The sequence below is a fragment of the Helicoverpa armigera genome, chromosome 31, assembly GCF_030705265.1.
Source record: "Helicoverpa armigera isolate CAAS_96S chromosome 31, ASM3070526v1, whole genome shotgun sequence".
Taxonomy (NCBI): Eukaryota; Metazoa; Arthropoda; class Insecta; order Lepidoptera; family Noctuidae; genus Helicoverpa; species Helicoverpa armigera.
In genome coordinates, this window is record NC_087150.1 from 4,793,706 (window position 1) to 4,937,884 (window position 144,179).

The following is a 144,179-nucleotide window of genomic DNA, read 5'->3' on the forward strand; positions in this document are numbered from 1 at the left end:
TGAACTGCGGTGCACTCACTATTCCTTCACTCTCTGCGCGCGATGCGACGACAATCCGACACTACCGGAGAGAGATCACAAGCAGGACTAATATTACCGTGCTATTTGATGTTAAATTAGTTAAATTATGAAAAAAAATATTTCATATTTGAATTTCTCGCTCCAGTCGAAACTTGAATGTTAAGTTGACAAAAGACGCGATTTTAAGAATGCTATTTAAGTTAAAATGTTATTTACTTGATTTAAGATACATGGCTAACTTACCTAGACACCTAGAAAGATATGCCTTACAATTATTATTTTTTTATTGTTTTTTTTTTTCGTTTAACTTACTCTAAGTTAGCATACACGAGTTAAGTTACATTTAAGTTAAATGGGAGTAAATTTAGTGTTTTTTTTAACATTAAAATTTTCACAACTGTTTTTTTTTTAGAATTTTATCAATATTTGTGCAGATTTTTTAACTCTGGAGTTATTTCGTGACAATAGTGTCTTTTTTAAGTATTCAATAAGTGTAACAGTGATTTTTAATTCAATTTGTCTATTAACTGTGGATTTCTATATTCAAACTATCTGCTGTTTTCCGATCCGAGATTGTGACATAACTTATATGGAGCTGATGTCAAATGTTATCGGAAATCGACGGATAGTTTGCTTATAGAAATCCACCATAAATGGTAAATCTGATCTTCTACGAAGCTTTTAATTAATAAACACGATTATATTTAATTAAAATTACTAATTTTTATATCTAGATTAGCATAGGCGGTTGCATAATGGCGCAAAAAACACGAAAAAACACGAAAAAACTCGAGTAAAAATAAGAAAAAAATCATAAAAATTCGATTCGGTTTTGATTTACAAAATAAAAAAAAAACTTTAAAATTTTATCACAGTACTGTTTTTTTGCGTTGTATATTATTATGTTGGTATACCAAAAAAATACCGAATTTTCACATATTTATCACAGAAGGGAATTCGAGGATAATTTTTCTTATTTTTACCAAATTATTATTATTTAATTTTCTTCCTGGATAACAACATTTCATTTGGATTTAAAAATGGCATCAAAAATCAGTCTTTTTAGTTATTTCTTCTGAAATTGAGGCGTTTTGAGATCAGTTACAATTGCTATTGACTAAATACGAAGTAACTTTAATTCTTGATGAGAAATAAAAAAAAAACATATACGTAAACAAAAAAATAAATACCGAAGATATCCTAAAGGTTTGAATGTTGAGAATTTCTTCTTTTTTATTTTATTATTCATTACAAGAAATATAGTTTTCAAAATAATTGACTTACGAGTTTGATTTAATAAAAAAAATACCCTCCTGTCATTCTCACTGTGCAAAGTTATAAAACCAGTTTTTTTTATTTCTCATCAAGAACAAAGCTCTAAACAAACCTAAACATATCTTACACTACCTTGATTTAGAAAAATGACTTCCAGTTTTTTTTTATATACGGAAAGTTCCAGACCATGCGCCGTAGCAAACAATAAAAAAAACATTTTCAAACTAAAACAAAAATTTTAAAACGGAAAAAATCTAATCAACAAATATTTTTTTCTAAAAAAAACGCAAATTGAGAAAAAAAAATGAAAAAAATATAAAAATCAGTCTATTACACTACGCATGTTTTTAGCTAAGTTTTTTACTTAAAATTACGATTATTATAGAGGCGTAAGTGATAAATGTGCTTAACTTATGTATTATAAGTAATAAGTTACGCTAAGTTTAAAAAAAAATGTTTAAAGTCTTCTAGAAACACCCTGTTTTTGAAATATGCTTCAATAGTTGTCGCTTTTTCTTTAAAAAAATATATAAAGAAGTCCTAACAATATTCCTGATATTTTGAAAATGAGAAAAAATAAAACAATAAATAAAGCTCTTTTCAATACATAAAAAATGTGATTTAGAGGAGCAGTCTCTGGACATTTGAACCGATTTCGGAAATTCTTAAACCACATTTTTTTCGAGTGTAACTACGTATGTGTATTTGTGCGCAGTTATATCAAGTCTCAAGTTGGGCTGACCCGATTTTGGTGCGGTTTTCAGCATGGTATTTGCCATACTTAAGAGAAGATTTGAGGTAGGTATATTACACAAATCGATTTTTAAAGTGTTTTTTTTTTTTTGTCATATTGGTCATAGATTTGAGGTAGCTATATTTTTTAAAGTGTTTTTTTTGCAGCCAAGTAAATGAATTAGATTTTGAAAAAGCGACAACTATTCAGGCAAATGGCTTTATATTTCGCTAAAACTGTTACAATGGACAGACATAAGTTTGAACACAATCTGTGCTATTGTATCGAGCACCTTTTTATAATTTTTACTAATAATTAATAAATAACCATCGATTTTTGTAAAAACAAAAAAAGACTAGCAATTACTTAGTAATAAAAATATTATGTAAAGATCTTTTTGTGTAAAAGAAAAAATAAAGAAAAAAAGTTTAAAAATAAAAAAGGAAAGATTAAAAAATGTCATTGTCTATGCTTAGGGAAGAAAACAGCTATTTATTGGCATTTCTTTCTCTCTATTTTTTTGTATTGAGCAATTGTTTTTTAAGTTCAAATTTTAAAAAAAGTTTTTCGAATTAAAAAAAAATAATTAACAGTCAACAAACAGCTGTTTTTAAAATTAGCTAAAAAATTACATGCAAGCATGCAAGTCCGAAACAGAAAATGAAAAAAAAAGACTGAAATACACATGTTATTTGAAAATAAAGTTAGTAAAAGTTTTACCCGGTCCTGCCTTGTAAATTCATTCGAACATTTCATACATTTTTTCTTTGCGTTCCGCATGGATTTCTTCTGCGCAATGAGCCATGAGAATTGACTCTCCGACTATATTATTTTCAAAGCACAAAGAGCAGGCGTACACAGCATCCCCAAAGCAAACTATCTTATTATCATCTCGGTACATAGTCATCGGATTTAGAACCGTACTTGGCTGAATCTCTTTTCCTAATGCAACACATTTTTTAATATACACACTTTTGTATAAAAAGTGAATTTTTTCACAATGTTTCTGACTGAGAATATGTTTCAGTAGACCATCTTCTTCCCTCTCAGTTATATCGCAAGCGGGACAGAAGAATGAAATACAGTTCTTAGTTTCAATCCCATCGGCGTATGAATGAATTTGTATGCTATGAGCTTGTACGTAGAACGTTATACGTTCCACAGCGGGCTTCTGCTGCAGAGAATTAAAAAGACTGGAATCTTCGAAGCTGTTGTAGCTTATAACCTGATCTAAAGACTCGGAGTAAGCTGACAGAGTAGTAGAATCCAAGCTAAAGTTCCCAATAGACGATGTTATTGATTGATTTGACAGATTTTCTTTTGTAAGACCGGAATCTGACTGGTTTAGTGACTGATTATGACATTGGCACACACACTTATGAGACCCATCATCGGTCCGGTCTAAATGAGTATCAGTCTCATCGAAATCGGTTTCTTTAAATAGATTGAGTAATGCATCTCTGTGATCAGGAAAATCGAAATGTTTGAGCCGTTTTTTGTTTGTCATTTTTAAGTTCTTGTGAATACGCTTGCCTTTATGAAGCTCGAACGTTATGCTGCGTTTAATAACTGGCTTTGCTCTCTTTGGTTCTTCATTCTGTAAGTAATTCCCTGCGAAGTTGTCCAGGCAGTGTCTGAGTGACAATAGTTGCTTCCGGAATTTATATTTAGTAGCTACATCTTCCTTCTCCATTATAATGTTCCAGGATTCCGTTGGAGAGTCACGTTTCACATTGTCCATGTACGTAACTTGACCTAACATTTTTGGGATGTTAGAAACGTCTGTACCGGGTAACGCAGTGACAATTGATTTGCTGTTGAATATTTTGGACACTTCAATATGAAATTGGAATTCAGAGAGCAGTTTTTTCAAAACACATTCAATTTTTTCGAACTTCATCTGGTAGTTCAGCAGTAGGGAGATCCGTTCTTCCTCGTTGCGGTCTAATTCAACGTCACCAAACGATTCTGGAGTGGCTGATGGTACTATCTGGTACTCGCAGACGGACTCGACTTTTCTGCACATTTTTATATCAGTCTTATCGTCTTCCTTCACAGAGACATCCGTATCGGAACATTCGGACAACGATTCTATATCTAACTCCTCCTCAGACTCCGAGGATATCTCAAATTCAAACGAACGGCTGAAATTCAACTGTTTAAATTTCTGACTGAACAAATCAGCGCTTTTGCAATCTAAGGAGATGTGTTTCGGAGTATTCTCAATATACGGATTGTCCGTTTGTGATAAAGACTCCGTCATAGACTGGCTGGCTTTCCTTATATCCAGTTTTAAATTTCTATTCTTTGTTCTATAATTTTTTGCACCGAAATCATCGCTTTTCAGAAGATCAGTATCTGATAGAGAACCTTTTTTGGCACCATACTTTTTGACTGATTCTGGCAGCTTGAGACTGGTTGCATGCAGTTTAGAAGTAGAATCGGGCTCAATAGATTGGAAATTCATGCTGCGTGAAGATTCATTCATATAGTTCGTATTTCTAGCATCATTTTGACTAAACCCATCTGGACTAGCTTGGTCGCCAGATTTTGAGAAATAAGATATATTGGAAAACATCTTTCGTATAGAAAACGCCATGTTGACAGCGTATGCTTAATCTTCGAAGATTTTTTAACCCTTTCCCAGCTATCAGTTACTCTAACGACCTGTTAAACAATAAAAAACCTAACTTAGTCTTAACGTAACAAAGAAATAAGTACAATCTATTTTAATAAATGATTAAATTTACCTTTAGCGATGTCCAAACGGCTTGGTGACCACTTCTCTTGCTCTTTATGTCATGTTGGCGGAGTAAAACACATTTTTTCGAATAAGAATACCCTCGGATTGCTTAAAAATTATAAATATTTTGGCTAACAAAAAAACTTGCTTGACAAATTGTAAAACTACTTGTGGATATAACCCGATTGATTTAAGTGAGACATTGATTTGGAGACGTTGGCGCTAGTAGTACAGAAAATTGTATGGATTGCTAAAAAAAATGGATTTTATAAAGACTTCTAGGTTTGGTGTTATAATACGTCAATATTAATGTTGCTAGACTGAGAAATGAGACTACAGGTGGAAATGTTTTTATTATGATAATTTTAAGCCGTGATGTTTTTATCGATAAGTGGAATTATATTGAAATAATTCTTTTAATACCTCGATAGTGTTATATTCTTTTTTTATTGTACCTCTAGATGCCAGGTACTTAAGACATGCATTTAAGTAGAACCTTTTTAGTAATCATTTTTATATATTGCAATACCAAAAAAACGTTTCTTTACACGTACAATCTTTTCAGTTGGGCAATAGCTTGAAAACTGTTTCATAAATTCATCTATAACTTCATCATAATTATGTAACGTATTTATGATTTAAATATTCCAGCATTTTAGTTTTCATATCACATAAATAACATGATATTCACACAATCGCATTGTCTATCCTGTAATTATTTGTGTGTACCGAAACGCATGCCGCAAAATGTCAAAACCAATGCAAAGAATTTAGCCTGCCATATGGGCAAAAAAAAAAAATAATCAAAACCAATGCGCGAATTCTGTCATCAAACAAAAAATCACCTGAGACTCAAAAACGAGTCGTATTTTCGTCAAAAAGCACAATTAAATGCAATAAATAACGATGAAACCTACAATAGATATTGACGCGTTACGTACGGAGCATGAATCTGACGAGCAATGGGAGGTTCGACGTAACTTTATGGAAGAACATAAGGACGATTTTGAGGAAGGCGAATTAATAACTTTGGCTCAATTGTTTACTAATATTGAGTTTTTGGGATGTCGGTACGTACCTATATGTGTTTATAAAAGACCGTAGTTCGTTACTTTTTCAAGAATCAAAACTTTACATAGGCATTTTGCTAAGATGTATGTAGGTACTTATTACAATGAAGCATAGGATTTTTTTAGTATAATTTTATTCATCCCTTATGCATTGTTGATCACACGCATCCCGTGGGAACTGCTTCCCGTACCGGGATAAAAAGTAGCCTATTAAAAAGTAGCCTAGTAACACTGAAAGAAATTTTCAAATCGGACCAGTAGTTCCTGATATTAGCGCGTTCAAACAAACAAACTCTTCAGCTGTATAATATTAGTATAGATGTAAGTAAAAATTATCATAATGTAGCCTATTTAATTTGACTTAACTTTTTTTATTATGAAAGAAGTAATTGAAGACACATGTAAAGGTAATTTTTGCTATTCTTTTAACCCTGGACAACTAACCTTCGTCAAATCGACGAATACGCGACACAAAATAGGCTATATCTTTTTAAAGCGGGCGCCAGTGATCGTGTCGCGACTTGTCAACTCAGTGCCTCTCGCGCTCTTTCAGAAAGCGGTTGTGTGCGGCAGGTAAGTTTTAAAGTTTTTGAGATATTCAATATTTAGTCGTCGTTTCGACGAATGGTTAGTGTTTGTGTCACTTTTCATATTTTAATTGAATATTTTATTTCGCAGTTTTCTTTGTGATGGCTTCAAAACAACCACTATCGGAAGAAAATATTACTATAATGTGTCAACTCTGGGACAAAAGATAATGAGCCGTCGTAATTATATGAAAGAATTGCATTCCCAACTTGTAAAACCATGGCTCGAAACACGACTGCAAATGCCCACAATGCCCACGCATACAAAAACGAAAATACAAAATGTATTAGGGATTGGTACTGATGTTGAAGGTGGTGATTGTGACGAAGTGCAGTCAACGTCGAGAAATGAGTCTGTATCGACAGGTCAAAATATAAGAAAAAGGAAAATTTGCGGTATATGTTCCTATAAGAACACACAGAGAACTCACAGTGCAGCCTCGCAATCTGCGGTGAACATAAGATTGATTTCTGCACTAGTTGCGCAGACAAAAAATAGCTTTTATATATTTTTTTATATTACTTAGATCTCGTTCTATAAGTAATTAAGAGAAAAATATGATTTTTTTTGTTTAAATATTTTTGTTAATTTTCCAAAAAATAACGTTTTTTTGTTCTCATGAAAACCAAGTGCTTTACTAAAAATGTTAAGTTTGAATAAATATTTCTCATTACTTTATTTTTTGTAGTTTTATTTGTAAATGTAACCTATGTTATTTAATTGTTCAGAAGAATTTAGATAAAAAACAGCATAATTCACCGAAAAATACCGCGTTAAAAACATGTTCGTCGAAACGACGAATGGTTAGTTTTAATAGGGTACTCTGGAAGGTTAGTGGTCTAGGGTTAAGCTAGCATTACAGCTGCCTATGTCCATGTCAAATTTCATCTCAATCAGTCCTGCTATTCAGCATGACAGCATCACAAACAAGCAAACTTAATTTTATAATATTAATGGCGTTTTTTCTTACAGATACCCACCAGCAACAATGAAAAGGATAGCCAAGCTTTCAGAGAAGGTGTCAGCCAAATACAGAGAAAGCAGAAAGAATAAACTTAAAAGAACATTCGTACAAGCCAGTGACGCGGCAGAGCAGAAGGCTAAGAGAACTTTTACTAAGTAAAGATAGTTATAATTAATGTAAGGGACTATAATAAATACTTATTGGTGTATGCTTTTGTTTTATTTGGTAAACCTTTTTGTTAAGAGGATAGGATCTTTTATGAAATCAACATTTTATAATTGGACCACATTAAGCAGAAAAAAAATTCCTATCAGCAATTTTTTTAAATGCAATACCTACTAGCTATATTCCCTGGTTTCCTGCACCTTCATCTTAAAAGAACTACTTCCTGTGACCAGATAGGGATAAAAGTATTCTGTCTTGCTATTTTAAGCTAAATTAATGCTGCCATTCTTGAGTTATAAATAGTGTAACAAAAACAAACTTTTTGTTCTTGTATAAATAGATAAGGGACTGCTTACTCTCCCCATAAATAAGGTTCCTTTCAAGAAAACAAATATTACTGTGTTACTGTATTTACACATTAAAGGAATTTGAAAGGAAAATAATGATAAAATATTTCGAAAGAATGCTCTTGTTACTAGTGCTTAAAAATGGTATTTAAAACATTTACATGAATACATTATTTTAAAGAATTTAAAAATAACTATTATGTAGTATAGTAATAAGTTTTTTAAAACCGGCCATAAATCATTTTTTATTGCTACGACACACTGGTCAACCAAAGACTTCATGATAAAAATAATGTCATACTTTCCACCAGTTTAGGGCAGAATTTAAAAATAAATTTTCTAGCCTTTTCCCAACTATGTTGGAGTCAGCTTCCAGTCTAACAGGATGCAGCTGAGTACCTGTTTTACAAGGAGCGACTGCCTATCTGACCTCCTCAACCTAGTTAGCATTTAAAAATAAAACAATTTATCACAATTATAAATTCCCATCTTTAATTTCCTTCAAAATAGACAAACAAGGTCTTTTAAAAGCTGATTTATGTCTTTCCACCATCCCTTCGAGTAACACACAGTCTATTTTACTCTTACAACCTTTTTCATTTTGTAAATATGCCAACATGAGTTTACCAAAATTTTTGTCACTAGAACAAGTATCTGAATAAGTTTTTAGACAACTTAATATGTAGTTTTGTATTAAATCTGTTTTATTACATGTTTTGTATGCTGTTAGTATGTTAAATAGATTGTGACAGAATTCTTCAGAAGACAATTGAAGATCGGATATGAATTCAAGTAAATCTGTAAGGTTTTTAGGCTCTAAATTCAATATAAAGTCATTTAGAACATTATTTTGTACTTCCAAGTCTTTTAATAGTAATTTTAAAGCTAATTTGAATTGTACAGGATATTTTTTGTAAGTTTCAAGTAAAATTTCGGTGCAAAATCGGGAATTTTCACGTCTTATATAGTGTGGCACAAAGTACTTGTAAAATACTGTTAGAAAGTCCCTGCTTATATCTTTAGTGTCTAGAATATGATTAAATAACTTCTCTGCTGTGGCAGTAGGCGAGTTTTTGGCAAGATTCTCAAGTAATTTCGGAGATTTTTTGCAATTTTCAACCAAGTCGTTAAACTTTGAAATTATGTCTATCTCTGGGTCCAGAAACTCTTGTGCCGCATTTAAAATGTCCTCATCTTGATTTTCTTGTGTTGCTGGTTTATCGTCAATTTCTGGAGAATCATTTACGATTATAGTATCAATAGTTTTATTGATTAAATCCAAGTTTTGTGATCCGAACTTTTGGAACCATTTATTGGACTCGTCCGGAGGGCTGGCCGCGTTTAAACAGCTCTGTAATAACGCCTTAGATTCAGGCGCAAATGTCCAAATATAAGACATCGTTGTTTAATGTTCCAGTATTAAATATTAAATATTTATAATAGATTTTTCAATTGAAACAGTAACAACGAATGAAATGAACGATGAAAATCAAAACAAATAAGTTGTGTCAATGTCAAATTGTCAAAGTTAGAGTTGGGAACAATAAAACTTAGTCGATCGATTATGATGGTTTGATAGATCTGCCGTCCATCATAGTCGTTAGACTTTTTATAAAATATTTTAAAAACATTGTGATATTTGTCAAATACAATATAAGATATTTCTTAAAACTTTTATTTAGGTATTGCTTAAAAAAGTTGAACCACTAAGAAGAGTAAAAATTATACCTTTGGGGGTACCGAATAGACTGGAAACCAATGCCACCATAATTGGGAAAAGGTTAGGCAGATATCATTGGGTACCATTACTTAGAAACACTAAAAGAAGGTGGCATGCTAGTACGAAAATAGCTCAATAAAAAGCATACATCTTTTGTTCAAAACACATTTTAATTTTATGATATTCTTAGAAGTAAGCACCAGGAAATAATGTCACTAAATGTAATCCTTTCAAAGTATTGTTTCCAATCCGAGGAAACGGAAGAAATAACTACAATGGAAACAAATTAGTTACTGGAAGGATTACCGGCTTAAGAAGACTTTACAATCTTACAGGATTTTAAAGTGGTATTTGTGTGAAGGATATTCCAGTGTGGAAAAGAGACTGCATTATTCTCTTTACTTCCTCTAGATGATTAATATAATTGGGCAATATTACCTCTAAACTTTAATTTTGAACAATATTTTAATATTGCGCTATCATATTTAGAGTCTAGGGACGTCCACCTCTGGTATTTACATAACACCAATTTATCACATTAATTTTTACAATCAAAAATCTTATTCTACTTACAAACTAAATACACTGATATAAACGTACGCATAGTACAGTTGATAGCACATAAACCTAGCGCAATCTGTCAATTTTCTTCAAAAGATTTTCAACCATAGGTAATATAGGATAGTAGAAAGTTAATATTGGAATAAAGAAATTTGACAAATTCGTTTATCTGGCTGGAGTCAGTACAATTTTAAAAAATTAAGCTGTTTAAATGCAAAATCGCTGACAATACATAGTTTTACACTATATTCTAATTGCACATTGGAGAAGTTCAATTTAGTCCACATTCGATTAGTAAAATTAATCAAACCGACACACAGTCACAATAATTTACATATTTCAAGTTGATGGCTTAATTATTAAGTTCAGGCTGACATAGACTAAAACAGGTACAAATAATGCCAAGTTTTATATTCGAAAACTTTCACTCGGTCTAGGTATAACAATTCTGGGACCATCTTGAAAGTTCACCTGCATAGCAATGATGTCCAAAACAAATTTCTCCAAAGCGCCCAAACACGGCGTTTTGAAATAGGTGCAATGATTTTCCGTCATTCTTTTCAATACTTTTATTCTTACGCTAAAACCTGATAGAGTTTGTATGAAGCAGAGTAATAATCTCCCGTAGTTAATGTTGTACGAACAAGATATGTTGTTCAATTCTAAGTTAGTCAGTACATATTGAAAAATACGGTCGTTTTTCTCACATTTTTTGTACATTAAGTAAATAACTGGAAGGTTACGGGTAAAATCTTCGGTTGATAATTCAACTTCAGTTAATAACTTCATTAAGTTTGTGCAATCATTCTGATTTAGAGACTCGACATAATCTATTAATATGTTACTCTTTAGATACTCATCCTTTAGCATTAATTTACATGTGTTTCTAAAAAACACAGGATAAGCTTTACTTGCTTTTATTAATAAATGTAACGAAGCCCACGAGTAGTACTTTTTAAAATAAGCGACAAAGAAAAATTGGTAAAACAATTCAACAAACTTTTCATCAACGTTTTTCTTTGTAAAAATTCTGTCGCACAATATATCGACTGTTTTCGGGGTTAAGTTAAAAGCCATTCTTGGTATGAGCACTTGGGTTGTTATAGATTCTTGCTGTATGTACTCATAACAACTTAAAGGATCTTCTTCTATGATATCAAATAAACTCCTTTCTAAGTCTTGTGGTCTGGCGAGTACCAGTTCACCTCGACAGGTAAACTGTTGTTCCATTTGTCGTCTGTTATAATAAACATCTTCACTTTTCAAATAGTTTAAGTTGATTAATCGGTGTCCGATTCTGACTAACCAATCGTCTCGAGGCGCTATCGTTTCGATACAACAGTATTGTGAAGCGTCGTTTGAAACGTTCATGTTTATTTGGTCTTTTGAAAAAACTTCACAGTTAGTTCTACAATAGATTTGTTAGAATATACTTATTTGCTTTCTATATTACTAAAAACACTCACACAAACTATAGTTTAACTCAGGAATTTGATATCTAGGCGTTCTAGATAGTCTGCCAACCTTTCACAGTGATGTTCAAGTATAAACTAAATAAATATTTTGTAGCTCCTTCCCTTATACATATATATTGCAGGTAAGTATTACCTGTGGGCCTATTGTTTTAAAAAACGTAATTGTTAACTCGCTCTAATTTAAATGACACTATTTAGGGATTAGTGGAAGGATTTAAGTAGAACACAAATACAATTCGTGAAAATGTAACAATAGATCATTTAAGAATGCCTTTTGTTATTATTTTACTTAATTGTTCTTTGTTAATCCTCATCATTAGTGACACTTTATGACTTAATCTTATTCCAAGTAGAATTTTGGCGGTGTTTTTTTGTTTTTGTATACTGTCCGCAGCTGTCATATTATTGCACCTTTTTGAATAGATGTCGCAGTACCCTATAAGAAATGCAATAACTGTTGACTTAAACAAATCAGGTAATAATAGGTATGCTTAAAAAAGAAAACACTTTTTTAAGACTTATGGCTGAAACATTTAGATTACCCGCCGTCTGCAAACCTTTAGTTGACCGTAAGTTGGGCTCATAAATTAGTTTGAAGATGAATGATAGTACGCACATTACCAAGGTTGTCGGAAGACGTTGGATGCAGGCCGTTTGCAATCGGTACCTGTGGAGACCTAAGTGGGAGGCCTATGTTCAGCAGTGGACGTCCTATGGCTGAGATGATGGTGATCATGATGACATTACCAAAATCTGCTGTGGCTTCGTAGCCATTTTATTAAAAAAAGCTGAACTGTCGACCGACTAATTTATTCTATTAACACACGTGTCTAACCTCTAATATTTTTTGTTGCTGCTGTGAAAAGCAACCTTTCCTTACCTAACCTTATGTCGACTAAAAGCCATCACAATCGATGTAACTCACTCCACACAGCTATATCATAATCGATAGATTACGATGAAAAGAGCAGCCCCACTCTAAAGAATGAATGAAAGTCTTCAAGCTCACAATCATTCAGTTGTCAACCATTCATTTTCTTTTGTCAATCAGTTTATTTGTCAGTCATAGATAATACACTATATAGAGATAGATACGCAACTCATCGTTCAAAACAACTTACTAGCGTGAAAGTTAACGGGCCCCCGTCACAAGATGGCGTGGTTACTTCATGTATGGTTAGGGTAGATGGCGCTTTTCAAGAGTTCTCTTAAATATGTTTTTAAATTTGAAAATTGAAATCACTGTTTTAAATTCAATTTACTGTAAATTGAATTTAAAACAGTGATTTCAATTTCCAGTTCCAGTTTCCAGTTTTCAGTTTCCAACTTCTAGTCTAGTCAATAATATTATGGGAGATAATAAAAAAACAAAAGATAAAGAGTACATTTATCGGCTAAGTATATTTTATTTCCTTTTTTTATGTGTATTACAATATTTAAATGCTTGTAACTTAATTTCATCATTTACATCGAAATTTGTTATTTTTCCGTTAATTATTCTATTAACCCCGGTGCACCAACTGTGAATGATTAAATTAATTGACATATTAATTATAAAATCAATTAATTTATTTTTATGAACTATACAAGTAATTATACTAAAATCACAATGGCAATTGATGTAAAATTTCATTTTTCTTTCAGATATTTTATTTCAGGTGAATCTCGTAAACATGCAACAATCATATAATATATTTCATTTAATAATTTTATAAAATCATCACATGCATTAAATAAGGATTTTTTCGTATAATCTATTTCATAATTAAATGATTCAAAATCAATTTCCTTTCTTAATATATCATTAGTACATGTTCCACATTTTTGAACACTTTACATTTCGATTTTTACAATGTATCCTGCTACATATTTTTTGATTCGGCATGCAAAATCGAGTCATTCCATTTAATTTGGTTCATTGTATTAATTAAAGAATCAATAGGAAAATCACCACTAACCAATTCAATTTCATTGTTTTGTTTTTCAGCAAGAAGATCTTTGAAAGATTGCAGTGATTTATTTTCATCTTTTTCACAGTTGGCACTTACAGAATGGGGCGAATTTAAATTATTAAGTAACAAAGTTTTGAACGCATTAATAAATTGTAGGCACGAGGGATTAACATTTCGTATCCCATTACTTCTAATGTTACAAAAAATTTTCAAGAGGGTCCTGATTGAAATTTCTGGTTAAAAGGCTAGTAACTTTATATTTGATTTTTAAAAACTCCCACATTTCTTTAAACGTTTTAATATTGTGGATCCAATTTTGAAGGGATGGCACTTTTTCATATCTTACTTCTTCTGTACCATCCCGTTTTTTTATAGTTTTAAAAGTCATTGAATCCAATATAGGAACTACCTCTGTCCATAATCTAAAATGAGGAGAATTATTCATTACACACCCCTTGAAAATTTTTGGATCACCTGTATATGAATGTCCATTGAAAGAATCAAATAGTTTGTCCATAATGAGTAGAAAATCAGCAGTTTCTTCGACTCCGGAAGAAGGTTGTGTTCTGAAACAATATATTAAATAAGTACTAGAATACAGTTCATATCAATCTTTTTGCTATTGTGGACCGAAATTAAAGAAAAAGAAAGAAAATACATTTATTCGACCCAGATTAGGGGACACAATAAAAACAAAAATACAAAAATTTAATTAAAAATTAAACGGTGTGCCTCACGGCTGTGTCGAAAAGGCACAAACTTACAAACTTTAAAGTGGCAGTAACGATTTACTGTGCGTCTTTATCAGTTGGTTCAGTAAATAGTTGTGGGTGTAAATATAATTAGTAAGAAACCAACATTAAACTATATTTTGTAGTTTCATAATGTCTCAAATTTTTATTTCAATATGATAATTTTAATTTATTATTTCATTTCAATTTATAATGTTATTCCAACAATATATCTTATGCATCTTAAATATTGACATAGCCAATTTTAGATAAATTATTAGATATGAATTGTATTTTTATTTTGAATTTTATCGAGAGAAATAGCATCTCAATTGTTTGTTTTTAAATATTTTTGAACTTATAAATGTAGCCAGGACATCTAATATTATTTTAAAGAAAAATAATGAACTTTCTAATTTGTCTGTGGAGAATGAAGATGGTTAAAAACATGTAAATTAAAAATAAAAATCTAATTTAGTAAATTAATAGCAATTTTTTTTAAATATAGAGAAAATAATGAGAACAATAAAAAGCATACTTACTTGCTAAGAATCTCAATGCTGATGATACCCTTTGGCTGAAAACTTGTGCAGCATATTTCACTTTCATTTTTGGAATTTTCTCTTTATTAACATGGTTTTCTGTTAATTTATTAACAAGCCTAATTTCATCATCCCCAACATCTAACTTCAACAGCATCTCCAAATGTTCCCACTTTGCATACTTTGTTTTCCCATCTTGTACAAATTTCAAATGTTTGGCGAGTAAATTATTTCTCATTCCCTTTAAAAGATGTGGAGGATCAAATAATGGGAAGACCTTTTGGTCTTCAAACTCGAAGGCTTGGGTCCTATATTCATTACCCTCTTGTAAATATTTGCGTTTTGTGTCTTCTTGAAGACTTTTTATCACAGAAATATTTGTGGCTGATTGGTCACATATAGTGGCAATAACTATCAATCCAGTATTGGAGATTTCTTTTATTATTGTTTTGATCAGCTTCTTTAAATCGTCCTTTTTCGTGGCACCTTGGCAAAATGAAAAGCATAAAGGTTGTTTCACTTTGCTTTTTATACCCTTGATCATAAAGACCAAGGCATGATCTGCGAGTTTTTTTGTTTGTCTGTGCCCAAAATCTTCAAAACCAGTTATCTGTTTTAGGGCAGGGTTGTAAAAAACACCCGGAGCCAATGATACCTCATCAAACAGTAAATTGACCAACTTTTTTTCTGCCGGCAATTTTGCTACTGTAGCTTTTAAAATTTTAAATATATCAGGATTGAAGCCTGGTTTCAGTTCAAATTTACTCAACATTTTTGTAGGCTGCGCTTTGATGGCAAGACAAACATTTTTCGCATGAGGTTGTAAGCTTTCTGACTCTGTTTGTAAATGGTCAATGCCATGATTTTTCGTTAAATGTAAATCGCCTGCCTCGTGGTTTCTTTTTCCATTTCATTTGGAGGAAGTAAATATTTTTATTGTTGCAGGCATTTTATTTAACTCTTTCAAAATGATTTTGATGTGGAAATTTTCCTTGCAGAGAGTTTCTTGTTATTTTGTTCCTTATATTTCTTTTTCAGCTTCAATACTTTCTGTTTTAACTTTATTATCTCCTTCTCTTTGGAGGTGACGACTCGTTTTAAATATTGACAAGTCCCTCTTTTCCTAGAACCTGTAATTTAAATTATGTTACACCTCAGATCAAAGAAATAGTGTTACACAAAGTTTTAATAGAATTGTGATAAAAATATGTTACATAATATTGTTCTGTTATTATATTATGACCAGAGATTGGAATAGGTAGGCTTCGAGGAACAGATACAAAAAGTGGAGACTTCCCTACAACAGCAGATACAAGCTTGATAAATATTTTTTATGGGGATTTTATGGGTAAACAAAAATGGATATAAAGAAGATCATTCAGACTCCATACATTTTTGGGCCTTTTCTACCAACGAAAAAAAATGGTATGGATGGTTAGAACTAGCTATTTGGATGAATAATTATTATGACACATAAGTTGTAGGATTATATCAAGTTATTATTATTAATCCATTTAATTCAGGTTTACAAGTTCGGAGATTTGTTATTGTCTTACATTTATTGATTCCTGCAAGTGCGGAAATAATCCTACCTAAAATTATAAACGCGAAAGTTTGTAAGTTTGGATGATGTTTGTTACTCTTTCACGAAAAAACTACTGAACGGCTTTGGATGAAATTTGGTATGTAGATAGCTTATACCCTGGAATTAGACATAGGCTATTTTTTATTCCGGTATACGCGGGTGAAACCGCGGGACGCAGTTAGTATGAAATAATCCTATACTAGTACTAATATTATAAATGTTGTGAGGATGTTTGTTCCTCTTTCCCGCGAAAACTACTAAACGGATTTAGATGAAACTTTACAGTAATATAGCTTATAAAAAATGTAATAACACATAGGCTTCACTACATAGTATAAAACAAAGTCGCTTTCTCTGTCCTTATTTCCCTATGTACGCTTAAATGCCCACTCTCTCTCTGCAAGAAGTTTTATGACCCTACAGTGGAAACAAATTGGAATCCTGATGATGGAAAGAAAAACCTAATGTTACAAGTCAAAGGTCAATTGTCAATAAAAATATTTACCTTTAGGGCGTTCAGCTGTCTGTAATGCATTCTGTACATCACTATGATAGTGGGTAGAGCTGGATGGCTCAATGACAGCAAGTTTATCTTGCGAAATGTTTAATAAATTCGACATGTCTGCCTCGACATGTCCCGATGGACCTTCAAGAGTTTGACCAACTGGTAATGTAGATAAATCTGCAAAAGGATGAAATTATTTATAGTTACTGTATAATTATGTAGAATATAGAACAATATTCATTTAATTCTTAGAAGATAGCATGTTGCATCAATTATTTTTGGTATATAATATTCATTTTATTTTCTTCTAATTAGGATTAGATTATTCAGTAGAAAATTTTATTTAATATTTGAGGAACAATTTTGTTATTACAGCGAAGGCAAAGAAATGTGGTTTTGTTTCTATTAAGATTTAAATAACATAAGACATCTAAATAGTAGGTACCTAGAGTTGGTATTGCATTTGGAGTAAGTCGGTGACTGGCTGAACGGTAACACTCTTCAAAATGTCTGTCGCAAAATCGAATTTGGTTATAAATGTAGATGTCGCCTTTCTCTTGTAAAGCTTTATCTAGTACTTTTTTCCACGAGTTAAACTTTTCCAAATGTGGGTATTCAGGTTTAGGAAATCGGTGCAATGGGCCTGAAATCAAGAAGTTTTATACATGAACAACTCACTCTCATTAAAATACCGTAATAGATATCATCATCATATGTATAAAATTTTAGTAATGTACTGTGATACCATCCTTGAATATTAATCTAACACTAGAAATAATAGCTGAGGTCTAGCAGTACTAGAACAGGAACACCACAGTTGAAGTAAATAAAATCACAGTAGCATAGCATGGGGTGCCGAGGGGCCATGGCCCTGGGTGGCGCTACTCTAGGGGCCGGCACCGCCGCCTAGCTGCAGCATCAAGCCAAGTAGAAGCTGATAGCGTTGACAGTAGAGGCAAAGGCATTTTTTGCCGCCTTTACATTGTCAGTTCCTATTTATGCCACCCCATAATACAATTTTCTTGAGAAGAGTCACTATACATTAAAGGTTGTCTGTAAAAGATCGCTTTTAGCGATAAGACCACCCATTGTTACACCCCTTTAGTTATTAAGTTTTTAATTGTAATTTGTTATGGTGTACATAGTGTGTATAGATACCACCACCACCACCATAACAAATACAACAAGATAGATAGATATCTATCTATACTTCTAGCCTACCTCCCAATAACTTCTTGTCTACTAAAAGAAGATCTAACCTATCAGGCAGGCAGGGTACTAAATTTTTCGACTCGCTCTTGAATTTTTACATCTGCTTGTTTTTCGTTTAATTTGACAATAAATGCTTAGTCCACACAAGGCTTTATGTTTTTTGAGCTTTAAAGGAAAATCTAACATATCCTAGTTTGCAAAAAATATTGTTGCATGCTGTATGAATCGACAAAGTTATACATAGATCATTAGTGTATGAATCAACAAAATCCTAGGTAGGATGCTAAAATTTTCACACTGCTGCACTACATATCAAAGAGAGCCAGTAACAATTTCTGAAAGTATTCCTTCCAGCACCCTAGTGAATCCCAAAATCATGGGCTGAGACCGCACCTGGTCATGAGTCGATATCAATAATAATTCTTTCTTGCCAAAACCATCTTTAGAATTTTATTAAATTGTAGTCATTTGAATTTAAATAAGTACCTAAATAAGGGGGCTCGCCCCTAAGACTACCCACTGACCGGCAGCTAAATATACCTGCCCGGCGGCGGAATCCCATGCTACGCCACTGTAAAATCATAGTTTTAAAACCTGATGAAGTTATTTGGTCAGAGGGTCGTCTAGAGCGGGCTTTGTCTTATACGTAGATTCCGAGTCTTTTGATTGGATATAAAAGTTAATGTGCAGTTTCAATTGTTTGTGTAGGGTCAGGACAGGAGTGTGTGTGGTAGTGCATCTTAGATTTTGATGACTCAAGGACTATGATGACCACAGATTGCACGGATGACAATAATGGATATTGTGCAGCCTATCAGCAAAAGATAAATTACGTGCATTATAAAGTTAAAAGTTTTGAACTTACCGTCATTGTCACAATCAAAGTAGCACTTATATCTTGACGTTGATGGCATTCCGCCCTAAGACGATCCACTGGACGCATTTTCTAGTCCTAAATACGGTGCCGGGTCAATGTAAAAGCAGTCGATCGAGGTTCCAAAATACAAAGCCGGGTCAATGAAAATGCAGTAGATCACAGGTCCAAAATACGAAGCCAGGTCAATCACAGAAGCAGTCAGTATCAGAGTCCAGGAACACGCAACAATCGTAATAAAAAAACCAGAAAATAACACTCAGAATAAACCAACACGTTAGAAAACGGAAAACGGTTTAATTTAAAAGTATGGTCGACTGTCAATGTCAATCGTCAGTGTTTCAAGTGGTTTCAAGTAGTGTGATTATTGTGATTAACTAAGACGTCCTCATAGATAAAAAAGAATTAAAAATAAATCATAAAATTATTTAATTACAATATTTGTTAATATTTCTAATCACAAAACTTTTTTTAGATTTGTTATTAAATCGATGAAATATCGGTCTAAGGTGCAGTGACATCTAGTGACTAAAACGAAGTACAAATACCCAAGTTACGGGGCATCCGTCACTAGATGGCGCATTTCTAAAAAAAAACCTCAGAAAATTATTGTACTTCAGTTGCATCCCCATGTTGTCAGTTTTGTATTGTTTACATCCGTGGTAAGTTGTGTTTGAAAAATCGAAAAAATCAATATTATTATTTCGCGTAAATTACGTTGCTGTATTTTGATTACATGTAGGAGAACACAGGAGACCGTGGTGAGTATCTAAATGCTTATAACACAATGTATTTTGCTAATATTTAATCTTAAATTCAGTGAATTGAAAATTGATTGCGCTACATTGTAAACCGAATTTTTTATTTTTATTTACACAGACTGTGTAAATATTAGGTAAAATTGGTTTTAATTAACAGTTTAGCTATATTTTTTCCTTATGGAAGCTGCGTTTTGCGGTATTAATTAATTCTGCGCTATGTTTTTGTCGCAACAGGAAAAGGCCGATTATTTAGTCTATTTTAACTACCTATGTATAATGTATAGGTATTTTTTGCTCCTGCCTAGGTACATATCGACGGTAAAAAGGCAAAGGGGTCAAGCGCCACATTTTGCGATTTTAACTTTTTTATTGACCCCAACTCCACTATATTATTTGCGTAGCCACGTAACTAAATTATGCCAATAAAAAAAATACGCATTCAATTTGTGAACCGCCTTTTCAACAAAGTAAAAAAATATATAATACCTACCTAGTTGAAGCACAGATTACTGAATAGTTTGAAGTTCGTTTGTTTGAACGCTCTAATCTCAAAAACTAGTGGCCCGATTTGGAAACGTCTTTTAGTCTTAGATAGACCGTCAATCGAGGCTACTTTGATATTTATTATGTTAAATAATGTAAACACATGATTGAATGGCGATAATTTCCCATGGTATGGTATTATTCATAAGCATACTACATACGTAAACATAATAAGTACCTAGTTCCCACGGTTTCCTACTTATATAAAGTAGCTATAACCTCTATTGATAGTCTATCTAATATTGAAAGGCATTGTCAAATCGTAATAGTAGTTCCTGAGATAAGAGCTTTCAAACAAACTCTTCAGCTTCATAACATAATAATAAAACCGGCTAAGTGCGAGTCGGACTCGCGCACGAAGGGTTCCGTACCAGAGCAGGAATGAGCAAAAAAAGTCACGTTTGTTGTATGGGAGTCCCCCAAAATATTTGATTTTATGATTACCTATTATTAATTTTAAGTATTCTAGTTTTCAGTATTTGTGGTTATAGCGGCAACAGAAATACATCATCTGTGAGAATTTCAACTCTCTAACTATCACGGTTTATGAGATACAGCCCGGTGACAGACAGACGGACGGACAGAGGAGCGAAAACAATAGGGTCCCGTTTTACCCTTTGGTTACGGAACCCTAATAAAAAACAAAAATAATATAACAACATTTTTCTAGAGTTGTAATATTTTGCCAAATACCTACTGTGCGAAAGATGTATAAAAACTACGTTCATTTTGTTTTCAATAGTTGTTTTCCGCCTTCCAAACCTAATGTTTTGTAAACATACTTACTTTATCGGCCTACTATTATTATGTAATAGAATTTTTGTGAATGAAAATGTTAAAGAGTGTCTATAGAGTTTCTTGCCGGCTCTTCTCTATGAGACCAACTTTTTGGAACCGTGCAACTAGTGTGGCGTTTCATAGAAGTCTGCAAAGGCCTATTTGAAATAGAAGCATTTGACTTTGACTTAACTACTTATCATATAACCTTCCTAAACATTGTTTTTAAGAAATACCTAAATGATCTCCAACTTTGCGTATTCGGATAAATACCCTTCCTTTGTAGTGGGAGGCCAATAGTTTCCCCGCTGCCTAAGGGGATCTACTTTTTGCATATGGATAAAATATACCTAGCCTATATTTTATTCTAATAGGCTATAGTACTGCCAAGTGTTATCAAAATCCATTCATTCGTTTTTGCGTGAAAGAGGAATAAACATCCTCCGACATCATCCTCCGAGCCTTTTTCCCAACTATGTCAGGGTTGGCTTCCAGTCTAACCGGACGCAGCTGAATACCAGTGTGCCACAAGGAGCGACTGCCCTATCTGACCCCCTCAACCCAGTTACCCGGCCAACCCAATACCCCTTGGTTAGACTGGTGTCAGACTTACTGGCTTCTGACTACCTGTAACGACTGCCAAGGATTTTCAATGATAGCCGGGACCTACAGTTTAACGTGCCATCCGAAATAAAGTCATTGGTGTCTAAGATATACTTGGAAAGTATATACAAACTTAGAAAAGTTGCATTGGTATTGGTATCAAGACTAAACATTATATTACATACTAGCTTCTGCCAGCGGTTTCACCCGTATCCCGTGGGAACTACTTCCCGTACCGGGATAAAAAGTAGCCTATAGCCTTCCTCGATAAATGGGTTATCTAACACTGAAAGAAATTTTCAAATCGGACCAGTAGTTCCTGAGATTAGCGCGTTCAAACAAACAAACAAACTCTTCAGCTTTATAATATTAGTATAGATTAGGTACAATAATGAGGTAACATTTTGTATTTGTTTGTACACAAAAGGAACCGCACAAAAACTGATTCCCGAGTAACGTAGGCTGTTTTTTTTTCAAATTCAAACTCAAAATATTGATGTGTTAGGTATTTAGAACTAGGTAGGAGTAGATTCGTATTACATTTTCTTTCAAATTATCTAAAGTATTTATCCAGTTGCAGGAAATAGTTACAATGTGACACGGCTAGTATTTAACACTCCCGGATAGACTGACACTAGGTTAGATCTTTTTTCCAGTCTAGATTCTAGGATAAGTCGTAACCAGGCGACATACAGTTAGACGTCCTAGATTTTTTCTTTCAAATTCCTGTTCTAGACGTGTGCGCTTTATAAATTGTTTATAAGTTATACTTTTAAGCGTGTGTTTAACTTGTTTTTAAACCTCGGTCCGGTTGCTTTAACCCTCTTGAGCCCAAGTTTATTTACCGACAATATACACGTCAATTTTCTTAAAATAACAGGGGCCCGATTCTACTAATTTTACTTAAGCGACATACGATTCACATCCGACTGAGATCCAATCCCGACTCGATTACGATTGAAGCGTATGTGGCATTCCGCTAGTTTTTTAAAATAAACGTTTTTATCCTTTTCTGTCATTCGATAATGAATCATATTGTCTGCAAATTACTTACGATTGCAATTTGATTGTAGAGCAAACTACCGTATAGACCAAATGGCAGACCAATCGCAAACCAATCGAATGTCATTGGAATACGATTAGTCTTATATTAGTAGCAGAATGCCCGCGAAGGTTAAAACTACTATTGCGATTCAATTTCTATTCAATTTTGACATTATTAACTAAGCTGAAATAGCAGTGGGCTGGCCATATTAGCCGAAGAACCGATAACCGTTGGGGTAAACGAGTTCTAGAGTGGAGACCACGCCTCGGCAAACGTAGTGTAGGACGTCCTCAGGCACGGTGGAGTGATGACTTGCGCAAGACGGCTGGCAGGAGCTGGATGCGAGAAGCCGAAAATCGATCTCAGTGGCGTGCACTTGGAGAGGCCTATGTCCAGCAGTGGACTGCGATAGGCTGATGATGAACTAAGCAGAATCGGGCCCCTGTAGTTGTTATTCCCATCTTAAACTTACCATCAACAGTAGCAGTTAAACCTTGCTACTTGTTACCAAGCCATTTATCAGTTAAGTAGCTATTTAACTGTCGATTATGTTAACTTAATAACCAAGTGCAGTTTTATGCAATAAGCACTAGATTACTGATAACGCTTATCGGATCAAATGAAGTGTTTTTCGACCTATATTTCGCTTGCGACATTGATTCTCTTACTATCTTGTATCTCGCTTACGAAACTAAAATACTAGGGTATAGTTATCGGCACGAATCTTGAGCTCTGACCTACATCTGCGCAGAAGTGATTTATTAGCAAAGAACCAATCCCGAGTGACGGCTATGACGCGATGCACTGCGGGCCAATACCGCTTTACCCCGCTCCGCGCCTCACTTCATACCACAAAAGGGACCCAATAAATTACTTCTGCGCAGGTGAAGGTCAGAGCTCAAGATTCGTGCCGATAACTATATTAAAGTTTTGTCAAACACTAGCCGTTTTCCCTCAGTTTCACTCGCGTCCCGTGGGAACTACTGCCCGTACCGGGATGAAATATAGCCTATGTTACTCGGGAACAGTGTAGCTTGCCAACTGCTTTTGCCTCACTGAACTAACTGCCTCGTTGGTCTAGCTGTCGCAAGAGCGGCTGCTGAGCACGAGGTCTCGGGTTCAATTTCCGAGTCGCCGAGGCCGAAATCGCTTTGTGGGGTTTAGAAGACTCACAAAGCAGCCCGGAGCCTGGAAGTTGGTGATTGATGCACCCGTGCATCGGAGAGCACTTTAATTTCGGTCCTGCGCCTGATCTCTCTCCGGTGGTGTCGGATTGTCGTCGCATCGCGCTATGAGAGTGAAGGAATAGTGAGTGCACCTGTGTCCAAGCAAATGCTCGTGCACTATAATATGTCCTGCGCAGCTGGCTAATCTCCTTACATGAGAACAGCCGCCGTAGCCGATAATCGGCTAGAAGGACATCATCATCATTTGTGTAAAAAGTCTTATCAAGATGTTTACCTTTAGTGAAGTGCCTACTCAAATAGAATGTAGCTAGCTATTTTGTAATGTTTAGAATTTTTTCCGATTTATGTTACGTTAACAATGCATTGTTTGCATTGCTACAATTACATATTTAAAAATAAAATTGTTATCGATGACTTAACTGCGTTGAAGAATAGAAAATCATAGTTTACATATATCCTACCTACTTTATATGTATACTAACCAGCTGTTTCCCGCGGTTTTATCCGCGTGACGTGAGAACTATTGTCCGTACCGGGATAAAATATAGCCTATGTTACTCGGGAACAGTGTAGCTTGCCAACTGCTTTTGCCTCACTGAACTAACTGCCTCGTTGGTCTAGCTGTCGCAAGAGCGGCTGCTGAGCACGAGGTCTCGGGTTCAATTTCCGAGTCGCCGAGGCCGAAATCGCTTTGTGGGGTTTAGAAGACTCACAAAGCAGCCCGGAGCCTGGAAGTTGGTGATTGATGCACCCGTGCATCGGAGAGCACTTTAATTTCGGTCCTGCGCCTGATCTCTCTCCGGTGGTGTCGGATTGTCGTCGCATCGCGCTATGAGAGTGAAGGAATAGTGAGTGCACCTGTGTCCAAGCAAATGCTCGTGCACTATAATATGTCCTGCGCAGCTGGCTAATCTCCTTACATGAGAACAGCCGCCGTAGCCGATAATCGGCTAGAAGGACATCATCATCATTTGTGTAAAAAGTCTTATCAAGATGTTTACCTTTAGTGAAGTGCCTACTCAAATAGAATGTAGCTAGCTATTTTGTAATGTTTAGAATTTTTTCCGATTTATGTTACGTTAACAATGCATTGTTTGCATTGCTACAATTACATATTTAAAAATAAAATTGTTATCGATGACTTAACTGCGTTGAAGAATAGAAAATCATAGTTTACATATATCCTACCTACTTTATATGTATACTAACCAGCTGTTTCCCGCGGTTTTATCCGCGTGACGTGAGAACTATTGTCCGTACCGGGATAAAATATAGCCTATGTTACTCGGGAAAAGTGTAGCTTTCCAATTGTGAAAGAATTTCTCAAATCGGTTCTGTTGTTAGACACTAATGAATAGTCAGTCCGAAACATAGGTTTCGGATGGCACGTTAAACTGTAGGTCCCGGCTGTCATTGAACATCCTTGACAGTCGTTACGGGTAGTCAGAAGCCAGTAAGTCTGACAACCAGCCTTACCAAGAGGTATAGAGTTGCCCGTGTAACTGGGTTGAGGAGATTAGATAGGCAGTCGCTCCTTGTGGCACACTGGTACTCAGCTGCATCCGGTTAGACTGGAAGCCGACCCCAACATAGTTGGGAAAGGCTCGACGATGAGTGATGATGAGTGTTCTAATAGGTGACCATTCACCACAATAGACCAATACTTATTTACTTATACCCTCATAATAATTAGTTTTATCTTTTAGAGTCATTAGGAGTAATTACCATACCAGTTAAAATTTCGTTCAAATTCTTAAAAGCTAGTTAAGATAAACTAACGTTTAACTATTTTGTAATATCTGCTAATATTTTTTCAAATACTCATACTTTACTTAACTCTATATTTTAACCAGAGTATGGAAAGATGGTTAATGATAAATGGCTTATCGTTAAGTAATAGCCCAAGACTTGGAGTTTCTTGCCCGTTCTTCTCCATAGGAAGCTACTTTTGGAATGGGCAACTAGAATCAAACTTAGTTATATTTTGGACGTTCATAAGTGCTTGTAAAGGCCTAAATGAAATATATGATTTGACTTTGACTTTGACTTTGTTCACCGACGATATAAAAGTCAGTGTTTTTAAAGCAACTGTTTACTTACTATGAATTTTTATGTTCAATTTTCTTTTTATAAGAATAAAGGACCTTTTAAAATGGGCCTAGTTAGCCTAAGTTACCTACTCCTTGTTACATAGTCTATCTGCTAGTTAAAGTCCCGTCAAAATCAGTCCTGTCATTTATGAGATCAGCCGGAACAGACAAACATACAAACAAAATTGGTAAAAACGGTTGTTTTAGTATAAAATGCTCTAATAATTTAATATTACCAACAAAACAAATACTTTAGTTTTATTATTTTGTGTGTATGTGTAGACAATGTCACTATCAGAGAGCATTGAACCTCTGTGAGTTTATTGATAGAAGTAGCAAAAATAATGTATATAGGTTGCTAAGTAAAGTATGAAATGTAATTAATAATATTTCAATAAAAGGTCTCGGAAGGCATGTTAAAATGAGTCCCGGCAGTCATTTGAACATCTTTGGCAGTCATTACGGGTAGTCAGAAGCCGATAAGTTTGACAACCAGACTTAGCCCGGGTAATTGGGTTGAGGAGTTCAGATAGACAATCGCTCTATAAAATACTGGTATTCAGTCTGACTCCTGCCTGACTCCTGCCGGGGCTGCGGGAATGTTCGCGCGAGTTACCGCGGCCCTGGTACCTACATAAAAGGCCTACGACAGAACACGACGGTTTTTAGACAGTAAGAGTCTGCATACCAAGCGTATTTTACATACGTGATGATTGACGTTCACTCCTTCTCTCTAAGAGAAGATGCCTGTGCTCAGAAGGGGTATAATAAAATAATAGTATAAAAAACGAAAAACACGCTAGTCATGTATTGTCATCAGAACTGAGAGCGTGTGCAAAATTTCATCCTAATCGAAGACCGGGAAGTGGGTCAAATTAAGATTCCAAGATTTTCTTACATACATAGTTACAAGTGAAGTTAATATAAGCGTGTTAAAAAGGCTGATGATGATTTGAAAAATAAATAACCGTTTTTTTTTTTTAACGACGTCAAAAATCGTCAAATGACCCCTACCGCTGTGGGTTAGCAGCGGTGAGGGAGTGTCAGACTCTTACTGACTAAACACCTTCGTGTTCCGTCATAGGCCTTTTATGTACCAGGGCCGCGGTATCTCTTTCGAACAACCCGCAGCCCCGACAGGAAAATAAATACCCTTGAAATCACTCAAGCGCAGCCACAGGGCAAGCTAAGTAACATACAACTTATACACAGCCGTCACTCTACACTACCTTCCTAGGCTATAATTAAGAATCTAGACTAGACTTATTAACCAATGACCTGAGACGTAATGTGCTAGTTTTTACCCGACTACCGTGGAGAAAAGGGTTGTGTGTTACATCGAGTATGTGTGTCAATTTGTCACTTGGTTAGACGGAAAGGTTGAATAGTTATTTCTAAACTGCCCCTTTTTATCGCAGTTTTATTTAGGTTCGATTCCTGGATATTTCCGAAATCGCTTTTCGGGTTTTAGGAACTTCCACATAGAGTTTTGAATTTAACCAAGGGGTTGGGGTTTGCCCAGGTAACTGGGTTGAGGAGGTCAGAATGGGCAGTCGCTCCTTGTAAAGCACTGGTACTCTGCTACATCCGGTTAGACTGGAAGCCGACCCCAACATAGATGGGAAAAAGCTCGGGAGATGGATGGACATAGTGTTTTGATGTTGGTATAATCCCTGTGTCTGGGAAGGCACGTGTCGCCGGCGTCCCCAAATGCTACTCAGTAGCAGTCGTTGTTATAACACCACGTCAGAGGCCGTCAGGCGGAGTTGAGTACACTCTGACTTATTAGGTGCTAGGGCTTGTTAGGTGATTAAAGCTGCAGCTCACTCGATGAGAAGAAAAAACACTTTTATTAACTTTTATGCAAAAATCGTATTTCAAAATAATTTAGGTCTAGAGTTTTGCTAGTGGTTCTACTCAAGCCACAATTAACAAGCATCTGCCGAGCCTTTTCCCAACTATATTGGGGTTTCATTCTAACCAGATGCTGAGTGCCATCGTTTTACAAGGAGCGACTGCCTATCTGACCTCCTTAACCCAGTTACCCGGGCAACCCGATGCCCCTTGGTTAGACTGGCATCTGACTTACTGGCTTCTGACTTTGTGGTGACTGCACGTAGAACTACAAAATAGCTGATGATGATGTAAATATGTTGCTATAATTGCTCAAGAGTTTATTGCGCCATTTCTTTTTCACAGCAATAACACATAGGAAATGTTGAAGGGCGGGCGTTTTGAGGGCTGTATTTTGAAAATTGTTACTTTGAAAAAGTTCTGTTTTGCAGCCAAGTTTGAATGATACTGAATATTATTTTTTCTGGTCTTTTCAGTTAAAAATGCAGGCATTACTGCTTCTCCTAGCTGCAGTGGGGACCGTGTATCCAGCACCAGAAGAAAGGTCAGCGCCGAAAACTGATACCTGTGGATATGATGTAAGTACCCTTATTTGGCTAGCCATTTCCTAAGATCATTCGTGGCATAGTTACAGCTGCACGGGTCGATGGATTTCGGAAGGGAAGTGAAATTTATAGATCCCAGCTGTTTAAACATCTTTGGCAGTCGTTATGGGTAGTTAGTCAGGAAGTCTGCCAACCAGTCTTACCTAGGGGTATTGGGTTGCCCGCGGGTAACTGGGTTGAGGTGGTCAGATAGGCAGTCGCTCCTTGTGGCACACTGGTACTCAGCTGCATTCAGTTAGACTGGAAGCCGACCCCAACATAGTTGAAAAAAGGCAACGCAGATGATATCTTTACTAATATTTTAAATGCAAAAGTAACTATTCTGTCTCTGTCTGTGAAATTCAGTAGTCGAACAGTCTTCTAGGGGAGAAAAGACCTAGGCTACATTTTATCCGTATGCGGGAAGAAGTCATTTGAAACAGTACCAAATAGGTTTAGTTATAAGCAAAACGACTTTCTATACAAAGAGACGGTTCATACCCCTATCATAGTTAAAATTATCTTCAGTACAGAGTTCAAAAGTTATCTAGCACTGTTATTTACATACAATTTACTTGTAAATAACATTGTACATAACATGTATTTACGTACAATCCTTTAGAATATTACCTACTAGATGTGTCCCGCGGTTGCACCCGTGTCCTGTAGGAGCTACTGCTCGTACCGGGATAAAATATAGTCTATGTTACTCGGGAACAGTGTAGCTTTACAACAGTGAAATAATTTTTCAAATTGGTTCTGTAGTTTCGGAGCGGAGCATTTACTCTGAATGCTGCGAAAAACAACAAAAAAAAACCATTGTCTGTAAAGTCGTTTTACTGACGATAGTTGAACGTGACAACGTGAGTAGCTGCCGATTGTGCCTCTTTGTCGCTCGCTGCGTGCTCTCGCTTGCACTTCAAGCCTTAAACGGAACGCCTCAGAGCGAGGTAACGCCGCATGAGTCATGTTTTTTCGTGCGTGCAGCCGGCTCCATCGATTTATAAGACGTTGTCACGTCAAAATAACCCTCTATATTATCCTTGTATAGATAGACTTATAACTGGTGCTTAAGGCATGATTTATATTAGGCCGGGCCGTGCCGTGCCGTGTCCGGGCTTTTACGAAATTCTAAGGACGAGCGTCGTTTGTGGCCCGGATGGGCCACGGATCATGCACTGTGTAATATAAACTGCTTCATACAAAATGTATGTAACGTTTCACATCCGTGCCCCGTACGAGCCACGTACACGGCACGCCCCGGACACGGCCAGGCCTAATATAAATCATCCCGGAGCTTATGGAGAAGAACCGACAAAACACTCCATAGACATTCTTTTCAAAAGGGACCCAATCAATTACTTCTGCGCAGGTGAAGGTCAGAGCTCAAGATTCGTGCCGGTAACTTTTATACTCATTCCCCACTATTCTCCATAGATACTCATTTCTCACTCTATCCATAATTCTATTTAATTTCAGAGTTGTCCCGCCACGCTACCCGATACACTCAATGTGCATATAGTTCCTCACACTCATGATGACGTGGGCTGGCTGAAAACGGTGGACCAGTATTATTATGGCAGTAAGTTGATATTATTAATAATTTGTTAATCTGCGATGCACACGGGCCTATAGAGTCCCGGACTTTTGGAAGACGAACCTTTTGAGAACTTTAATGGAATGGTGGTATAAAACCGACGATTATCCCTGTATACACTATAGAAATGATACCTACTCTATTTTTGATGAGTCGTGGTGGCCTAGTGGGTAATAACCAACCTCTCAAGTGTGAGGGCGAGGGTTCCAGGTCAGGCAAGTACTAATGCAACTTTTCTAAGTTTGTAATACTTTCTAAGTATATCTTGGACACCAATGACTGTTTCGGGTGGCTCGTTAAACTGTAGGTCCCGGATGTCGTTCAACATCCTTGGCAGTCGTTACGGGTAGTCAGAAGCCAGTAAGTCTGACACCAGTCTAACTAAGGGATATTGGGTTGCCTGGGTAACTGGGTTGATGGGATCAGATAGGGCAGTCGCTCCTTGTAAAGCACTGGTACTCAACTGAATCCGGTTAGATTGTAAGCCGACCCCAACATAGTTGGGGAAAAAGGCCCGGGAGATAATGACCTACTCTATTTTTGATTTTGGTTTTTTATTTCAGGTAAAAACAGTATTCAGAAGGCTGGTGTTCAGTATATTCTTGATTCTGTCGTGAAAGAGTTATGGGAAGATCCAAAGAGAAGGTAAGGTCTATTGAAACAATAGCTGGTTGAAACAATACCATGATACAAAATTGTGTGTAGGTACTTGATGTCGCGAGTCCACAGCTAGCATGTGTTCGCGCGGCGGTTGCAGTGTCGCGGACATGTTAGTAATGTTCGCGCGCAATGTGTTACTGTTTGCTGCAGCGAGTACACCGCGAGATACATGCGGTGTGCGTCACATATTCGGCTAGGCAGATGATACTATCCATTCTGAAAATACCAAAATTCTTTATAGAGTGTCCATGGAGTTTCTTGCCGGAGCTTCTCCATGAGACCGATTCTTTGGAACCATTCAACTAGCTTGACGATTCGAAAGAGGTCTCAGCCTATTTTAAATATTATTTTTTTTTACTTTGACTTTGTTGATCTTTCAGGTTCATTTACGTAGAGACAGCCTTCTTCTGGAAGTGGTGGGTCCGTCAGAGCGCAGCTGTACAGTCCAAGGTGCACACCCTGGTGAGGCAGGGTCGGCTGCAGATGGTGGGGGGGGCTTGGAGCATGAACGACGAAGCCGCTTCTCATTATCAGAGCACTGTCGATCAGTTCACTTACGGGTTGAAGTAAGTGGGACATGGTGACACACACTTAGACACACTAGACACTTGGGACACAGAGACACCTTGACACTTGTGACACCGAGACACAGCGACATAAAGACACTTAGACACACTAGACACTTGGGACACAGAGACACCTTGACACTTGTGACACCGAGACACAGCGACATAAAGACACTTAGACACACTAGACACTTGGGACACAGAGACACTTGTGACACCGAGACACAGCGACATAAAGACACTTAGACACACTAGACACTTGGGACACAGAGACACCTAGACACTTGTGACACCGAGACACAGCGACATATAATGACACTGAGACACACTAAATACTCGGACACAGCGACATAAAGACACTTAGACACACTAGACAATTGGACACTGAGACCCACAGACACAGCGACAAAAAGACGTTTAGACAGAGCTACTCAAAGACATTTAGATATAGCGACACAAAGACAATTAGCGACACTTGACACCAAATTACATAGGTATATAGACACAGAAATACAACCAGCCTTCTTCTGGAAGTGGTGGGTCCGTCAGAGTGCAGCTGTACAGTCCAAGGTGCACACCCTGGTGAGGCAGGGTCGGCTGCAGATGGTGGGGGGGGCTTGGAGCATGAACGACGAGGCCGCTTCTCATTATCAGAGCACTGTCGATCAGTTCACTTACGGGTTGAAGTAAGTGAGACAACTTGACACTAAGTTACATGGATATTTTCACACAAAGACACTTAGTTCTCAGTTACTTAGGTTCAGACACTTAGATCCAGACACTTGTAACCAGACATTTTGACCCACACACAAAAACCAGACATCTGAACCCAGACACTTAGGTCCAGACACTCAGAGCCAGACATAAAGACACTGAGACTCACGACACTTCGACACAACGACACTTAGACACAGCGTCATAGACACTTGAATACAGAGACACTGAGCCACCTAGACACACTAGACACTTGGAGACAGGTAAACATAGATAGACACAGCGACATAAAGACACGTAGACACAGCAACACTTAGACACAACGACAATTAGATATAGACACTCGAGACACAGTTACATAGAGATACAGACAGATAAACAGCCTTCTTCTGGAAGTGGTGGGTCCGTCAGAGCGCAGCTGTACAGTCCAAGGTGCACACCCTGGTGAGGCAGGGTCGGCTGCAGATGGTGGGGGGGGCTTGGAGCATGAACGACGAAGCCGCTTCTCACTATCAGAGCACTGTTGATCAGTTCACTTACGGGTTGAAGTAAGTGAGACAACTTGACACTTAGATACATGGATATTTGGACAAAAACACACTTTGACACAGCAACTTAGACCCAGACACTTATATCCAGACACTAAGAACCAGACACTTAGGTCCAGACACTCAGAGCCAGATACAAAGACACTGAGCCACAAATCCACCTAGACACTCTAGACCCTTGAACACAAAGACATTTAGACACTTGAGACACCGATACACAGCGACAGAAAGACACTTGACACACAATTACATAGATATATAGACATAGATATACAACAAGCCTTCTTCTGAAAGTGGTGGGTTCGTCAGAGTGCGGCTGTACAGTCCAAGGTGCACACCCTGGTGAGGCAGGGTCGGCTGCAGATGGTGGGGGGGGCTTGGAGCATGAACGACGAAGCCGCTTCTTATTATCAGAGCACTGTCGATCAGTTCACTTACGGGTTGAAGTAAGTGGGACAACTTGACAATTAGATACATGGATAAGTGGACACAAAGACACGTTGACACAGCAACTTAGACCCAGACACTTATATCCAGACATTTTGACCCAGACACTTAGAACCGGACACTTGGACCCAGACACTTAGAACCAGACATTTTGATCCAGATACTAAGAACCAGACACTTATATCCAGACACTAAGAACCAGACACTTAGGTCATGACGTTTAGACCCAGACATTTATATGCAGACACTGAGAACCAGACGATTAGGTCACGACACTTAGACCCAGACACAAAGACACTGAGACTGAGACACAAAGACACTTCAACACAAAGACACTTAAGACACAGTTACATAGAGACATATACACAGATATACAACCAGCCTTATTCTGGAAGTGGTGGGCTCGTCAGAGTGCGGCTGTGCAGTCCAAAGTGCACACCCTGGTGAGGCAGGGTCGGCTGCAGATGGTGGGGGGGGCTTGGAGCATGAACGACGAAGCGGCTTCTCATTATCAGAGCACTGTTGATCAGTTCACTTATGGGTTGAAGTAAGTGAGATAACGTGACACTTAGATAAATGGATAATTGGATACAAAGGCACTTTGACACAGCAACTTAGACCCAGATACTTAGACACAGACACTTAAGGCTCAGACCCTTAGGCTCAGATACTTAGGCCCAGACACTTAAAACCAGACACTAAGAACCAGACACTTAGGTCCAGACACTTAGACACAACAACACCTAGACACACTAGACACTTAGAGACACAACAACACCTAGACACTTGGAGACAAAGCGACATAAAGTTATTGACACCTAAAGACACTAAGAGACAGAGTCAAGAAGACACGAAGGCACTTCGACACAAAGACACTTAGACACCGTTACATAGAGATATAGACATAGACATACAACCAGCCTTCTTCTGGAAGTGGTGGGTCCGTCAGAGTGCGGCTGTACAGTCCAAGGTGCACACCCTGGTGAGGCAGGGTCGGCTGCAGATGGTGGGGGGGGCTTGGAGCATGAACGACGAAGCCGCTTCTCATTATCAGAGCACTGTTGATCAGTTCACTTACGGGTTGAAGTGAGTGAGACATCGACACTTAGACACGGCCATTCAGACACTTTGATACAGAGACACCTAAACACTTGTGACACCGAGACATAGCGACATAAAGACACTTAGACACACTAGACACTTGGGACACAGAATCACCTAGACACTTGTGAAACCGAGATACAACGACATAAAGACACTTAGACACCTAGACACTCTAAACACTTGGTCACGAAGACGCAAAGTCACTTAGTCGCAGACATCTGGTTACATGGATACCTAGACACACTAGACACTAAGACACATCGACATGTAAAGACAATCCGACACAAAGACACTTACATATAGACACGTAAGACACAGTTACATAGAGAAATAGACATAGATGTACAACCAGCCTTCTTCTGGAAGTGGTGGGTGCGTCAGAGTGCGGCTGTACAGTCCAAGGTGCACACCCTGGTGAGGCAGGGTCGGCTGCAGATGGTGGGGGGGGCTTGGAGCATGAACGACGAAGCCGCTTCTCATTATCAGAGCACTGTCGATCAGTTCACTTACGGGTTGAAGTGAGTGAGACATAGTGACACACACTTGGACACAGAGAGACTTTTAGATAGATACTGACTCATGGACACCTTGACATAAACACTTAGATACAGACGCTCAGACCCAGACACTAAGAACCAGACATTTTGACCCAGACACTAAGAACCAGACACTGAGGTTCAGATACTTACGACCTAGTTAGGACAAGACAGCAATGACCAGACACTTATGTCCAGCCACTATAATCCAGACACTTAGTTCCCATACACTAAGACCCAGACACATGTTTTTTTTTCTAGAAAACTGAACCAGACGTTTGGTCACTGCGGCAGACCCCACGTGGGCTGGCAGATAGATCCATTCGGGCACTCGCGCGAGTTCGCCTCGCTGTTGGCTATGATGGGCTATGACGGCCTCTTCTTAGGCCGCATAGACTATCAGGATAAGAGGGGAGAGGCAAACTCGCGGGAGTGTCTGACGTGTGAGTGTCTGACACACGGACACTGAAACATACATTTTGAACCAGACACTAAGAACCAGACACTTTGACCCAGACACTAAGAACCAGACACTTTGACACAGACTCTTAGTTACATACACATTGACCCAGACACATAGGTCCAGACACTTACATCCAGACACGTAGAACCAGACAACTCAATCCCGACACTTAGATCCAGACACATTTGGAATTTTTGCCATATTTCTTTCAGGAAACTCAACCAGACATTCGGTCACTGCGGCAGGCCGCACGTCGGCTGGCAAATAGACCCATTCGGGCACTCGCGCGAGTTCGCCTCGCTTCTCGCTATGATGGGCTATGATGGCCTCTTTCTAGGCCGGATAGACTATGCTATCACGATGAGAGTAGAGAGGCGAACTCAAAGGAGTGTCTGATACTTGGATACGAAACAATTAGACATGCCCAGATACTTAGATTCAAACACTTAAACATTTGAACACAGACACTAAGGTCCAGACACTCCGATCCAGACACTTAGATCCAGACACTTATGCCCAGACATTCAGATCCAGACACATAGGTCCAGATACTTAGATCCAGACACATTTGGATTTCTACCAGTAGCCATGTTTTTTCTTCTAGGAAACTCAACCAGACGTTTGGTCACTGCGGCCGGCCTCACGTGGGTTGGCAGATAGACCCATTCGGGCACTCGCGCGAGTTCGCCTCGCTGTTGGCTATGATGGGCTACGATGGCCTCTTCCTAGGCCGCATAGACTATCAGGATAAGAGGAATAGGCTGCTTAATAGGAATATGGAGATGGTTTGGCGTGGAGATGATGTGTTGGGTAAGTGTTTCCACCTGCTTCTTGATAGGACTACTTCCAGTATGTGGATAAAATGTCCTATAAGCTACAATACTATATGCTATATGTATGTAATGTAAGGTACTATCTTCTGTCTGCGGTTTCGCCCGCTTCCCTGGGGAGCTCATTTTTCGCAATATATTTTTTACATAACCTATAGGTATTACCATAACCTAGTATTCTTAAAACCAGTCCAGCCGCTTTAGAGATTAGTCGGAACAGACAGACAATGATTAAAAAGGAAAAAGTAAGACTAAGAAGTTAAAACATAATTAAATTACATGTACATATAGTCATGTGGTGATTAGCCAATCGGTGATTTAGCCATCAGTTTTTAGCCCGAGTAGTTATTCTCTAATTAAGCGAGACAAATAATTCCCTGAAAGTTATTTCGTTGTAATACCTATTAACCGATGTCCCGTGTCTCGTGGGAAATACTTACCGTACCGGGATAAAAATAAAGCCAATGTTACATGGTAAGAATGATACTTTCCAACATTGCAAGTATTTTAAATCGGTTTAATGTTTCTCAGACTTTAGGGAACAAACAAACAATGTTTCCTCTTTAATAGACTAGTTAGTATAGCTTTTTTGATTTTTATCAGTGATTTTTATAATTATAGCTAAAATTTACTAATATTTCCCAATACATCATTTTTCTACATCTGACTTTCTGTATCCATCAGCCAAAATTAACCAATTTCTCCCCCATTCCAGGTAGATCATCAGACCTCTTCACAGGCGTACTACACAACACATACTCCCCACCCGCCGGGTTCTGTTTCGACGTGCTCTGTGCAGACGAGCCGATCATAGACGACCCGGATTCACCCATGTATAACGTCGAGTCCAAGGTACGTTTGACTTCTAGCAATTGTGTGTTACTAACCTCATCTCCCGAGCCTTTTCCCAACTATGTTGGGGTCGGCTTCCAGTCTAACAGGATGCAGCTGAGTACCAGTGTGCCACAAGGAGCGAGTGTACAATTTGTAGGTTTTTTAACCGACTTTTCAGAAAGGAGGTTTGTGTTTTTTTTTGAAAAGATGATTTTTCTGACAGTTAATGTTTTTTTCCTGTGAAGATAGTGGCGATGTGTTAATTTTTTTTTCTTGTTATGAAAATATTGTCTGACAAAAATTGTTATTAGAAAAATAATTGTTAATACACTAAATCATTATCTGCCTAGCTTTTTCCTAACTATGTTGAGGCTGGCTCCCAGTCTAACCGGATGCAGCTGAGTACCAGAGTGTTATAGAGCGACTGCCTATCTGACCTCCTCAACACAGTTACCCGGGCAATTCAATATAATTTTCACTGGCTTCCGAGTACCCGTGACAACTGTCAAAGATGTTCAAATGACAGCCGGGACTAATTTAATGTGCCTTCCGAAACACGGAGGAACCCAACATAGATAAAGCGAACAAAATATAACCTATGTTACTCGAGGATAGTCTAGCTTCCCAACAGTGAAATAATTTTTCAAATCGGGTTCGGGGTTTCGGAGCCTTTAGGGTACAAATAAAAAATATTAGTATAGAGATTTTTACTCTTTATAGGTAGATCAATTCCTGTCGCTATGTCGAAATATATCAAAGCAATACATATCAAATAATATATTGATAACTATGGGCGATGATTTTAACTACCAAGATGCAGCGATGTGGTTCATAAATCTAGACAAATTGATCGAGTAAGTTAGCATGCTGTTTTTATAATCACCAGTTGACTAATCACCAACTGAAGGCTCAATGTGCAATCAGATTTTTGAATGATTAATTTTTTGTTTGTGTGTGTGTCTGTGTGTTTTGGTTTGTGTGTTTATTTATATGTGTGTTTGTAGGCTTGTCTTTAAATTAGGCAGAAGTACACTAGTGGTTTTTTTTTGAGAAATACAAACCCATATTTTTGTTGTAGTTGTCTGGATTAAGCCCAGAGTGATTAATAAATAACAATAACCATTGGGTTTATTCGCATTAACTTATTTACAATCGTATTATTTACACTTAATATAGACACATGTGCTTTAAGCACGGAATTAAGGTTATTGAGCTAATCAGGTCAGATAGGCAGTCGCTCCTTGTGGCACACTGGTACTCAGCTGCATCCGGTTAGACTGGAAGTCGACCCCAACATAGTTGGGAAAAGGCTACGCAGATGATGATTTTTGAAAACTCTGCATTATCTTGTAGATAAATACTTTTCTGGAGATATGCAAAAACATATCGAGAGGTTATAAATCAAATAATATTTTGATAACCATGGGAGAAGATTTTCATTATCAAGATGCGGCGATGTGGTTTCAGAATTTAGACAAATTGATCCAGTAAGTTAGCATGTCTTTTGTTTTTATAATAACCGACTGTCTAATCACCATGTGTCTAAATGTGACTGAAATCTTTAATCACCATGTGACTTAATATGACTTAAATCTTTATATTAGTATAGACTATTGAAATGTGGGTTAAATAAGTATACTTCTGCCTAATATGTATAATTAATATTAATAGTTAATAATAGTATTTGGCCTTGGAAGCCAATTGGTGGTTAGGCAACTGGTGATTAGTCAACTGGTGATTATTATTGTAGATTATTTATGCATGGTTTTTACATAAAGCTTGTTGCTTAATTAACAATTAATTACACTTTTTTGATAATTATACAATGCCTGTATCAATCTGTCTAGATTTTTATGCCACAAGCGTATTTTGGATTTTCGAAATTACATAGTACTTCGTATTCACCTCCGTCCCTTAGGAAGTGTATGTATGGCATCCTTGGCAGTCGTTACGGGTAGTCAGAAGCCAGAGTCTGACACCAGTCTAACCAAGAGGTACTGGGTTGACCGGGTAACTGGGTTGAGTAGATCAGATAGGCAGTCGCTCCTTGTGGCACACTGGTACTCAGCTGCATCCGGTTAGACTGGAAGCCGACCCCAACATAGTTGGGAAAAGGCTAGACAGATGATGATAGTTTTTTTTTTCATTATTTCAGGTTTCAATATTCTTAGACAATGCGGTTAAGCAAGCTAAATATTATAGAACTAATAATGTTATATTTACAATGGGAGGTGATTTTACATATCAAGACGCTAATATGTGGTATACGAATCTAGATAAATTGATACAGTGAGTGTTTAACTGGTTTTTAATAGCTTGTTTTAACTTGCAATATACAGGATGTGTCGTTCACAATCACATTAAATCCTATCACATATACTTTATGATATTCTATGGCGAATTGTAAAAAAAAATAACCTAATCCATTCAGTGGTTTGGCCACAGGAGTCATTTTGCGTTTTCATAATTTACAACATCATGTGTAAAGCAGAGATAAAGTTAGGGATATCGAATGTTTTGATCGGTTGACAGCTGTCAGTTTTGAAGGGTGATTTTCCGTTGTTTGTAATGACTGACTCTTATATGGTGTTCTAATTCTCGCACATTTTTATTCTATTTTGTTTGAAAATCACTTTTTAATTTTTTTGTATTTTATTTTTTCTATAACTATACTAGTTAATTCAATTTAATGTGATTAGGTACGACACTCTGTATCATATGGGCATATGTAATGACCAGATGTAGCTTTTACTTCAAAGGTTATAAATAATTAACTATGGATTTCTATATTTGATCTATCCGTTATTTCGCAATTAGAGATTGAGATTTGACATAATTTATATAAAGTTTACCCCAAAATCTTACCATTTAAGATACATACAGACAATCTTAAAAATATGGGAAACAATAGTGTATGCTCTTAAATTAAAGGTAGACAACATTATATTTAGACTGTTCAAGTAAAAAGTATAATTAAGGAATTAAACATTAAAAGTAATTAAAAAGAAAGAAAAAGTGCTGGAGTGGGGACCACGGACTAGCAAGCGCAGCGTAGGACGTCCACCAACGAGGTGGACAGACGACCTTATGTCGGTCGCCGTCGACGCTGGATGCAGGTCGCCTCCAACAGGTATCTGTGGAGATCTAAGGGGGAGGCCTATGTTCAGCAGTGGACGTCCGCCGCCTGAGATGATGAAATAAATAAACATAATAAAACTCTGAAAGCAAATTCAATATCTAATCGCAAAACCATGGATAGATCAATTATAGAAACCTGCAGTAAGAGGGGTAGTGTTATAATTAACATTTTAACTTTCAGGTATGGTAATTTGAAAGCAGCGAAAGACAAAATGAATATTACTCTGTTTTATTCTACGCCTAATTGTTATTTGAAAGCAATAAAGGATGCTAAGTAAGTATATAAAAAATACATTTTATGACTGTGAGAGATTTAAATTCATTTATTTTTATTATATGTTTATTTGAACTCAAAAACACAAAGAAAAAATACAAATTCATAAAGGGCTTCAGAAGGAACATGACGGGGTTTAGTCAGTAAGAGTCTGACACTCCCGAGCGCTGCACACACAGCGGGAGCAGACATTTTATGACTTCTCATAAAAAAGTCCTATTAGTTAAAGCATCAGTTTCTCAAGTACTAGTCTGCCGGTTAAATTTTTACCAGTATTACGGATTTCCGTTATTTTGTATTACGGTTTACCGGTAATTTGTATTACGGTTTTCGCGTTTTTTGCACAATGGTTTATTACGTTTAAAGCTTATGTATAATTATCTTCCGTTAGCGATTTCACCCGTTTCCCAAGGCAACTACTTCCTGCACCTGCGTAAAAATAGCCTATGCGTCATTTTGTTTATGTATAAGCTTTATTACTGTCCACCAGTTATTCAGTTATAACAATATTATAAGCTAGATTACTACCATGTTTCGTTAAATATTCCCAGTAGTTCTTGACAACAAACATTTATATACATACAAACTTGTCCGTTTATAATATTATTATTAATATACATACACACACTTTCAGCCCGACATTACCCACAAAGAAAGACGATTTCTTCCCGTACGCTAGCGATTCTACTGCTTATTGGACTGGGTATTTCACTTCTAGGCCTACCACTAAGTATTTTGAAAGAGAAGGGAATAGTTATTTACAGGTATGTTTTTAGTAGTTTCTTAATGTGTTTTTACTTGATTATATTTTAATTATTTACTAAAATGTATTCAACTATATGACTTTTTATATTTTTTTACGATTTTTCAAAAATTATATCAATTATTATAAAACTTTTTTTCTAAAAACATTGAAAGATGTCGATGAAGACATAAATCATCAACATTACTGAAACCATGTAGATTTTTAACCGACTTCAAAAAGAAGTTGTTAGTCTTTTAAAATTCTTTTAAATCTTATTTTTATACTGTTTTCAGATGGTGAAACAATTGCAAGTGTTAGCGAACTTAGAAAAACATAATGAATTTGTTTTAAATGAACTGAGGAGTGCTATGGGTAAGTAACACGCATTCACTAAAAGAAAAACGAAACTTTACAAATTACTAAAATAGTTCTGGCCATTCTTGATTAGCTTTCCCGTGGTTTCACTCGCGACCCCGGAGAACTATTTTCATCATCGGCGTTATAATTAACCTGTTCTTTCTAAGGGTCCTGTCTGGCGCGTTTTTAAGCCAAGACTTCTGAATCGATTTGAAAAATAAATTAAACTTCATTATAACTTTAAGTAGAGCCTGACAGAGGGACATTTACAATCCTTTTATTTGTGATTCCCTCGAGAATGAAATGAAATACGTTTATTCACGCGTCCAATCATGGAACTGTTGACAACTTTACTGTTCACATATTTTCCTTTCCTTGTTCTACAGTAAGTAGAAACATTTAATACTTTTTAGTTATATTCCGGTTGTTCTATTAGAGTTTTTTTGCGCCACTTCTTCTTCCCAGCAAAAATACATAGGAAGTGGTGAAGGGCAGGCATTTTGGGGGCTGATTTTTAGCCTACTTTGAATAAATTACTTTTAACTAGTTTAACAATAAATAACACCACTCAATAGTTCTTATTCTTCTTTAATATTTTTTTAACCGTTACCTTCCTCCCCCCTCTAGGCGTGATGCAGCATCATGACGCGATCACGGGCACTGAGAAGCAGCACGTGACGCACGACTACGAGCGACTGCTCAACCAGGCCATCGATGACGCGCTTACTATAGCTAAGCAGGCTTTTAAGTGAGTTTGGTTTAAGTTTATATTTTAAGGTTTCTTAAAAACTACTGAAAATTGAACGTAAAAATATCTAAATAACAGATGTTTTTTTCCAAAGCTATGTATAAAAATACAATTTTACGTTGTTTGTGTAAATAAATCTTTTATTAATTGTGATACATAGATATAAGTCTATATAAGTTTTTAGAGCAAAGGTGTCAAGATTCATATAGAATTATGATGTAAAATAAAGCATGTTTTTCGAGAAGAGCTGTAGCTTTACAACAGTGAAATATTTTTTATAACTCATTTCAGTAGTGTCGGTGCTTTACTTACACTGTTTTACTTTTCCATCGGTATGCTAGAAATGCATTTTTTTGGCTTTTTAATACTTTTTATTCACATGGAAAACTGTCTTACCAGACCGTCCGGTTTACCGGTTGTAATTGTAGATTTATCGTAAATATCCTATATTTTACCGGAATTTTGTATTGAGAATTATTTTTCTATATATATACAAGCTGTTGATTTGCATCCGTGCCATATTCAAGGACGTAATTATGCTAATGATTCTCGACCCAAATCAACAAAAAAATTGGTACAATGACAAAAAAGCAGTGCATATTAGCTATTTCCCGTCTACTGTAATTCCAATCGATTATTTACGTATTTCATGACCTGGCACAAATGCAAATCAACACCTTGTATAATATTAAGATTTTTCTATTGGGATCTAAATATTGGTAATGTTGTATTAAAAATATTTTTTCTATACTTATACAATTTTTTTTCTATCTTTTTTCCAGCAAAGTGACACTAAACGACGAGTCGAAGCCCCCACTGCTTGCGTTCCAGAGATGTCATCTCAACGAGTCTAGTTGTCACGTGTCTGAGAATAGCGACAGGTTTATCGTAAGTTATCAAAATATTATACTGTTACAGCCTTTTATCGTCCCACTGCTGGGCTGCGGCCTCCTCTCACACGGAGAAGGATTGAGCGTTAATCACCACGCTTGCTCAATGCGGGTTGCTGATTTCAGACTTTATAGTCCCGGTTTCCTAAAGATGTTTTCCTTAACATTTGATTGGTGTTAAAGATATAATTAGAAATTACATACAAATTTACAAAAGTAAATGTTAAAATACACACGAAAGTTTGTATTTATATATGAATGTTTGTTCTCCTTTCAAAAACTATGCTATTTTTGGTAAATTTTGCATCATCAACATATTTTGACATTACCTACCTACTTGTATGCGGCTAATGTGAAAATTCTATCTAAAGTAAGCAAATAAGAGATAGATATATTGGGTAGCCATTAGTAAACACATTAGGTAGTATAAGTAGCCTTCCTCTCTAACTATTTGCTGTGCCCATCAGGGTCCATAATTGTGACTACCACTATTATTTTATATTTTCCACCAAATGTACCTTATGGAATGCAATAAATGATATGATATGATATGATAAGTATAAATAGTTATGTATTTCCTAAGAATATTCTTCTAGCCATATCCAGATTATCTTTATGTTTTTTCCGGATTTTTCCATTTTTGACGGTATTTTGTACTGGTTTTACCGTTTGATTTCTTACCGATTATACCCGGAATTTCCGTAATTTTGTTTTAAATACACACTTTACCGAAAATTTTAGATTTATTTGTGTTATTTTCAGGTGACTATATACAATCCCCTGGGTTTTGCTGTGAGAGAACCAATAAGAATACCCGTCGGCAACGGACAATTTGAAGTCTATAGCTCTGATGGTAAATAATCTTTACTAATATTATAAAGTTTAACAGTTTTTTTTTGTATGTTTAAAGGGACTAATCTCCCTAATTCCGATTAGAATTTTTTTTTGTACTTTTTCTCCGGTTCCGTGAAGTTTCTACGGTACGCGAGTAAACAACTAAAAATATCATACAGTTGAAGAGTTTGTCTGTATGAACGCGCTCATATTAGAAACTACTGGTGTGATTTGAAAAAAAAAAAATGTTAACAGTGTTAGATATTCTATTTATCAAGGATCGTAACTTTAGCTTCTGTGGTTGTCTTTAGATGAAATTTGGAGTTCCTGTGATTTTTGTGTTTCATCAAAATCAGCTCAACCTTATTCCTTTATTTTTCAGGCAAACTAATCAAGATCCAAATGGTACCCATAGCCCACAGAGTTAGAAACATCCCCACTCGACGATCAAAAGCAACACAAGAAATAGTTTTCATAACCGATCTAAAACCTCTTTCGTACAAATCTATATACATAAAAAAAGTTAACCGAACGAAGAGAAGTGGCAACACTTATGATTTTTACTCGAATATTAATAATAATTTTTGGGGACATATTAAAGAGCCGGTTTTCACTAAAATTGATGATAAACAGACTTACAAAGACATTGTAGATGATGTTACTAGTATACCTTTTGCGCCGGTCCATTCTGACGATATTTCGCTAATAGATGATAGAGAAACAAATTTGGATATTTTAAAAGATGGTAAAAACGATGCTGAGGTATTAGAGCTAGAGAAATTCCTTAAAGATAACAGAAGGAAAGATAAGGATAATGCAAGGATAGTGGATAGCTATCCTAATTTTAATGAGGATGAAATGAGGATGTTGGCAGACGAGCCGAGGACGGTTGAGAAGTTTGACGATGAACTCGCTATGGAGAATCAGGTAAGTTTTGATGATTATTTTAAAGATTCTTGTTGACGATAAATGTATAATAATGCAAGAGTTTGTATGTGGTTTGTTAGTCTTTCATGTAAAAACTGCTGAACCTCTTGGATACATATAACTCTTTTTCGTAAAAACGGCTACAGCGATTTAGATGAACTTTGGTCCACGAAAGTCTCGAAGTGAGAAAAATTTTTGGCTATTTTTTATCAAGTTATTTCTCTGGGACACTGGTAAAACTGCAGGGCAAAAACTAGTATTTATTAATTTCCCAAATTATAAAATAGTATGAATTTTGGTGGTTGTACATCCGTTACCTTCTCTTTATGTGGGACAGTATATTTTATTTCTATTAGTATAAAAATTTCTAAAATTAAGTTCACTATATTAGTAAAAAAATAACTTTATTTTCGTACATTACAACATAATTTTCTCTCTTTCCACAGTTCTACAATCTCCAAATAAACACAGCTAGCGGTTTCATCAACCAAGTCACTCTTCCCGAGCAAACAAAACTAAATTTTTCTATCAATATGTTCTATTACTCGGCCACTTGTGGCGATAACCAGGGGACTGAACGTCGGTCCTCTGGCGCTTACATCTTCAGGCCCCTGTCCTACAACCCGGTTAAACTTGACACCCAAAGAACTGAGTTTGTCAACGGTGACCTTGTTACAGAATTTCGCGTAAACTTGAGTCCTGGGGGCTATGTCAATACTAAATTATATGATGGTTTGAACTTTATTGAAACAGAATGGATAGTAGGCCCTATAAATATAGATGATTTAATAGGCAAAGAGTATGTTATGAAGTACCAAACCAATATAGTTAATAACGGAGAATTTTATACTGACTCAAATGGCCGTCAGATGTTGAAGAGAAAACTGAATTTTAGACCGCAATGGAATGTTACATTAGCAGAACCGATCTCTGGGAATTATTATCCGGTTACAAATGAGATTTATATAGAGGGTGAGAATTTGAGACTGACGATTTTACCCGACAGGTCAGAGGGAGGTTCGTCTTTAATTGAGGGGGAAATAGAACTTATGTTACACAGAAGACTGTTGTGTGACGATGCGTTTGGTGTAGGGGAGGCATTGAACGAAACTGCTAATGGGTATGGGCTCGTAGTTAGAGGGAAACACAGAATAATTATTGGTAAAGATGAGAATCTTATCAAGAAGAATGTCTTAGGCTTACACTTAGGTCCACAGCTACTCTTCTCAGATGCAGAAAATATTAAATTTGATGACTGGTTGAAACTAAACAATGATTATAGTTTTCTAAATAAAGAACTGCCGTACGGATTACATTTGCTAACACTAGAACCTTGGGATTCGAAAATTTTGATCAGATTAGAGAATTACTTGGATAATTCTGAAGTTATAGAGGTTGACCTTAAAAATCTTTTCAAAAATATTACGATTAAATGTTTGAGAGAAACGATGTTAGCTGCTAATATGTTCGTAGATGAATATGATCAGTGGGTGTGGAATAAAGAGCCAAAAGTCAAAAATTTCGATAAGTCCAAAAGTTCGGATTTGAAAGTCAAATTGAGGTCTAAACAGATTCGAACGTTTATTGCAACGGTTGAGGACAGGAAGAATAGCAAAAAGTTTTTAATTGTAGAATTGAGGAGACGGAATAAAAAGAATTGAGTCATGAGTCCAAATTTGTCTCATGGAAGCGGGTGAGTTATACTTGTCTGTACATCAGCGTAGTGTTTGTACAGGAATGAATTTTATTCAGTGCAAAAACTTTGCCAACTTATAGTTAAATAAGTTTTATAGATACGTGTATTTTTATTTTGTCGTGTCTTAGTACAAAAAAGAATAGTTATTGATAGCGAAAGATGTTTATTTTGTAACCGATTGTACGGTCACAGTCGTCATAGTAGGCACGGCGGCAACGCGAAACCGTTTACTGACGCGAGCGCTGCTCCAAGCGAGTTAGAATAGTTGGTATCCATATTTTGCTGATTTTAGGGCGGATAAAAAAATACTGATGATGCAGATATGTTTTGTTAATGATTCTGGACCACCAGTTTTTTTTTTACACTGCTTAAAATTCATTCCTGTGTGACTCGGCCACTACTGAGCGCGAGCTTACCCGTTTCGTGAGATAATACATTTTTAGAACGAAAAATAGAAATGTTTCTTTTGTATGATCAAAACTTAAAAAAAATGGCTCATATTTTGGCTAAGAACAGTTCTATCGGGCTACAAAAATGCAAAATAATTAACATCTGTCTAGCCTTTTCTCAACTATGTTGGGGTCGGCTTCCAGTCTAACCGGATGCAGCTGAGTACCAGTGTGCCACAAGGAGCGACTGCCCTATCTGACCTCCTCAACCCAGTTACCCGGGCAACCCGATACCCCTTGGTAAGACTGGTTGTCAGACTTACTGGCTTTTGAGTTATTGTAAAATGTTACATAATTGAAATAATTGAATATTTCGCACACCTAGATCTAAAGAGGGGTAACTCAAAAACACGTTTTTTCTTAAAAAAAAAAAAAAAAAATCTTATTTCTTTTTCGCTATGTATTGTAGAAGTGTTCTGTATAGAATAATGTTTTTTTATACCTCTAACATATTCTCTTCATATTTAAAAATGAATGCCACTTTTCGTTTTAATTTTATAACTCAAGAACGGTCTCACCTATCCAAACCAAATGTTTAGGCTTTGTTCGGACTATTTAGTAGATGGTTTATGTGAAGTTTGCACAAAATCGGTCGAGCGGTTCTCCATTTATATGCCATTATTATCGTCCCACTGCTGGGCTGCGGCCTCCTCTCACACGGAGAAGGATTGAGCATTAATCACCACGCTTGCTCAATGCAGGTTGCTGATTTCAGACTTTATAGTCCAGGTTTCCTCAAGATGTTTTCCTTCACCTTTTTATCAGCCATTGGTATCCAAGATATACTTAGAAGGTACATACAATCATAAAATAGTTGCATTGGTACTTGCCTGACCTGGAATCGAACCCACACCCTCATACTCGAGAGGTTGGTTCTTTACCCACTAGGCCACTAGTATTTTTTAATCTGTTTTCTTGGTAGGTATTCGTACATATAAGGGATTTGATGGTACCTATGCAATCAAAAAATCTAGATTTCTGATCTTAACCCCTTTTAGATCCAGGTGTGCGTTTTAATATTAGGATGCATAGTTATATTTTCTATAATAATTGTTTATATAAATAGTTTTTAAAGTTCATATGTTATGTTGTGATCGAAATATGGTGAACCAAATAAATGATTTTGTATTTTTTATTTTGTAATGTATTCTGTTGTTTTATTGAAACTTATCCCCACCCATCCAACTTTCATCCCTGGCGATTGTTGCTTAACCCCACCCATCCAACTTTCAACCTTGGCCATTGTTGCTTAACCCCACCCATCTAACTTTCAGCCTTGGCTGTTGTTGCTTAACCCCACCCATCCAACTTTCCGCCTTGGCTGTTGTTGCTTAACCCCACCCATCCAACTTTCATCCCTGGCGATTGTTGCTTAACCCCACCCATCCAACTTTCAACCTTGGCTGTTGTTGCTTAACCCCGCCCATCCAACTTTCAGCCTTGGTTTTATTGCTTAACCCCACCCATCCAACTTTCAACCTTGGCTGTTGTTGCTTAACTCCACCTATCCGAAAAATCCAAAATGTAACCCCAACTACAGTTATTTAACCTTATCCATCCAAATGGCAACCTCATCAAAAGTTGCGTAACCCCACTTGTCTAAATCAAGGTCCGAAAGGAAAGAGAAAGGGCGACGGAAAAAGGCGATTCCGTGCTGCCAGATGTAGTCCAACCCTAATGAAGATTTTGTGCCAAACATAACCTACATCCCTACTAATATTATAAATGCGAAAGTAACTCTGTCTGTTACGATTTTACGTCTAAACCACTGAACTGATTTTAGTAAAATTTTGCACCTACAGAGAAGTTGAGTTTGAGAAAGAACAAAGAGCACTTTGAACATGACATGACATGAACTTTGAAGAGTTCTCTTGGAAACGCGATATAACCGAACTCTATGCGGGCGGAAGCTAGTAGGTATTTTATAAAGTTTAATTGATTCTGCTCATTGTTCTAAGATAAAGATAAAATTTGTTAAAAAACATATGTTATGTGTTACAATATGTTTTGTTTCTGATTTGTTTCTGATCAAAGTATTTTCAGGTTTGCGCATTTAACGTTATATTATTACTACATAGTATAAAAAGAAGTCGTTTTTTTGTCCCTATGTCCCTTTGTACGCTTAAATCTTCAAAACTACGCAACCGATTTACATGTGGTTTTTTAATAGATAGAGTGATTAAAGAGGAAGGTTTATATGTATAAAAACATACATTTAAATAGTAGGGAAATACTGTCATCCCGTGCGAAGCCGGAGCGGGTCGTTAGTATTAGAATATACCTAAGCTGCTTTTTTGCCATGTTTGGCAAATAGTTTCCACTACATATGCCACTGTCGAATGCTAGTTATGTAATAATGCATAAAATACGCATTTGGAATGCCCTTTTAGAACAAAAAAAAACGGAGTTGTGGTTACTGTTACAGCCTTTTTATCGTCCCACTGCTGCGGCCTCCTCTCACACGGAGAAGGTTTGAGCATTAATCACCACGCTTGCTCAATGCGGGTTGCTGATTTCAGACTATATAGTCCAGGTTTCCTCAAGATGTTTTCCTTCACATCATCAAGTCTATACTAATATTATAAAGCTGAAGAGTTTGTTTGTTTGAACACGCTAATCTCAGGAACTACTGGTCCGATTTGAAAATTTCTTGCAGCCCATTTATCGAGGAAGGCTACTTTTTATCAGGTACGGGAAGTAGTTCCCACGGGATGCAGGTGAAACCGCTGGCAGAAGCTAGACAGCTATAATAATCAGAAATTAAAAGTTGAATCAGTTTTGTCACCCATCTTCAAATCAACCTCAACTTAACCAACACATAAAGAAAATAAAACAACCTTTTCAACTTAAAAAAACTATATTTACATATATTTACAGTCTTACATAACTAGCTACAAACGTTCTAATTTGTTGCGGTTTCAAGTCTATTCCTCTATCTAAATTTACTCTTGTAAATGGTCTATCGGGAAACCCTGAATCTTCACTAAAGACCAAATTACTAATATTCCCATAAACTTGGTTAAAATTCTTCACAAATTTCTCTTTCTGCCACTGCAAAGGAAAGTAATCTTCCAACCAAATATGAGCTGATAAAGTAGTTTCTCTTAATTCAGTAATTCTAAAATCTCTAAACAGATCTGTTATGAATACTTTTTTGATCCTATTTCTTACTACGTCAGATTTTTCTAAATAATTTTCTAGTCTTATCAATAGTTTATCGTGCCATTTTTCTACAGTCAAAACATGGATACCGATAGGAACTTTCATTCTTAAAGCTGAATACTCATTAGTATTATCTTTCCAAGCATCATAGCTTATATTAAAATAACTTGGATGTATAGAGGTGAAAACTTTAGGACCTAACTCCAATTCTTTAGCAAATTTCTTTTCGAAAACTTTGTTAGGTCTAAAATCGGCTTTGGAAATATATAAGTGGTGAGTTCCTCTAACTATTAGGCCTTGGCCAAATTCCGTTTCGTTGAGATAAGCTTGGATTCCACTATCGTCGGTGAAGATTCTTCTGTTTAGCATTAAGTCTATATTGCCATCCAATAAGGAGGTTCCGCCTTGAGATCTGTCAGGGAATACTGATAGGCGTATGTTCTTTTCTAGGTCTTCAATGTAGATTTTTGATGTCACTGGGTAGAAGTTTCCTGAAACAATAAAATATTTGTTAATTGGAACGGATTGGAGTGGGAAATTGTACCTAGATATATTTATGGACAAAATAAAGGTAAGTTTTTGTTAAAACAACTGTTGACTTTGAAAATTTAACGAAGTGAAAATTCATAGTGAACAGTAGTTTTAAGAAAATAACTTTTATGGTGTCGATAAATTTGGGAATTAATATTATAAACACGAAAGTTTTTGTGTCAGGATGTAACGCAAAAACTACCAAATAGATTTTGATGAAACTTAGCAGTAACATAGCTTGTATCAGAATAACACAGAGAACTTTTTGTCTTGTTGCGAGAAGTCCTTTCTAGAAAAGTATAAAAAAACTATCGGAAGCTAGTTCAAAAATAGTAGATATAGTTTTTAGATACTTTGTCTAAGTTCACATAAGCATTAAGAACTTTCGGAGTAAAACCAAGACATCAAAAATTACTTTAAATCACATTATTATACCTCAAATGATAAGATCACGGCGCATATCTAATATTAACTTAGTCAAAACATTATAAAACCATTTTACATTTGAAATTCAATCAAATACACTTAAAAATCTAGTCAAAAAAACTACTTACCTGCAACCGCAGAAGCTGCGTCCATAATAGTAGGAGTATAAGTCGGTCTAACTTCTCTTATTCTCTTAATAGTCTGCCTTCCATTACTATCAGTATAAAAAACCCCTTTATTATTCAAATCAGTAACATATCTTATAAAAATTTCTTTTCCTAAATCATCATACACAGGTATCGGACCTACGATCCAATCCAATTCTATCGTTGGCAGACCTTTATATAGTCTAAGAGTCACACCAGCGTAATTAGAAAATTTAATCTGTAATTCTTCTACAATGTCAGACTTCAGAACTTTAGCTTCTAAATTGTCTGATATCAACAGAGGTTGGGGGTCCATAGGTCTGAAAATGTAAGGTCCCGGTTTTTTCTTGTCTGTTCCTAGTTTTGTAGGGTCGTCTGATACGTAGTAACAAATTTGTACGTCAAAAGATATGCTGACACCGTTCGATAAAGCTATTGATAGTAGCTTGCGTTTGTCGTTGAAGTTTATTTGTATGTACTGAAAATAAATAAAAAAATGAGTTTAGAAATGTGTGTTTATTTAGTCCTAGATTGCTTGAGGCTACGGCGGCTGCATATGGACATATAAGGAGTTCAACTGCGCAGGACATATTGTAAGTGCACAAGCATTTGCTTGGACACAGGTGCACTCACTATTCCTTCACTCTCATGGCGCGATGGGACGACAATCCGACACCACCGGAGAGAGATTACAAGCACGACCGACATTAACGTGCGACACGATGCACGGGTGTATTAATCACCAACTTCCAGACCTAGAGCTGCTATGTAAGCATTAGCTTTAGACCCACAAAGCTCGGGAATCGAACCCGAGACCCCATGCACAAGATGCGCTATGGAAATATTGTGAAAACTACTAAAACTCTGAAAGGGCAAAAGCCTTTGACTATACTGAACACTGACACCAACTTCTGTTAGAAGACACTGACTTCTTCTATAGACGTCAAAGACTTCTATTACGACTTCTATAGAAGTCGGTGTCTACAGATCTTCAAACTATACATATTTACACCACGACAAACACACAGTCAAATACACAACCTACTTTTTTATCATTGTTTTTAGTTATCGGCACGAATCTTGAGCTCCGACCTTCACCTGCGCAGAAGTAATTTATTTGGTCCCTTTTGTGGTATGAAGCGAGGCGCGGGGGCGTTTTAAAGCAATGATTGGCCCTCAGTGCATCGCGTCATGGCCGTCACTCGGGATTGGTTCCTTGCTAATAAATCACTGCGCAGATGTAGGTCAGAGCTCGAGATTCGTGCCGATAACTATAACACATACTAACCTCATTCTTAATAAAATTATCACTAGACTCCATACTATGATACCCAGATTTTTCCATTCGTCGATAATACTTTTCGAAATCAAAATACGGCGTAGTACTTTCAACTATATTTTCCGTCGTATCTTCGTCATAATACTCCACGTAATTCGGGGTAGTTTTTGTAGTAGTCCCTTTTGTAGTAGCTGTAGTAGTCGTAGTGAAAGGCCGTTTTGTAGTAGAAGTCGTAGTGAAAGTCGAAGTCGAAGCCGTTGTTGTAGTGGAAGTCGTTGTCGTTGTGCGGGTTGTAAATCTGTTGAAAATGTAGCACTTTTATACATACGTCAAAAAGTTACATTTTATTGAACAACTTGGTAAGTGCGATTTGAACTCTCGCACGAAGGGTTCCGTACCTATAAAACGGCAAAAAAATAATATTTATCATATGGAAGCTCCCTAAATTACTTATTTTATTCTAGTTTTCAGTATTTGTTGTTATAGCGGCAACATAAATACATCATCTGTGAAAATTTCGACTGTCTAACTACCACGGTATATCGGGTGTGTCGTTCACAATCATATTAAATCCTATCACATATACTTTATGATATTCTATGACGAATTGTAAAAAAAATAACCTAAACCATTCAGTGGTTTAACCACAGGAGTCATTTTTCGTTTTTATAATTTACAACATCATGTGTAAAGCAGAGATAAAGTTAGGAGTATCAAATGTTTTGACCAGTTGACAGATGTCAGTTTTCAAGGGAGAATTTCAGTTGTTTGTAATGACTGGCTTTTATATGGTGTTCTAATTTTCACACGTTTTTATTCTATTTATTTTGTTTGAAAAAATCATTTTTTTATTTTTACGTATTTTTATTTTTTGTTTGTTTTAATCGACATATATTAACCAGTATATTAACGCATTTCATTTAATGTAATTGTGAACGACACACCCGATATAATATATAAGATACAGCCTGGTGACAGACAGACAGCGAAGACTAAAGCTTCGTTCCATGTTCGATAAATCGATTATATTATTTGTCCTACAAATGTCCAAAAACTATTCTTAGTTGCATCGGCCTACAAGTCGGCATCTAATGGATGTACCCAAGTATATTTCGCCACCGACTTCTAGCCCTATGCACCTAAATAGCTTTCTTTTGCTTTTCGGTGTTTTAGGGAGTCGGTTTTCTTTATTGAATTGAGAACCTCCTTTTCGGGAAGTCGGTTAAAAAGTGTAACGTGTAGCATTTATATACTTAACTCAAAATAACAAAATGACAGAACTTACGGTACAGGCGCAGCAGTAGAACTACTCTGCAACACAATTTTCTGCGCTTCTAACTCTTCATCGATTTCCAGCACTTTTTGAGGCGGCGGAGTGAACACAAAATCTGTATACATTTCCAGCTCTTTCACTTTCGATACATTTACCAAATTCAGTTTCGAAGACGGTGAAATCTTTTCTGTAGCATCCTCAAAATATTCGTACTCAGGAATATCATCCAATAAAGACTTGTCATCAATCTTCAGATTATTTGTCTGCCTCGTCAAATACTTTTTCTTCTTAGAATTTTTGTTTAACTTCTTGATAATTGAGCGTTTGGTTCGTGAGCGTATTGTGAGACGGTCTACGTAGTATGATTTAAAGCCTAGTGGCGGTATGCTTTCGGCTATGAAAACTATTTCATCTTCGGTGGCATAGTCGCCTCGGTGTGGGACTGATTTTACTAAGTCTGGTATTGAGAATACTGAGTGGTTCTGTTTTATGCCTGTAAATTGTAGTATGGTTAGTACATGGTTTATATGGAAAGAAGGAAATGTTCGGTATTAAGTGTTCGACGATTTCATTCACATTAAGTGGGGACTATTTCTTGCTACTGGATATAAAGTATCAGTGTACCTACCCATTTAAATCAGTTCTTTAAATCCTTTAAGTCATGTATAAATGCGAAAGTTAACTCTATCTATTAGCAAGCTCTCACACTAAAATTACTTTACCGATTTAAATGTCATTTGTTTTACAGATAGATAGAGGTTGAAAAATTACAAAAGATGCTTTTTACCCAGTTGCAAAAAGTAATTCTTCCGGGACGTGAATGAAACAGTGGGAAAAAATTAAAAGCAATTTTCGAGTGATTCATGCTTCCAGTCTATCCGGATGCAGCTGAGTACCCGAGAAACCCAATACGCCTGGCTAAGACCGGTTGTCACTTAGTTAATGAGCTAGTATTATACATATATGAAAAGAACATAAGTTTAGCCTATTTTTGTATACCTACCTTTAGGATCATAAATAGTATAGATGCCTCTGGTCACTGGCAGTCTGACAGGCATCGTCACAGGCCAGGATAGCGGGTTGTATATTACTATCTGAAATGGTAATCATCTTTGAAATGGCTGCACTGGTTTTTATTGGACTAAATCTCGAAGATAACTGATATAACTAGGGGTAACTTGATCTAGAAATAATTTAAATTAGATAACTGAAATACAAGAAATTCAGTCCAATTTTTTTCAACTTTCTTTGACACTAGCAGGTTTTGGCGCGCGTATAGGAACAGTTGTCGTCCCGTCTTGAAAATCTCATCAAAATCAGTCCCGCCATTTTAAAGATTAGCCGTAACAAACCGACAAGAGAGACAGAAAACAAGTATTCCAGTTATTTTAATAGTTCAGTTTTATTTATTAATATATGTATGTAAATGAGTAACTATGTTTACTCATACGTATTGATACTCACAAAGAATCGATTTCCCTCTAAAGTCCAACAGGATGACACGTTGAACTGACACGAGTAGTAAATCATCTCTTTTGGAGATTTACGCAGAATACTGGAAACAAATGAACCATTAGATGTTAGTGTGAGTTGCACCATTTAACTATAACGATAACCAAACCATAACCAGCCGTATACTTGCCGCTCATTGGTCACATCGGTGATTTGACAACTGAAAATAGTTCGGTTATCGTTATAGTGAAATGGTTTATATTTCTTGGTGATTAAAAGACTACCTGATAGTAAGTTTTATGAATTTACAATAAGCTTAATTCTACTAAAATCTACTAAAAAGTAAACTAATGTCCTTTCTAGGACTCTATAGTATACTATCTATTTTCCAAATATGTATAAAAATCGGTCCAGTTTTTTTAGCGATAAAGCTGGACAGACAGCCTTATTTTATCATTTATAATATTAACAAGTTTTATACTTACTTTAAAGCCGGTCTGAAAATCTGCAAACATATTTCTCTAGCAAGGAACGCTTTTCTAGCATAATACTCAGTAACATGGGGCCTCATACCACCAGTTATAATAGTATGGTCTTGAAGAACTCCTGAAAAAATAAACATCATCATCTCCCGAGCCTTTTCTCAACTATGTTGGGGTCGGCTTCCAGTCTAACCGGGTGCAGCTGAGTACCAGTGTGCCACAAGGAGCGACTGCCTATCTGATCTACTCAACCCAGTTACCTGGGCAACCCGATACCCCTAGGTAAGAATGGTTGTCAGACTTACTGGCTTCTGACTACCCGTAACGACTGTCAAAGATGTTAAAATGACAGCCAGGATCCACCAACTTAAAATGCCTTCCGAAACACGGAGGAAATCGCCATGACAAGACGGTCCCTCATGCATTTTTTACCGACTTAAAAAATTTAAGGTTTTAGTTTGGCCTGAATGTTTGTGCGAGATTGTGTCATGTTTGGCTGACCCGATTTTGATGCGGTTTTCGTCATACATAGTATTCGTCAGACTTAGGAAAAGTTCTGACATGTTATTGAAGTCGGTTTTACTTTATGTGAAAAAATAAACATCCGATCTACTAGTTTGATTTGAAAAACTTTTTCACTATCATCATCTCAGGCGGCGGACGTCCACTGCTGAACATAGGCCTCCCCCTTAGATCTCCACAGATATCTGTTGGAGGCGACCTGCATCCAGCGTCGACGGCGACCTTTATAAGGTCGTTTGTCCACTTTTGTTGTCTTTTCACTATGTCTTACCTGAAATCCACATCAGTTCTTCAAATCTTCTATCATTGTTGCCTAGTTGAGCGAATACTTGTAATTGTTTAGCGATCTGTGAAGAAAAAAAATAGCTTTTTAAATAAAAAATACCGGCCAAGTGCGAGTCGGACTCGCGCACGAAGGGTTCCGTGCCATTATTTCGTTATTTACCCACGAGCTTAAACAATGTAAAAATTAAAACCAAAATAAATCCAAAAGTTCAGCTCGTGAAGGATTTGAACCTCCGCCCTCCGATTAATAATCCAAATATATCGGCACTCTTACCAACTGAGCTAACGAGCCTTATACTCATAGCATGAAAATGGACGCTCATTTTCCTCATAATGACGTCATCGACCAAGGCCAAAGTCCTCCGACAATATACCTCTAAACGTCAGTTTTCTCAAAACAACTGTTTAGTATGAATTTTCACGTTCAATTTTCAATCTAAACCGTCGTTTTAAGAATTAATTAATAAGAAAACCACGCACGTAAAAAAATACAAGACTTTTTTAACAAGTCCAAACACAGCTATGATACGATGTTCCATCATGAAGTTCCAGTTCATATCTTCCGGCTCCATCGTCAGATCAGTTCGACAGTATCATATTATTGTATTGTCATCAGAACTACATACAGCTGCCAATGTTTATGACGCTACGATCCTTGGAAGATGGTTTTAGTTACCTTAGATTCCATTACATAGTTACATACAGGTCGACCTGATAAAAGCGTGTGAATATTCGATGTAGTCAATTGTTTTAACAAGAAACGGACGTTTATAATTGTCGGGGAAACTTGGCCCTACTTTAATGACGAGTGTGGGTGAGTCAGAGCAAACTACTTATAATGATAAACATCAAAGATTGATATAGTGTAAATACTAGCTATTAAGGATAGTGGAATGAGTATCAGAGGAAGCCTGAAAGTAGCGACGGTGACAGAAAAAAAATGAGAGGTCAGCGTTTGTCGTGGTATGGGCATGTGATGAGACAGTGTGAATCGCATGCTACAAAGAGTGTGCTAAGTATGAATGTGGAAGAATGGAGACGCAGAGGTAGACCGAGAAAAAGATGGATTGATTGCCTGAAAGAGGACATGAAGCAGAAGGGAGTGGATGTCAGTATGACGTCTGACGGAGAGGAATGGAAGAAAAAGACATGTTAGACATGTATGCAGACTAAGGTGTTGGTCGTCTTGATATTATAGTTACAAACAGCTACCCTACGTTTTGTTAATTATTATTATTGACAATCTGATTCACGCAAAACGAGCTTACTGTATCCTTAGGTCTAGCAGTTTTTGGCGATTTTGATGAATTTCGCAGCAAGATTGGCGAGAGATTGACGATGCAAAGATTATCCGCACGCCTCTAGTGGCGACATTTAGAAGCTGTCTAAGAACGACACTGGCGGCTTTTTTTTAACGACGTCAAAAATCATCAAATGCCCCCTCCCGCTGTGGGTTACGCGCGGTGAGGGAGTGTCAGACTCTTACTGACTAAACACCGTCGTGTTCCGTCGTGGGTCTTAAATGTACCAGGGCCGCGGTAACTCTTTCGAACAACCCGCAGCCTCGGCAGGCCTTGACCCTACTGGGCCCCGCTGGGGACGACACTGACGGCCTTTTCTATACAATTTATGTCACGATAATAATTTTCATATTTTTCTTTTTAATTTTTTTGCGAGGTATATTGACACAAATTGTATGGATATCTGTCAAGTGTTGTTCTTAGACAGCTTCACAATTTTGACACTAGAGGCGCTAGTTAGAATATTTGCATCGCCAATAAACTCTTATGTCAAAGTCAAGGTGAAATTATTATCAATTCAATAATTTGTCCACGAAATACTCAGAAGTGGCGTGGTCGTGGCCTACGGCGTAGTGCGAAGCCTACGGCGTAGTGCGAAGCCTACGGCGTAGCACATGGCCTACGCCGCTACGTCGTAGACATAACTTGTGTACGTAGTTTTTTTTCAAAAATATGATATTTCAGTTGATCTGTCAGCTGCGCAGGACATATTATAGTGCACGCACATTAGCTTGGACACAGGTGCACTCACTATTCCTTCACTCTCATAGCGCGATGGGACGGCAATCCGACACCACCGGAGAGAGATCACAAGCAGGACCGGCATTAACGTGCTGTCCGAAGAGAGATCAAATGCTAGAAATATAAGTTTTTTCTCACCTGTATATAATGATGCACTTCCCTAGCTAGGTACTTGATCACCGGTCGCGAGGTATACATGCCTGATGCATGCGTGTCCTTGTCGTAAGTAAACGGGAAGAAATCATCCTGTTTCGTTGATAACTTCGGTCTGAAATGATAAAAGGTAAGGTTAGAATTTTGGTGTTTTACTTACAGTGGAAAACATATTACGCGAACCTTAAATATTTGGGGATAATTTTGCAGTCCATTTAACAAATAATTTAACTAGAACAACATTAGCTGTATGCTGCGGTCTCACCCGCGTCCAGTGGGGAGTTTCGCACCCGACTGTAATGTACCTTTCAAATAAATCATTTTTGTAGTCTAATTAAGTTAGTTGTTATTAAATAGCTCATTTATCAAAGGAGGTTATTTTAAGCTTACTTTCCTCAAGATGCTCTAAATAGCTAATGGACTCACTCGGAGTGGTTACATAAGCCGTTCCTTAGTGCAGAATTTCTATGAGAATCTGTCACTAAGCAGTGACTTAAGTAATCATGAAATGTTTCTGAGTGCAGAGGATAGTAATGTAATGTATTTAATGTGATTAAAACGTTTAACCTTTCTTGATAAAGGGGGTAATCTAACAATGAAAGTATTATTCTTTGTACAGTATTCCCTGAGATCAATGCGTTCAAATAAATTGTTCTGCTTTACTATGTATCTAAGTAAAGATAATAATATGTTTTTACTTACGAAGCCGAATGTACCGCTTTCAGGTAACAAGCTGGAGTTGAATAGAATAGATAAACTTTGCCCTTGTTATAATTTGATTGCCGCGAATTTACGTTACTGAAACAAAAAATAATTTCAGTCCCTCATAGCATGTGCTACGGAAAATCGAGATTTCTCCAAAATTATCGACGAACAAAAAAATTTGCATATTTGTGCGACATTTTAGAAAATGGTCGTCTGCTAGTGCGCGAAGACTAAAAAATATAGACCGACTTCGAAAAAAGTGTAAAACACTAAAAAATACTTTTAATTGCATCAGTCTAGAAAAAGGAGCCAAAACGTAGCTGCAGTGTTTTTAGAAGTCGTTTTTTATTCGCTTTTCTTTTTCCAAAGTCGTTTGAAATCGTAGATAACCTTTTTGGAGCCATTTCATACTATTCAACTATTGTGATATTTCATAGAAGCCTGCAAAGACCTATTTGAAATAAAAATATTTGACTTTGAATTTGACGTTTTATTATCCCATTAATATTCTACAAAAACTCTTTCAAAAATAAGATTTGCACATTTTCTTTAAAAATAAGCAGTACCTTTGTACTCAATTGTATTATGTAATTTCAAATTGTGGTTTACAGTGCGTACATAAAATAAATAAATAAACCAATATTTTATTTAAATAAGAATATGTACACTATATTAACAAACTTATAATTATATTAATAAACCGTATACTCACGCAATAAGCTTATCAATATTATCAAACCAGGTGTTAGCGTCATGGTAGCCGAGCCTTGTTCCCATCACGACCATCACATTCCGAGTCGTGTAGTACGGACTCTGCCGCTGAGAGATCTGATGCAGGAATACCTTTACCTGAAGATAGAGCAGGAAAAAACATAAATTTTGGACTAACTGTGACCATTTTACAACAATAATTACTCATTTGTGTCATCACTGACTTTTGAAAGATTTACTTATGGATTTAATTCTATGTACCTATTTACATTATTATAGTTAATATATACAGCATCATTTGACTAATGAATCATCTATTTCTTGACGAGTTCTCCGTGTTTCGGAAAGCCTGATAAGCTGATGGGTCCCGACTGTCATTCGAACATCTTTGGCAGTCGCTTCGGGTCAATGCTTCGGGTAGTTAGAAGGTATTTAGTTGGATTTTTAGTTATATTTATTATACTTAATATTGAGTTTTTATTTTGGAAATGGGTAGGTACAGTTTTGAAAAAATAATAAAAAAAAATTGTATGGCCAGAGCTTGTAAGATGACGGTTGATGGAAGAGTATGGATGAAGAAAACGCGCTGATCAAAAATAAAATTTTGTCAGGAAGATCCGATGATGTAACTTTTTGCTATCAATTTCATCGGGTCTAAAGATTTTTATTTACTAAACTTTGTGTACTAAAAACTTTCTTTGACGTCACAACCGTTCGATATAGTGATCTCCTGAAAATATATGTATGGTTTCGGTACCAAATATTTTTTTTTCTCATATCATATCGGTGATATTTCTTTCTGTTTCCTCCTTCATACCAGTAATTCCAAGTGGTAATGAAGTGCTATTTCTTGAAAAAGAAATTTCTAAAAGAATATTGAGCAAAATTTAATAAAGAATGTGTTCTTTGGGTAACACATAATTCTCGGGAACTCGGGAAGTTTTAGCACCGATACGATAGCCGTACCTCTGAACCTAAATCAACAGTGGCGCCAACTGGTGACCAAAAACGGTAGTCCTCACAAAATTTTATAAAGACCTACCTACTAAAAATTCTCTTTTTGAATCGTCTTTCTTAAACACAATTCAAAAATTGAATACTCCAATTGTATTTTTAAACAAAATTCAAAAAAGGAGTCTATGAATTGTGCAATTAAACTTTTTAGAGAGCTGCTGACAGTTCTCTTTTTGAATTTTCTATAGTTTTTTAGACAAAATTCAAAAAAGGAATCCTAAATTATTTTTTTAATTGTTCAAAATGACAAAAGGAGGTCAAATGTGCTACTGACGTGGGGTCGGACTTTCGCCTCATCTTGTAACCGACTGTGTATCATCTGAATTAGTATCTTAAAGAAGTACCTTACATAACTTAACCTAGCTGTTATATTAGCGTCACATATAGTGGCTGGGACTTAGATCGGCTCCCAGCAAACCGATTTCCGTAGTAGCAACGGACCCCCCAACAGTTCTCCATCATATTTTCTTCATATGAATCCTAGCCGACGAACTTTCATTGCGCGATTCAGGATTTGAACTTTAAGATTTTTTTTCTCGACACTGGTAAGACTTTTCTTCTAACATGTTTAGTTCAAATTAAAGCTTATTTAATGTAGTTTTTTTGAGTATTTTTTGTTTTTTTCTAACATTAATAGTTTTGATTATATTCAAGGGTGAAAATTTGGAAATGTCCTTACGGGTTTTCGTGTGTGTACGAAAAGGGTGGCTGTATGTCCCTCAATAGCGGTTTGGGGTCGTCTCATTGGTTGTAACAGATGCATTCGAAAGTTTTCTGCAGTGAAAACTTTGTTGGACCACCTAAATATTGATTTTAAGAAGAAGACAGCAGTTTAGTTTGCCGTACATATGAAAAAGATGCACATAATTCTATCAACTCCTATTCTTAGTTATCATTTTCCGAGCTTTTCTAATTCTCTCTCTATTTATTTCCTTACATCCATATTATCTTAATTAAAAATCGATATTAATAGGTCATACTTAAATACTAAAATACTAGACTGAATTTACTTTCTTTTGCTTATTAACTGTCAAATGTCAGTTTGACGCATGCGCGCTGCATGGCCGCCATTTTGAAAAGCGGGAAAGCAATATGCTTTCTGTTGTCCTAAAATCAATAAAATGCTTTTATGAATGATCGTACATGCATTTATATGTGTATGCATATGTTTAAAAGTTTTACTTTCAACCCCAAACGAATCGATGGGGTGTATTAAGTACCTATAGCGTGTGTGTCTATATCTAGGTATATAATTTGTTTGTCTGCGGCTCCGGCTTTTTAAAGAAAAGTTTGAAACAGTTTATTGCAAATCTGTAAACTTTAAGAAAGTTATGAGTTGAAAATGAAACGAAGAGTTTCCTTTTATTTCCATTTCCTTACTTTTTCGTTTTTCGTTGGCATATGTATGTTCCTTGTAGATCGGAGTTTTTAATGCTTATATCATTGTTTTTTTCTTAAAAGTCGTGAATTTAATCAAAGTTTTTTCGATCTGATACTAGGTAGTCCATATTTGTCCAGTATTCGATCAAACTTTCGGACGACTAAAAAGTGAGCAGGGGCTCACTTTCTCTTTCAGCTGAATTATATCCAGGTACGAGATACCAGATGTAAACTGAGGTTCCACCCATGACTTGAACTACTACAATCAAAGTCAAAATTGTTTATTAACACAAGACTTTTTCTCATCAAAAATCACCCAGTCAAAATCTGTTTGTCAAATATTATTTAAATCGGTTCAGGGGCCCGATTCTCTTAAGTTAATAATGTCATCAAAATTGAATCGCAATAGCAGTTTTAACTATATCGGGCTTTCGACTACTAATAAAAAACCAATCGTATTCCAATAACATTCGATTGGTTTGCGATTGGTCTGCCATTTGGTCTATACGGTAGTTTGCTCTACAACCATATTGCATCGTAAATAATTTGCAGACAATATGATTCATTATTGAATCACAGAAACGGATAAAACCGTTTATTTAAAAGAAAAAATAGTGGCCACATACGCTTCAATCGTACCTAATTGAGTCGGGATTGGATCTCGGTCGAATGTGAATCGCATGTCGCTTAAGTAAAATTAGGAGAATCGGCCCCCAGATCTTTGTAATCTGCATACGGATTTATGAGCCCAAAACGAACTATCGGCCAACTGTTTCGTTTTCTGCATGTACGCCTGATTATGTCAGAGAATGGCTGAATATGAATCGGAGATGTAAAACTTTACAATTTATTGTACCCGTATTTATTTACTTACTTTCAGAAACGTGTACAAAGGCGGACTTAATGCCATGCATTCTTTCTAGTCAACGTTTAGGTATATTAATGCAAATAAATGATGCTTTATAGATTATTTTTTTTTTGGTTTTTCTAGGATAGTTTTTAGGTATCTTTATTTTATACTAGCTGCCGCCCGCTTTTTCGCCAGCGTCGAGTTCGGTTATATCGCGTTTCCAAGGGAACTCTTCAAAAGTCCAGGATAAAAACTATCCTATGTTCTTTCTCTCTATCTCTGTACCAAACATTAACATCAGTTAAGTGGTTTAGACGTGAAAGCGTAACAGACAGACAGACAGAGTTACTTTCGTATGTATAATATTAGTAGGGATATGTAAAAACATCTAATAAATAATTTAAAAAAATGTTTGATCTACACTTACAAATAAGTGATACTTTCTTTCTTGTTTTCAACCACTAGTTTCAGCATTACAACTCACCCGTTCCTCCACGTTACTGAAGGTGGCATCCGACGTGATGATGAGAGGGTCGTTGCAGAAGCCTCCGAAGCAGAACCCTGGCGGAGACCAGTAGCCGTCGAACAGCTTGTGCGTGTAGATATCTGTGTCTTGCCCTAGGGAGATGAGAAAATGGATACTTATGTATAATAGGCGTTGCGAAAGAAAAAAAGTTACATCATTTTTAAGAACTTACATAGAAGTGGTGTCAAGAGACTTTCAAAAATCAAATCATTGAGTAAATATTTAATGTTTTGTTAAAATTAAATAATATGTACTTGAGCCAATAGTTTGTTCCAATCGAAAATATGGATTTATAATAAAAAGTCTTATTGCTGAACTCTGTTTAGTCTACAGTGTGAGGGTTTGTAATAAAAAGTTCATTTTGCATGGTGTCAATTTTTTTTCGTATTGTAATTAAAATATGTTAAGGAGACAATTTCCTCAAATTCGTCCTGCCTTATTCCTATGTACAACTACCTTCATACCGAAATTTCATCCGCGTTCTGAGGGAACTACTTACTTACCGTAGGTACTTGGGAATAAACAATCAGTACAAATTTTCTGCCAAATCAGTTCAACCGTTCTTGAGTTATAAATAGTACAACTAACACGACTGCAGTGTGAATCATGGGTGAGTCACACATAGCACTGGCACAACGTACTGACAACTTAATGATAGGTACTTTACAAGTGGTTATTTCGCAATCTATTCAATAGACATAATATTTATCTCTATAGTATGTTTAAATACTATAGTTTTAGGTTCTCTATTCTAATATAATAAAGAGGATTTTTTTTGTTTGTGCCCTAAAAACTTCCAAATCTACTAAACCGATTTGAAAAATTATTTCACTGTTGGAAAGCTACACTCTTCCCAGTAACATAGGCTATATTTCATCCCGGAAAACGGCTAGTGTAGTTAATAGCATCAAGACATTTTGTATAATTTATTAATACATCATTTGTATTATTAAACTTTCTCAGGAATAGCTAGAAAACTTGTAAATATTGTTTTATTTTTAAAGTTTCTTGCCGGCTCTTCTCCATGAGACCAACTTTTTGAAACCGTGCGCCTAGTTTGACGTTTCGAAAGAGCTTTCATAGGCCTATTTTAAATTGACTTTGACACGGGTGGAACCGCGGTAAACAGTTAGGGCCTTACTACAAAAACTTTAAACCCTGTTTTACACTTGTCTAATAAAATTTTGGCTGCAAAATGAACCATATGTCAACGTCATAATTTGACATTTTTTTAGACAAGGCATAAACTGACGTTTAAAAGTTTTTGTGGTAAGACGGTTAGAATTTACACTATATCAATGATTAATGTTTATCATTATAAGTTGTATGCATTGACTCACCCACACTCGTCATTAAACTAGGGCCAATTTCCCCGACAAAATTAGACGTCAGTTTTTTGTTAAAACAATTGACTACGTCGAATATTCACACGCTTTTATCAGGTCGACCTGTATGTAACTATGTAATTGAATCTAAGGTAACTAAAACCATCTTCCAAGGATCGTAGAGTCATGAAAATTGGCAGCTGTATGTAGTTCTGATGATAATACAATAATATGGTACTGTCGAACTGATCTGATGATGGAGCCGGTAGATATGAACTGGAACTTCAAGATGGAACATCGTATCATAACTGTGTTTGGACTTGTTAAAAAAGTCTTGTATTTTTTTACGTGCATAATTATATAAAAGCGTGATTTTCTTATTTATTTATTCTTAAAAGATTGAAAATTGAACGTTAAAATTCATACTAAACAGTTGTTTTAAGACAACTGACGTTTAGAGGTATATTGTCGGTGGACTTAGGCCTTGGTCTATGACGTCATTAGGAGGAAAATGAGCGTCCATTTTCATGCTATGACTATAAGGCTCGTTAGCTCAGTTGGTAAGAGTGCCGATATATTTGGATTATTAATCGGAGGGCGGAGGTTCAAATCCTTCACGAGCTGAACTTTTGAATTTTGATTTAATTTTTATGTAGTTTGTAATCATCTTGTCATGACGAGTTCGTTCCGTGTTTCGGAGGGCACGTTAAATTGGTGGGTCCCGGCTGTCATTTGAACATCCTTGGCAGTCGTTAACGTTACGCGTAGTCAGGAGCAATGAAGTTTGACAGCCAGACAGTCAGTCGCTCTATAACGCACTATAGTACTCACGCACATTAGATGAGATGGGAAACCGACCTCAACATAATAATATGCAGTTAGCAAAAAACTTTCTGGAAAAAGCAACGCCTATAAAAAAAACCAGACCAAGTGTGAGTTGGCGTACGATGGGTTCCGTGCCATTATCTTTACCAAAACAATTACGTTTACTGTGTCGGCACCCCCAAAATATTTATTTTATTCTACTTTTCAGTTGTAATAGCGGCAAAACCAATACATCATTTGTGAAAATGATAGCTGTCTAACTAACACGGTTCATGAGATACAGCCAGAACTCTTAGTAATAGGGTCAAGATTTTCCATTAAAATAATTTATTTAAAGATTAAGTATGTACAACAAGGTATTTAAGTAATTAATTCTCACCCAAATCATCGCTCCCTCTCCAAATGAACTCCAAGCTTTTACTCTTCATCCTGCTGAGCTCGTCCTCATAGCTGATGGGATTGATGAAGTGGCCATCAAAGCCCATCTGAGCCATCAATGATGCGAACTCCTTGGAGTGGCCGTAGACGTCCGCCTGCCAGGTGACTAGAGGACGCCCGCAATCTAGGAATGTGGCGTTGATTTTTCTGAAAGGAGAAAATGAAAAATGTAATAGTTTTACTATAGAGAAAGTAAAATGTACAATTTACTCCAACAAATGTATGGAGAATTTTCCTAAAAGACAAAGTCAATTATATATAAAGCTCTTTCGATACGTCAAGCTAGTTGCACGGTTCACAAGAGTGGGTCTCATGGAGAAGAACCGGCAAGAAACTCCGTAGACGCTTTTTTTTAAATAAAAGAAACGACAATAACGACAATTGCAGACATGTGCTTTTCAAGCTTACCCTGAGAAAGTTATGTGAAGTTTCACATAACTTTATAATTATATTGTTTGCAAGTGAAACTAATAATTATATTTTGATGAATTTGTACACAACAATTGCTACTGTGTTAAAAAACTTTACTAACGCCTGTTTAACTTTTTGTAATATTATGACGATGCAGAGTAGAGCATTCTAAAGAATCTTTTTTTTTTATGGAGACCTAACGTTTCGCTTTTTCGCCATTGCAGTCTTTAAAAACGGCAAAAAACAACTTTAAATCATTGTAGGAAGAGTGCGTTTTAATAATAATTCTATTGAGACAGATATTGAGTGTGTATAATTACTTATGTAGTATAGTCTATTTATGTAGTATAGTATAGATGTTACCGGCCGAACCCGATTTTAGGACAAACCAGTTTTGCCTAGGCTCAACTAGTTCTTCCTATATGCGTTAGGATTAACTAGTATAGCCTAGTCTAAACTAATTTGTCCTAAGCCCGATAGGACGGACCAGTTTAGGCTAGGCAAAACTAGTTTATTCTAATATATCAATATTACATCAATATTACATCCCACGGAAATGTGGAGGCCGAGGCTTTTTAAATGCAAAGACGCTCCACAACCGTGAGGTGTGCAGTCTCAGAGAATATCTTCTCAAAAGCGACGTGGGTATGCATCGTGATATGGTAGCAGTGGACAAAGGACTCACCCCGCTATCGTTGGCAAATGAGAACTGGCGCAGACCTGTGGTACTAACTACCCATGATCGCAAGGAAGTATGGCAGAGCAAACAGCTACACGGACGCTTCTTCGGGGCTCTTCATGGCCCCGATGTAGACTTCAATGCGTCCGTATCTTGGCTACGCTTCGGTGACCTATTTGGAGAAACCGAAGGGTTTGTATGTGCAATTATGGACGAAGTTATCCTGACGAATAACTACCGGAGATATATTATGAAAGACGGGACGGTTGACATATGTCGGGCATGTCACCATCCGGGTGAGTCTCGTTTGGCTAACGGTGAATATTTGCACAGGCATAACCAAGTGGCCAAGATCATCCACCAGCAGCTTGCTCTGCAATACAAACTTGTAGATCTTGAGGTACCGTACTACAGGTATGCGCCCGACCCAGTTCTCGAAAAGGACCATATCACGTTGTACTGGGATCGATCTATCATCACTGACAGGACTATTTCAGCCAATAAGCCTGATATAGTGGTGATAGATCGATTAGCGCGCCGCGCGATGATAGTCGATGTCACCGTCCCGCATGACGAGAACCTCGTGAAAGCTGAGAAAGAGAAACAAATAAAATATCTTGACTTAGCGCACGAGGTTGTCGCCATGTGGGATGTCGACACGGCTGTTATTGTGCCGATTGTCATTACGGCCAATGGTCTAATAGCCAAGAGCCTCGACCAACACCTCAGGAGGCTCTCGTTGGGCGGCTGGATCAAGGGATTGATTCAGAAGGCAGTACTCCTTGATACGGCGCGTATTGTGAGGAGGTTTCTGTCTCTGGGACCCTAACCATCTATTTTTTATATTTTTAAATGTTTTCTTATTTATTTTTTTATAATTTAATATTTAAACATATAAATAATATGTTGAAAGTTAAATAAATGCACTACATATCAATATTATTATCCATAACTTTTAACGACAACAATTTTAATTTGAGATTTGATTATTGCTTCTATTAAAAAAAATACTTACCTATTATTTGTTAGTTTGCTACATATATGTAGTACATATTGTTATATGTAGCTACATAATTGTTCGTATTATCAATTTATCCATAGCGACGAATCATTATAGTTTAATAAAGATGATTATTTTTCTAAACACGGAGTACTTTATTTAGTTCATCTATTTATTTAGACTTTTAGATATGTATATGTTTTGACTAGGCTATACCAGTTTATCCTAGAGTGTGCGTACTTATATCAGGATCAACTAGTTTTGCCTAGCCTAAACTGGTCCGTCCTATCGGGCTTAGGACAAATTAGTTTGGACTAGGCTATACTAGTTAATCCTAACGCGTATAGGAAGAACTAGTTGAGCCTAGGCAAAACTGGTTTGTCCTAAAATCGGGTTCGGCCGGTAACATAGACATCACGGTGGAGTGATGACTTGCGCAAGACGGCTGGCAGGAGCTGGATGCGAGAAGCCGAAAATCGATCTCAGTGGCGTGCACTTGGAGAGGCCTATGTCCAGCAGTGGACTGTGATAGGCTGATGATGATGATGATGATGATGATAGTCTATTTACCTGAGGTTATAAGTAAAATGATCAATAATAGCATGATAGCTGGTGGTAGCCTCGTCGCTCATACTCCATCCCCCGCCGACGAAATACAGTCGACCCTGACGAAGTAGCTGGTAGATCATGCGCTTGACTGGAGAAGAAAATCACAGTATTAGTTGCTTAGTCAAACGGCTAGCTGCTTTATTGAATGGCGGTGTTAACCAGTTGGCTACGATAGATGCATACGAGCCAATTTGCATTTTACATAGGCCCTAAATTGTGCTCCCGGATAAAAGTATTCCCTGAAGAACCAGCTAACCTATCTAATCCTACTTAATATTATAAACGCGAAAGTTTGTATGTATGGATGTATGGATGTTTGTTACTCTTTCACGCAAAAACTACTGAATGGATTTTAATGAAACTTTACAATAATATAGCTTATACATCAGAATAACACATAGGCTACAATTTGTAAACATATTGTTTGAAATACTAAACCTGCGCAGACGAAGTCGCGGGCACCAGCTAGTACTGAAATATTTTTGCAAAGTGACCCCGTTGATCCTGAGATCAGGACGTTCAAACAAATAAAAACTCTTCAAATTATATTATATGTTATTAGTAAAGATTGTATGGAGATACAGGTACTCTACAAAAAAATAACAAATTGAATCTAACTATTAACGAGCAAAATAAACCAAATCAGTTTTTGTTAATTCTTACCTGTCATATCTCTATTTTTCCACCAGTGGAAAAAGTATGGCATATCGGAGAATGTAAACCTGAAAACAAACAAATGATTTGATACAAGATATAACAAAAGAAAATAAGGTAACTGTAGATCTACTTACCTAAACATGAATGAATTTTTGTACTTACTTTCGTTCCTCATGAGCCCAGAGCGCGGTAATGACAGCATCCAAGATATTCTTCATATTGACTTTACTGTGGTCGTAGATATCATCATCTAGAAACATACAGTAGGTATCATCATCAGTCCCTTGAAGAGTACGTGGCTAAGTAACGGGCCGATCAATCATATGGTTTAAGCAACACATAATGTGTGCTTCCGTGATTCAAGAAATAAGTAAAATTGCATCGGCAGAGTTGAACATTTTTGGCAATCGTTATAATAGAAGCCAGAAAGTTTGACAACCAGTCTCACCAAAGGGTCGGCAGGGTTATAGGGTTGAGGGGGTCAGATAGGCAGTCGATGGAGCGACTTCTGGCCTTTCCCAACTATGTTGGGGTCGGTTTCCAGTCTAACTGGATGCAGCTGAGTACCAGTGTTTTACAAGAAGCGATTACCTACCTGTCTGACCTCAACCCAGTTACCCGGGCAACCCATTACTCCTAGGTAAGACTTTAGTCAAACTTGCTGGCTTCTGGCTACTCGTAACGACTGCCAAGGATGATAAATGACAGTCTGTAAAGTATAGATAAGGTTAGATAGATGGATATACTTACAGCCAGTAAAATGCTGGTAGAATGTCCTAGTATATCCTAGTTCGGCGTGTGTGCTCGGTACAACGTGCACGTTTAGCACGTTTTCACCCATTATGGGACAACTCTGTAAAGAAATTATTTTTAATATGAAACTTTTTCTGAATCTACCCTCATCCATAATTAGGTAGGAGTTTTCATGCGGACAAGTTATTTTTCTAACAAATACCTATATTCATACGGTGAGCTGATACTGTCTATCGATAACCGAAGTACTGTAAAGTCTCTGATATCTTATCAGGAACTTATCTGAAAGGTAAACTATAAGTTTTGTTTTTACAGGTTTCGGATAGCAATATCTGGCAGATATTATAAGAAATTTCTCTTGAAATAAGCTGTGCCTATGTACTATGTGTTCTATCTTTCTTCTTTTCTGTATTCTGTGTGTGTATCTGTGTACATGAACATGCATGATTAAATAAATAAACCTTCATCTAGTTAATAGCCGTAATAACAACTGGTGATTATCTATCCGATAACTAACTGAAACTTTATCAGTAACCGGACCTAAGTAAAGTACCTAAATTAATAATTCTTATTTAAAGATCTTTCTAGGCGACTGGTTGACGCTTCTCGTGACCAGAAGGCTGGCTATTACCTCGGACAAAGAATCAGCATGGCGATCCGAGGTAATGCTGCCAGCCTCTTGGGCACGCTCCCAGTTGACAGCGATGGGGATGAATTTTTTGACGCTTTTTAGTTGTTTGTTTTACTAGGATAGTTTTTGATATGTATTGTAAATATGTTAATATCTACGTAATTAAAGAACTGGAAACTAGAATAAATCTGTTGAGTATTTTTTAAAAAAATTTTTTTAGTTACATTACAGCTTTTTTTTTAACTATAAAATAATAGTTTAAAAAAACTAAAAAACACGCTTTTTATAGAAAAACGAACTAAAAAATAGGAAATAAATTTTAATGAATTTAAATTAAGAAAACAGTGTTAAAAATTTCAATGAATATAAATTAATAATAGTGTGAATACAAAAAAAAAATATTTAAAAAAAAGCGTGGTAAATAATAAAATAATAAAATAAAAAAAGTATTTTTTTTGTAAAAAGGTTATTTATTTAAAGCTTTTCAGTGATACGAATAGTTGTCACTATCCATACACACATCCATACAAGTGGGAAGTTCTCATCAATACAAAGAATATAAGTCCAAACGAGGTATTTTACATATTCAGTTGTCGAGTTCCCTTGACTTTCTCTGGTCTCCATCATCAGGTCAGCTCCAAACCTTCACTGTTGCATAGGTCTTGTCAATACGAATAATTTAAACCCAAACACGAGGTAGTTTACATATTCAGTTGTCGAGTTCCCTCCATTTTCTCTGGTCTCCATCATCAGGTCAGCTTCAAACCTTCACTGTTGCAAAGGTCTTGCCAATACAAATAATTTAAGCCCAAACACGAGGTAGTTTACATATTCAGTTGTCGAGTTTCCTCGACCCTCTCTGGTCTCCATCATCAGGTCAGCTCCAAATCTTCACAGTTGAATAGTGCTTTTAGGCGTACACCTAAGTGTCAAGTTTTTACACTTAGGTGTACGCCTAAAAGCAAGCCTACAAGTTTTGAAGGTTGCCCTCGATTTCTCAGGGTTTCCATCATCAGATCCTGACCTGATGAATATGGGACCAACTGGCAGCTATTCCAAGTCGAACAAAAAAAGAATCACGTAAATCGGTCTATAAACCTCGGAGTAATCGATGTGTATGTGTAACCTCCTCCTTTTTGGGAAGTCGGTTAAAATGGAATTCTGTTACAGCCTTTTTATCGTCCCACTGCTGGGCACAGGCCTCCTCTCACATGGAGAAGGATTGAGCATTAATGGAATAATTTTATCAAATTAGTGTATTGTCATCGGTCCTCAATAAATCTACAAAGTTTGAACGAAATCTGGCCGTTTAAAGTGGGTCAAAATCGCGCCCAAAGAAGTCGGTTACAAACAAACATACAAACATACAAACATACAAACCTACAAACATACAGGTGAAGCTAATAAAAAGCGTGTAAAAAGGTATATAATAACACTTACCATATATCCGCATCCTTCTCCGTACTCCACTAGTGGGGTGAGCAGATCTTTCGTGACAGCTGTCATTGAGAACACGGGGGTAACACCCAGACATTGCAGGAGTATTATGTAAAACATACTGTTTGTTTGTACACAGTAACACTTTTACTAAGTTTTAGGGTAAATATATCACTTTGTTACCTTCAAAAATATAGTTTGTTAGCTACCACATTATGATGATGGTCATATAAAATTTGCATGCCGGTTAAACGGCGGGACATGTGAATATGAAACACTATATCTACTGTAACATCTTGTATTACCATGTTCCTAGCAAATAAAATTTCTTATTCTTATTCTATACCTTTGAAGCGTCAAAAGTAAAGTCTGTTTGTTGAACGCGTAACTATTTGTTTTATTTGAACAATTATTTCAATGTTAGATAGCGTATTTATCGATGAAAGCAATAGGGGACTTTTTATCCACGTGCATGGAATAGTTTTCATGGGACACAGGTGAAACCTAGGCTAGCCTTGTCCCAACTATGTTAGATTCGGCTTTCTTTCAGTTAAACTGGATGCAGCTGAGTACCAGTGCTGCGGGTTGTTCGAAAGAGATACCGCGGCCCTGGCACATGAAAGACCTACGACGGAACACGACGGTTTTTAGTCAGTAAGAGTCTGACACTCCCTCACCGCTGCTAACACAGCGGGAGGGGTCATTTGATGATTTTTGACGTCGGAAAAAAAAAGCTGAGTACTAGTGGTAGTTACCCGGTTAATCGATGGGAACTTTTATACGTGGAGTAGTTTTAATGGGACGCGGCTGAAACCGCTGAAAGAAACAAGTCTTAATTTTAAAGTATGTCAAATCTGCCCGAATTTTAAGACACTGCAGTAACTTTTTTCTGATATAAGTTTTTAACACTTGAAATATTTTTTTCAAATCAGTCCACTAATTCTTGAGATAAGCACGTTCAAAAAAACTCATCAGCTTTATAATATAATACAAGCTTTCGCCCGCTTTTTACACGAGTCGGATAGTGTCAAAAACTAAAAAAAAAACCCTAGATGTCCTTTTCCCCGGGCTAATCGAACTCCACATATTTAACAATTTAAGAACAACGTTTAACTTGAACCACCGATATCAACCAACTAAGATATATGTCACTTTAAAACAATGCTGATGGAATGAACAAATATAAATAATTATTGTGATTATCTGATCTCGATAATAACAAAACAATTGTTATAAACGATAGTCAGTTATTATGAAAACAAATAACTGAAGTGTTCCGTGTTCTTTTAGAGCTTTTGCGTTGAGATAAAAAGCATAATGCGATAGCATGCGGCGGAATCGACGGACAAAATGCAATGGTCGCACAGTGAAGGAATCTCGCAATCTAGGGGGATTTAAATCAAAATATAAATTCTAATAATATATAATATAGTTATATCCTATTTGTACCTAAGACCCCATTTGTCATAGCTACATATTAGAAATTCTTGTAGGTAGGTTAAAAAAATTATAAAAAAATGTTAAAGTGGTAAGACAATAATCGTTGCAACTTTACAACACGAACACCAAAATTAAGGTGTCATTTTCACTTGAGATTACTGATCAAATTAACGTATAGTCTTATTTATTTGTTTATTATTGTATTCTGTACATCTTTCAAGGTAAGTTATCGTGTATTTTATCTAAGTAATAGTTAAACATTGATCTAATAACATCATTTAAAAGCACAGTTAAATTAAGCATTTTTTAGAGATGAGATGCAAAATAAAAGGCGTATAGAAAAAAATGCTCTCAATATCCCGGTGTTTCTATTGTTTCAGTTTATAGCTTAGAATCTTAACTTTTGAGATCAATTTACAAAACTTGCGATTTTGTGCGACCGTCAAACATTTTTTTTCGGTTTTCAGAAAGACCGCCGAAATTGCAAAAAAACAAATTTTTGATATTTGGACCTCAAATGCGAAAGAGGAGCGAATTAATGCTATTTTTGCATTTATAATAGGTAATTACTCTCAAGTACAGTTTTCGGAAGGTGCTGTTAATGAAATTGAGTTTTTTTAAAGAAAGTTCTGTAACAAACTTAACGAAAAATGGACAGAAGCGTTAGACATCGCGAACGCTTTTTAAACAAGAATGTTACTTGGTTGAATGAATGCATTAAATTACCAAATAATGTTTTAAATGAAATACCATCTACATCTGGCCACTCACAAGGAAGACCACATAAAATTCTTGTAGAATGTTGCGATAAAACCAAAAAAAACGCAAAGTTCAGAATCTAATATCGTCTACTAGCTCTGAAGAAATAGCGATTGTACATGAATGTAACCTTCGAAAAGCTGGTAAAAGGGACTCTGCAGCTATTGTAAAAGAACTTTCTATGAGTTCACCTAAGAGAGGTTCTATCATGAAAAGCGTACGAAAAAAATTCTTAGCGATAGCGTTCAAGTAACTGTGTCGGCCGATGAAGCATTAAGCATGATGCTAGTGCTGATATTACTGGGGTAAATTTAGAATTAATAACGAGGTTTCATATCATACTCTCGGGTCGGGTTTTACAGTCGATTTGGATTCCTTCAATAGTTACACAGAAGAAACCAGAAACTTGTATTTTAGGAAACACTCATGGTATAACATGCCAGTTAGTGTGCACAAAGTCTTATTTAATGTCCGGGATGTCATAGCTTCGTGTATTTTGCCGATTAGCTAGTTATCAGAGCAGGCACAAGAGGCTAGAAACAAAAATACCCGAAGATACAGGGAATTCTTCACTAGAAACACGACACGAATAGACACCAATACCGACCTACTTAACAGACTTCTCATATCATCAGACCCCTTCATATCCAGCTTGAGACTTATAATGAAGAGAAAACCTGATCCTGATGTCCTAAAATTGCTTTCTGTACCCACTGTAAATGAGCCCGAAAGTGGAAATAGTGACTAAAATAACAAAATTTATTCATATCGCATTTTTTCAAATAAAACTTTATTTTCTCTCACTATTTAAGTATTTTTATTTATTTGTAAACCAAGAAATATTATTTTTTAACTTGTATATTTTAATTAATTCGATTTGGAATTAAATCCCCCTAGATTGCGAGATTCTCACACTGTGGACCTCAGGAAAGCAAAACGAATCCCCTATTGCTTGCCTCTGGAACGCATTCACCAGTTCACAGTATCAGTTTCACCAGATCGCAGTATGCTGCCACATACTTTCGCAGCGGCAGCATTTTTGATAGGAATCAAAACAAATGAAAGCATTTGTTTTAAAATCAGTAAATCTATTATCACATCGGGTTGCCCGGTTTGAGGAGGTCAGATAGGCAGTCACTCGTAACTGATCATGCCCACTATACGTTGCTTGAGCTACCTGCATTATGCCATCTCCGCTCATCTTTCCTTACTCCGTGCTTATAGAACATAGACATACATGATATTTAAGTAATACCTTCCGCCAGTAGTTTACTACCGTGGGAACTATTCCACGCACCAATAAAAAGTAGCCTATTTTATATCCTTCCTCGATACATAGGTTATCTAACACTGAACGAATTTTTTCAAACCGTCCAGTAGTTCCTAAGATAAGCGCTTCCAAACCAACTCTTCACCTTTATAATATAAGTATGAACAATTGTTTTAATTAATTTTAATATCCTGACTACACGTGTAATCACTATTAATTGTAAAGTATTACTAACTGTGTTGTAAGGCGTGCTCTCAAAATATACTAACCTGTATGTTTGTTTATGTATTTTGACATCCGACACTGATGTTACCAAATGGATTGTAATATGAAGTCTGTTTACAATATTATGAGCTGGGGCCCGATTCTCCTAATTTTACTTAAGCGACATACGATTCACATTCGACTGCGATCCAATCGCGTCTCGATTACGGTTGAAGCGTATGTGGCATTCCACTATTTATTCTTTGAAATATCCTTTTCTGTCATTCAATAATGAATCATTTTGTCTGCAAATGATTTACGATTGCAATATAATTGTAGAGCAAACTACTGTAAAGACCAAAATCACCAAAATAGCAGACCAATCGCAAACCAATCGAATGTCGTTGGAATACGATTGGTCTTATAGTAGTAGCAGAATGCCCGATATGGTTAAAACTATAATTGCGATCATATTGCGATTTGATTTCCATTCAATTTTGACATTATTACTTAGGAGAATCGGCCCCTTGTTTGTATTGCGGTAGGTTTGACTGCCTCGTTGGTCTAGTGGTCGCAAGCGCAACTGCTGTGTACGAGGTCTCGGGTTCAAATCGCTTTTTGGGTTTTAGCTACTTCTACAAAGCAGCCTGTAGTCTGAAAGTTGGTGACTGATACACCCGTGCATCGGAGAGCACGTTAATGTCGGTCCTGCTTGTGATCTCTCTCCGGTGGTGTCGGATTGTCGTCCCATCGCGCTATGAGAGTGAAGGAATAGTGAGTGCAAATGTGTCCAAGCTAATGCTCGTGCACCTATGTCTTGCGCAGTTGGCTAATCTCCTTATATAAGAACAGCAGCTGCCGTAGCCGATAATCGGCTAGGAGGACATCATCATTATGTTTGTATTGGACCACAGATGCCTTATCTCATGAGGGGGAGACACAGACCCACAGCGGGAGGGGTCTCCCGATGATTTCCTAACTGAAGAAAAAGAAACATAAATAGGAAACAATCGTTACATAGAATTTAGTTTCGGAAAGGACTTTAAATTGGTGGGTCCCGGCTATCATTTGAACATCTTTGGCAGTCGTTACAGGTGGTCTGTAGCCAGAAAGTTTAACGAGATATCGGGGTGTCCAAGTAAATGAGCTGCGGAGGTCAACCAGACTCCATATTCATCTTTCAATTCTTTGCGTCATTATGGCAGTCGAAACCGCGAGCAAATAATCATATATTCGTATTTCATTCACAAGATCGCGTTGTTTGTAAATCCAATGTTATTAGTAAATATATATGTTATTAATTGTATGAGAATTTATCTCGCATAAGCGGATGTTTAACATTGTTTGTAAGTTATTTGTAATCACATCGTTTGTTCCGTCTTAATCAAGGGGTATTGGGTGCCTGGGTAACTGGGTTGAGGCGGTCAGATAGGGCAGTCGCTCCTTGTGACACACTGGTACTCAGCTGCATCCGGTTAGACTGGAAGCCGACCCCAACATAGTTGGGAAAAAGGCTCGGAAGATGATTTTTTCCGTCTTGAGAGCTCGTGGCTAAGTCAAAGCCTAATCGATCGATCATAAGGTTAAGCAACGCTTGGCGTAGACCATCTTGTTATGACGAGTTCCTCCATGTTTCAGAAGGCACGATAAACTGTAGGTCCCGGCTGTCATTGAACATCCTTGACAGTCGTTACGGGTAGTCAGAAGCCAGTAAGTCTGACAACCAGTCTTATTTAGGGGCATTGGGTTGGCAGTCGCTCCTTGTGGCACACTAGTACTCAGCTGCATCAGGCTCGACTAGCTGAAATATTGCACAGATGCAAATCAACGGCTCCCCTTATAAACTCGCATACCTATGTACTTCTGTTATACATACTCTTATGTACTCCCCTAATATACTCCTGTTATACATAATCTTATGAACTCTCCTAATATAATCGCTTGTGTTCTCCTGTTTTACATGGTCTTGTGAACTTCACTTATGTACTCCCCTTATATAAACTCTTATGTACTCCCCTCATATACTCTCTATACTCTTATGGCGCTTCGTTCCCTATAGCAACGTGCTTAGAGAAAGCGCCCTCTAGACGTCAGGGAAAGAACTTTAAAGAAGCAAGAAACTCCCTCATTGACATGATTTTTGGCCGTTTTTTTCATTTAAATCTTTCGCATTTGGTCGGTTTTATAGATGTGTAACTCTCACCACGCTTGCTCAATGCGGGTTGGTGATTTCAGACTTTATAGTCCAGGTTTCCTCAAAATGTTTTCCTTCGCCTTTTTATCAGCCATTGGCGTCCAAGATATACTTAGAAAGTACATACAAACTTAGAAAAGTTGCATTGGTACTTGCCTGACCTGGAATTGAACCCACACTCTCATACTTGAGAGGTTGGTCCTTTTACCCACTAGGCCACCACTACTACACACTAAGAACAGATGTACCAATTTTGAAGATTAGTATAGGGGTAGAAGAAGACAAATAAAACCACAGAAATAATAAAATATAACAAATACTTATATTTCAGATTTTTTAATAGGTATCTAAACATGATTTTAACTCTTTGATCGAATCTTCATACGTGTATGATACAGATAAAAAGCAACTTCGATAAATGGGCTATCTAACACTGAAATAATTTTTCAAATTGGCCTAGTATTTCCCGAGATTAGCTCGTTCAAACTCTTCAGTTTTATTATATTAGTATAGATATGTAAAATGTGACCATATATTGTAAAACTTAGAGGATTTATATAGAACAATTCTATGGAATCATTGTTTTACTCTACTAGATGTTCTCTGTGGTTCCACGAAACTACTTACTGTAGTCGGATATAAAGAAGCCTATATCCTTTCTCAGATTCTAGACTATCTGTGTACCTTTCATTTAAATCGGGTCAGCAGTTTTGGCATGAAAGTGCGACAGACATAGTTACTTTGTTGTTTATCCCTACTAATATTATAAATGCGAAAGTAACTCTATTTGTCTGTCTGTTACGCTTTCACGTCTAAACCACTGAACTGATTTTAATAAAATTTGGTACAGAGATAGAGTTGACCTTGAGATAGAACATAGGATAGTTTTTATCCCGGACTTTTGAAGAATTCTCTTGGAAACGCGTTATAATCGAACTCTACGCGGGCGAAGTCGCGTGCGGAAGCTAGTAATCTATTACTTACAGTTCAAAGGTTTAAACGTGAAAGCGTAACAGACAGACAGAGTTACTTTCGCATTTTTAATATTAGTAGGGATTATGTAAGGATAAATGGATATTAAAACAAAATTTCTCTTATAATAAGTTCTTTATAAAAACCCTTGATAACTATAAAATAATAAAAATGTAAATAAATTACAAAAAAAAATACCCTTAAACCGACTTACATACTTATTTGAAGAAATATCATTTTATTAATGGATAATACATTTTTCTCGGACGAAGGAAACATAGCGGAGATGCCATAAGGCAGGTAGGTCAGGCGCCTTCTTGTAGCTCAAGCAACGTACGGTAGACGTGATCAGTTACTAGAACTAACGAGGCGTTCGGGTTCCTTGTCAAACCAAAACCAATCTGTCAAAGATTGGTCTTGATTGATTGGTGATTTTATTTTGAAAATAATGGGCGGAGTTATAGCCTATTCACGGAGCCATGAGCCAAAATGTGAACAAAGAATGACACTTTTTCAAGATGGCGGGTATAACCCGACCGATGACAAAACGTCACATTTTTATGTAAAATGTTCGCAGTATCTGTGGTCTACAATTTAGTAGGGTTCCAATTTTGACAGTCAAGTCTTTTAGGTTCTTTTATTTAATTAAAATTAAGAAAGTAATTTACGACATTAATTTATAATATTTGATTTCAAATAAGTCTGAAAGGATAAAAAGTTCTACAGACATCGTTCTAAAATATCATTTCTAATGTTGTCAGTGTATTACTTTCGTAGTTATTTTTATAAAACACTAGCTTTTGCCCGCGGCTTCGCTCCCGTCAACTGACTTCTCTACTTTACCCTATTTTTTTTTTCACAAGAACCTTCTCCTGACAATAACAAACAACAAAAAAAGAATTAGCCAAATTGGTCCAGGCGTTGTTGAGTTATGCGCTTACCAACACATTTTGCGATTCATTTTTATATTATAGATGTACATTACTTAAATCGAGACTTATAAAGGACCCTTTTTATGGTTTGTTTACCTTTTGGCTCATGGCTCCGCGAATAGGGTATAGTAACGTTCCTCGTCCCTCGCCCCGCATGTTGTCGCGCTACTCTCTTAGGAGATTTTGCGTTATGACATCTCCGCTAGTCATTTTGTTCAAATCCATTAATCAAATGATATTTAGAAAATTGGTCTCTTAATTATAAATACAAGCATACCATTTTTATTGTATTAAAACAACCTTATATAAACTTTGTTTATTAAAATATTATACACAAAAATAAACGAATGTCTGAGGATACAGACCGCGGTAAACACCTTTTTCGAAAACCGTTACCCATCATCGGAGACCGCGGTAAGCACCTATTTTGAATACGGTCACCCACCATTGCACTGACCGCGGTAAGCACCTTTTTTGAAAACGCTTACCCATCATCGGAGGGACCGCGGTAAGCACCTTTTTTGAAAACGGTCACCCATCATTACGAAGACTGCGGTAAGCACCTTTTTTGAAAACGGTTACCCATCATTACGGAGACTGCGGTAAGCACCTATGTATTGTTTTAAATATTTTAATAGTGTTGTTATCTGTCATATCAGAGAAACAAAGTTATTTGACGAACTTTTTGAAAACGGTCACCCATCATTTCATAGACTGCGGTAAGCACCTATTATTTTTTTATTATTATTTAACATTTCAATAAACAGAGTGTCAACATCTGTCAAATTAGAGAGACAAAGTTATTTGACATAATTTTTAGAAAAAGGTCACCCATCACAACACTGACCGCGGTAAGCAAGCACCTACAAAAATTTTTGTTCTCAATATTTTAAGAAACAAAGTGTTTCATCATCTATCTATATTTCTAATCTATACATATATCTGTATACACAATTTACAGCATCTTTCTGATCATGTAGTTGAGAATACCACCGTTTTTGAAGTAGGTTAGATCCACTTCGGTATCGAAACGCACCTTAACTTGGAATGTCTGTCCGTTGCTCACCTGTGGACAAAAAGAAATATATTAGTTTTTTTATTTTATTTGTTCTTTTACATCAGGCAACTTGGGTCCATAGAAAATACAATACATACATAATTTAATATGACAATACTTATAAACCAATACATATGAAAACATCAAAAACATTTATTATCATCATCATCATCATGTTGGGGTCGGCTTCCAGTCTAACTGGATGCAGCTGAGTACCAGTGTGCCACAAGGAGGGACTGCCTGTCTGACTGTCTCAACCTAGTTACCTGGCCTAGCCTTGGTAAGACTGGTTGTCAGACTTACTGGCTTCTGACTACCCGTAACGACTGTCAAAGATGTTCAAATGTCAGACGGGACCCACCAATTTATTGTGCCTTCCGAAATACGGAGGAACTCATGATTACCAGATGTGACCCAGCGTCAAATCGTGTTAGTTATCTTTTTATCGAAATAAATAAATAAATCGTAATAATTAATCGTGTTATAATGTAATTATTTACAACTCAAGAACGGCTGAAAATTGGCGGGAAGGTACAAGTATCGGCACGGATATTGAGCGCTCGGCGGAATAGTGGAAGTTAGACCCTATAAATCACTTCTGCGCAGGTAGAGGTCAGCGCTCAATATCCCTGCCGATGATTATAGCTTAGAATCGGGAGACAGACGTAGAATATATTTTATCCAGCTGCGCGAAGTACTTCCCCCCGAAAGTAGCTGGTTTTAGGAATGAAATCCTCACTGGCACAGTCAACAGAGCACCCGTGGCAATATTATGCTATATTAGTGACTTTATCTATACCTACTAATATCATAAAGATAAAACATTATTTTATCCAGATGCCGTAAGTAGTACCCTCAAGACACTGAAAACCAGCTTGTACGTCAACGTCAGGTCAGTGGTAACAGTTTTATAGGAAAATCGTGCTTATTACTATTGTGTTAAGGTGCATGACAGTTACCACTGATGTGCAGTCTACCGTACATATGTGACCGGAAAATAACAAGATCCGTAAGTTTATCAATTTACTAGGAAGTTTATAAAATTTTGTAAGATTCTAAACGGGAGATAAATTGTAATATTTTACGTCCACATTTTCGTAAATATATCAATTTATAAATTATTTTTTTTTGTAAATTTCTGAAGTTCGAAAAGTGCTGTTTTGCAGCCAAGTTTGAATAAACGAATTTTGATTTTGAGTTCTCTTAGGACGCTGTAAAAAGCTAGTTTTATATTATTATCTAGCTATATATTAGTATGATCTGACCTGCACAGTCAACAGGTCCCCCGGGGCGATGTTCTCCGGCACGTGAACACTGTACTGCTCGCAGCCGTCCAGTGCGAACGAGTCGGCGGACTGCCCGGGCAAGAACTGCAGCGGGATGATGCCCATGCCTACTGGGCTTGCCCGGGCAAGGGTATTACAGACTACAGACTAGTAATTAACCTACTTACCGCACTCGGATAAATTACGCTAATTATTTGTCTATGTTACTCGGGGTATACCTACTTACCGCAACCGGATAAAACTACTGTAATTGCTCGTCTATGGATAGAGTGTAGTTTAGGAGCCTTTAGTGTATAAACAAACATAAAAATCTTTTTGTTACATTAGTATAGATATTTTATCCAGATGCTGGAAATAGTTACCTTAGAACGCGAGAAAAGGCTAGTATATTTATCGGCACGAATCTTGTGCTCTGACCTACATCTGCGCAGAAGTGATTTATTAGCAAAGAACCAATCCCGAGTGACGGCTATGACGCGATGCACTGCGGGCCAATCACCGCTTTAGCCCCCGCGCCTCACTTCATACCACCAAACGGACTTAATAAATTACTTCTGCGCAGGTGAAGGTCAGAGCTCAAGATTCGTGCCGATAACTATATATATTAGTATAGATATTTTATCTAGGTGCTGAAAGTTGTTCCCTCAGGACGCTGTAATAAGCTAGTTTTAGATATATATTAGTATGATCTGACCTGCACAGTCAACAGGTCCCCCGGGGCGATGTTCTCCGGCACGTGAACACTGTACTGCTCGCAGCCGTCCAGTGCGAACGAGTCGGCGGACTGCCCGGGCAAGAACTGCAGTGGGATGATGCCCATGCCTACTGGGCTTGCCCGGGCAAGGGTATTACAGACTACAAAGCGATTAAACCTACTTACCGCACCCGGATAAATTACTGTAATTACAAGCCTAAGTTACTCGGGGATAGAGTGTAATTTTGGAGCAATTAGTGCATAAATATAATTAAAAAAAATACTCTTCATTATAGTTATCGGCACGAATCTTGAGCTCTGACCTACATCTGCGCGGAAGTAATTTATTAGCAAAGAACCAATCCCGAGTGACGGCTATGACGCGATGCACTGCGGGCCAATCACCGCCCCCGCATAGCCTCATAGCCTCCGCGCCTCACTTTATACCACAAAAGGGACCCTATAAATCACTTCTGCGCAGGTGAAGGTCAGAGCTCAACATTCGTGCCGATAACTATATATTAGTACCTATAGATATTTTATCCAGATGCTGGAAATAGTTACCTCAGAACGCTGTAATAAGCTTTAGTTTTAGATATATATTACTACGATCTGACCTGCACAGTCAACAGGTCCCCCGGGGCGATGTTCTCCGGCACGTGAACACTGTACTGCTCGGAGCCGTCCAGTGCGAACGAGTCGGCGGACTGCCCGGGCAAGAACTGCAGCGGGATGATGCCCATGCCTACTGGGCTTGCCCGGGCAAGGGTATTATAGACTACAGAGCGATTAAACCTACTTACCGCACCTGGATAAGTTGCTGTAATTCTGTATATACAAGCTTACGTTACTCGGAGATAGAGTGTAGTTTTGGAGCTTCTAGTGGATACGTTAACGGAAATGTATGTAATCCATCATTGTATGCAATTCCTAGGAAATCTATGTAATTCCTAAAACCGTTATTACAAACTTTAGACTAGTTTATTCTGAGATAAGTGTAACCATTTTCCCGCAGCTGGATAGGGATAAAAACTACTGCGAATTGGTTCAGCAACTTTTGAGTTATAATGTAAAATATCTATACTAATATCATAAAGATACAAGAGTAATTTTTTGTTTGTTTATACACTTAAGGCTATATTTTATCCAGGTGCCGGAAATAGTACCCTAAGGATGCTGTAAAAAGCTAGTTTTAGATACATATTAGTATGATCTGACCTGCACAGTCAACAGGTCCCCCGGGGCGATGTTCTCCGGCACGTGAACACTGTACTGCTCGGAGCCGTCCAGTGCGAACGAGTCGGCGGACTGCCCGGGCAAGAACTGCAGCGGGATGATGCCCATGCCTACTGGGCTTGCCCGGGCAAGGGTATTATAGACTACAGAGCGATTAAACCTACTTACCGCACCTGGATAAGTTGCTGTAATTCTGTATATACAAGCTTACGTTACTCGGAGATAGAGTGTAGTTTTGGAGCTTCTAGTGGATACGTTAACGGAAATGTATGTAATCCATCATTGTATGCAATTCCTAGGAAATCTATGTAATTCCTAAAACCGTTATTACAAACTTTAGACTAGTTTATTCTGAGATAAGTGTAACCATCTTCCCGCAGCTGGATAGGGATAAAAACTACTGCGAATTGGTTCAGCAACTTTTGAGTTATAATGTAAAATATCTATACTAATATCATAAAGATACAAGAGTAATTTTTTGTTTGTTTATACACTTAAGGCTATATTTTATCCAGGTGCCGGAAATAGTACCCTAAGGATGCTGTAAAAAGCTAGTTTTAGATACATATTAGTAGTATCTGACCTGCACAGTCAACAGGTCCCCCGGGGCGATGTTCTCCGGCACGTGAACACTGTACTGCTCGGAGCCGTCCAGTGCGAACGAGTCGGCGGACTGCCCGGGCAAGAACTGCAGCGGGATGATGCCCATGCCTACTGGGCTTGCCCGGGCAAGGGTATTATAGACTACAGACTAGTCATTAACCTACTTACCGCACCCGGATAAATTACGCTAATTAGTTGTCTATGTTACTCGGGGTATACCTACTTACCGCACCTGGATAAAATTACTGTAATTGCTCGTCTATGGATAGAGTGTAGTTTCGGAGCCTTTAGTGTAGAAACAAACAAAAAAATACTCTAGTGTTATATTAGTCTAGATATTTTAGCCAGGTGCTGGAAATAGTTACTATAGAACGCGAGAAAAAGCTAGTATAGTTATCGGCACGAATCTTGAGCTCTGACCTTCACCTGCACAGAAGTGATTTATTAGCAAAGAAACAATCCCGAGTGACGGCTATGACGCGATGCACTGCGGGCCAATCACCGCTTTAGCCCCCGCGCCTCACTTCATACCACCAAACGGACTTAATAAATTACTTCTGCGCAGGTGAAGGTCAGAGCTCAAGATTCGTGCCGATAACTATAAATTAGTATAGATATTTTATCCAGGTGCTGGAAGTTGTTCCTTCAGGACGCTGTAAAAAGCTAGTTTTAGATATATATTAGTACTATCTGACCTGCACAGTCAACAGGTCCCCCGGGGCGATGTTCTCCGGCACGTGAACACTGTACTGCTCGCAGCCGTCCAGTGCGAACGAGTCGGCGGACTGCCCGGGCAAGAACTGCAGCGGGATGATGCCCATGCCTACTGGGCTTGCCCGGGCAAGGGTATTATAGACTACAGACTAGTAATTAACCTACTTACCGCATCCGGATAGGGATAAAAACTACAGCCAATTTTATCGGCTATTCTTGAATTATAAAAAGTCATAAGTAATATTAATAGATAAGATAGTATATACTAGCTGTGTACAGAGTCATAAGGGAACAACTTCCCGCATCTGGATAAATAACAATACTAATATAACAAAAGACATTTTTTTTACATTTTTTTGTTTGTTTTTACACTAAAAGCTCCAAAATTACACTCTATCCCCGAGTAAATTAGGCTTGTAATTAGAGTAATTTATCCGGGTGCGGTAAGTAGGTCTGATGTTTTCTCTATAATATATTAGTATAGATATTTTGGGACGCTGTAAAAAGCTAGTTTTAGATACATATTAGTATGATCTGACCTGCACAGTCAACAGGTCCCCCGGGGCGATGTTCTCCGGCACGTGAACACTGTACTGCTCGGAGCCGTCCAGTGCGAACGAGTCGGCGGACTGCCCGGGCAAGAACTGCAGCGGGATGATGCCCATGCCTACTAGGTTTGCCCTGTGGATACGCTCGAATGATTCTGCTATTACTGCGCGAATACCCTGGAAAACAAGAGAAAAATTGGTAAGTAAAAAGTAAAGATTTTCACCAAATAACTTTGCTGATCGGAAGAAATCCTTCCTAGCTGATAGGAAGTGAGGCCTAGGCTATTTAGGGTTACGTACTGAAAGGGTTAAAGGGGACTATTACTAAGACTTGGCTGTCTGTTACCAGGCTGTATCTCACAGATCGTTATCAAACTCAAACTCAAATTTATTTATTGCAAACATCTATACATATAATAAAATGATAGGAAAGTCAAAACTGTACATTGAATATTTTTTTTAAAGAATACTTGGGGGGTGATCCATGATCGATTCTGAACCCAAATATGTAGTTTTTTGAATTTTTGTCTGTATGTCTGTTTATCTGTTTGTCTGTATGTTTGTCTCGGATAAACTCAAAAAGTACTGCATGGATTTAAATCAAATTTTGCATGACTATTACCTGGAGGCCGGTTCAACACATAGGCTATATATTATCACGCTATCACCCACAGGGGTTGAGCAATGAACGATTAAATAAACGAAATTGGAAATTCTATATTGCCCACGCAGACGAAGTCGCGGGCAACAGCTAGTAGGTAATAAGTACATAAGGCATGATGAAGTTATAGTTAGATAGTTGATTTTTTCACAGATGATCTACTATTATTGCCGATTTAACAACTCACATAACAAAAGCGCCAATTTGTTTATTTTACGCATATTTAGATTTTACGAAACCCTTCATGTACTTGACCGGTATATAAATCAATAGTAACCAACTTCGGATAAGTTAATATTTTCGTCAATATCTGAAGGAACAAGTGTGCAATCAGTGAAGTTCCTAATTTTCTTTTGTACATTATTTCCTTTCTAAACACATTTGTCTTGCATGTACCAAGAATTTAATAAGACTTGTACCATTATTAGAAAAGATGACGTAAAGTTACATAAACATACCCATATAATAAATAATACTTACCAATAGATAAGGTCCCTTAGCAGCCCAATCACGACTGGATCCTGAACCGTAGTCTTTACCGACCACGGCAATTAGGGGTACGCCTTCTGTAGCATATCTGTCGAAAATGAACAGTGTGTAAATAACGTAAAAGTTTGTGAGTGTGTCTCTTACTCGCTCCGTCTAACTCAGTCTAAGCGTTTGTAATTAATACTTCTGTCCTTACACTTACTACCACTTCTCTCTCTTTAATTTACCCTAAGAAATATTACTTAAACTGACATAAGATATCTTTCAAACCCATTTTCCCTCTCTCTAACTTACAATCTTTGATTACCACTCTCTCTTCGTTGACCCGAACTCACTCCTTTAACGACGTCAAAAATCATCAAATGCCCCCTCCCGCTGTGGGTTACGCGCGGTGAGGGAGTGTCAGACTCTTACTGACTAAACACCGTCGTGTACCGTCGTAGACTTTTTATGTACCAGGGCTGCGGTAACTACCCGCATCCCGCAGCCTATGGAGGCGTTGACCCTGCCTCCCGAACTCACTATCCTCTCTCCAAAACTCACTCTCCAAAACTCACTCTCCCCCACTCACTCATCACACTCCCCCACTGACCTGTGCGCGGCGTCGAATATATCCATGACGTCTCCGCTGGGCTGGTGTGTAGTGCGGGGCCCGGCGGTGGGAGACATCTTGTTCACGAGGGAATGTTCCACTCCCCACTCACTCATCACACTCCCCACTGACCTGTGCGCGGCGTCGAATATATCCATGACGTCTCCGCTGGGCTGGTGTGTAGTGCGGGGCCCGGCGGTGGGAGACATCTTGTTCACGAGGGGAATGTTCCACTCCCCCACTCACTCATCACACTCCCCCACTGACCTGTGCGCGGCGTCGAATATATCCATGACGTCTCCGCTGGGCTGGTGTGTAGTGCGGGGCCCGGCGGTGGGAGACATCTTGTTCACGAGGGGAATGTTCCACTCCCCCACTCACTCATCACACTCCCCCACTGACCTGTGCGCGGCGTCGAATATATCCATGACGTCTCCGCTGGGCTGGTGTGTAGTGCGGGGCCCGGCGGTGGGAGACATCTTGTTCACGAGGGAATGTTCCACTCCCCACTCACTCATCACACTCCCCACTGACCTGTGCGCGGCGTCGAATATATCCATGACGTCTCCGCTGGGCTGGTGTGTAGTGCGGGGCCCGGCGGTGGGAGACATCTTGTTCACGAGGGAATGTTCCACTCCCCACTCACTCATCACACTCCCCACTGACCTGTGCGCGGCGTCGAATATATCCATGACGTCTCCGCTGGGCTGGTGTGTAGTGCGGGGCCCGGCGGTGGGAGACATCTTGTTCACGAGGGGAATGTTCCACTCCCCCACTCACTCATCACACTCCCCCACTGACCTGTGCGCGGCGTCGAATATATCCATGACGTCTCCGCTGGGCTGGTGTGTAGTGCGGGGCCCGGCGGTGGGAGACATCTTGTTCACGAGGGAATGTTCCACTCCCCACTCACTCATCACACTCCCCACTGACCTGTGCGCGGCGTCGAATATATCCATGACGTCTCCGCTGGGCTGGTGTGTAGTGCGGGGCCCGGCGGTGGGAGACATCTTGTTCACGAGGGAATGTTCCACTCCCCACTCACTCATCACACTCCCCCACTGACCTGTGCGCGGCGTCGAATATATCCATGACGTCTCCGCTGGGCTGGTGTGTAGTGCGGGGCCCGGCGGTGGGAGACATCTTGTTCACGAGGGGAATGTTCCACTCCCCCACTCACTCATCACACTCCCCCACTGACCTGTGCGCGGCGTCGAATATATCCATGACGTCTCCGCTGGGCTGGTGTGTAGTGCGGGGCCCGGCGGTGGGAGACATCTTGTTCACGAGCCGAATGTTCGCGAACGTTCCGCGGGACATGATCGCGTCGTTGCCTCGGCGGGAGCCGTATGAGTTGAATTCTCGGGGGGTTAGACTAGAATAAAAACATATGATAGGTAAAGATAAGGAAAAAACGTGCTGCGCCGATCCCAAATTATATTGAGATAAGAGCAGGAGGATGATGATGATCATTTAAAGTAAAGGTAAGGTAAAGGTAAGGTAAAGGTAAGGTAAAGGTAAGGTAAAGGTAAGGTAAAGGTAAGGTAAAGGTAAGGTAAAGGTAAGGTAAAGGTAAGGTAAAGGTAAGGTAAAGGTAAGGTAAGGTAAAGGTAAGGTAAAGGTAAGGTAAAGGTAAAGATAAAGGTAAGGTAAAGGTGTAAAGGTAAGGTAAAGGTAAGAAGGTAAGGTAAAGGAAGGTAAAGGTAAGGTAAATAAAAAGGTAAAGATAAAGATAAAAAAAAGGTAAAGTAAAGGTAAAGGTAAGGTAAAGAAAGAAGATAAAAGGTAAAGAAGGTAAAGGTAAAGATAAAAGGTAAAGGTAAAGGTAAAGGTAAAGATAAAGGTAAAAGGTAAAGGTAAAATAAAGATAAAAGAAGGTAAGGTAAAGATAAAGATAAAAGGTAAAGGTAAAAGGTAAAGAAGGTAAAAGGTAAGGTAAAATAAAAGGTAAAAGTAAAAGGTAAAATAAAAGTAAAGAAAAGGTAAGGTAAAAGGTAAAGGTAAAGGTAAAGGTAAAAGTAAAGGTAAGGTAACAGTAAGGTAAAGGTAAGGTAAAGGTAAGGTAAAAGTAAAGGTAAGGTAAAGTAAAGGTAAGGTAAAGGTAAGGTAAAGGTAAGGTAAAGGTAAGGTAAAGGTAAGGTAAAGGTAAGGTAAAGGTAAGGTAAAGGTAAGGTTAAGCAACGCTTGCCGCGGTGTCCGTGGATGGACGACCATCTTGTCATGACGAGTACTTCCATGTATCGGATGCCACGAGCTGGTGGGTTCCAGCTGTTATTTGAAAATCTTTGGAAGTCGTAAGAAGCACGTAAGTCTGACAACCGGTCTTACCTAGGGATGTTACTTATCGAAATGCCCGGATAACTGGGTTGAGGAGATCAGATAGGCAGTCCCTCCTTGTGGCACACTGGTACTCAGCTGCATGCGGTTAGACTGGAAGCCGACCTCAACATAGTTGGGAAAAGGCTCGGAGGATGAGGATGATGGTCTATGTTCAGTCGCATTTTTTACCTCATTTAAGTGTCTATTTTAATGGCATCCTGATTAAAGCACCTGCCCCCTACAAAATAAACTGCCTAGGCAGATAATCTTACCCTTTATCAGCCAGGAATCTGGCAGCAGGACAGTTTCTGGCGATAGAACCGGCTGGCGAGATGTGATCCGTGGTGACTGAGTCACCCAGGAGTAGGAGGCAACGGGCGTTTTGTATGCTCTTGATTGGTTTTAGTTCCTGAAAGAAAATATGTGGAGGTAAGGTAAGAATAAGGTAGGTAAAATCTTTCAACTAATGTAGATTGACAATCTACACTTTGGGCAGGTAAATTATTATTATATAAAAACACTCATTTTTCCAGTAGGAATCTGATACTATTTCACGCTAAAACAAGTTTGATTCTTGAAATTTGAAAGTAATTATTCTGATTCCCACAGTTTCACTTTCAGTGCGGTTTAGGAACTTTTAATACAAAAACTAAATCCTGTTCATATTAATGATGAGCAATTGATACTGAAATATTTTTTCAAATTGGAAGAACATCTCCTGAGTTTAGCGTGCTCAATAAAATAATTCAACTTTCTGCTGGGAGGTGTTTCCTGTATATGGGTAAAGAGGAAACACCTTCCAGCACCTGGTTAAACTACTCACCCTGGTCATCCCATCAAAGAACGGAGGTCTCTTGATATAAGTGGAGTTGGGGTCCCATCCGTACAGTTTGCCCTGCGGCACTGAAAGCGCCTGCCATGAGGGTGAACCTTGCTCGATTTTAGCGTATACCTGGGTGGAGAGAAATACCATGTTATAGTAATGTGGAAACATTTTTACATGCAGTCGGTTGGTCGTATGAGTTGTTTATTAATTTTATTTGTACATAGTTTGACAATAATTTGCTTAATTCTATATTATTTCTGTAGTAAGCTGTTGATTAGCTTGTGTTATAGGTGCTAAGACAACTGATTATTTACATTTACATGTACATACATATTGTAACAACCAGACCATAGGCAAAGAAACATACTCATGACACAAAATAATTTGACCATACCGGGAAAAGAACCCGGGACCATTATTCGCCAGTCCAGCATGGACTCAATGCGCCATTGTAGGGTCGTCATTTTCAGGTTTCATTAAATAGAAGGTGGGACAATATAGGTAAATGTTATAATATATTTTTAAAGATTAACCCCCTTACTTATAAAAATCTCTAATCACCTTCTAAGCAACATTTTAACTAATCACTACTTAAAGCCTTAAGTAGTGATTAAATGTTAGTTAAGACATGCTTAAGCAACGTTTATAAGTAAGAATTTTCTTAAACAGCCCTTAAGTATTACTTATTATTTAATTCACGTTTATAAGAAGGCTGTAAGTTGTGTGTGTGACCGCTATGTGTTTGTAGCTCTGTAGCTTCTATATAGATGGACCCATTTGGCAAAATCTCTCTCAGGCAGACAGAAAAACCATCTGGCCTATTACCGCTATGCTATGCTATAAGGAACCGGCTAACCAAATAAAGACTTACCTCCTTAAACATGCCGGGGATGACGTGTTTGTTCTCCACCTCCTGTATCTCGGCTCTGGTCGGCCAGATCTCGCGAAGATAGACGGGAGTACCATCTGGTCTGTGGCCTGAAAATAAATAATGTTTAGTAAAAAGTGTTTAGTTCTTTATTTCTTATCCGATTGCCAAGAAGCGTTATGTTTTTTACAATATCTGTACTTCTCCTTCCACAAAAAATATACCCCTAAAAATATATCTGAATAAAAAGGTATAAGGTATTCAAAAGGTAGTAACTAAAAGGTACAAAGTAGGTCACAAAAAAGTAAAAAGCAGATAACACCTAGGTACAAAGTAGGTAACAAAAAGGTATAAAGTAGGTAACAAAAAGGTAAAAAATAGGTAACAAGTAGGTAAAAAGTAGGTAACAAAAAGGTACAAACTAGGTAACAAAAAGGTAATTATTACTTACCAATAGGCTGTGTTTCAAAGTCAATGTCGACAGTGCCGGCGAGCGCGTATGCGATGACAAGTAGCGGCGAGGCGAGGTAGTTGGCTCGTGTGTTCGGGTGTATTCTACCCTCGAAGTTACGGTTGCCTGAGAGGACGCCGCAGCAGACTAGCTCGTTCTAGAAGATAAAGTTATTAGGTTGAAAATCAACAGATTTTGAAGGTCGATTTTACAAAATACAGTGCCAAAAAGCCCATGCCTATGTGTTTTTGATAGAATGTAGTGGTAGAACAAACTCTACATAAGTAAATTATATAGTTATGAAATGTCTTTTTGGGGCTCGGTAGCTAAAGGAGATAACGGGACCCTATTAAGGTTTCGTTGGTTGACAGGTATAAATTTTCAAAAAGGGTGGGCACCCTTCACCACTTCCTGTGTGGAGAAGTGGAGCAAGAAACACCTTAGCAAATCACAGATGATGCATTCTTCGAATATTGAAAGGAGAAAAAAATATTTTATGTTCTTAAAAACGTGATGTTTTTGCTTTATACATGTAGTGTTTTATTTACTAATCCATAGTTTAAGTCTATTTGCTAATGGACACACTCAGAGACATTTAATGATTACTTAAGCCGTTCCTTAGTGCAAAATTTCTATGAGAATCTGTCAATAAGGAGTGACTTAAGTAATCATCAAATGTCTCTGAGTGCGGGGGTAAGGTAAGGTATTTAACTAAGTAAACAATCTTGAGATGCATTTAACTTTTGAACGGAATTTTAAAATAAAAACTAATTATAGATCTATGTTTAATAAAAAAACTTACCTTCTCAATAGTATTAGCGATATTATCGTCAATAGGTCCCGAGTTGCCGATACACGTCATACAGCCGTAGCCGACGATGTCAAAACCTAGCTTCTCTAGGTACGGGACCACGCCTGATTCCTGTGAACAATGTGATAAAAATATTAATAGAAAAATATCTGTTGTTTCATTGGGTAACTTTCTCTCTTTCTTTATTGCAAGCTTAAAATACGAAACACACAAAAAATACATAAAGTTTTTTCGTGCTATATTGCTTTAGTAAATAACTCAGCCAATTGTAATATACAGTAGAATTCAAATATAACGACTTCGCTTATAACAACTAATCGGTTTTAGCGACGATAATCTTTACTCAAGTTAGGTTTCGTATATAGGTACTAAGACAATATAACCGTTTAGTGCGACTCCGGTTTAAGCGACCAACTGCTTATAGCGACCAATATTTATTATAATACGTCCGGTTAAAACGACACACGCGCAATGTTTTGTTTACCTACGCACTCGCACCCCCCCGCCCCGTGTTCGTATCGTTTAATAAACCTTCCCTGGACCTCTACAAACATTCTAAAACCAAAATAAGCCAAATCGGTCCAGCCATTCCGGAGTTTTAGTCAGACTAACGAACAGCAATTCATTTTTATATATAAGACACTAGCTGACCCAACAATCTTCGTATCGTTTAAACCTTCCCTGGACCTCTACGAACATTTTAAAACCAAAATAAGCCAAATCGGTCCAGCCATTCTGGAGTTTTAGTGAGACTAACGAACAGCAATTCATTTTTATATATAAGAAGATAATAATATGTATTCATAAGTTATGTATGTATGTACAAGTTAAGTTATGTACTTAAGAAATAATCCGTCCGTTTTGTGCGTCGTCCGGTTAGTACGACATAGTATCGTCGGTCCCTTGAAGGTCGTTATATCCGGATTCTACTGTATAAGTTTACACATATATAGATTTTAAGCCTGCTTAGAATAAATTATTTTTTATTTTTAGAGATTTGCGCGTTTAAGCTAACAAACGAATTCGTCAGCTTCATAATTTTAGTTTGAAGCACAAAACTTGAAAATTGATAACCACTTTCTAATGTAGGGTACACGTCGCTACAAACGCAAGAAATTATCAGAATTTCCAGTTGAGCTTAAACAGCTTATACAAGCTGTTGATTTGCATCCGTGCCATATTCAAGGACATAATTATGCTAATGATTCTCGACCCAAATCAACAAAAAAAATTGGTACGTAATTATTTTTAAATATTTTTTTTCGGTATTCCGTCAATGTCATCTAGCCGTATTTAAACTTGGCGCGTGTGCTATTGGCCTTAAAACCGTGCTGCGCCCTCACGCAAACGCAAAAAGCATACGCAACGATTATTCACAAAATTGGATTACTTTTGAAATACTACGACATTACAATGTCAAAAAAAGCAGTGCATATTAGCTATTTCCCGTCTACTGTAATTCCAATCGATTATTTACGTATTGTATGTCCTCCTCCTGAACTATGGCACAAATGCAAATCAACACCTTGTAGAAACTTTACTTTTATAGTTAGGGTCTTAGAATTTGGTCAATTTCATTAAGATCGATTGGGATGTCTGTTTTGCGTATTTAACGTTTAATGTTGCATATTATAAAACTATCTTACCCTAAGATAGTAAGTAACGACTCCCGACCCTGGTGATAACGAAGTCTTGATGTACGGGAGCACGCTTAGACCGTTCTCAACCGCCTTCTTAGCTAGGAGACCTGGAGAAAAGATGTAGAATATTAATTACATGTTTAAACGATAGTCGAATTATAACTAACTAGCTGGTGCCCGCGACTTCGTCTGCGCAGGTTTAGTATTTCGAACAATATGTTTACAAATTGTAGCCTATGTGTTATTCTGATGTATAAGCTATATTATTGTAAAGTTTCATTAAAATCCATTCAGTAGTTTTTGAGTGAAAGAGTAACAAACATCCATACATCCATACATCCATACATACAAACTTTCGCGTTTATAATATTAGTAGGATTTAACAATATGGTGGTATGACCGAAGAAATAAAGTACATAAATAGATACAAGCAGATTTCTAGAAGCGAGCGTAACTTATTATCCCTACTTATTACTTATTAGTCGTGGTGGCCTAGTGGGCAAAGAACCAACCTCTCGAGTATGAAGGCGCGGGTTCGATTCCAGGTCAGGCAAGTACCAATGCAACTTTTCTAAAGTTTGTATGTACTTTCTAAGTATATCTTAGACGCCAATGACTGTGTTTCGGATGGCACGTTAAACTGTAGGTCCCGGCTGTCAACGAACATCCTTGGCAGTCGTTACGAGTAGTCAGAAGCCAGTATGTCTGACACCAGCCTAACCATGGGTTATTGGGTTGCCCGGGTAACTGGGTTGAGGGGGTCAGATAGGGCAGTCGCTCCTTGTAAAGCACTGGTACTCAGCTACATCCGGTTAGACTGGAAGCCGACCCCAACGTAGTTTGGGAAAAAGGCTCGGAAGATGATGACACTTATTATCCCACTGTAGTGTTTTTATTAAACGAAAAACAACTAGTGTATAGCTGTATAGCTAGTAAACTCACCAGCTCCCAGCATAACGCTGGGGTTCGAGGTATTGGTGCAGGAGGTGATGGCGGCTATGATGACTGAGCCGTGCGTGATGCTGTACGTCTTGCCGTCTAGCTAGACATCAGGTCTGACTGTATAGCTAGTAAACTCACCAGCTCCCAGCATAACGCTGGGGTTCGAGGTATTGGTGCAGGAGGTGATGGCGGCTATGATGACTGAGCCGTGCGTGATGCTTGCTGTACGTCTTGCCGTCTAGCTAGACATCAGGTCTGACTGTATAGCTAGTAAACTCACCAGCTCCCAGCATAACGCTGGGGTTCGAGGTATTGGTGCAGGAGGTGATGGCGGCTATGATGACTGAGCCGTGCGTGATGCTTGCTGTACGTCTTGCCGTCTAGCTAGACATCAGGTCTGACTGTATAGCTAGTAAACTCACCAGCTCCCAGCATAACGCTGGGGTTCGAGGTATTGGTGCAGGAGGTGATGGCGGCTATGATGACTGAGCCGTGCGTGATGCTGTACGTCTTGCCGTCTAGCTAGACATCAGGTCTGACTGTATAGCTAGTAAACTCACCAGCTCCCAGCATAACGCTGGGGTTCGAGGTATTGGTGCAGGAGGTGATGGCGGCTATGATGACTGAGCCGTGCGTGATGCTGTACGTCTTGCCGTCTAGCTAGACATCAGGTCTGACTGTATAGCTAGTAAACTCACCAGCTCCCAGCATAACGCTGGGGTTCGAGGTATTGGTGCAGGAGGTGATGGCGGCTATGATGACTGAGCCGTGCGTGATGCTTGCTGTACGTCTTGCCGTCTAGCTAGACATCAGGTCTGACTGTATAGCTAGTAAACTCACCAGCTCCCAGCATAACGCTGGGGTTCGAGGTATTGGTGCAGGAGGTGATGGCGGCTATGATGACTGAGCCGTGCGTGATGCTTGCTGTACGTCTTGCCGTCTAGCTAGACATCAGGTCTGACTGTATAGCTAGTAAACTCACCAGCTCCCAGCATAACGCTGGGGTTCGAGGTATTGGTGCAGGAGGTGATGGCGGCTATGATGACTGAGCCGTGCGTGATGCTGTACGTCTTGCCGTCTAGCTAGACATCAGGTCTGACTGTATAGCTAGTAAACTCACCAGCTCCCAGCATAACGCTGGGGTTCGAGGTATTGGTGCAGGAGGTGATGGCGGCTATGATGACTGAGCCGTGCGTGATGCTTGCTGTACGTCTTGCCGTCTAGCTAGACATCAGGTCTGACTGTATAGCTAGTAAACTCACCAGCTCCCAGCATAACGCTGGGGTTCGAGGTATTGGTGCAGGAGGTGATGGCGGCTATGATGACTGAGCCGTGCGTGATGCTTGCTGTACGTCTTGCCGTCTAGCTAGACATCAGGTCTGACTGTATAGCTAGTAAACTCACCAGCTCCCAGCATAACGCTGGGGTTCGAGGTATTGGTGCAGGAGGTGATGGCGGCTATGATGACTGAGCCGTGCGTGATGCTGTACGTCTTGCCGTCTAGCTAGACATCAGGTCTGACTGTATAGCTAGTAAACTCACCAGCTCCCAGCATAACGCTGGGGTTCGAGGTATTGGTGCAGGAGGTGATGGCGGCTATGATGACTGAGCCGTGCGTGATGCTTGCTGTACGTCTTGCCGTCTAGCTAGACATCAGGTCTGACTGTATAGCTAGTAAACTCACCAGCTCCCAGCATAACGCTGGGGTTCGAGGTATTGGTGCAGGAGGTGATGGCGGCTATGATGACTGAGCCGTGCGTGATGCTTGCTGTACGTCTTGCCGTCTAGCTAGACATCAGGTCTGACTGTATAGCTAGTAAACTCACCAGCTCCCAGCATAACGCTGGGGTTCGAGGTATTGGTGCAGGAGGTGATGGCGGCTATGATGACTGAGCCGTGCGTGATGCTTGCTGTACGTCTTGCCGTCTAGCTAGACATCAGGTCTGACTGTATAGCTAGTAAACTCACCAGCTCCCAGCATAACGCTGGGGTTCGAGGTATTGGTGCAGGAGGTGATGGCGGCTATGATGACTGAGCCGTGCGTGATGCTTGCTGTACGTCTTGCCGTCTAGCTAGACATCAGGTCTGACTGTATAGCTAGTAAACTCACCAGCTCCCAGCATAACGCTGGGGTTCGAGGTATTGGTGCAGGAGGTGATGGCGGCTATGATGACTGAGCCGTGCGTGATGCTTGCTGTACGTCTTGCCGTCTAGCTAGACATCAGGTCTGACTGTATAGCTAGTAAACTCACCAGCTCCCAGCATAACGCTGGGGTTCGAGGTATTGGTGCAGGAGGTGATGGCGGCTATGATGACTGAGCCGTGCGTGATGCTTGCTGTACGTCTTGCCGTCTAGCTAGACATCAGGTCTGACTGTATAGCTAGTAAACTCACCAGCTCCCAGCATAACGCTGGGGTTCGAGGTATTGGTGCAGGAGGTGATGGCGGCTATGATGACTGAGCCGTGCGTGATGCTGTACGTCTTGCCGTCTAGCTAGACATCAGGTCTGACTGTATAGCTAGTAAACTCACCAGCTCCCAGCATAACGCTGGGGTTCGAGGTATTGGTGCAGGAGGTGATGGCGGCTATGATGACTGAGCCGTGCGTGATGCTTGCTGTACGTCTTGCCGTCTAGCTAGACATCAGGTCTGACTGTATAGCTAGTAAACTCACCAGCTCCCAGCATAACGCTGGGGTTCGAGGTATTGGTGCAGGAGGTGATGGCGGCTATGATGACTGAGCCGTGCGTGATGCTTGCTGTACGTCTTGCCGTCTAGCTAGACATCAGGTCTGACTGTATAGCTAGTAAACTCACCAGCTCCCAGCATAACGCTGGGGTTCGAGGTATTGGTGCAGGAGGTGATGGCGGCTATGATGACTGAGCCGTGCGTGATGCTGTACGTCTTGCCGTCTAGCTAGACATCAGGTCTGACTGTATAGCTAGTAAACTCACCAGCTCCCAGCATAACGCTGGGGTTCGAGGTATTGGTGCAGGAGGTGATGGCGGCTATGATGACTGAGCCGTGCGTGATGCTTGCTGTACGTCTTGCCGTCTAGCTAGACATCAGGTCTGACTGTATAGCTAGTAAACTCACCAGCTCCCAGCATAACGCTGGGGTTCGAGGTATTGGTGCAGGAGGTGATGGCGGCTATGATGACTGAGCCGTGCGTGATGCTTGCTGTACGTCTTGCCGTCTAGCTAGACATCAGGTCTGACTGTATAGCTAGTAAACTCACCAGCTCCCAGCATAACGCTGGGGTTCGAGGTATTGGTGCAGGAGGTGATGGCGGCTATGATGACTGAGCCGTGCGTGATGCTTGCTGTACGTCTTGCCGTCTAGCTAGACATCAGGTCTGACTGTATAGCTAGTAAACTCACCAGCTCCCAGCATAACGCTGGGGTTCGAGGTATTGGTGCAGGAGGTGATGGCGGCTATGATGACTGAGCCGTGCGTGATACTGTACGTTTTGCCGTCGCTGTAGCTGAAGCTGCCGGATGCTGAGAGGTTCGCTGGTGATATGCCGTAGCCTTTGAAGCCGACCTGCAAATAAATGGACGATCATTATTAAGTGTAGAAATGGAAAAGCAATAGTATCTGTCGGACTTTTAAACAAAAAATACTTAAGGGTCGCAGATAGCTTAGAGCCTAAGAAAGGACACAACAAATTTTTTGGGTACGCAAATAGTTTGCAGCCTGAGAAAGGACATAAGCTGCTTTTTAACCGGTTGCGGAAAGTGGTTATTCCACTTAGAAGGGAGAAACCGTGTGAAATAGCTATTCAAAAAGTTTTGACAATACTTAACATTATTCAAAACTTATTTAATAAATGAGTATGAAAAAAAAACGCCGGATTTGTCTGCCAATAACGCTATATAAGCAAAGAAATATTTCCATTGTCTAGAATCTTCTTCTAACAGTTACGACTGCCAAATATGTTCAAATGACAGCCGGGACCTGCCAATGTAACGTGCCTTATGAAACAGTGGAATCGTTATCACATAGATAATCACCCGTCCACGGACCGACATGCGACAGCGCAAAGCGTTGCTTTACATTAAACCGGATGTTACAAAGCCATGAATTCCTCACAGCATAAATATCTTTTATCCTACTATTAATAATACAATCGTAAAACATTGCAAGTTGATGTTTGTTCCTCTTTCACGCCAAAACTATTCTTTTTTTGCATTTGTTTGAACTTCATCGGTATAGCCTATTCCCAATATGTTGGGGTGAGCCGGATGAGACTTATCAGTATCCAAATAGCTTATAAATCAGAAAAAAAATAAGTTTTCTTTTAATTCATATTATGCGGGAAGGAGGTCCTCCTGGAAGCCATATATGTATTTACATTGTAATAGTATAGCAGTAGGGGTATTGCATCTTTCTAATTTAGGTTTTACACCTTATTTATGTACCTACATTTTTTACAAATAAACGTTTTCTATTTACTTCTATATCTATTGATGGGCACCCATCCAAACACTGACCTTGGAAATTGCTTAACTTTTACAAAATCTATCTAATAGTATTTTCAATACACGTGTTTATATTAAATACGTGATACATATAAGAAAACTAAATAAGTACAAATTACTCTTCCGCTTAGTAAACAGTTTTGTTCATTTCTTAGTATATTATAGTGACCTTGATAGGTCAGCATTTGTGTACAATGCTTGGAGTATGGGTTTGCTTGCTTTTTAATTAGTATTAATATTTTTACTAGAATACATTCATATGTAAGGTGACAGCCAGACCTACTTCTTGCATACGGATAACAAGTTGCGGCATATATTATAGGCTACCTAGTAGCCATTATTATATGTTATTTTATTGTATAATATGAATTCTGATAAAGGAATGCTCATAGTATAGAGGTATTTAAAATATATACTTTCCCGCGCTTCCAGTCGCGTCCTGTGGGAACTACTGCCCGTACCGGGATAAAATATAGCCTATGTTACTCGGGAAGAGTGTAGGTACCCAACGGTGAAAGAATTTTTTAAATCGGTTCAGTAGTTTTTCAGTTCATCCATTGCAAACAAACAAGCAAAAAAATCAATTATTTCCTCTTAATAAAATACCTACAGATTTTTTTTTTACGACAACATACAAACATACGAAAGAATCGAATTTATCTGTGTACAAGAAAATACGGAAGATGACCAAAAACGCTTACTACTCTGTTTTCATTATAATAAAACCAAAACCTTATTCTTTCTTACATTTAGTCATTTCGCGATTTTAAATACATTTTATCTTTGATTGAATCGTCAACTTTATTTATAAGTTTTAGACTTATTAGTGAGATAAAAAGTGTGAGTAATATGTGTGTGAATAGTTAAACCAGAATCTTTCATGGGGTAAGTACATAGTCATATATTCAACAGAGTACGTTAATGACGGTCTTGCTCGTGATCTCTCTCCGGTGGTGTCGGATTGTCGTCCCATCGCGCTATGAGAGTGAAGGAATAGTGAGTGCACCTGTGTCCAAGCAAATGATCGTGCACTATAATATGTCCTGCAAAGCTGACTGATCCCCATATATGAGAACAGCCACCGTGGCCGATATCACTATATGTATAACTTAGGTTAGAGAAGTTAAACGCATTTTTTTTTTTAATCGACTTTCCAAAAAGGATGATTGTGGTACTTACTTTCTAAATAACAAATTAATTAAGAAAAAGCACCTTTAACAAGAAATTCTTGTTACTAATTGATATTATGTACTTAATAAGTTAAGTTTAATGACCTAATTAATAGCTAATTATCACTGAGTCAGTGGAAAACATTATTTTGTCAATTTGTAATGAATTAGTTACTAATGACAACTTGTTTTTTGCATATTTCTAATCATCTTTACTAATATGATAAGTGGGAACGTAATTCTGTAAGAGTCTATGGCTTTCACGCGAAAACTACTGAACCGATTTGAATGAAATGGCTAACTAGAGAATTCGTACTAGAGAAGTCGTGGTGGCCTAGTGGGCAAAGAACCAATCTCTAGTATGAGGGCGCAGGTTCGATTCCAGGTCAGCCAAGTACCAATGCAACTTTTCTAAGTTTGTATGTACTTTCTCAGTATATCTTAGACACCAATAACTGTGTTTCGGATGGCACTTTAAACTGTGGGTCCCGGCTGTCATTGAACATTCTTGGCAGACGTTACAGGTAGTCAGAAGCCAGTAAGTCTGACACCAGTCTAACCAAAGGGTATAGGGTTGCCCGGGTAACTGGCTTGAGGGGGTCAGATAGGGCAGTCGCTCCTTGTGGCACACTGGTACTCAGCTGCACCCAGTTAGACTGGAAGCCGACCCCAATATAGTTGGGAAAAAGGCTCGGAGGGAGGCTAACTAGAGAATTGCAAAATTATTGAGCACGAACTGTATCATGTATCATGAACAAGAGCAATAATCAGAGCTACCAAGTTTGTTACTACACAGTGGCTAAGTAAAACCACGATAAAAGATCCCTCGTTAAAATTAAATTAAAAATCATTACTCCATTTGTTAATTTTAGAGGTATCTACAGAAATATATAGGCTGTTGAAATAAATTAGGAAAAATATGTATTTATTTACTCAAAAAGTATTAGCCCGTGCCTAGGATTAAGCTAAAAATAAGCGCGGTTGGTCCTTAGATAGGTGACCATCTTGTCATAACGCGTTATTCTGTGTTTCGGAAAGCTCGATAAATTGGTCCCTGCTTTCACTTGAGCATCTTAGACATTCTTTAGTGTGTAGTCAGAAGCCAGTAAGTCTGACAATCAGCGGTATGGGATGCCCAAATTACTGGGTTGTTGATGTCATATAGGCGCCATGTGGCAAACTGGTACTCAGCTGCATGGTATTAGACTGGAAGCCGACCCCAACATAGTTGGGAAAAGGCTAGGTAGATGATGATATTTATGAGTTTATACCTGTTCAGATGACTTATAAGACATTCAAACAACCTGTATATACGAAAAACAATTATATAAAACCGCAAGAATGATAACACTGCTGGCTATAAATTTAGTAATAGCCCTAAAAATTACTATTATAACAACCACTAGTGAAAGGGTAAGTATATTTTTCTTTCAATAAAATCGGTCCTGCTTGTGATCTCTCTCCGGTGGTGTCGGATTGTCGTCGCATCGCGCTATGAGAGTGAAGGAAAAGTGAGTGCACCGCAGTCCAAGCAAATGCTCGTGCACTATAATATGCCCTGCGCAGCTGGCTGATCTCCTTATATGAGAACAGCCGCTTTAGCCAACAATCTGCTTACATTTCTACTATTTCCTTATATATATCCCAATCTACGTCCTATACATCTTTATTATATTTCGTTACAGGTGTCAAGACAATTTTTCAGGAATATCCTAGTCGTACAATTTGGTGAATCAGCTTATGAAGAAACTAAATAATAATCATAAAGCTGAATCACTAAATAGTACTGCTTGGGTTAATCTACACTTCTACATCAACGATACATGTTATTGTAATATAAATGTTGTTTATTTGAAAAAAAAATAATGAAATTGTTTAAAGTTGTACATAATTAGGTATGTAGTTTCTAAAATCATGTTCAAGTAAATAAACTCTTTATCTTTATTAGTAGGCATTTTTGTATATTAAATTGTTTTGTGTATAATTTTGATTTAAATTATGTAGAGTGAGCAAATAAAGTAGCACAAAATGCATATATTTATTGACACCAGATAATACTGTTTAATTTCTAAATTCCTCCTTCGTGACCCCTATCTATTTCCAATCAATAATTTTGGAGTCGCCTCCGTCTTAACCTTATGTCAGTGCGTCTCAAGCGACTGCCTTTCTGTACTCCTCAACCCCGTTTCCTGGGCAACCCGATAAGACTTGGCAAGACTGGTTGGCTACCATTGACAATAAGTTTCGTAAAACTACATAGGTAGTTGTTATATTTTCAACCTCTAACGGACGTTCTCAATATAGATACAATAGAGATAGAATTTTAAGACATTAACCTTATACAAGTAATGTCGTGGTGGCCTAGTGGGTAAAGGACCAACCTCTCAAGTATGAGGGCGCGGGTTCGATCCCAGGTCAGGCAAGTACCAGTGCACCTTTTCTAAGTTTGTATGTACTTTCTAAGTATATCTTAGACACCATTGACTGTGTTTCGGATGGCACGTTAAACTGTAGGTCCCGGCTGTCATTGAACATCCTTGGCAGTCGTTACGGGTAGTCAGAAGCCAGTAAGTCTGACACCAGTCTAACCAAGGGGTATCGGGTTGCCCGGATAACTGGGTTGAGGAGGTCAGATAGGCAGTCGCTTCTTGTAAAGCACTGGTACTCAGCTGCACCCGGTTAGACTGGAAGCCGACCCCAACATGATTGGGAAAAGGCTCGGAGGAGGATGAACCTTATACAAGCAATGTCAAATTCATATCTCTGGATAGCAAAACAAAAGGTAGACAGAATATTGAAAATAACAACTTCGTTTACTAAAGAAATTCAGTTATCTTATTTACACTCCCAAACTCAAAAACAAACATATTTTTGACACCTCAGGTAAAAACAAAAATTATATCAACACAATATTTTTAATAATTAGTAACACAAGCCCCACCAAATACTTAATGATATCCTATTGTTACCTAATTAAGTGCAGGTAAAAATAATTAGTTCAATATCATATAAATACTTAAGCAAAAAGGATAGGAAGTCAGTATTCACTTAGATTTCGTAGTAACAACTACTAAAGTATAAGTTTTCTCACGAAAGCGGGTAACACACACTTGTGTGAGTGAATATACATGCACATAATGTTTGTATGTGTAAGCTCGAAAGCGCTCAGTAGTGGCCGAGTCCCGCACACATACAAAGACATTGTGCATGTATATAAACACACACACGTATGCCTTACCTGCTTTCCTGAGATAATCTCCGTCGTACCACAAAAAATTTTAAACATCTGTTGAACAGTTGTCTAAAAAAATTTAAGATTAAGACGCTGAAAAAGGTCCGTTTTGCAACTGATTTTTTTTAGACAAGTGTTCAACAGATGTTTAAGTTTTTGTAGTAAGGCTGTCTATGTGGTGGTCTACTAGACAGTAGTGGTTGTACAATAGCACGTTTGAGACCGTCAGGTGGGTTTGACATAACTCTGACACTAGAGCGATAGAGACTCAACCTATAGTTTAAGTGTAGTGAAATAAAAGCATTTGTGAATTAAATAAAATCAAAATATAGTGTCTTCGTACAGAATAATAATAGTGGCATCCAGCACGGTGGCTGTTCTGTCTAAGGAGATCAGCGTGCGCAGGACATATTATAGTGCAGGCACATTTGCTTGGACACAGGTGCACTCACTATTCCTTCACTCTCATAGCCTGATGGGACGACAATCCGACACGAATGGAGAGGAGATTTTAAAGGTAAGTGAAGTGTTTATTATGATATATCTCAGTAGAAATGATAAAACTTCGGAGCAGTTATCACTCACTCAGTAGACATTTTAATTAATCCGTCACTGGGTGCAGTGATGATAGTTGCTGAGTTATACAATCATCATCATTATTTATCCCAATTTAATTGTGATCGGTGCAGCATGTTTTCTTCTTCCATACACTTCTAATTGCCATCATCTCACAAGTAACATTCTTTTTAGCCATGTCGACTTTCCCACTTATTGTATCTTCACATTTTTATCATAGATCGCTGAATAATTTTACTAGATATATCCTTTACTGGTAGTCGTCACTCACTCAGTAGACATGTTAATATAATTCTGTCACTGGGTGTACTGATAACTGCTGATAAAGGAAGCTGATCATCACACTATTTGATTTCATTCTTTGGAAGTATTTATACACTGTTATATATTTACCAGTAGTAGTTGTACCTCTCTCAGTAGACATGTTATTATGCTGTCACTGGGTGCGTGATGACTGCTGCCGGATATCTAATACTATCATCATCATTTTTATTCATTTTAATTTTTATGTTTACCAACAAATCATGTTTCTCAGTAGCAGTTGTCACTCACTCAGTAGATATGTTTACAATTCTATCACTGGGAGTGTGATGATTATTGCAGAGATTCATAATCATCATCTTTGCCTTTGTATATAGTATCCGTAAACTAGATTATTTGTTACAAAATGTCTTTTATCAGTAGCTGTCACTCACTCAGTAGACATGTTACCAATTCTGTCACTGGGTGCAGTGATAACTGCTGGTGAATGACTGCTATCATCATACACACCTCACAAATTAATGTCAATTTTAATCATCATTTGTTTCTCAGTAGTAGTTGTCACTCTCTCAGTAGATATGTTTACAATTCTATCACTGGGTGTGTGATGACTGTTGCTGAGTCACCCTATCATCATTATTTACTGATTGCTATTAAATTACATTTAATTAGGGCAAAATTGCAATGTATTGTTAACTAATAATGTAATGTGAAGATTAAAAATAGACTAATTATTGACTGTCAGCTCATTAAGCACAGGTATGTATATCTCATTAGTCATTTTCATATAAATAAGTATTATGTTTTCTATTTTGTGTCAGTATTGATTAGGATTTTGCGTAAGTAAGCAAGACTGTGAAATATCGAAAAAAATTGTGTTTACGTGTTTTTTGCAGATTTTTTCCACAATCATTCAGTATTAGTTGTCATTCACTCAGTAGATATGTTTACAATCTATCACTGGGTGCAGTGATGACTGCTGCTGACTGATAGTGATCATCACACTTCGAGAGAAATCATGCAAGAGTCTTGAAGAACAATATATTTTGTCACTACGATACAGTTGTCACTCACTCAGTAGACATGTTATCAATTCTGTCACTGGGTGCAGTGATGATAGTAACTAAGTGTGATATATCATCATTCGTGTTTTGTGTCATCATGTGTTCTATCAAAGTTAACATTTCAGTAGCAGTTGTCACTCACTCAGTAGACATGTTATAAATCTGTCACTGGGAGTGTGATGACTGTCACTGAATGATCTCATCAACAGTATTGAACATTACTTTTTTATCGCTATTTTTCAATTTATCAGTAGTTGTCACTCTTTCAGTAGACATGTTAACAATTCTGTCACTGGGTGTAGTGATAACTGCTGATAAATGACTTTCATCAACTCTTCTGGAGTTTTAATACCATAACATTCGTGTCTTAGCAGTAGTTGTCACTCACTCAGAAGATATGTTAACGGTACTATCACTGGGAGTGTGATGACTGTTGTTGAGTCACACTATCATTATTATTTACTCATTATAGTTAATTAGTGCAAAATTGCAACTTATTGTTACCTAATTAAATAATGTGAAGATTATTAATAGACTAATTATTGTCAGTCACCTCATTAAGAACAGGTAAGAATATGTCGTTAGTGATTTGTAGTATAAATGTGAATGGTATTGCGAAATATAAATCAGTAGTGACAAGGACTTTGCAAGTGAAAGAACTTTGAAGGTATAATCACAAAGTTAGGAGTGATTCATTTGTGACTGAAAAGACAGTGACAACAAGGGGCCGTTTCTTTTTACCAGCAAAAACACATAGAAAGTAGTGAAGGGCAGGCATTTTTGGGGCTGTCTTGACTTGAACTTCAAAAAGTGCTGACTTTTTTATCTTATAACCTGTACATATTTTATTTTACAGTTTTTTTCTACAAACATTCAGTATTAGTAATCATTCATTCAGTAGATATGTTTACAATCTATCACTGGGTGCAGTGATGACTGCTGCTGACTGACAGTGATCATCACACTTCAGAAGAAAACATCAAGAAGACTTGAAAAGCTATTTTGTCACTACGGTACAGTCGTCACTCGCTCAGTAGACATGTTTCTAATTCTGTCACTGGGTGCAGTGATGATAGTAACTTAGTGTGATATATCATCGTGCCATCCCGCAGTTTAGATTATCTAAAGTACATACATCTTTCATGGGATATTGTGTCAAATGTTATAATAAAATACCAGACAACATTCTGGAATTGAATGACTTGCGGTTTAAAACTCATATAAAAGCCACACTTTGTAAGCAAGCATATTATAAATTAGAAGATTACATTCGAGATAAAAATGCTTGGAAACATGCTGGTCCTGCTCCATAGGACATACTGACAATATCTAATTAATTAACAAATTAAAACTACACCAGCAAATAAAATTGTATTCATCTTCTGATTATTTGTTTGTAACTTTGTACCAAAATATAAACCAATTTGTAAATGTGAACACCATGTAGCATTTTAATTGTCACTTTATCCTCATTTGTCTTTGCGATTCTACATGATCTTCGCATGCTTTTACTGTATGTATCAATACATACAAACTGTAATACTATATTATTTTTAAAAAAGAGTAACCATGGAGTTTCTTGCCCGTTCTTCTCCATAGGAAGCTACTTTTGGAATGGGCAACTAGAATCAAACTTAGTTATAATTTTGACGTTCATAAGTGCTTGTAAAGGCCTAAATGAAATAAATGATTTGACTTTGACTTTGACTTTGACTTTGACATCATTATTTATTTCTATCAAAGTTAACATTTCAGTAGTAGTCGTCATTCACTCAGTAGACATGTTTATCAATTCTGTCACTGGGAGTGTGATGATTGTTGCTGAATGATTTTATCAACAGTCCTGAACATCATTTTTGATTTCCAATTTTCATTTATCAGTAGCTGCCACTTATTCAGTAGCCATGTTATCAATTCTGCTCATGATACTTCACAAGAAAACATTCTTGAAGAATAGTGTATTTTCTCACTACGGTACAGTTATCACTCACTCAGTAGACATGTTTGTAATTCTGTCACTGGGTGCAGTGATGATAGTAACTATGTGTGATATACCATCATTCGTTTTTTATCGTTGTGTTTTCATCGAGTCATCATTCTTTTTTCAATATTAATAGCTGTCACTCAATCAGTAGACATGTTAACAATTCTGTCACTGGGTGCAGTGATAACTGCTGATGAACGACTATCATCATCATATTTACCTTACAAATTAATGTCAATCTTCATCATCATAAGTTTCTCAGTAGCAGTTGTCACTCACTCAGTAGATATGTTTACAATTCTATCACTGGGACTGTGATGATTATTGCAGAAATTCATAATCAGCATCTTAACTGTATACCTCTAGATAATCTAACAAAAAATGTCTTTCCTCAGTAGTAGTGATCACTCACTCAGTTGACATGTTGTCAATTCTGTCACTGGGTGTAGTGATGACTGCTGATGACAGACTATAATCAAAGTCAAAGTCAAATCATTTATTTCATTTAGGCCTTTATAAGCACTTATAACTAAGTTTCATTCTAGTTGCCAGTAGCTTCCTATGAAGAAGAACATCATCTCAACAATCATCTCTACTGGTGTTTTAAAACTATTTAATTCGTGTCTTAGCAGTAGTTGTCACTCACTCAGTAGATATGTTAACAATTTTATCACTGGGAGTGTGATAATTGTTACTGAGTCACACTCTCATCATCATTTACTCATTATGCTTAATTAGTGCAAAATTGCAACTTATTGTTACCTAATTATGTAATGTGAAGATTAAAAATAGACTAATTGTTGTCAGTTACCTCATTAAGAACAGGTAAGAATATGTCGTTAGTGATTTGTAGTATAAATGTGAATGGTATTGAAAAATATAAATCAGTAGTGACAAGGATTTCGCAAGTGCAAGATGTGTCAAGGTATCAAGATACAGTTGAGAGTGATACATTTGTGAATAATAAAACAGTGATAACGTACAAGGAGCCATTTCTTTTTTAAGGATGTGAAGGGAGGGCGTTTTTGGGTCTGCCTTTTTTAATATTGACCTTTAAAAAGTGCTGATATTCAGCCAAATTTTGTATGTAACTTGTATTTTATTTTACAGGTTTATCTACAAACATTCAGTATTAGTTGTCATTCACTCAGTAGATATGTTTACAATCTATCACTGGGTGCAGTGATGACTGCTGCTGACTGACAGTGATCATCACACTTCAGAAGAAAATATCAAGGAGTCTTGAAAAGCTATTTTGGCACTACGTTACAGTTGTCACTCACTCAGTAGACATGTTTGTAATTCTGTCACTGGGAGCGTGATGATTGTTGCTGAGTGAATCTATCAACATTCTGTTTTAAAATTACTTATGTTCAAATAAATATTTTGTCAATTACCAGTAGCTGTCACTCACTCTGTAGACATGTCATCATTCTGTCACTGGGTGTTGTGATAACTGCTGCTGACTGACTGTGATCATCATACTTTAGAAGAAAACATTCTTAAAGAACTGTGTATTTTGTCACTACGGTACAGTCGTTACTCGCTCAGTAGACATGTTAACATTCTGTCACTGGGAGTGTAATTATAGTAACTGAGTGTGATATATCAACATTCGTGTTTTGTGTCATTATGTCTTCTATCAAAATTATCATTTATCAGTAGCAGTTATCACTCACTCAGTAGACATGTTTGTAATTCTGTCACTGGGAGTGTGATGATTGTTGCTGAGTGAATCTAATCACCATATTTTCATCACACTACGAGGAAAAAAATCTGTCTCTCAATATTGTTGACTCTAAATTACTTATAGCCGTTGTCTCTCATCATTGTCTCTTCATCTTTCAGACAGCTTTCTAACTTGTTCAACATCATCATAACAAGTCTTTCAATGGCATTGATCACTGACTCAGTAGACATGATAGTGATTGTCACTGGTTGTAGTGATAACTGCTGCTGACTGGCACTGATCATCACACCGAGGAAGAAATAACCATGAAATCGTGAAGAATGATATATCACTATAGGATAGTCGTCATTTCCTCAGTAGACATGATTATAATTCTGTCACTGGGAGTATGATGACTGTTTACGAGTGATTTTACCAACATTTTGTTCTTTAAATAACGGATATTATACTTATCAGTTATCGGTAGTTTCATTAACCCAGTAGACATATCCAAAATTCTGTCACTGGGTTTAATGATAACTGCTGATGAGAAAATGTCATCATCGCAACTAGTTTTATATTAAAAAAAACACCACATTTGTTTTTACCCTACTGCGCGCCGCAAAGGAAGATAATGTGTTAATTTGTCATCTATGTATGTATTTTACATCAATATTTTGCTGTTTCCTTATTGTATTTCATATTTATTTACATACTTATATACTCAGTATAAGTTGTCACTCACTCAGTAGACATGTTATCAATCTGTCACTGGGAGCGTGATGACTATTACTGAATATTGATCTATCATCACATTTTACTGTCATTTTATCCGTAACTAGCAGTCTCACCCTCGTCCCAGGATAACTTTCGCATGGATCCCGATAAAAACAAGCCCACAGGCCTTGGGTTTTCTAACACTGAAATGAATTTTCAAATTGGACCAGTAGTTCCCTGAGACCTTATTGACACCATTAGACCAGTTGACCTGAGATAAGCGCGTTCAAGCAAACATACAAACACTTCAGCTTTATAATATTAGTATTTATTTCTCTTTTAGTAGCAGTCGTCACTCACTCAGTAGACATGTTATCAATTCTGTCACTGGGTGTTGTGATAACTGCTACTGAATGATCTTGATCATCAATACTTGAAGAAAGTACTCTCATATATTATTTTGTCACTAAGGGATAGTTGTCACTCACTCTGTAGACATGTCATCATTCTGTCACTGGGTGTGTGATGATTGTTCCTGAGAGATACAACCGTCTTTTTTATCATTTGTTTGTGAGATAACGTCATATAGACTAGTATGGAAGTAGAAGTCAAGCGGCAACAACCATATAAAATTGTGTGTATTTTTGTGTTTATCATATCATCAGTAGTGATCACTCACTCAGTAGACATGTTATCAATTCTGTCACTGGGTATAGTGATAACTACTGATGAATTGAAACGTCAACAGTATCATTCACAAATATGTATTTCCCATTTCAAGTGTAAATAGTAAATATTGTTTATTGCGATTAACATTTAATACCATAATTAGTAACAATGCAATTGGCATACGCTAATTACTTTTTGTCATCTCATTAGGGCTTTGTCATCTAATTAGGAACAGGTTAATGTCATTAGTGAAATTAATATATAAATAGCTATGGTGTTTTGATATTTAAATCAGTACTTATAAGGACAGTAAGAGTGCAAGTAACATGAAGTTAAGAGTTATACATGAAGCTTCTCGTTTGTGCATTTAAAAATGTAAAATGGTAAGTTTCATCATTTCAAAAGATCATCAATTAATAACCTATTTATTTATTTAGCATTAGTGATCACTCACTCAGTAGACATGTTATCTATTTGTCACTGGGTGTAGTGATAACTGCTGCTGATTGAATAAAATCATCAGTAGGCCTGTTAACAGCAGCAATAATCATGAGAGAGACGGTTCATATAATCTCTCAGTAATAGTCGTCACTCACTCAGTAGACATGTCATCATACTGTCACTGGGAGTGTGATGACTGTTACCGTGAGATCATCATCATCCTCCTGCCCTTATGTCAAATTTGTTTTTTTTTTGTGGTAGGCGCAACATGTTTTTTTCTTCCATACTCTGGCATATTACCGTGAGATTTTATCAACAATAAACCTACTTATTTCGGCTGAAATCTACATTAATTCAATCATCAGTAGCTATCACTCACTCAGTAGACATGTTAACAGTCTGTCACTGGGTGCAGTGATTTCTACTGATGAACGAAATTGTCATCATCGTTATCTTTACATTTGTATTATGTGTTTTATTATGTAATTATGTATGATGACAATCTGTATTAGTTGTCACTCACTCAGTAGATATGTTTTTAAATCTATCACTGGGTGTGTGATGATCGTTACTGACTGTCATTAACAGCAATATTCGACCATTTATTTATTCGTCAAGCTTTACCTTATTTTTCATTTATGAGTAGTTGTCACTCACTCAGTAGACATGTCATCAATTCTGTCACTGGGTTTAGTAATAACTGCTGATGAATGGAACTAATCATCGCAATTTCGTAATAACTATATTTTGCACCGTTTCAGGTACTTGTAGCTCAGTTAAAGTTTTCACTTACTCAGTAGATATGTTTATAATTCTATCACTGGGAATGTGAAAGCCACTGCAGAGCTACTTTATCTTCATTTCTGAGTTCCTGCATCTTCATACCGCATCTATCAGTAGCTATTACTCACTCAGTAGACATGTTGATAGTCTGTCACTGGGTGTAGTGATTTCTACTGCTGAGTGACTATTCATCACACTTGGTTGATATAATGTTACAGCCTTTTATCGTCCCACTGCTGGGCTGCGGCCTCCTCTCACACGGAGAAGGATTGAGCATTAATCACCACGCTTGCTCAATGCGGGTTGCTGATTTCAGACTAAATAGTCCAGGTGTCCTCAAGATGTATAACATTATAAAAAGTTTGAAGAAGGATACATATCACTATGGGATAGTTTTCACTCACTCAGTAGACATGATTATAATACTGTCACTGGGAGTGTGATGACTGTTTCTGAGTGATTTTACAGATTACTTTAATTAAATGTTTGAAAAATTACGTAATTTCGGATTCATATATCAGGAAGATGTCCAGGATAGAGCGAAGTAGAAGAAGAAGATACGGAAAGCGGACCCCGTCACAAGAAGGAATAAACGCTAAGAAGAAGATGTATGTCATTCACTGGTAGTGATCACTCACTCAGTAGACATGTAAACAGTCTGTCACTGGGTGCAGTGATTTCTACTGATGATTGAAACTATCATCATCATCAACATCTTGACATATTATAGCAGTGCCAGTTTTTGTATATTATATGACAATCTGTATTAGTTTTCACTTACTCAGTAGATATGTTTATAATTCTATCACTGGGAATGTGAAAGCCACTGCAGAACTACTCTCATCTTCATTTATTTGACAGTTTCTGAGTTCCAGCACCTTCATATCGCGTCTATCAGTAGCAGTGATCACTCACTCAGTAGACATGTTAACAGTCTGTCACTGGGTGTAGTGATAACTGCTAGTGAATGACACTTATCAACATGTATTGCCGATTTTATTTATCTTAATAGCATAGAAGTTCATTATCATCATCATCTCAGCCGGCGGACGTCCACTGCTGAACATAGGCCTCCCCCTTAGATCTCCACAGATACCTGTTGGAAGCGACCTGCATCCAGCGTCGACGGCGACCGACATAAGGTCGTCTGTCTGCATAGAAGTTAGTCAGGTATATATTAATTTCTGACATAATTGATTTCAGGTATATCTTAACACTTACAGGATAGTTGTCACTCTCTCAGTAGACATGTTTATCATTCTGTCACTGGGATTGTGATGATTGTTGCTGAGTGACAGTAACATCACAACTATTGACCCAAGATACAGGCATAGCCTAAAGTTATAATATTTCACCCTAATATAAGTATTTAGTAGGCATTATGTCAATTTTGTAACAAGTGGACTACATACATTATATCTATTTCTTGAAAAAAAAAACTGGTACTATTTTGCACTTTCATTTTAATATTTTGTATTAGTTGTGTATTACTCAGATAACACTTACATATGTGTGATTTTATAACAGTGCGACTGTTATCATAGTTACAGATTCCAGTCCAGGGGAGCTGCAAGGACATATTACATATATGGATTAACATTCAAGTTCAAATAGCACTCACTAAACCGATCATTAGTAATCACTCACTCAGTAGTCATGTCATAAATTCTGTCACTGGGTGCAGTGATGACTGCTGAGTGAACTGAAGTGTTTATCATCATCATAACATCATAAGCCAAAACAGCCATTTATTTTTTCTGCGTCAACAGTATTTTATCACAATGAGACAGTGATCACTCACTCAGTAGACACGTCTATATTTCTGTCACTGGGTGTTGTGATAACTGCCGCCATCTGATACTAATCATCACTATTGCAAATGCAGCTATCATCATCATCACATTGACAAGCCCGCTTGTTATGTCTATCAGTAGAAATCATCTCTGTCTCAGTAGACATGTTTATAATTCTGTCACTGGGTGTGTGATGATTTTTGTTGAGTGATATGATCTTCAAAATATCTGTTTTTCATTATCATTGTATCATTTTGATATGATTTCAATACCGTATGTATTTATTTTTATGTTCTTTCCTCATACCACATACATTCAGATTGTCAGTCACTTATAGCTACCACTTACTCTACGTATAGTGTTAACCGCTGAGAAGTGTCGATCATCATCATTATATCATTATTCTACAAAATGACAGCATTCTATCACCATGAGACAGTGATCACTAACTCAGTAGACATGTTAATAATTCTGTCACTGGGTTTTGTGATAACTGCCGCGATGTGATTATGATCATCACACTATTACAAATGCAGCTATCATCATTGTCAAGTTTTTCATATCTCTCTTCCCGCTTGTTATGTCTATCAGTAGAAATCATCTCCGTCTCAGTAGACATTATGATAATTCACTAATTCAACACTGGGTGTGTGATGATTTTTGTTGAGTGATGATATGATCCTCAAAATATCTATTTTTCATTATCACTGTATCATTTTGATATGTATTTTTCATACCACATACATGCACATCGACAGTCACTGACAGCAGCTTTCACTCACTCAGTAGACATGTCGTCAATTCTGTCACTGGGTGCAGTGATAACTGCTGATTTGTGTCTATTATCATTATAACATGATCCTGCATTTCTTTTTCCCTCTGTAGAAGTCAACAGTATTCTATCACCATGAGACAGTGATCACTAACTCAGTAGACATGTCATTATTTCTGTCACTGGGTTTTGTGATAACTGCCGCTTAGTGATACTATCATCATTACCGCAGCTGCTATCAAAGTCAAGATTAAGAACACATCTGTCCTTTCTCTTAGTGAGAATCATCATTCACTCAGAAGACATGTGAAAATTCTGTCACTGGGTGCGTGATGATTATTGCTGAGTGAAATTGTCATCTAAGCATCACATGTTTATCTGTCAAACCGGATTTATTGTATTTACGTGTAAATAAGATATACTGTTCTTTTGTCATACAATATGTTTTTTTCATACATTTCAGAATACATAAACACTAATAGACAGTCACTATGGGTAGCTATCACGCACTCAGTTGACATGTTTATAATTCTGTCACTGGGTGTTGTGATAACTACCGCTCAGTGATCCTTAAACATCGCGGTTCACAAAATATCCATTATTACTTACTCAAGTTTTTGTGTTCATAATCCTCATAACCATTAATTACAATAATTTTCTCCTTATAGTATTCACATAATAAGGACATCAGCAATAAAGGACTATTTTATCACCTCATTAGTAATAAGTAAGTCTAATAATTAGAGAACATATCTCTACCAATGAATAAATGGTTCTTGTAACTCAATAATTCTATCAGTAAATTTTTGTGACACTTACGAATATTATAATATTTTAAATATAAGTTCACTATTCAGTAGCAGTTGTCACTCACTCAGTAGACATGTCATCATTCTGTCACTGGGTGCAGTGATGATAGTTACCGAGTGTGATATATCATCATATCATCAGTCTTTGTGTTATTCTATCACGTCTATCATATTCAGTAGTAGTTGTCACTCACTCAGTAGACATGTCATCATGCAGTCACTGGGTGCAGTGATGATAGTTACTGAGTGTGATATATCATCATTTTGTATTCCCATCATAATTATGTCCGCAGCAATTTGATAATGAGTGTGTTGATTTTATCATTTATAGCAAATTCAATATACGAGTATAATTTTGAGGTCGTAGAGAAGAATGTTAATATTTTAGTTACCAATTTTAACGCCTTGTCAACGATCAAATTGGAAATTGTTTTAAGGAGGCACAGGTAATATCAGATTTTTTTTTTAGTTTCTTTCGCATGGAGTGTACCTATAACTTTTGAGGTCGGTTAAAATCAAATAAATAAATAACCCTTTGTAACGTCGCTTTTGATTGTTACATCTCCGCACACCTGCGTGGACCATGGGAGTGCTACTAACGAGTATATTATGACAAAAGACCTCGTTGTTCCGAGGCGCCATTAATTTTGGCACGTCCTATACATACATAGATGTAAGCTTACCTTGTTGGTCAAACATTCTTGGAAGTCCTTCTTCATGACGGAGACGGACACTCGGTCCTGCGGCCGTTTCGGACCGCTCACAGATGTCACTACGGTCGACAGGTCTAGTTCTACCACCTGGAATTTAAAGTTGGGATGTTATTTCACTTGCAGTATAGTAGTACTTTTTCCTAGCAATAACACATAGGAAATAGTGAAGGGTGAGCGTTTTTGGGGCTGTCTCATGTAATCCTGACGTTGGAAAGGTGATGTTTTTGAGTCTATTTTGAATAAATGATTTTTTTTTTATTTTATTTGAGTAATACTTTTATTTTACTTAGGGCTGATTTTTCAATCATCAGTTAACTTCTATCTGAGGAATAAATATGGCGGTTTGACATATTTTCCATACAAAAGCTGTCAAAACGTGAAATATATTCCACAGATAAAAGTTATCTGGCGATTGAAAAATCAGCCCTTATAGTTTAAGCAACTAATATAACAGCAGTACATATACTGACTCTTTCTCGCGGTTTCAATTGCGTCCCGTGGAAAATAATTTCTGCACCCAAATAAATGACTTTTCACACAAATACTTAACGAATGAACTGCTTAAAATAATGTTTCAATTAATTAAGAAATTGTTATTATTGTATTTACATGAATTTTTCCTTATCTGAATTTTTTGCTTTGTTGCTTTGTCACACTTTAAATTCCAGGTTTCCACAAGATGTTTTCCTTCACCTTTCTTCATGGTAAAAGCAAGTTTTAATATCATATTTACCTCAGAGAACACAGGATCCTGTTCAGGGTTCGTGTAATCACGGAACTGCTTGGTGGCACGAAGGTAGGCTTCAATGATGGCAATCTTGTCATCTGAACGGTCTGTGGGAAGAATGGTGTTGTTTGAGAATAGAGGTAAATGAATTATTATCACCTCTTGCATGGTGACGTAAGTGTGATAATAGTGATAGAGAACCGTGATGATAAAGTCTCTTACCGTCTTACCAATAAAAACTTTTAAACGTCATGACTTGTCTAAAAAAATGACAGATTATGATATGACTTTGACATATGGTTCATTTTGCAGCCACAATGTTTTTAGACAAGTGTAAAACAGATGTTTAAGTTTTTGTAGTACTCAATACTCAATACTTTAATGCATACCATAATGTTTACAGTTGTTGTTCTATAGGTAATTTATGTTACAATGAGGGTTTTCGATACTTTTTCTGCCGCCAGGCGGCGCTTCGTATGCGTCAGGTCCAAACAGCTGTCAAATAGTATGGAATTGTAGGGTCCGAACTTATTGTTTATTGAAATTCTGTTATATTGGAAGTGTTATTGATTTTATTATGGACTACGGTCAGAATAAGGTTTCCGAACTAAAAATTGAGCTAAGAGAGAGGGTGCAAAAGTCACTGGTACTAAGGAAAAACTTGTTGAAAAATTTGTTAACACAATATGATTTAGTTTTTTTTATTTACTCAACCTCAATAGTAAAACAATAATGCAGTGCTTTAATTATAAAATAAAAAAAAAACACTAAAATCGTTCACTATTCATAGTAAAGATAAGCACTTTGACAGTTACCTGGACCTGACGACTCGGTGCTGCCACCTCGTGGACGCCATTTTAGAAAACCCTCATTATGGACCCTGTCGGGCACAGCACATACAAATGTAGGAGAGAGGAGGAAGCGCACTGACTGTTGTTTAATATGTTTTATTTAATGTAATATTATTATTAGGTAAGTAGTTAGTAATTTGGAGCTTTATTTTTTTATAATTATAGTAGTAAGGCCAATAGTGTTTAATTGTGATGCAGGGTATGACGATGTTGTCTGATATTTATGAATCGTAATACTGTATGATGTAGCGTGATAGTGGATGTGATGAAGATTAACGCCGGAAAGTGATGAAGTGTAATCACAACTCCCTGGTCTGTTTTACATAAATGGCGATAGTGATGAAGTGTGATGGTGGGAGTGATGGAGTATGACAGTGGGTACGATGATGAAGTGTGATAGCGCGTGTAATTAAGTGTGATGGCGGGTGTCATGAGGGGTGGTGGTGGGTGTGATAGTGGGTCTGATGAAGTGTTTTGGTGGGTGTGATGAAGTGTGATAATGGGTGCGTCGAAAAAAAAATGATGATGCTGAAAAAGTGTGATAGTTGATGATGAAGTATGATGATCATCACTCACTAGTCTGCCTGAGGTACTGCAGCGAGCGCTCGTCGACGGGGAAGTGCGCGACCGTGGCACCGAACTCGGGACACATGTTGGCTATGGTGGCTCGGTCGGCAATGCACTAGTCTTCACTGTCATGTAGTGTGATGATGTATCATGGTACTGATGAAGTGTGATGATGGGTGTGATGAAGTATGATAGTGGGTGTGATGATGAAGTGTGATATTGGGTGTGATACTAGGTGTGATAAAGGATGTGATATAGTATCATATAGGGTGTGATATAGTGTGATGCTGGGTGTGATGAAGTGTCATAGCGGGTGTGATGAAATCTGATAGTGGGGTGTGATGAAGTGTGATGGTGGGTATGATGAAGTGTGATGGTAAAGTATGATAGTTGGTGATGATCATCACTCACTAGTCTGCCTCAGATACTGCAGGGACCGCTCGTCGACGGGGAAGTGCGCGACCGTGGCACCGAACTCGGGACACATGTTGGCGATGGTCGCTCGGTCGGCGATGCTCAGCGCTGAGACGCCGGGACCGAAGAATTCTACGAATTTACCCACCACGCCTAGGGAGCGGAGATGCTGTGGAGAAATTTTAGAATAGTTTTAGTATGAGATTAGCGTGATTTTTGACGGGTTTTAAGAGTTTTGAAGGAAATTTGATGTAGAAATGAACCGCGGTAAATGTTTGTTATTCTTTGTGGGCTAGTCAGCGCAAACTGCTGACTTCAAAAGAAAGAATATCATAGCATAGGCCCTAAATTTAGGGAAAATATATTAATTTAGTCTTTTTACTGATTTGAAATAAAATAAGTTTCCTCTTTTATGCAGTCAAGGTCGCTGTCAAAATATTTACACAACGCTGCGACAACGACTTACGACAAAATAACAATAATTTTTTTTTCACAACACTGGCTATAGAAGTCGTTGGCGCTCAAATCTGTACCTGTAACCTTAAGCTACCGACTTCAAAAAAGCAAACCAACAGTGTCAGTAGAAGTCGCGAGCGGGTTGAGCTCTTTCACCAGTTTGTAGTCGACGACTTTCAGTAGCAAAGTCAACGACTTTCAGTAGTAAAGTCAACGACTTCAAAACACTAACCTTAGTTATAGTGAGGACAGTGTCAGTGGAAGTCGCTAGCGGGTTCAGCTCTCCCACCAGCTTGTAGCCGACGACTTTCGGTAGCAAAGTCAACGACTTTCGGTAGCAAAGTCAGCGACTTCAAATAGCAAACTAACCTTAGTTATAGTGAGGACGGTATCAGTGGAAGTCGCTAGCGGGTTCAGCTCTCCCACTAACTTGTAGCCAACGACTTTCGGTAGTAACATGCTGATCGCTTGACCTAACATCACGGCTTCCGCTTCGATTCCTGGGGAAAAAACATATAAGAGATGTAAATGGGGTATCTACCACTCAAAATCGAATTCGCTTATATTCAAAACCTAACCTAACCTAACTCAACAAATTTCGTACCGTTTGAATCTTCCTTAGACCTCAACAAACATTTTAAAACCAAAATAAGCTAAATCGGTCCATTCTCGAGTTTAAGTAAGAGTTACGGACAGCAATTCATTTTATATCTGTATAAGATTTCAAATATTAAATGAGACTATTCATATCATGATAAAAAAGCTTTCAAAAAGTCGTCATTATACAATTTCAATTATGTAAAAAAGGATTATATAACAATGTATAATCATAAAAATAGAGTAAAACAAAGTCACATCTTCTGTCCCTATGTCCCTTTGTACGCTTAAGTCTTCAAAACTACGCAACCGATTTTCATGAGGATTTTTTTAATAGAGAGTGATTGAAGCGGAAAGTTTATATGTATACTAACATACATTAAATAGTGGAGAGTTACTGTTATCCCGCGCGAAGCCGGGGCGGGTCGCTAGTAATGTATAAACTGACCTCCATTCCCCCTTCCGACTACCGAGCCCATTAATCATGTAGTATTAAGTATAATAATGTCTAAACCAACCTCCAACCCCCCAACCGACGACGCCAAGCCCGTTTATCATGGTAGTATGACTGTCTGTTCCGACAACTGAATCAGGGTGTAGCAGACCCGAGCTGAAGACTACGCGAGCTAGGTATTCCAAGTTTACCTGGGGAGAAATATATTTACATTAGAATATACTTATTCAATGTATATAAGTACCAATCATACTTGGCGTTTTTGCTGCATCAAAATCAAAAGAATAAATATTCCAGGCATGCGAGTTCAAACAATAATGTATACAAGTACCAATCATGCTTGGTTTCTTTGCTGCATCAAAACTAAAAGAAAAAGACTAGTTTGTGGTCAAGTAATAGCCGTACAGGTCGATAGATCATAAGAATCAACTTGTTAAGACAATTTTCTCGGAGTTTCGGATGGCAAGTTAAATTGGAGGGGCCTTTTTTTTTGTTTCAGCTGAGGAAAATGCCTGACGCATACACCGCCGCGGGGAGACAGTGAGGTTATGAGGGGCTTGCACCCACTAAAAACCTCAGCGTTTGTGCCGTCTTCTGCCTTTTAGAGAGGGGCCACGAGGACCAAAGACGACAAGACGACTTTCGTGACCTTTCGGCAGTGGCTGGTCGCCTCCGTCTACTGGCGATCCATCTCAGCAGCAGCTCGTGCAATGCAGGTAGCAGGAGTTCCCCGGTCTGCTACCCACTGGCTGCTGCTAGGGCGGCATCTGGCCGGCGTAACGCGTCCGACGCCTGCCCACCCTCCGGCAAATTGGAGGGGCCTGGCTGTTAAGGGTTGTCAGAAACCAGTTAGTCTGAAAACCAGTCTTACCAAGGGGTATTGTGTTGCCAAGATGTGATGAGGTTGTCAGATCGACAATGACTCTAACACATTGGTATTCAGCTGCATTTGATAAAACTGAAAGCCGACACCTATATAGTTGGGAAAAGGCTAGGAAGATGATGTAAAGGCTAGGCAGATGATGTTTCAAGACACTTGTAGTAGGGAAAGAAACTGGAACCGCTCCTTGTTCCTCTCAACTCCTGACATGATGAACAGGCTACGCAGATGCTTGTACCGACCTGGTGCACAATACCAGAGCCGGGCGGCACAATGAGCATGTTGTCGAACGCCTGCGCCCCCCACTTGAGGAACTGGAACCGCTCCTTGTTCCTCTCGAACTCCAGCTCTTGGTTCTTGTTGAGGGCATCTGGGCTGTGAATGGAAAAAATATATTTTTTAGTTGACAGCGGTCTAAATTGCTTCCAGAGGGTAGCTTCTGTACTCGAATGAAAAGGATCTACATGTTATTCTGACGTGTATAAGCTTCATACATTATTGTAGTTTTATTAAAATCCATTCAGTAGCGTGAAAAAACACGTTTTTATGGTGAAAAACGTAGTGGTGTATGGGTGGGGAAAAAAACAACTTTGTCTGTATGTACTTCGGAGGGCACATTAAACTGTAGGCCCCGGCTGTCATTAAACACCCTCGGCAGTTGTTACGGGTAGTTAGAAGCCAGTAAGTCTAACAACCTATCTTAGCAAGGGGGATTGGGTAACTGGATTGAATAGGTCAGACAGGCAGTCGCTCCTCGTGGCACACTGGTATTCAGCTGCATCCCGTTAGACTGGAAGCCAACCCCAACATAGTTGAGAAAAGGCTCGGAAGATGATGAGGGCTAGAAGTCGGTGGCAAAATAAACATAACTGCATCCACTAGACACCGACTTCTAGAAGTTTCTTAACACGCTTATATTAGCTTCACTTGTAACTATGTATGTAAGAAAATCTTGGAATCTTAATTTGACCCACTTCCCGATCTTCGATTAGGATGAAATTTTGCACACGCTTTGAGTTCCGATGACAATACATTTCTTGAGCTTCATAAAAACTTACCTCCTAGCAAAATCCACTTGCACCGAGTGATCAATGACTAAATCAGCTGGGCATATAGGGTTGATCTTCTGAGGGTCTCCTCCCAGTTCCTTTACAGCATCACGCATGGCCGCGAAGTCTACGACCGCTGGTACTCCTGTCAGATCCTGGGGAGAAGGTAGATATATAGATATGATGATGATGTCCTCTTAGCCGATTATCGGCTGCGGCGGCTGTTCTTATGTAAGGAGATTAGCCAGCTACGTTTGTGGGTTTTCGAAATTTTCGCCAAGTAGCCTGGAGCCTGGAAGTTGATGATTGATTCACCTGTGCATCGGAGAGCACGCAAATGTCGGTCCTGCGACTGATCTGTCTCCGGTGGTGTCGGATTGTCGTCGCATCGCGCTATGAGAATGAAGGAATAGTGAGTGCACCTGTGTCCAAGCAAATGTGCGTGCACTATTATATGTCCTGCGCAGCTGGCTGATCTCCTTATATGAGAACAGCTGCCGTGGCTGATAATCGGCTAGGAGGACATCATCATCATCAATGTTTTGTGCACTAAACATTCCTAGACACAAAAATGTGATAAGTATCGTTTAACATGACATTATTATTCCCAACTCACCTGCAGAATAACCCTGGCCGGCTTAAAGGCGATTTCGACAGCATCCTCAGACGCCTGCTTAGTCTCCCACTCCAGAACGTTGTTCACATCCTTCTCCAGCACTTGGAAGTTGTCGCAATTCCTCACGCATGACTCCAGGAGTACGCGAATGGAGTAGGGCAGGCGATCTGGTGGCGAAGATGAGGTTATGACGTTTTAGATGTCAATCCTCCTTGCGCCCAACCTGCACCGAGCGGGCTGACAAGAAGAAGTCCCGACGTGCAGAGGGATGACAGATCTTTAGAATTATCATGATTACCAAATTATCTTCAATATTGTATTTCCAATGATTTAGTTTTGATATCGTTAAATCACTTATAAAAGTAATGTTTGTAAGCAACAAAACTTGCACGGTTGTATGTCTATGAATTGTGTGTTTTTAGTATTTATGTACCACTTTCAATCTGATTTTTAAGATTAGAAGTAGGACTTAGGTTGATCTGACTTTTAAGATCAGAAGTGGGACTCCGAGAGAAGAAATGGGAGAAGGCTCAGCACTTGGAAGTTGTCGCAATTCCTGATGCATGACTCGAGGAGTACTCTAATGGAGTAGGTAGGTTTAAAAGATAAAGTATAGAGAAATCTGTTATTTTCGCGAAAACAGAAAAAAATACAGAAAAGGCAAAGTAACTCAAGCACGTACGTCTTATTAGTTATCTGTGGTCCATAGATAATTATTTTACATTAAAAAAAAATAAAAATAATGTGAGAATTGTTTGAATTAAGCTAAGCTACTGTAAATTCATGCCTACCTAATATATATATTTTTTAATTGATATATTTTTTAAACAATTGATATCATTGTTTCGCATGGAGTGACCTCTGTGACCGCCATAAAAATTTTACCATAATAAAATGATAACCTTTGAGTATTACGCAGTTTAAACTACCCGTAACGAATGTCAAATACCTCTGCTAAGATTTTTTCACTACCTTCCTCGCCTGCCCTAACTAACTGTATAACCTCCACGTTCCATGGGAATTCCTCACCGTACCCGGGCAAAATATAGCCTTTGTTACTCGGGGATAGTCTAGCTTAACAGTGAAAGAATTTTTCAAATAGAACCACTAATTCCTAAGTTCTCCTCGTTCGACCATACTGTTTAGCTTTGCACTAACTTTTAATGTTGTTTCACTCGCTTTCCGAGATAACTACCTACTTATAACCGGATAAAAAGTAGAATTAATCTTTCCTCTATAAATAGGCTATCTGACACTGTAAGATTTTTTCAAATCTGCCCACTATTTCTTAAGATAAGCGCGTTTATACATACTCTTCAGCTTTACAATATTAGTACAGGTAGATATTACTCGGGACGCGAAAATAATCTAGCATCCCAACAGTGAAAGTATATTTCAATTCAGACCACTATATTCTAAGATTCATCATTGGCCACCATCATCATTATATCCTAAGATAAGCATACTCAAACAAACTCTTCAGCTTTACAATATTACTATAGGATACCCGAGCCTATTTTTCAATCAACATACAAACCATTCCCGAACTATTTGTAAAATGACCTTGATACATACATACATGTATATTTAATAGTCTACTTTCGGGTCCACGTTATAGGGGTCAAAAGGTCAATAGTAAGTAATTTAAATTCCTCATTGTTATTGAGTCTAGTATAGTAATTTTGTTATTGTAGCACCAAATATCTATAGTTAGTTGATCAGGCTAATATAAAGTCTTCAATTTGAAGAAGAAACTCAGTCATCTGTCTAGCGTTTTCCCAACTATGTTGGGGTCGGCTTCCAGTCTAACCGGATGTAGCTAAGCACCAGTGTGCCACAAGGAGCGACTGCATATCTAACCTCCTCAATGCAGTTACCCGGACAACCCGATACAGCTCGTTAACACTGGTTGTCAGACTTACTGGCCTCTGACTACCCGTAACGACTGCCAAAGATGTTCAAATGTCGTTCAGGACCTCTCGTGTCTTCCGAAACAAGGAGGAACTCGTCATGACAAGATGGTCACGCCAAGCGTTGCTTAACCTTATGATCGATCGACCCTTGCAGCTTTTACGTAGCCACGAGCCCCGGATAGATTACGAACATCAGAATGAAAACCTCCTCCTTTTTGGGAAGTCGGTTAAAAATATCTCTTTGTTAGTTCACAACACAAATATTCATCTGTTTATTATTTGCAAAAGACAGATCAAGGCTACGTCCAGATAAAATTAAATATTTGTATAGATAGCTTATCAATATCTTTACTATTCTCACTAATAATATAAGTCAGAAAGTTACTCTATCTGTCTGTATGTCGCGAGTCCACAGCTAGCATGTGTTCGCGCGGCGGTTGCAGTGTCGCGGACATGTTAGTAATGTTCGCGCGCAATGTGTTACTGTTTGCTACAGCGAGTACACCACGAGATACATGCGGTGTGCCGCACCAAGGGGGAATCTCCTATTTACGAACCGACAAGTACATATTCATCATCATCATTTCCCGAGCCTTATCCCAACTATGTTGGGGTCGGCTTCCAGTCTAACCGGGTGTAGCTGAGTACCAGTGGTTTACAAGGAGCGACTGCTCTATCTGACCTCCTCAAATCAGTTACCCAACGACAAGTACCTATTATATGCAGGTAAATCCGCGGCCTAAATCTAGTATTTAAACAGTCCTGATAAGCTTGAATGACATTATTTATCTTTTGAAAGATAGCGAGATGTAGGCAAGACTTAAACTCTCTTTAATGCTAAGTAGGTACTTAATTAAACAATTATAATTTTGAAAGATTACTGTAGGTCGGTAACTTCTGCCGGGGCTGTGGGATTGTTCGAGAGACCGCGGCCCTGGTACATAAAAGGCCTACGACGGAACACGACGGTTTTTAGTCAGTAAGAGTCTGACACTCCCTCATCGCTGCTAACCCACAGCGGGAGGGGTCATTTGATGACTTTTGACGTCGTTAAAAGAAAAATAAAAAAGGTTAACTTATCTAGAAGAGATTATTGCTAGGTAACTGATAAGCTGCACGGGTCCAACGATCATAAGGTTATTAAGCAATGCTTCGCGTGGGGTAACCATCTTGTCATGACGAGTTCCTCCGTGTTTCGTAAGGCACGTTAAATTGGTCCCGGCTGTCATTTGAACATTTTTGGCAGTCGTTACGGGTAGTCAGAAGCCAGTAAGTCTGACACCAGTCTAACCAAGGGGCATTGGATGCCCGGGTAACTGGGTTGAGGAGGTCAGATTGGCATTCGCTTCTTGTAAAGCACTGGTACTCAGCTGAATCCGGTTAGACTGGAAGCCGACTCCAACATAGTTGGGAAAAGGCTCGGAGGATGAGTACCAAGGATTTTCGAAGTAACTGGAGTTGAGGAAGTCAGATAGGCAATCGCTCTTTAAAACACTGGTACTCATCTTCACCAATCTATCACCGGTTCCTATGAAAAACGAATGGTTGCTTTTGTAAGAATAGTAGTAGTCAGAAGCCAGAAAGTCTGACAATGGTCAGCCGGTCTTACATGGCGGGTTGCCTGTGTTACTATCTAGATGTTAGACACGCAGTTGCTCCATGTGGCACACTGTTAGGAACACAACTGATTCCAGTGAGAAAACATAGTCGGGGTCAGCTTCCAGCTTAAGAAAATAAAGAAACTTACCGTATTTCTCTCCGAGCCCCGTAACATCGTAATACTTGAACTGCTTTCCATCAATTTCAATGGTCTTCAGAAGCTGACTATACGGGTTATTTGTGGCTGAAACAAACAAAAACATTATTAATAATATTGTCTTTCTAGAAACAAAGTTGGTATCTTGCCTTAGCAAAAATGGTCAATGGTCTAATAGTCAAGAGAATCGATCAACACCTCATGAGGCTCTCGTTGGGCGGCTGGATGAAGGGACTGATTCAGAAGGCAGTACTCCTTGATACGGCGCGTATTGTGAGGAAGTTTATATCTCTGGGACCCTAACCACCGGTACCTTGGACCCTGTGCCCGATATCGGTGGTAATTTTTATAATTTAATATTTAAAATGTAAATAATATGTTGATTATAGGTCACGGCAGCTGTTCTCATATGATGATGATGATGATGATGATGTCCTCCTAGCCGATTATCGGCTACGGCGGCTGTTCTCATGTAAGGAGATTAGCCAACTACGCAGGACATATTATAGTGCACGAGCATTTGCGCAGACACAAGTGCACTCCCTATTCCTTCACTCTCATAGTCCGATGGGACGGTAATCCGACACGACCGGAGAGAGATCAGGCGCAGGACCGACATTTACGTGCTCTCCGATGCACGGGTGAATCAATCACCAGCTTCCAGGCTCCGGGCTGCTTTGTGAAAGTCTTCTAAAACCCACAAAGCGATTTCGGCCCGACCCGGGAATCGAACCCGAGACCACGTGCTCAGCAGCCGCACTTGCGACCACTAGACCAACGAGGCAGTCATATAAGTCCGACGAGGTCGAGGTTCTCATATAAGGAGATCACCGAGCGCAGGACATATTACAGTGCACAAGCATTTGCTTTTACACAGGTGCAGGTGCACTACCGCAGTTTCACCCGCGACCCGTCGGAACTACTGCCCGCCTGCTGGGGATAAAATATAGCCTATTTTACTCGTGGATAATGTAGCTTTCCTACAGTGAAAGAGTTTTTCAAATCGATACAGTACTTCCGGAGCTTTTAAGGTGCAAACAAAAATGTTTCTTCTTTAGTAGGTATATTAGTACCTTACTACACTATTAGTATAGTGGATTACTTTTATATGATAAGGATTGAATAAGATTAAATCGGTATATTAATATGATATAGCATTAAATAACAAAAATCATCTTCATTGCATAATATTAATATTCAGTGAAAAACATCATTATCTAAAAGAGATAGCTTGTATCTAAAGGTGTTAATAGATCACCCACACACACTAATATTATAAAGAACTAGCTGTTTTCCGCGGTTTCACCCGCGTCCCGAGGGAACTACTGTCCGTAGCTTTACAATAGCGAAAGAATTTTTCAAATCTGCTAGTCCTACCTATATTATAAATGTGAGAATGTATGGATGTATGTTTGTTATTCAATCACGCAAAACGGCTGGACCGATTTGATTGAAATTTGGTATGGAGACAGGTGATACCCTGGATTAACACATAGGCTACTTTTTATCAAAACACCACGCGGGCGAAGCCGCTGGCGGAAGCTAGTATATAATATTATTAGTTTATATAAGTCTGACTGTCCAACTTTCAGTCTAACCTAGAAGTATTAGGTTGTCCGGGTAACTGGGTTGAGGAGGTCAGATTAGGCAGTCGCTCCTTGTGGCACACTGGTACTCAGCTGCATGCTGTTAGACTGGAAGCTAACCTCAACATAGTTGGGAAAAGGCTTGGAAAATTATGATTTTTACGCTCATTTTTATTTTTTAAATGAATTTTGAAATAAAATGTCATACCGAGATTGCGTATCTTCCGATAAGAGCCTACGCAAATGGAGTATAGGATCTAGAAATAGGTATAAATTGTTATCTAGATTTAAAATAAGGAAAAAACACAATAGTTGTTCACAGACACACCCCCAACTCATTAGAATGGAAAATAAGTAGTTTTTATACATCAGAAAATAAATATTTAAATGTCAATGAGTATTCGAATGTGTAAAACTATGTACGTAACTTGTAAATGTTGCTTTAAAAATACATACACTGTCCATAATTGAAAAATATTTGAATTTCATTCATTGGACTTTGTTTGGTTCATTTCCATATGTTAAATTATTACCCAATAGCTCTTATTCTGCGGTTTCACCCGAGTCCCGTGGGAACCGTAAACGGATAAAATATAGCCTATTCGGAGATAGTCTAGCTTCCCAACAGTGAAAGAATTTTTAAATAAGTAGTTCCAATCGATTCTGAGCCTTTTCCTGGGGTTACACCGATGTCCCGTGGGAACCGTACCCGGATAAAATACAGCCTATGTTACTCGAGGATAATCTACCTTCCCAACAGTGAATTAAGTTTTCAAATCGTTCCAATAGATTCGGAGCCCTAGGGATTCCTCTTTATATAGATTATTTATTTATTAACATAGATATTTACAATACATATAAAAAACTATCCTAGTAAAACAAAAAAAAAGCACTATAACTAAAACGCGTCAAAAAATTCGTCCCCATCGCCCAAGAGGCTGGCAACATTACCATTCCTTTTTAATATACTATTTTAAGTATATAGACAACAAAAATCGTCATTTCAAGACACTTATAAGTAAACAGTACAAAAAATATCTACTGTTCACACCAAAACTACTAAGAACTGTAAATTGTAAACATACTACTAAGAAGTTATGTCAACAACTTGAGGGAGATCAAGAGTCCAACTGAATACATACTATTTACTTAGCCACGCTTATAGTTAGAGTAGTGTTAAAAAATAGAATTAACAAAAAGGAATATTAACTAGTTTTTAAGGTATATTTTTCCTGTTTGTCTAACCTTCTATATTAATATAATCATCATTCTCCGAGCCTTTTTCCCAACTATGTTGGGGTCAGCCTCCAGTCTAACTGGATTCAGCTGAGTACCAGTGCTTTACAAGAAGCGACTGCCTATCTGACCTCCTCAACCCAGTTACCCGGGCAACCCAATACCCCTAGGTTAGACTGGTGTCAGAGTAATATAATATTTTATATTATTATATTAATTCTATATTAATATAATCATGAGGAAATATGTTTTTTAAACATGAACCAATCTGAAACATTCTTTCACCTCTTTATTTCTTGCAAACAGTGTAATATTTTATTTTTATATTTATATCTAGGGCTATATTTTATCCAGTTATGGGGAGAATTTCCCGTGGGACACAATCTGTCCTTATGAATGTAAAAAGTATGTGTGGTTGTTTGTTCTTCTCTGTTAAAACTACATAATGGATTTTGATGAAACGTGGCAGTAACACAGAAAATACATATAGGCAATATTTTATCCATGTTCAGGTGTAGTTCCCACAGGACGAGAAGAAAAGTATATGATATTATGACTTTGTATGGGGTAATCTCTTTATCTAGTGAACTTATTTCAAAAATGAATGTGCAAATATATAGCAAAAGAAATTCACATAGAGTGTCATAAACTACATTTTATCCTTATATTGGAAGTAATTTCCATGTAAAACCGTGGAAAAATAGTAGATAAGAAATCACATTGACTACTGTTATAACCTCTATAGAATAAACTCTTTGCGATTTTTTTTTTTTTCAAGGAAAATGTGAAACATGTTAAAAATTTAAAAATTATATATGACCAAGCGTTGTAACTCTATAAGTATGTAAAAGAATAATAAATTAGACAGATATACATATATGTTTATTCATTCCGATAAGATTTTCCTAGCGACATTGACGAAATTTTTTCGTAATATCTTTTTCAAGTTTAACCTCAAAATGTATGAGTGTAAACAAGAATTTGTACTTTCACAGGTATGAAGTACAGTTATGCATCATTTATTTCAACAGAACAGGGTTTGTTTAAGTGCTAATTGCCAAAGTTAACACAAGTTACGTGAGAAACGGATAGAAATAAACTTTCTTTCGATATCAAAATACGATAGCAAACTGTAAATATTTAAAGACATTTTTAAATAAACAAACTCAAGATAATATTCTTATCAAGTTCACATTTCACACTGAGTACGGTAATTAAACTTTAATGAGAATTCAAAGTTTACTTTTCGTCAACAATTTTTTCTAACTTACCGGCCATTGCAGTTGTTTTTTACGCACTTATCGAAGGCACAGGCGCACTCCCGAATCGTGATTGGAGAAAGGGAAAATGTGTCCAAATAATTATTCAAAACTACGTCACAAAATATAATCAAAGCTGACTACACGTTAGATTTCCTGAGAAACCAATTTTTGACAATGATAGATAAACGTCGGTCGCCGGGTTGCGTAATGTCATTTTCTGTGATACCTTGTACTTGAACTGTAAAAACTACTATTTTTTTTTTACCCGACTCCCAAGGGTTATGATTTTTCATGCATACCTTGTATGTACATATGTACGCAATATTCTTTATTACCGCATATCTACAAAACGGCTAAATGAGTAACTTCCTCGTTAGACAAGCATGAAACAAGTGTTCTACAGAATAGCCACCCACCCAACTGCGGTTATCAAACTTATTTCTGCCTTACATGTAAATTAATAGCATCTTAGCCAATTTTTCACATACTATAGTGTACAAGCATTTATGCAGGCAAAGCTCACGCTCTCTTTATCTTCACTCTTTTATTCTAATGAGACGACAATCCGACACTGGACCACCGGAGAGACTTCACAAACAGAATTCCCGTGCCTCGGAGAGCACGTAAATGTTGGTCCTGCGCCTGATCTCTCTCGGGTTGTGTCGGATTGCTGTCCCATTGGGCTATGAGAGTGAAGAAATGATGATGATGATGATGTCCTCCTAGCCGATTATCGGCTACGGCGGCTGTTCTCATGTAAGGAGATTAGCCAACTACGCAGGACATATTATAGTGCACGAGAATTTGCGCAGACACAGGTGCATTCCCTATTCCTTCACTCTCATAACCCGATGGGACGGCAATCCGACACGACCGGTGAGAGATCAGGCGCAGGACCGACATTTACGTGCTCTCCGATGCACGGGTGTATCAATCACCAGCTTCCAGGCTCCGGGCTGCTTTGTGAAAGTCTTCTAAAACCCACAAAGCGATTTCGGCCCGACTCGGGAATCGAACCCGAGACCTCGTGCTCAGCAGCCGCACTTGCGACAGCTAGACCAACGAGGCAGTTACAAGTGAAGAGTGAAGGAATAGTAAGTGCACCTGTGTCTGCGCAAATGCTTGTGCACTATAATATGTCCTGCGCAGTTGTCTAATCTCCTTACTTAAGAACAGCCACCGCGCCGTAGTCAATAATCGGCTAGGCGGACATCATCATCATCACAAACAGGACCGACATTTGCGTGCTCTCTGATGCACGGGTGTATCAGTCAGCAACTTTCAGACTTATTTACATGCCTAGATTACAACTTAAAGTTCAAGAAAAAAGGCTTGAAAGTTAACCTTTGAAAGGTGACTGTTTCGTGGGCAATAACCGGCAATATCTTGTGAAGTGGGATTTGTTATGTATGATGACGTAAATATGGTTCCCAATTACTACTAATCTGGTAGAATTAATGGTCCTTTTTAAAATTAACATTTTATCCGAAGAAGGGCACCTCGTGTGCGTTATAAAAGAAATAAAAATATGAATTCATATTTTTGGATAATCGTATTGAACGAATCTATTAAAATCTTCATTTTGCTATTATAATATTTACTTTTATTTCGAACGCAGCCTATTTCATTCCAAGCCAAACATTGTTCGCGTTCCTTAGTTATAACAAGCTGTAATCAAAAGCATTGTTTTATCTCTATCACACTTTTCTCTAATAGAACAAAGAGAGACAAAACATGTTTCCCCAGCGATAAACTGTCAAACATCAAACATGGTTTCTATGGCGAAAAAATTGAAAAAAGTTCGTTGACTCATTGTTTTCATAGTTTATTGCGTTTATATTTATTAATTCGTGTAAAGTGCACATAAACATGTCGAATTTCGATTTAAACTCGATCAATTCAGCGCTGTCTGATTCCGGCAGGCCGATTAGTGGCGTGGATTTTTCTGGAAAATCCTTAAAATTGGACACTGCAAATGATGGTATGTTTTGTGTTTTATTTTGAATTTCCTCGTAATTATCGGCATATAATTACCTAAATTAGCATCAGTAGCTAATAAAACACATTACTGAAGCTTTAGGTTAACATTTTACAAAGTTTTTCAAACATAACCTATATGTTTCTTCGTGTTATTTACGTCGTTGTAAAATCTATTTTTCCTTATAAATCGTCATGGCAACTACTAATACACCTAATTGATAGTATTTATATCCTTATTACTTCGTTATAAAGCACTTGTTGCTACTAGAAAGATGGTTTAACATTGAATTGTAAATATACGGCTTCTAAACGCGGCGTCACCCGTTTCTATGCAAACAAAATAGACAGAAAACAAATAATAAAATAGATTACAAAGATAATTTACTTGGCGTTCTACTTATCAATTAATTTATGAACTAAGTCGATGTAGTACATTATTAAAAACGAAAACGTGAGAGAAACTTCATATTCAGTACTGGCAGCATGCACTCATTAAAATCAAATAAAAGGAAAGAAGTTTTGGTCAGAGTTGAGAGTTTGGTCTCAATTTTACTTATGAAAGAATTGCTATAAACAGTACAATACAAACAAGCAATCATCATAATCAATCAATTCATAGGGTCCAATATCAAAATCATACAAAATGGGGCCCAATTATTTGCTTTGCTGTCTGTCTTGGTCAGTGGGTTGTCTTAGGGGCAGAGTAATTATTTTAATAAGGTACATGTACACCACAACCGTAGCATTTTATTTATTTTAAAGATAACAGTGCAGAACTCTTCAAGCCCAACACCAACACACACTTGACCAATTCATTTACCAATAAAACCTTCTCCTTCCAGCACAACCAATCGTGGACGCCATCAATGCCTGCCCAGACCTTCAATACCTTACCCTCACGGGGAATACCCTGGGAGTGCCGGCAGCCGAGGCTATATCCAAAGCGTTGGAACATCACCCTGAGCTGAAGATAGCCAGGCTTTCTGACATGTTCACCGGCAGGATGAAGACTGAAATACCACCGGCTTTGGTAAGACTTACTTCAGGCTAGCTTCTGCCAGCGGTTTCACCCTCATCCCGTGGGAACCTCTGCACAAACCCGGATAAAAAGTAGCCTATAGCCTTCCTCGATAAATGGGCTATCTAATACTGAAAGAATTGTTCAAATCAGACCAGTGTTTCCTGAGATTAGTGCGTTCAAGCAAACAAACAAACTCTTCAGCTTTATAATATTAGTATAGATGAGGTGTTTTCCATGGTTCCATTTCTATCCCATGGGATCTTGAAGTCAGATACTTTTTGTTTCCTTCTGTAACTGGGTCAAAAGTAACTAATTTCCTTTTTCGGGCTTTATGATGATGATGATGTCCTCCTAGCCGATTATCGGCTACGGCGGCTATTCTCATTTAAGGAGATCAGCCAATTGCGCAGGACATATTATAGTGCACAAGCATTTGCGCAGACACAGGTGCACTCCCTATTCCTTCACTCTCATAACCCGATGGGACGGCAATCCGACACGACCGGAGAGAGATCAGGCGCAGGACCGACATTTACGTGCTCTCCGATGCACGGGTGTATCAATCACCAATTTCCAGGCTCCGGGCTGCTTTGTGAAAGTCTTCTAAAACCCACAAAGCGATTTCGGCCCGACTCGGGAATCGAACCCGAGACCTCGTGCTCAGCAGCCGCACTTGCGACAGCTAGACCAGTTCAGCTGTCAGTCGATCAGTTCGGCTGTTTATTCGTGAAAGCGCAGTATCACATTTTTATTATTGGTTAGGATTTACGCCTGCCATGTTGAATTTGCAAATAAAAGGGATATATTTTATCAATATTTGATTTATTGTTTAATCATGTCATCTACTTTCTGCAAATATTACTGCCAAGAGAGAGAATTCATTCAGTAGTTATTGCGTGAAAGAGTAAATAATGTAAATTAAGAAAAAAATCGCATATTTGTACATACAATATTAGAAGGTTATGCAACTAGCGCTAAATGTTTCAAGGAGCTACATAGGCCCATTTTACATTAAAAAAATATTTAACAATTTTAGTAGTATTTTAGTTTCTTAGAGTATGTATTTTTTGATTACAGGCAGCACTAGGAGATGGTATGATAACAGCGGGGGCCAGGCTAAGCGTGTTAGACCTCAGTGACAATGCTTTTGGTCCCATAGGAGTGGAGGGACTTGCAAAGTTGCTGCAGAGTGATGTCTGCAGTGAGTTGGAGGTGAGTCTAGTTGGCTAACCTTTCACAAGTGCTTTGAGGTATGCTTATAGATGAGTACTGACTACCTTAGCTTCAGAATATAGTTATTTGTAGTTCTTCACAAAATTAAAGATCATCTGGTCAACTTAATTATCGCAGGATCTTCATCTGGTTAGCCCTTTCATACCTATGTTGGATGCAGTTGTATTCCAGTCCAACATGCAGTTGAGTTTTACTAAAGGAAATTGCGTAGCTGACCTTCTCAAACCCCTGGTTGCCATATTTTCTGGCTTCTGACCACCCATAACAACTGTAGTGAAAAATGGTTTCTGTACAGCAACAGCAATTCGCGTTATATACCGACCCGCCATTAAAATTGACACGTATTTTCTGTAGTGTTCCTAAAATCCCATAGCCATGGAAGTTGTAAATGTGTATGTGTGCAATGCATCTTAATTTATTAAATAAATATTTTATTTCAAGAAAGCGTGGGTGACCGAGTCCCGCACTTATACAAACACTATGTGCATGTACATTCACATTCTTTCCAGCCATATCGTTTCTTTGGTGGTCCCCTTCCACTACATCCATCCACATTCATTCTTTATCATTATTTACAGGAACTCAGACTAAACAACAACGGTCTCGGCATTACCGGGGGCCGTCTTCTAGCTAAAGCACTCGCCTCACGTCCTCGTAGACTGAAGATATTCATAGCTGGTCGGAACAGACTGGAGAATGATGGAGCCACGGCATTGGCTAAGGTTTTCCAGGTAAGTCTTTATTTGGCTAGCTTTTCCTTATGTTAGGGTCGGCTCCCAGTCAAACTGGATGCAGCTGAGTACATGTGTGCCACATGGAGCGACTGCCTGTCTGACATCCTTAGCCCAGATACCAAATGACAGCTGGGACCGGCCATCTTAACGTGCCTTCTGCAACGGAACTCATCTATAGAGCTACCAAGCTGAGCATAGTTTAACTTAATTTACCTCCTACCTAATCAATATACGTTTTTCCCGCTCTGTACCCATAGGGAAAGTGGGAATCTATTACTGTCTAGACTGCCATCAGGCTGTACCTCATATATATCAAAATTACAGTTTTATAGAGTCCCTCGCGTGCGAAAAACTCGCAGTTAACCAGTTATGTTAACCTTCCGCTCTTCTAACCTAACCCTTTTTTCTCCTTATTTCCAGAACATGGGCACACTAGAAGAGCTAGCGATGCCTCAGAACGGTATCTACCACGTGGGAGTCGCGGCGCTGTCCGACGCCTTCCGACACAACCCGAACCTCGCGCGGTTGAACCTCAACGATAATACCGTCGCCGCTAAGGGTGCCCTGGCCATCGCTGCTGCTCTACCCAAGTAAGTCAAATATAAGATGCGATGGAGGGAAGGGATGTCTTCAATGAAGTATTTTAATGTCCTTGTTGAAATTAAACTTATTATATTTCCTTAAAATGACAATATATATATAGTCCTCCTTATCGATTTCGATAACGGCGACCTATGACAAATTCACCTCCTAGCGTGAGCCCTGATGTGGCTGGCGAAACCGAGTTTGGATTTGAAGACCCGGTCGCAAGCGCTGCAGTACAATTGACCCGCATTATTGAGAGTATAGGTGTACTAAGGCTTAGGTCTTTCTTTTAGTAATTGGCGCTTTTTGTCTAAAGCCTCGAGTCTTTTTTCTTCGAAAAACTTGACGTTTTCATAAATGGTTTTGCGCCAAGATGTCCTATTTAAGGCAAGCCTCTCCCAATCATTAGGGTCTATACCGCAGGCCTTCAGATGTCTTTTGAACACGTCCTTGTAGCGTAGGTATTGTCCTCCTCGCTTCCGTTTACCTTCAGCCATCTCGGAATAGAAGACCGCTTTAGGTAGACGCTGGTTGTCCATCCGAAGGACGTGTCCACACCACCTACTAAAATGACAATAAAGTTTTGTTAAACGTAAACGACACACAGTTATTACATGAATTTGTCAAGCGAAGTGGGTGCTGCCCGCTCGCGGTGCGGTTGTACGATGTTCACGCCGCAGGTTGGTTCCCGCTATTTGCCACTAGATGGCAGTGTAATGATACCCACCCAAAACAAAAATGTGAAAGACTGCCAAGTTCGATAATATGGGAATGCTTCGCCTATAAAAGAAGTGAGATCTGAATAAGTACCAAGTTCCATACACATACCTCAGTTAAAAATAGTTACTTTTTAATGATGTTACATGGCAAGTTTTCATACATCTTGTTATAAACCTACTAAACGCAATGAATCAAGTATTTAATTTTCTATTAAAACTTGCCAAGTAACATCATTAAAAAGTAACTATTTTTAACTGAGGTATGTGTATGGAACTTGGTACTTATTCAGATCTCACTTCTTTTATAGGCGAAGCATTCCCATATTATCGAACTTGGCAGTCTTTCACATTTTTGTTTTGGGTGGGATTTCATTTATTTTTGTAAGGTTGTTTTTTTTTTTTCTTATGATGAAGTTAGTTAAAGAAATGTCTCATTTATACTATCTTTTAGATTTTTTAATATGCACTATGTTTCTTACAAAGAAATGAAGTAGATTAACTAAATGGACTAGATTTACCAACTGACTGACATGACATGTTATCACATATTATGTTCGTAGATCAAAGTTACACATTCGTTATTTTCGAAAGAGATTCACACTTGGCCGTTTTCAGATTTTTACTTTACTTTGACTAAATACAAACCTTTGTACCATTCGAAGATATATTATATAAATATAGATAAATTTAGTTCGTTTTAGTTCCTTAGTGGTATAAATTTACACCGGGTATAAAACACCTTCATTATTTTGAAACCGACTCACACTTGGCCATTTTCAGATTTTTCCCTTTACCTTGACATAAAGACCTACCTCCATGCCAAATTTCAAGTCAATACGACCATTGGAAGTGGTCTAGGTTTTTGATGAGTGAGTCAGTCAGTCAGTCAGTCAGTGAGTGTATAGTAAAAATAGCGATTTTCTGACGTCAATATCTCAAGACCTACAATAGGTATATTAGTGAAATTTTGTATTTTAGATAAGTGAGGGGGTCTCAACAGATACTAGAAATTTGATATGCGTGAATAAAATAGATTTTGAGTTATAGAGGGGTCGAATTTGGCCCGAAATGGTTCGTGTAATATAACCCACGGCCGGTGTGTCGCTTTTTTTGCTCGAACTTGGCGGACACACTGCCGTGTGTCTAGATTGAACATAAGCTGTCTTACACTGTAAGAATTATTTTAATCGGTCCAATAGTCCCTGAGAGTCTCTTTTCGTTGCAATTTTATAACTCACTAGCCGTTTTCCCGCGGTTTCACCCGCCTCCCGTGGGAGCTTCTGCCCGCACCGCGATAAAATGTAGCCTATGTTACTCGCAGATAATATAGCTTTCTAATGGTGAAAAAGAATTTAAAATCGGTCCAGTCGTTTTTGAGTTTATCCATTACAACCAAACAGACAAAGTTTTCCTCTTTATAATATTAGTATAGCACAAAAGCGGTCGAGCGGCTCTTCATTTAGCACATTTTTTTAACTCAATGTTGGACTTTATACGTAACGAACCACGTCCCAGGCCGCTAGTATTAGTATTGATTTCCAATATTAATACAGAATGTTTGTTACAGATTGAAAAACCTGAAGTGTATCAACTTTGGTGACTGTCTACTGAAGAGTAAAGGTGCATTGGCGTTGGCGAAGGCATTCAAAGAAAACTCGTTACTTTTAGAGGTAAGATATTTTTATAAAATTCTTAATACTATCTGTTTTTTAACAACCTTCCCAAGGTTGATGTTAATATTTTCATGTTTCACTTTCTGAATCCGCAGTAGCATTATGTGTTATTCTGAGTGCTTAGTGCGAGTTTTCGTGAATTTTTTTACGGACTCACATGAGAGCGCGTATACTAAGATTTGTATGGAACAAAAACAGCTCCACCGTGTCAAAAATTGGAACCTGTTTTTGTTCCATACAAACAGTGTTGCCAACAGTTGTAGAAGCTTACCACCAGAGTCAACTTTTAAAACCACCAGAAAACCACTAACAAAAATTTATCCCACACTTAAAATCACCAAATTCACCACTAAAAAAATATTGTTTATATTTTATTGTAACCTAAAACAATTTAATCATCCAAAGATGTAACTCGGCAACGATAGAAAATTAAAACAGACAAAGCATTACATCTGTTTAGCAATTCATCCGACCCGATCCGAATCCTTCACAAATTATAATCGGCGTAGTAGTTTCACAAATTGTTTAGTTACGCATTTGACCAATGAATGAGTACTTAATATAATTATATAGTAGTCGTTCACCTTTTTGTTTTGTAGATGCTTTTTTGACATTCCGTGAGACTTCAAATCTCCATAGTAACTCCTTAAAGTTGTACCACAAAACTTACATTTCGCTACTTGACCCGCAGTACTTTCAACATTTCGCCACTAAATAGGGGACTTAAACCACCAGTATTAGTGGAAAATCCACTAAGTTGGCAACACTGCATACAAATCTTAGTATACGCGCTCTCATGTGAGTCCGTAAAAAAATTCACGAAAACTCGCACTAAGCACTCTGATCATATTACAAAATATAAATAATAATCTATTCATATAAAACTTTACAGTTAAGTATGCCCATTATGCGCACACAGCACTTAATAATACAATTTTTTATGTAAAACAATCCCACCTTGTCATATTTCTGGATTTTTTTAGGACCCCCCACCTCACCCCCCATTCGATACTCACGGGATTAACACAGCCTTACTACATAAACTTAAACATCTGTTGAACACGTGTCTAAAAAAAGGGTGGCTGCAAAAGGGACCTTATTTCAACGTCATAATCTGTATTTTTTTTAGACAAGTGTTCAACAGATTCTAATGTTCAAAAGTTTTTGTTATACAACCAATATTGTTTTTCTTCATTTCCAGTCTCTAGATCTAAGCCACAATGAGATAGGACGCGAGGCTTGCATGCAGATAGTGGACGCCGTCACAGCTTTACCCGACAGCGCGGATAGGCTCAGCAGAGTTGTTCTAGCTGGTGAGTAGAATACTTGTTACTAAGTATATTTTGAGGGAATATAGTTTGAGGTTGCAGAAGAATATTTTTTGGTAGTACATATTTTAAAAATAGGTACATATAGACCGACATCGAAGTCTTAGTAATAGAGTCCCATTTTACACTTTTTAATTTCACAATACTCCTCAGTAAGACTGGTTGACAGACTTACTGGCTTCTCAAAGATGTTCAAATGACCTACAGCTTAGCTTTATCCGAAACAGTCGTTTTATTGAATCGTTGAAAATACATACAAACTTAAATAAGTTGCATTGGTACTTGCCTGACCTGGAATCGAACACACTCATACTTGAGAGGTTGGTGCTTTACCCACAATGCCACCGCGACTTTGTTTTCAATATGGGTATCAAATTAAAGGTTTTTGGATTATGTAAATTTTATCAGACTACCCATAGTGTCTCAATTTAGCGAATTTTGTATAGCAATAAATGTTTTTCACAGGTAACAGTCTCGGCGGAGCGAACAACAAGAAGATAATGAGAGACAAATTAGGCGCTTCGGCCGAACTGAGCGACGGAGAAGGCAGTGACGATGAATGTAAGTGCATATTGAAATATATAACACAGACATGCACACACACAGAGGCACACATAAAAAAGTACCTATGTATGTAATTGTGAAAAAATAATACCTTTCACACACGGTTGGTTAGCTCCACGGTAAGCTCACTTGTTACCTACATCTAAACGACAAAGAGAGACATACAATATTGTATATACCCATAGTTATGTGGTAACTACTTCCTGTAGCTGGATAAGATATACCTATGTCATCGGGGATAGTGTAGCTTCCCAACAATGAAATAATTTTTCTAATCGCATCAGCAGTTTCTGAGATAGGCGCGTTCGGATTGTTGTGCCGCTTTCACGCTGAAATGAAATTTTTCATAGACATAGGTGGTACATTTGAGATAGAAATAAGCTTCTTTTTATTTGGTTCAAAGAATTTTAAATAGGTCATATAGTTACTGAAATTAGTGTGTGCAAACAAACAATGTTACCATATCCGAAAGGGGTTGACATTTTAACTCCAAAAGGGGTTGATTTCAAAATATACATACATTATACTTCTACACCTTGCTACTCTTTTATAATATAGAGGTAGTATTTTTTTAAATACTAATTTTGTCTCTTTCTTCTAGACGTAACAGATTCAGAAGAAGAGAACTCCAATTCAGAAGAAGAAGAAGAAGATGATGAGGAGTCACAGAATTCAGAAGACAGCGCCACAGAGGATGCTCAGCATGACACGCTCACCAACTTTGCTGATACCATCGCACTGGACACCTCAGGTAAGACCATAGCCGAGCCTTTTCCCAACTATGTTGTGCTCGCAGTGGTCCGCCGAGTGGCGGTTTCGCTGCGAACACAAAGGCGGCTCTCCGTGTGCTCGTGAGGACCGTGCACGAGCCGTACCCACTTGCAGGTTGATACCGTATCTGATACGTTACGTGCTACATTGCTAAGTGAGTACCCAGCTTAAAACTGAATTATTTTTCAAATCGGACCAGTAGTTCTTTTGATGCCAACAAATTCTTCAGCCTTATAATATTGGTATATAGATATACTAAAATTTGTATTTATTTGCAGGTGTACAAGAAATAGAGACGGATGTAGGAAGGTTCTTAGCACAGCCTACACTAGAAAACTTAGAAAAACTAGGACCAAATGCGGCCGATGTTATTGATGTACATTTACAGGTAAATTAACACATATTTTAGTACTATCTACTACCTGTTTCCCGCATCCGGACAAAATGTAGCCTATGTTAACTTGGGGATAGCATAGCTTCCCAATAGTGGAAGATCTTTTAAATGGGCTTAGTAGTTTCTGAGCCTGTATAAAAAAAACCTTTACAATATTTTATTTAGACGAGCTCTTGTCAGGGGTTTCACCTGTTTTGGTCCTAGTGGCCCCTCTCTAAAAGGCAGAAGACGGCACAAAAGCTGAGGGTTTTAGTTTAGCCACATAACCTTACCTTCTCCCCGGGCGGTGTGTGTATGCGTCAGGCATTTTCCTCAGCTGAAACAAAAAAAAAGGGGTTTCACGTGTGTTCTGTGGGAACTAGTTTCTATACTCGGATAAAATTTAACACTCACTAATATAATTTGGTGAATGGTTTTTCAAATTTTTTAGAGACGCACGCAGTTTCCGAGGGTACAACTTCCCGCTCGTGGATAAAATGAAACCTGTATGTTATTCTGATATTTAAGACTGTGTGCCAAATATTAAATTCGGTTCAGTACTTTTAGCGTGAAAGCGTGACAGACAGAATTACTTTCTTATTATAATATTAGTTTACTACTAATTTTTATCAAAATCCATTCAATAGTTTTTGTTGAAACATCTACAAACACACATACAAACTTTCCCTTTATTAATATTAGTTTAAAATATTTTTTCTCTTCACAGTCAATAAAAGAACCCGCAGCCATGATACAAGCGTACGTCGACGCGACATTCTGCGTCGCCGGCCTATCTGAGAACGCGACCGCATCACAAATAGCCGAGCAATTGTTCCCTATATTGATATCCCGAGCTACAAGAGCTCCGGCCAGCGCGTGGCTTCTAGCTAATTCATTCCTGACAGCACTGGCGCTTATTAAGGTAAGGAAACGCCTAGCCGTTTTGTTATTCAGTTGGTTGTTTTGTCAATTGCCTAGTCTGATCATTGGCCTAGCAATTTTACCAATGGTCTAGCAATTTTGTCATTTTATCAATGGCCTAGCCATTTCATCGTCGGCCTGGGCCCCGATTCTCCTAAGTTAATAATTTCAAAATCGAATAGAAATCGAATCGCAATATGATCGCAATAGCAGTTTTAACCATATCGGGCATTCTGCTACTAATAAAAGACCAATTGTATTCGATTGACATTTAATCGGTGTGCGATCGGTCTGCTATTTTGGTGATTTTGGTCTATACGGTAGTTTGCTGTACAATCACTTTGCAATCGTAAATCATTTGCAGACAAAATGATTCATTATTGAATGACAGAAAAGGATAAAAACGTTTATTTCAAAGAAAAATAGCGGAATGCCACATACGCTTCAATCGTAATCGAGTCGAGATTGGATCTCAGTCGAATCGAGTCGAACGTGAATCGTATGTCGCTTAAGTAAAATTAGGAGAATTGGTCTTCTGGTTGCTTTATTATAAGCCCAGTAATTTAGTAAATGGCCTAGTCATTTCGTCATTGGCATACTCATCATAAGCTTAGCTATTTAATTATCGGCATAGTCATTTTGTCTTTGGCCTAGGTGTATCATTATGAGCCTAGCTATTTCATTATCCGCCTAGCCAGTTTGTT

General features: G+C 37.9%; 7 protein-coding genes and 2 non-coding genes across 9 annotated transcripts in view; 4 read left to right on the forward strand and 5 right to left on the reverse strand.

The window, feature by feature from the left end:
- Positions 1-1,487: 1,487 nt before the first annotated feature.
- Positions 1,488-5,049, reverse strand: LOC110381248 (uncharacterized). The gene is made up of 2 exons (XM_021341518.3): positions 4,780-5,049; positions 1,488-4,696 (listed from the first exon to the last, which is right to left on the reverse strand). The coding sequence occupies exon 2, from the start codon at positions 4,626-4,628 to the stop codon at positions 2,769-2,771; it is 1,860 nt and encodes a 619-aa protein (XP_021197193.3). The 5' UTR covers positions 4,629-4,696; positions 4,780-5,049; the 3' UTR covers positions 1,488-2,768.
- A 507-nt stretch (positions 5,050-5,556) lies between these two features.
- LOC126054372 (partner of xrn-2 protein 1-like) lies at positions 5,557-7,590 on the forward strand. Its single transcript, XM_064043418.1, has 2 exons — positions 5,557-5,842; positions 7,403-7,590. Exons 1-2 carry the CDS (start codon positions 5,679-5,681, stop codon positions 7,551-7,553), a joined length of 315 nt encoding a protein of 104 aa, XP_063899488.1. The 5' UTR covers positions 5,557-5,678; the 3' UTR covers positions 7,554-7,590.
- An 8,241-nt stretch (positions 7,591-15,831) lies between these two features.
- Positions 15,832-19,104, reverse strand: LOC135119235 (uncharacterized). Its single transcript, XM_064043415.1, has 4 exons — positions 19,055-19,104; positions 17,423-17,620; positions 16,978-17,154; positions 15,832-16,017 (listed from the first exon to the last, which is right to left on the reverse strand). The coding sequence occupies exons 1-4, from the start codon at positions 19,101-19,103 to the stop codon at positions 15,851-15,853; spliced, it is 591 nt and encodes a 196-aa protein (XP_063899485.1). The 5' UTR covers position 19,104; the 3' UTR covers positions 15,832-15,850.
- Positions 19,105-19,685: 581 nt separating this feature from the next.
- Positions 19,686-48,011, forward strand: LOC110383031 (lysosomal alpha-mannosidase). Its single transcript, XM_064043421.1, has 16 exons — positions 19,686-19,824; positions 28,400-28,501; positions 29,987-30,089; positions 30,668-30,749; positions 31,145-31,330; positions 35,747-35,952; positions 36,688-36,824; positions 38,962-39,095; positions 40,126-40,218; positions 40,853-40,982; positions 41,257-41,335; positions 41,948-42,068; positions 42,851-42,956; positions 43,721-43,811; positions 44,175-44,719; positions 45,166-48,011. The coding sequence occupies exons 2-16, from the start codon at positions 28,406-28,408 to the stop codon at positions 46,378-46,380; spliced, it is 3,324 nt and encodes a 1,107-aa protein (XP_063899491.1). The 5' UTR covers positions 19,686-19,824; positions 28,400-28,405; the 3' UTR covers positions 46,381-48,011.
- Positions 48,012-49,735: 1,724 nt separating this feature from the next.
- On the reverse strand, positions 49,736-72,637 carry LOC110383033 (lysosomal alpha-mannosidase). The gene is made up of 18 exons (XM_064043187.1): positions 72,572-72,637; positions 70,498-70,600; positions 69,910-69,997; positions 69,754-69,812; positions 69,052-69,178; positions 66,333-66,538; positions 63,762-63,895; positions 60,035-60,171; positions 59,320-59,415; positions 58,603-58,732; positions 56,409-56,484; positions 55,619-55,739; positions 55,146-55,236; positions 54,685-54,775; positions 53,694-54,174; positions 52,418-52,706; positions 51,112-51,607; positions 49,736-50,517 (listed from the first exon to the last, which is right to left on the reverse strand). Exons 1-18 carry the CDS (start codon positions 72,635-72,637, stop codon positions 49,736-49,738), a joined length of 3,573 nt encoding a protein of 1,190 aa, XP_063899257.1.
- On the reverse strand, positions 56,633-56,714 carry Trnan-auu (transfer RNA asparagine (anticodon AUU)). Its single transcript has one exon. It is a non-coding gene; the product is annotated as a tRNA-Asn (tRNA).
- Positions 65,671-65,752, forward strand: Trnan-auu (transfer RNA asparagine (anticodon AUU)). The gene has a single exon. It is a non-coding gene; the product is annotated as a tRNA-Asn (tRNA).
- A 6,886-nt stretch (positions 72,638-79,523) lies between the features above and the next one.
- LOC110381358 (cytoplasmic aconitate hydratase) lies at positions 79,524-131,782 on the reverse strand. Its single transcript, XM_064043419.1, has 21 exons — positions 131,583-131,782; positions 127,481-127,576; positions 123,821-123,987; positions 123,214-123,359; positions 122,398-122,530; positions 121,340-121,466; positions 120,594-120,724; positions 119,766-119,937; positions 117,943-118,043; positions 117,180-117,296; positions 99,457-99,619; positions 95,141-95,241; positions 93,486-93,605; positions 92,684-92,840; positions 92,236-92,342; positions 91,362-91,490; positions 90,811-90,947; positions 89,421-89,594; positions 87,619-87,715; positions 86,469-86,654; positions 79,524-81,405 (listed from the first exon to the last, which is right to left on the reverse strand). Exons 1-21 carry the CDS (start codon positions 131,587-131,589, stop codon positions 81,295-81,297), a joined length of 2,679 nt encoding a protein of 892 aa, XP_063899489.1. The 5' UTR covers positions 131,590-131,782; the 3' UTR covers positions 79,524-81,294.
- Positions 131,783-133,322: 1,540 nt separating this feature from the next.
- The window catches only part of LOC110381354 (ran GTPase-activating protein 1), a 15,835-nt gene continuing 4,978 nt past the window's right edge, over positions 133,323-144,179 (forward strand). Inside the window, exons 1-11 of the mRNA XM_064043324.1 lie at positions 133,323-133,554; positions 134,396-134,583; positions 135,652-135,786; positions 136,386-136,538; positions 136,962-137,131; positions 139,413-139,515; positions 140,720-140,831; positions 141,312-141,407; positions 142,012-142,161; positions 142,460-142,569; positions 143,282-143,476. Of these exons, the coding sequence (XP_063899394.1) occupies positions 133,443-133,554; positions 134,396-134,583; positions 135,652-135,786; positions 136,386-136,538; positions 136,962-137,131; positions 139,413-139,515; positions 140,720-140,831; positions 141,312-141,407; positions 142,012-142,161; positions 142,460-142,569; positions 143,282-143,476 (1,524 nt within the window). The 5' untranslated portion in view covers positions 133,323-133,442. The remainder of the gene's footprint in view (positions 133,555-134,395; positions 134,584-135,651; positions 135,787-136,385; positions 136,539-136,961; positions 137,132-139,412; positions 139,516-140,719; positions 140,832-141,311; positions 141,408-142,011; positions 142,162-142,459; positions 142,570-143,281; positions 143,477-144,179) is intronic.

Coding starts and splice junctions, on each gene's coding strand:
- LOC110381248 (XM_021341518.3), bottom strand. CDS start 4,628: ATGGCGTTTTCTATACGAAAGATGTTTTCCAATATATCTTATTTCTCA.
- LOC126054372 (XM_064043418.1), top strand. CDS start 5,679: ATGAAACCTACAATAGATATTGACGCGTTACGTACGGAGCATGAATCT. Junction 5,843..7,402: donor ATTGAGTTTTTGGGATGTCG/GTACGTACCTAT, acceptor TTTTTCTTACAG/ATACCCACCAGCAACAATGA.
- LOC135119235 (XM_064043415.1), bottom strand. CDS start 19,103: ATGCCATCAACGTCAAGATATAAGTGCTACTTTGATTGTGACAATGAC. Junction 17,155..17,422: donor AAATGCAATACCAACTCTAG/GTACCTACTATT, acceptor ATCCTTTTGCAG/ATTTATCTACATTACCAGTT. Junction 16,018..16,977: donor GACAGCTGAACGCCCTAAAG/GTAAATATTTTT, acceptor TTTAAATTACAG/GTTCTAGGAAAAGAGGGACT.
- LOC110383031 (XM_064043421.1), top strand. CDS start 28,406: ATGCAGGCATTACTGCTTCTCCTAGCTGCAGTGGGGACCGTGTATCCA. Junction 39,096..40,125: donor AATCTAGATAAATTGATACA/GTGAGTGTTTAA, acceptor TTTAACTTTCAG/GTATGGTAATTTGAAAGCAG. Junction 42,069..42,850: donor ATAGCTAAGCAGGCTTTTAA/GTGAGTTTGGTT, acceptor TCTTTTTTCCAG/CAAAGTGACACTAAACGACG.
- LOC110383033 (XM_064043187.1), bottom strand. CDS start 72,637: ATGACAGCTGTCACGAAAGATCTGCTCACCCCACTAGTGGAGTACGGA. Junction 69,998..70,497: donor CTACCAGCATTTTACTGGCT/GTAAGTATATCC, acceptor GTATGTTTCTAG/ATGATGATATCTACGACCAC. Junction 55,740..56,408: donor AGAACTGATGTGGATTTCAG/GTAAGACATAGT, acceptor TTATTTTTTCAG/GAGTTCTTCAAGACCATACT.
- LOC110381358 (XM_064043419.1), bottom strand. Junction 122,531..123,213: donor CAAGTGGATTTTGCTAGGAG/GTAAGTTTTTAT, acceptor TTCCATTCACAG/CCCAGATGCCCTCAACAAGA. Junction 90,948..91,361: donor TCTTTGATGGGATGACCAGG/GTGAGTAGTTTA, acceptor ATTTTCTTTCAG/GAACTAAAACCAATCAAGAG.